Genomic DNA, 139,502 nt, shown 5'->3' on the forward strand with positions numbered 1-139,502 from the left:
GTTCTATGGATCAATTTCACCTACTGATTCAAATTTCTAGCTTACATTGTTTTGTTTGGGTGGTTTTGATAAAGGTTTTTACTGTATATTCCTGGCTGGCATGAAACTTACAATGTCATTTATTTTATGTATCTGGCCCTTTAAGAGGTCCCCAATGGCTAGTCAACTGACTTGGGGACTGCTTGACCATATCTTTAAGCTTTGATTGCCTCTTCGACTTCTGGGAACAAGAGAGGATATAAAAAGCCAGAAGAGGCTGACAGAAGGCTGGTGGGGTCCAGTATGTGGAGGATTAGTGTCCAGGAGACAGCCATGGGATTGGAGAGAGATAAAGACAGTTGAGCCAGGAAAAACTGAGCTGAGCCAGAAAGTCCGTTAGGAGACAGGAGGAGAATGGACAGAGCCCAGACAATGCACTGAAAAGAAAGATAGAGAAACTATATGGAGATCATGCTGTCCACAAATTCAGAGAACCACCTGCCTCTGCCTCACAAATGCTTCCTGCCTATAATCCCAGCACTTGAAATGTGGAGGCAGGTGATCAGGAGTTTAAGATCAATATCCCCCGTAGGCCTTCTGTGGATGGAAGGGTATCCTGGGACTCTGAAGTCCGGGGAACCACAAGAGCTCTGAGGGGAGGAGGTAGTGCAATGGAAGGGAATCCTGACACATGGGAGCCCAAGAAGCAAACAGCTCTGATGTAGAAGTGTCCTAATGGAATGACATCCTGAGACACTGGAGCTCAGGAACCACAGCGCTCTGAAAGCCTCCGCAAGGGCATTGCCGCTCCCATGGGTATCCCCAGCTAAGTAGTTCAGGAGCCTCAGCTTCCTCCTCTTTAGTGTTTCAAATCCCAGGAGAGGGTATCCCTAGCTGAGCTTAGGAGCTCAGAAGCCTCAGCCCTACTCCATTACTTTGCTTCTAACCTCCTACAGTGCTTCTTGAAAGTGGTTCCCATGAGAATTACACCAAGCAGTCAGTACCATAAGACTTACTGGAGGGTCTAGGGGAGGAGGGATGAATCCAGGAGTGGCTGTCTCTGCTCCTGGGAGAGGATAGAAGGGCACTCAACAAGGGAGGTGGGGCAGCTTATAGAGAATTTCATAGGCGGCTGAGCTTTTCAGGGCAGAGATTTCCAGATTTAACAGTTGGTGAGAGTTCACGTCCTGGGCTTAGGGAGCTCAGGGACTGGTGTGTACCTGTTCAGGGTTTGGTGGACTTTTGTGGGAAACTGAGAGATTGATAGGTTTTATGGCTCAGGATTGGAGGCTTTTTTTCAGGCTCATGGGTTAGGATAAGAAGTCCTTCCCAGATGCAGGTGGCTTTGGCTGAGGTGCCATCTCTGTGGAGCTACTCCCAGAGGCTGGGGAGACACTGCCTCCATGGACAGCTCCTGAGGTGCTAATTCATGGAGTTCATAGGCTGAGACAGGAAAGGGGCCACCACCGTGGACAGCTCTTAAGACTGTACCTCTAGATAGTAGAAGGCGGAATTGGGAAAGGATGTGCTGCCACCATGGAAAGCTCCTCCTGACAGCAGCTGGTTGAGACATAGCTGTTTGGCAGGTACTGGCATTTGACAGCTCATATTGAGGCATCTTATGGGTAGCAGTGGGGGGGGGGGGGGGGCAGGAAGAAAGATCCGGCAACTGTTTGCCAGCTTGCCCAGAACCTATATCTACTACATACCAAGTTGAAGCCCAGCCTGGCCTACACAAGATCCTATTTCAAAACCAAGAGTTTGGGGATTTAATTCAGGAGAGTGTTCAGCTAGCATGCACAAAGTCCTGGGTTTGATCCCAAGCATTTGCCTAAACTTAATGCGGTACACACCTGTAATCCCACCACTCATGAAGAATATCAAACAAAAGTCCTTCTTGGCAATAGAGCAAGTTTGAGCTATGTTAGACCATATTTTAGAAAATACTATCAAACCTATAACCACAATGGTTGTACTTTTTATTATCATTCAGAAGCCTTGTCAAGTTCTTCCAGGCCATAGCCACTGCCACTTCTCCCTGTTCACAAACTGATATGAGCAAACACATGGATCTTGTCAACAAAATTAGAGAGCAAATGTAGCAAGGCTTGGGTTGACCCAGAATTCCTAATGAAAAAAAATTAAGAGGTCAAGTGTTGTTTTTAAACAAAATCTCAGTTGTGCTCATGAGATTATCGCAGCACCTCCCCTTTATAGCCCAATAAAAGTCCAATTTCTCTAACCAATTAACTACATACAATAAGAACAAAAATGAGAAATGTCAAATAGGAATTACATTCACAGTGTCTAATCAATTCTGTTTGGCAACCTGGGAAAAAGTAGCCCACTATCCTAACTTGTTGAATCTAAAGTTCTGTACTTAATCACTATCACTTGTATGAAACAACCTAAAAACATTATTGTTCTTATTGTATGATGGTATCAGTTATGCTAAGGTCTGGGGCCCTGTTACAGTAGCAATGAAAAGATGGTGAGCTATGCAGCTAATCTACCACCACTTAATAAAACACCTTACTGCAGTTGACTGGTGATACCTTGATTATCATACTAAATTGTTAGTACTTGTATCTAATTTGTGGGAGACATAACAATGAACCCTTAAGGATATCTACATTGTAGCCCCTGAAATTTAATAATGTTATTCTATTTGGCCATAAGAGATTTTGCAGCTATACTAGCCTGGCAAGTATGCTATCACACACCTGTTAATCCCAGCACTCAGAAGGCTAAGCAGAGAGGATTGTCCCCTAGACTATATACTGAGACTGCCTTTTAAAAAAACAGAAAAACTTTTTTCAGAGAAATTACATTCCTGCTGATTCAAATCTGATTGAGCTTGCTTCCCTGGGATTTCAGGTCATTGGGTTGTAGATGTGGGTCAGTTGAGTGCTTTCCTAGTTCATGAACCCAGAGTTTGATGTACCGCATACACCAGTCATAGTGGTAAATCCCAATAATCCCAACACTCATAAGGCTCCAAGTTCCAAGTATCTTCACCTACATAGTAAATTTGAGGTCAGCCTGAGTTATATATACTCGTTAAAGAACAGACATCACTAAGATTATGTAGTTCAATATTTTTCCAATTAGTTATATTTTCAAGAATTGTTGCTTCTCTGTTAGAAGTCTAGTTCATCTTTTTTCCCAGTTGTTAGGGTTTTTGTTTGTTTTTGAGAAAAGTGCTCAGACTAGTTTAAGCATTTTGGAATATATGGGTTGCTAATTGACCTAAAGTAATATCCATGCTGTTGGGCCTCTGAAGAGTTGGAAAGATCCGAAGTCATCAAAATGCAAAACAAGTTTTTGTTTTTGGGGGTATTTGTTTTTTCTCCCGCTTTCTATCTCAATTTACCTGAGAATGAATACGCCTTTTCTTGTTTGTCAGCCACAGGTATCCTTGGCCTCTTGAATTTCTAAGTTTAGATTTGACCTGATTACAATTCTAATTTCCAGGAGCAATTCATTATTTACCTGCTGTTAATCAGTTGGGTTCTTTCTTCAACCAAAATGCTTCTTGAACTGTTCTGTCATTGTCAAATATTTAACTCAAACCTCTGTATAGCCTGAAAGAGTTTCAGGAAGGAGGTGGCAGCTGCCACCAAGCCTGACAACTTGAGCTGAATCTTGAACACACGTGGTGGATGGAGATGACTGGCTTTCAAGTTGTCTTCTGCCCTCTACTTGTGAAAGCCCACACACAGACACACACACACACACACACAATGTGTTGTTGTTGTTTTTAATGTTTTTGTTGTCGTTATCTCCAGAAATCTATCCTTTGACGTAATAATAGTGTAAGGATAAAATACAAAATTTTGTCCACTTTAAAGCACCTCATGTCTGCCCTGGTGGCACACACCTGTAGAGGGTGGAAAAAATAAAAAACAGATACATGGGAGTCTGAGGCAGGAAGATTCAAAGTTTAGCGTCGCCCTGGGAAGTTCATTGAAACTTGTCTAAGGTGTCTCAAAATATAAACTAAATATACGTCAAGAATGGTGGCTTTTTTGCGTGACCCCAACTGAGTCCAATCTGGGTTACAAAGAACCTGTCTCAAAAATAATTACCTAGGGCTGAAGAGATGGCTCAGCGGTTAAGAGCACCGACTGCTTTTTCAGAGGCCCTGAGTTCAATTCCCAGCAACCAAATCATCTGTAATGGAATCTGATGCCCTCTTCTCGTGTGTCTGGACAGCAACAGTGTGCTCATATTAAATAGAAGTAATTTTCAGCTGGGCTCGCATTTAAGTTGTTGAAGTGCTTGTGTGGCATGCATATAATTCGAGGTTCAACCCTCAACACAGAACATAGTAATCCCGGCACAGGAAACAAAGGTGGGAGAAGGATTAAGGTCCTTCTTGGCACGAACAATTTAAGGGGTATGAGATCTTGTCAGAAAACACCTATATGTATAACAAAAATACAAAGTTCCTGGTAAACTACGCAAATCTTTATTCAATTTTGCGCCTACTTTTCTGGAGTCCCAATAACCACTACAAAGCGAGGCAAAAGAAGAAAAAACCACCAAAGAGTGATTTATTTCACTTTAGCCTTTACCAGTTTTATATTTATTTAATTTAATTTAATAATTAAAAATTTATCTAATTTAATAATTTAGATTATATCCACCGGTCCTGCCCCCCCTCCCCCCCCAACTAAAAGGTTTTATTTACACCTCGCTGATTCCCACCTACACTGATTTTCTAGTCGCTGGCTCCGTTCGCAGGTTTTATCTTTATTCCATCTTCTTCACCTCTGCCGCCCACAGAGCCCAGGAGACACCAGGTTCAAACATCCCAGCTACCAAAGAACCGCACTCTGGCAAACCCGTACAACGCGAAGACCTTTCCCACATGAGTCCACCCCCAGCATGCAAGAATTGTTCAGAGGCGCTTCCGCAGCAGTGCATTCTGGGTTATGTAGTCCTGAGCTGATCACGTCGTCTTTGTAGACTTGTAGTCCTCAGTCAGGTAACAAGAAAGGCCTTGTCAGAACAGTCATAAAGGAAGGGAAGAGTGACCTACGAAATCACTCGGCTTCAAAACCGTCCGGCCCCTACCTCAGGTTCGCAGCAAAAGCGGAAGTAGGTATAAGGCGGAAAAACGACGTGATGACGTGGCAGGAATGCGAGCGTGAGGGTTTGGCGGGATTTCTGAAAGGCGCGCCCATCGCTGGTCCGCGCCCGGCAAAGCCGAGGCGTTCCCAGAAGTGTGGCTAGGAGGACTGAAATTTTTCGTAGTAGACCCGACAGAAGAGCTGCGAAGTGCGTTCGAGCCGGGTGACGGGAGCAAGCGTGGTGTGTGCAGAGCCGGCTGCCGGGAGGAGCGAGCGGTCCACGGCTGCGGGACAGGTGAGTGTAAGGCGCGGGCGGAGCCCTCCCACGGCCGCTCGGCTTCTTGGGCCAACTCGGGCTGGTGCTCCCGTGGCCAGCTTTGTGGGTCCCCGCTACGCCGAGAAACCGGAGAAAGGAGGAGCTAGGCGACCAACCGACCGACGACGCCAACTGACCCACTGAATTCGGTGTGGAGAAAACCGACCTGTACTTCAAGCATTTATTTTGAGACCCGAGCTCACGACTAGGCTAGGCTGGGCTCGAACTGCCGCCCTTAGTCTCCCAGTGCTGGAATGTACAAACTTTCAAGTTCACTTCTGTTGTGGTCCCGACGCAAGAAGCTGAGATCCAGAGATAAGTGTTCTCAGCTGTTGAATAGTAGGCCAGGGCTAATAGATTCTTGGTTACTTTAAAGTGAGTGTAGTGGCTGCTATCTCTGGAGACTGAAGTAGGAAGCCCTAGAGTTCAAAGATTGCATAAGCAAAAGAGTCGTAAAGAAAAATATAACACAAATTTCTAAAGAGAATCCTGGCTAGATGACTCACACCTGTATAATCCTAGCACTTGGGGGAGACAGGAGGATGACAAGTTTCAAGACCAACCTGAGCTACAAATGAAGCTGTCTCTGAAAAAGGAAAAGTGAAGTACAGGGGCTGGAGACGTGGTTCAGCCTTTAAGAGCACTTGTTGCTCTTGCAAAGGAACTGAGTTCAGTTCCCAACACTCACATGGTGGCTTACAACCAACCATAATTTCAGTTCCAGGGGATCCAGTGCCACCTTCTGACCTCAGATACGAGGCATGCTTGTGGTACACATACATGTATGTAGGCAAAATACTCATTCACACAAAAAAAAAATCTAAAAGGAACTTTCAAGAAATAATAATAAAGTGAAGTATAAGATACAAAGATGTATAAAATACAAGTGTATACATACATGAGTTATTGCAAAATGAATATATCCATATAATCACTAATAGACTGTTGTTACCATGCTAAAAACCTCCCATTATCCTTTTAGTATTTCCCCCTCACCCTTATGGCTAAACAGTGACTTCTAAAACTGTTTACTAATGTGGCCTACCTTTAAAAGCATTATTTAGGCAGGATCTAATTTTGTAACCCAGAAGCTAGTTTGGAACTTGGGAATTTACTGTCTCTGCCTTGTAGGTGCCTTTTGGTTTGGCGATTTTTTGTTTTGTTTTGTTTGTTTGTTTGTTTTTGGTCATGGATCTTGCTTTTTATCGAAAACTGATCTTGTGACCTTGAACTCCCTGACTCTGCTTTTATAGCTCACTTTTGCCTGTTTTTAAATTTCATGTAAATATGCCAGTGGTATTGAACACTCGTTACACATGCTTGCCAACACTTGCTTTAATGGTTTATATATGCATTTATGTTTTGTCTGAATGTGTGTCTGTCATATCAGACAGTTACAGACAGTTGTTGATCTGTAACTGTCTGATATGTAACTGTGGATGCTTGGAATTGAACCACTGAGCCTTCTCTCCTGTCTCAACACATGATATTTTATGAAGGTCATATAGTGTTTTGTGAACTTGGGAATGGCTACTTTTTGAGATAATCTAACTACGCAGCCCAGCCATTGGATTTGTGGTAGTCTCCCTGCCTCGGCCACGAAGTGCTAGGACAATCATGAGCCTCCATACCAGGCTGTCTTTCTCCTCTTATGGTTTTAATTCTCCTGATTACTGATGAGATTGTATGTATGTTTTTGGTTTGGGTTTTTTTTAAAGGATTTATTCATTATGTGTAAGTACACTGTAGCTGTCTTCAGACACCAGTCAGATCACTTTATGGATGGTTGGTTGTGAGTCACCATGTGGGTGTGGGGATTTGAACTCATGACCTTTGGAAGAGCAGTCAGTGCTCTTACCCGTTAAGCCATCTCTCCAGCCCTAAGATACCTCCTTGAATCTGATTTCTGTTGTCCTTTTTTATGTATGTGAATACACAGTAGCTGTCTTCAGACACACCAGAAGGGGCATCGGACCCCATTACAGATGGTTGTGAGCCACCATGTGGTTGCTGGGAATTAAACTCAGGACCTCTGCAAGAGCAATCAGTGCTCTTAACCCCTGAGCCATCTCTCCCACCATTGAATGAGTTTTTTATATTTGTATTCTGATTATCCACCTCTGATTATGTATGTAGCAAATAATTTCTCTACAGTTTTTGTCTTTTTTGTTGCTTTTTTGTTTGTTTTTTAGATAGGTAATCCACGCTAATCTCAAACTTGCTACACAAAAGAAGATGGCCTTAAATTTCTAGTCTTCCTACCTACTTCCTAAATGCTGGGATTACAGACATGACTACCATGTATTATGTTGGTATTATGCACTGCATAGCATCAAACTCAGGGCTTCATGCATGGTAGACAAATACTACCAACTGATCTGCATCCCGAAGATGTAAGTCTCAATGTAGTCAGAGCTAATTTATTATTATTTCTGGTTTATTTCGGGAGTTACTTAACCTGTTCAGGGACCTGAATCCCATCTTCATTGCTGATAGTAAAATAAATATACTCAGTTTCTTGTTTGCTTTGTGGTGCTGAGAATTCACCCTAGTGCCTCTTTCATATGCTAGACAAGGACTCTACCACAGGCTGCTATATTTCCAGCCTGTGTTTTCAAGGCTGGAACTACTGCTCACATTTAGATTGTTGTTTTATGTATCTAATTCAAGAATTTCTCTGTTCCAAGAAGATGAAAATATTCTGTATTTTGGAGTTTTACTCACCCTGTAATAAAGGAAAAGCTTGGAACTTGCTGCCTTGTAAAAATAATTTTTGAAAAAAACCCTATTTTGAATGAGCTATTCTTGGCTGCATGCAGCCCATAGCTATAGTTCAGACATGCCTGGATTTTTTGTTTTAAGCTTATTTTTATTTTATGTGTTTGAATGTTTTGTCTCTATGCCTGTAAACATAACACTCCTGTGCAGTGCCTGCACGGCCAGAAGAGGGTGCTGGATCCCTTAGAACTGAAATTATAAACACTTAATGAATTTCCACGTGGGTGCTGAGAACTGAACCTGAATCCTCTGAAAGAGTACCACTTGGTCCTAACCTGTGGGTAGGGAGGGCTATCTGCAGTTCTTCAAAGGTGTGTTGGGAACTAAACTTGCAGTTCTTAATTAACCCAGAATATTTCTCTAGTGTTCACTCATACTGGTGCCTGTCTGTATTTTTTTAGTAATGGCTATGCAAATGCAGCTTGAAGCCAGTGCAGATACTTCAGTGGAAGAAGAAAGCTTTGGTCCACAGCCTATCTCACGGTTAGAGGTATGTACTTAGTCGAAAAGTATTTACTTACAATGCTGTAATAAATTCTTATACCTAATAGAAGAAATTAACCTTTAGAGAAATTAAATTGGGGTTTCAGGAAGTTGTCGAGGTTTCTACAGAAAAGCACAGGATTGTTGCTAAACATGTCTGTCTAGTCAAGTCTCTCGACAATTCTTTTCCTGCTCTGTTTTCTCCCTACAAGTTGAACTTTAGAAACTAAGGCCTAGGATCCCATAATGGAATCTCTGTGCTATTTGTACTAAGCATAAAGATGCTAATGGAGAATTACTCGTGTAACCCAGGAATGCACGGAGGAAAGGGGATAGCCCGGGCTGTCATTGGGCAGACTGAAGTGTGTGGGGTTGTTAAGGTGTAAGACCCACCTCTGTTTTAGGACTCAGCATTGAGAATATGAAGCATTAGCCGGGGATGGTGGTTCACACCTGTAATTCTACGAGTTGGAAGGCTGAAGCAGAATTCTTTTGGAGGCCAGCCTGGTCTACATAGCAAGTTCCAGGACAAGGGTTGTATAGTGAAACCTTTCTCAAACAAGCCACCAAAAAAGTATCAGCAGCAGAACAAACAAGAGGCTTGGGGAGATGGCTCTGTGGGCAAAGTCCATGCTGTGCAAACAGTGAAGACCTCAGTTCGGATCCCCAGCACCCACAGAACCCAGGCAGAGTGGCAATGCCTGTACTCAGAGGATCATTGGGGCTTTTGGGTGAGCCAGTGTAGCCAATCAGTGAGAATCAGGTATAGTAAGAGACCCTGTCCCCCAAAATAAATGAGGCAGACACGCCTGGCCTCTATGCATGTACACACAAACTTAAACACACATGAGCATATGCACATATACCACACACGCAAAACAATAGTACATACTAGATTTGTACAATATTTCTGCCTGCTATACAAAGGACCCTGTGGAAGAAAACACCTTGATCTTCTGTCTCTATCTATATAATTTTCTGAACCTCAAGACTCTGGAAACTACTTAAATGAGGTGGGCTTGGTAGCACTTGCTTCCAAAATGCAGCAAAAAGAATCCAGAGTCCCAGGTTATCCTTTGCCCCTTACAAGTTTGGGCTGCATGAGACACTTTCTCCAACTCTGACACTGCCTTTCTCCTTCCACCTTCATCGAAAGTTCTTGGTCATAACTTCTTTTTAAAGACTATTCGTGAGGGGGCTGGAGAGAGGCTGCTCTTCTCAGAGGTCCTGCCTGAGTTCAGTTGCCAGTAACCACATGATAATACACACTTTAATCCCAAATATTGAAGGTAAAATTAGTTTGCAAAAGGAAGCACCCTTGTTTGAAGGTAATGTATAATTGACTGCTAAAGTGACAAGTCAGAGAAAGATTTTTCAGAATGGGATATGCCCAACTCTCACAACAAGAGAGGAAGAGGAGGCTACTTAAGAGAGGAGGAAGGAAAAAAAAAAGAGAGAGAAGGAAGGAAAAGAAGGCATTTTTACCAATACAGGTGTATAGGTAAGCTTGCAAAGAGGGAATAAGCTAAACACAGGTCAAGACAAAATGAGCCAGAGAATGTGAAGGAGCTAGAAGATTAGAACATACTGCCAAAGTTATTATGAAGTCAAGCAGAGCAATTTAGTAAGAAACTGAGAGAAGCCAGATTGAATCAGTCAGCCTGGCAGAGTTTGAGCCAGCTGAATTGAACAAACCAGCTAGAGTTCAGAAAGAACAAGAAAGGCTGAGCTTATTCAGTAGCAATCATAGAATGAAAACATTCTAAGCCTAGATAAGATTATAAGGAGGTGTGGGCTGGAGAGATGATGGCTCAGAGGTTAAGAGCACTGACTGCTCTTCCAGAAGTCCCTAAGTTCAATTCCCAACAACCACATGGCGGCTCACAACCATCTGTAATGGGATCTGATGCCCTCTTCTGGTGTGTCTGAAGACAGCTACAGTGTATTCATATATATAAAATAGTTAGTAAATAAGTTATAAAAAAAAAATTGTAAGGAGGCGTCCAGGACTAGCCTAGGTTAGCAGAGAGGGGCAGTAAGCCTTCAGAGATAACAATTACATCAGGTGATTAAAAGTTACTTTTACAGTGGAGTCATTTTCTTAATGATTAGTGTGGGAGGGCCCAGCCCTGGGCAAGTGGTCCTGGGCTGTATACAGAAGCAAATTGAGGAAACCATTACACACAAATCAATAAGTAGTGCTCCTCCATGGTCGGTATTTTAGTTCCTGTCCTGTCTTCCCTTCTGGACAAACTATATGCTACAAAGTAAAACAAACTCTTTCTCCCCAATTTGCTTTTGGTAATGGTGTTTATCAAAGAAATAGAAAGCAAGTTCAGACAGCAAGTATTCTACCAATGAGTTTCACCCAGCTTAGATATTTATTTCAATTTTAAGACTAGGTCTCATGTAGCCTAGCATGGCCTTGAATTCACTGTGTAGGTGAGGATAACCTTAATTCCTAGTCCTTATTTCACACGCACACACCCAGTGGGATTATAGTCATATAACCAGCATTGCCTGTTTTTTTGTATGTTATGTTTTATTTTTTAACTTCTAGGTTTATTTTATTATTCTTTGTATATAAGTGTTTGGCTTTCATGAATGTGTACACCACCTCTGTGCCTAGTGCCCAGAGAGGTCAGAAATGAGCTTCAGGACGGGCGGTGGTGGCGCACGCCTGTAATCCCAGCACTTGGGAGGCAGAGGCAGGTGGATTTCTGAGTTCGAGGCCAGCCTGGTCTACAGAGTGAGTTCCAGGACAGCCAGGGTTATACAGAAAAACCCTATCTCGAAAACACCAAGTCCAAAAAAACCAAAAAAGAAAAAAAAGAAATGAGCTTCAGATTCTCCTGGAAGTGGAGATTAAGGCAGTTGTGAGCCACCACGTGGGTGCTAGGAACCTGGGTTGGCCCAAAGCCACGCCTCTTTCCCATGGCCCCCTTTGGAGTGGGCGGTGATTTTTAATTAGCATGTGTTACGTTGCATAATGGTGTGTTTGGTTATGTTTATGATGTATTCTGATCATCACCCCTGTCACCTTCACTTGCACTTCTCCTGCTAATCCCCTTTCTTGTCCCAGCCAGTCTCCTTTCATCTATTTCTGTTTCGCTGACAGTTTTTGACCTGGAGCTCACTCATTAGACTAGGCTGCCTGGCTAGTGAGTCTCAGGGATCTACCTGTCTCAGCCTCCTCAGGGTAATAGGAGCCACTACCATATCTCACTGTCTCTGCAGCCCAAAATTATTAATTTTGATAATGAAAAAGTTGGTAATTTGGTGTTTGTGTTTTAAAGACATAATGATATTTGACACTGGGTAATCCAAATGCTGATTTATGGGCCCCCATATCTGGTTACAATTCTTATTCTATCTCCTACCTCAGTGTTGTGTGAGCATTGCTCCCATTTATTCTTCAGTAGAGCTAGCCGCTGGACTTCCTCTCATCCAGGTGAGAGGGCAGCAGAGAGAGGAGGTAGGAATTAGCCATGGGAGCCAGCTCAGGAGACACCATTGGAAAACAACTGGAGCAGAGAAAGCTATAGAACGCAAGTATCTCGGAGATTTGGGCTTGGAAGTAGCCAGGTTAGCGTAGAAGATTAAAATTAATAATTGCTCAGTTGTTTTGTCCTTACAAATTGATAAATAAAAATATAGTCTAGTCTTAATTATTTGGGATCTAACTGGGTTAAGGGGAAAATTGTAACACACTTATTAAAAAGCCATTAACAGGTTTTGGTTTTGTTGAGACAGGGATTTATTGGGTAACAACCTTGACTGTCCTGGAACTTACTCTATAGACCAGGCGTATGTCTTTAATTTGTTATTTAATGATTCATGTGTAGTCAAACTTTTCAGGGATTTGCGTATATTAGTTACCTTCTCTGAGGTGTATGACCCATGTTAGACAAGAAGCCTAACTTTAGTCATTGTCTTCTCACAGCAATGTGGCATAAATGCCAATGATGTGAAAAAATTAGAAGAAGCCGGTTACCATACGGTGGAGGCTGTTGCTTATGCACCAAAGAAGGAACTAATAAATATTAAGGGAATTAGTGAAGCCAAAGCTGACAAGATTCTGGTAAGTATACCTATGAGATGGGGGAGGGGGCGGAGGCATTAGTGAGAATAATTTGTACATGGAAGTGCGTAGTACAGCCATTAGCCCTCTTCCATTCTCACTTCCTGTGGAGGACTGCAGCATCGTGGGACTTGATATAAATACTGCCAAAAACATGTTCCCACCACCCCACGGTAAGGTTGTGCACCTTATCATTTTGAATGTGTTCTCACCTCAGAGTTATATTTAAAATTATTATGCAAATGCCGTTTTGGCATATGTACCACATACTTGCCTTCTGAAGCTAGGAGAGGGTATCAGATCCCCTGGAACTGGATTTACAGACATTCATTAGCCACCATATGAGTGCTGGGTATCAGACCTTGGTTCTCTGGTAGAGCAGCAAGTGTTCTTAACCCGTTTCTCCAGCCCCCAAAATAGATTTATAATATATACAACTAAATGCAGGCACTAAAACAATTTAGAAAAATGTTGATGCCACATTGTAAGGTACAAGTCTGTAGTTTGAACTATTACAGGGTCTGGGACAGGAAGTTGGAAGCTAGTCCTGCTTCAGAGTGAGTTTGTGTAGGCCAATTTGTCCAACTTAATTGAGTGAGGCCCTGTCTCAGAAATATTTTTTTAACATTTTGTTTTAATTTTTAAAATACGATTTATTTCATTTATATGAGTACACTGTCATTGTCTTCAGACACCAGAAGAGGGCATCAGATCCCATTACAGATGGTTGTGAGCCACCATGTGGTTGCTGGGCATTGAACTCAGGACCTCCAGGAGAACAACAGTCTGTGCTCTTAACCACTGAGCCATCTCTCCAGCCCAGAAATAAAATGTAAAGAGAGGCTGGGTACATGTTTAAGTGGAGTGTATTGCCTAGCATGTTCTAGGCTCCAGTTAATTGTCAGTACCACTTTGAGAGATCGGGGGGGGGGGGGGGGGGGGTTAATATGATATTGGTAAAATATTTATATAAAAAGTTACGTGGTAACGCAGCATGCTGAAAGTCATAGGTTCAATCCCAACATGGTATCTCTTAATGTTTTTATTAGCCTATATTAATATGTTATATTTCAAAGGGAAGGCAACAGTGTGAAGGGTCTAGAGAGATACTCATGGTTAAGAGTATATTCTGATCTTGCAGAGGGCCTGAGCTTAGCTCTCATCCCCTATGTCAAGTATCTCACAACTTCCTTTAAGTTTCTATACAAGAGATTTATTAGAGGGTTTTCTGGCCTCGGGATGGATGTACAAGAAGATATTCAAACATCAGACAGTTCTCTGCCAAGTATAAGATCAAAGGCACCAGCAAAAAAAAAAAAAAAATCCTACTTTTTATTCACATGAAAATTGTGGAACTTTGCTTGAAAGTTAACTTTTGTTTTATTGGACCAGTAAGCAAGCTGAATGATTCCTTTTCAGACTTAAAACCTATAGGTATCTGAACAGAAGAAATGTCTACAGAGGTGTTAGAAGAGAAGGAAAAGGGGAAATCAAAGGCAGGCATGGTGGCACACACCTTTAATCCCAGCATTCAGGGGATAAAGGCAGGTGGATCTCTGAATGAGTTCCCTCACAGCCAGAGCTACAAAATAAGACCCTGTCTCAAAAAAAAGAAGGAAGAAAAGAAATTGAGGCATGGGGATACACACCTGTAACCTCAGCAGTCTGGGTTTATGTAAGTTCATGTTGACATTCAAATACTACATACATGGATGATTTTAAGATGTATTTAATTTTATGTGTTTGAGTGTTTTGCTTGCCTCTATATATGTGCTTCATATCCTGGTGCCTGCAGAGGTCAGAAGAAGGAGGTGGGTCCCTGCCACTGAAGTTTTAGGTGATTGTGAGTCACCATGTGGGTTCTAAGAACTGAACCTACGACCCCTGCAAGAATAAGAACTCTTAACCACTCTCCAGCCTCTAGATGTTACTGTTAGTTGTTGCTATTGTTGCAAAGATTTATTTACTTTTATATGTATGAGTGTTTTACTTACATGTATTTAAGTGCACTGTGTGCATGCCTGGTGCCAAAGGAATCCAGAAAATGGTGCTGGGTCCCCTAGAACTGGCGTTAATAGACAGTTGTAAGCCACCGTATGAGTCCTCTGCAAGAGCAGCAAGTGCTCTTCACCACCAAGCTATAGCTCTAGACCCCTAGATGTTTAGTTTTATTGTCTCATTATATTAAGACTGATATTTTTCAGCCTAAAGTATAGTTTTTGTTTCTAATGTAAGGTTTAAATGTTATTTGTATATACTTGGAAAATAAACAATAAAGAGGAAAGCTGTGGGTAGCATCCTTGTTTACAAGGGAGGAGAATGAAGGGATGACAGGCAGGAAGTAAGGCATAAAGACCTGCTTCGGTGTCTTTCCTGTGCTCCTATGGTGGTGCGCCCCTGTCCTAGCACAGGAGTGTCCTCCTCTTCTGTCCCTGGGCTGCTCTTACAGCACATGTAGGCTGAGCATCTCCACTGCAGAGATAAGAGGTGAAATGCACAGAAGTCTGAAAGCTTTTTGTCAAAAACCTCATACTAAAGAAGGTTCAGATTTTAGGATATTTGGAAATTTTCAGTGAATGATATTCAACTATTAGTCTACCCAAGTACCCCAAGATATAAAAAAAAAATCACAGTCTAAAACATTTTGGGTCCCAACTTTCCCAGATAGTGATGTCTTTACCTGTGTTACATTACTAGTTTAATTTGTCTTATTATTTCCTAGACTGAGGCAGCAAAATTGGTTCCAATGGGTTTTACTACTGCAACTGAATTTCACCAACGCCGGTCAGAAATCATACAGATTACTACTGGCTCCAAAGAGCTTGACAAACTGCTCCAAGGTATAGTAATCCCTTATCCTATTTTATAAACCCTAATTAACACAGCTGGTAGATCAGAGCAAAACCAAATTATTACTATAGAATTTGAGAGTACTGCATAGAGAAGTATGAACAGTAGATTTCTTTAGGGCCTTGACTGGCTGATTCTGTAGGTTTGCTTTTGTAAGGTTTTTTAGCTTAGATTGTTGTTTATTTGTTTTGAGGAGATTGTAGTTTGTTTGTTTGTTTGTTTGTTTTCGTTTTTGTTTCCCTGGCTTGTATCAACAGATCTAAGATTCAGGCTGAATTAAATGTGTTTTGTATTATAGGAATGTCAGCTTCTCATAGATTCTTATTACATTTGGAAGAGAGGGTAGCATTGGAGGAAGTTAGGTGAAGAGTGCCTAGAACTTCCTTCCTTGTATATTTCTTTGTAACATTCTACAAATGTAACATTTTTAAAATAAGACTTTTTTTTTTTTTTTGAGATAGGGTTTCTCTGTATAGCCCTGGCTATCCTGGAACTCACTCTGTAGACCAGACTGTTCTCAAACTCAGAAGTCTGCCTGCCTCTGCCTCTCAGAGTGCTGGGATTACGGGCATGTGCCACCACCGCCCAGCTAAAATAAGACATTTTCATTTTTTAATTTTTTTATTTTATTTTTAGTGGTTTTAGGAATTGATTCAAGAGTTAATGATATACTTAAATTCCTGGGCTTCTACCCCTATACTCCAGCTGCCAGGATTTGAGATTATAGGCATTAGTTAGTCATCTGGCTCTGATTTATAAAATACTAAAATTGCCTGTAAGTTAAATGACTTTTGACTTTGTTCTGTTTTGTTGAAACATTGTTTTGCTTTGTAGCTCTGACTATATATTTATTTAAAGAATTCCTTCTGTTTAAGTAAATAAGTATTATATGTATATTATATATTATGGTTTTTTGTTTGTTTGTTTGTTTGTTTGTTTGATTGATTGCTTTTTAAATTCTAACACAAGATTGAAAATTTGATGACTGGTTACAGCAAATGGTTGTCTTACAACCCTGATGACCTGGAACCCACAGAAGGAGGAAACATCGCATCCTCCAGAGTTACCCTCTGTGCTCTACATCAAGCTCATGTGTGCTGTACACACAGTGCAATAACAACAAATCTAAAAACAGACTCACAGCCTCTACCACCAAGCTATGCTTCCTGCTACAAAACAGTCTTTGTTTAAATACTACTCAGAGTGCAGCACATATTAGTATTTATTTATTTGTTTATCTGTTTGTTTATTGTGTGGTGCCAGCTAACCTGGAACTCACAGAGATCCCACTGCTTCTATTCCGTAGGTGGTGTGATTAAAGACAGCGCGAACCTGTCTTTAATTTTTTTGAGCTTTTGAAAGCTTTTGAAATCATAGTTGTCATCATTGTTGAAAAGTTAAGTTTGGTTCTTGCTATTAATCTAGTTATTTGATTATTTACTTTTTCTTTCTTCTTGGGGTATAAAACAGCATGGGTTCAGTAATCATACTAAAATTTGAGTGTTAACCTCTCCAAGAAGATGCCTTTCCCTCCAGGATAGCAAGGGGCTATGTAGAGAGACCATGGCTCATGCCTGTAATCCCAGCACTTGGAATTTAGAGGAAAAGGGGTTAGCTGTCTAATGTTATCGTCGGTTTGAGGCTACCGTGAACTACATAAAACCCTGTCTTATAAAAAATAAATAAAAGAATTCTCATTTCTAGTGTTTACTTACTGGACCAATCGTGTAAATAATGTTCCTGGTGGCAATTATTTATTTAATGTGCCTATGCCTGTTTTCCTCAAGATGAGGGTGATAAGAGTTCATATCTCCTAAGATTTTAGAACTGCATGAATGGTACATTTAAGTACATTGGACAAGGAGGTTCACAAGAAATAGTAAATACTGGATTATATTAAAACTGCTGAAGTTGTTTGTTGGCTTTTCTTGGCTGAGTTCTATAAGTTTATTAATTGTAGCAATTACTTGAAACTGTACATGCAATAAAACTGCCTAAAAACTATAGCAACACAAATAAGTGCATATGGAAAGATGTGAACATACTGAGGGCTGAAGGAATGTAAAGTTAACCCTGGGAGACTTGGGGATGAGTGCAAATAACCTATGCTTATTTAAAAACAAGTAGTGAGTTTTATTGTTTTTTTTTATTTTATTTTTGGCAATATTGAGAGTTGAATCCAGGCCTTTTTATCTAAGTGGCATTCCACCATTCTCTCTGTATTGTGCAGACTGGCCTTGAACATCCTATGTTGCCCAGACAGGCTTTAAACCCTATATCCTTGTGCTTCATCTACCCACAGAGCTGGCTTAGAGGTGTGCACTTGTAAGCACAGCCCAAAAGAAAAGAAATTAACAAATTGCTGATTATTGAAAATAGGAGTTTTAAATTATGGAACATCCGTGTGCTCCAAGAGCATTACAATGATTGTACTTCCTACACAGTTATTTTATGTGATATACTTTTTAATTTCATAGGTGGAATTGAGACTGGATCTATCACAGAGATGTTTGGAGAATTCCGAACTGGGAAGACACAAATCTGTCATACGTTGGCTGTTACATGCCAGGTGAGTTTTTGGGGTTCAGGCTAATCAGATCAGCAAGTAGTTATAAGCTTCTTTGTGGTTGCTTAGGAAAGAAAGGCCAGTCCTCTGGAAGAGTAGCCAGTGCACTAGCCTCACAGTCTACACATATGTCTCAAAAAATATATGTATAACGATAACCTGACATATTTCATTAAACATTATATCTGGTCTTTTTTAATAGAAATATTTTGTCTATAACTTTTTACTTTGTGTATGTGGCACCCGCGTGTATGTCTGAGGAGCATATGCCTGTGCACGCTTAGAGACCAGAAGGTCTATTACTCCCCACTCTGCTCCTGTAAGGCAGGGTCTCCCCCTGGACTTACAGCTCCTGTCTTTCGGCTGGACTGGCAGTCAGCAAGCCCATGATAAACCACATCCCCTCCACTCCAAATAAGGGTTAAAACCCTTTAGCTCTGAAAACATTACATATATTGTACTATGTAATATATAGTAGAATCCCAAAAAATAAAAAAAATAATAATTTTTAAAAAACCTTTAAAATAATGAATTTGGAAGGGCAGCTCACATCTAGGAGGCAGATACATCTCCATGACTTTGCAGCCAGCTTGGACCACATATTAAGATCATTTCTGTTTTTCATAGTACTAAGATTGCATATTCCCTTGAGACTAAACCTGGCTTGTTAACTTAGTCCTGAGATACAAATTCAGGTCTTTGAGCACTCTTAACCACCTCTCTAGCCCCCTCTCTATGTCTGTTTGACAGAGATTCCTGTAGAATCGATGTTTAGTCCAGTATAACTATCATTTCTATGGCAACCCCGCATTCCATGCTAATTCTTTAAAAAACAAATAGAATCCTAGCCTGTTAACACTAAACAAAGTCTTAAGTGACATTCTGAGGTGCCCAACAGCTATACATCTTTGTTACTTTTTCCCCCCAAAGAATGCTAATTCATTAATAGTCAGAACAGTTTCGTGTTAGTAGTCCAAGAACTAGAACCAGAATATAAGGGAGTGTTAGGTTACTACTTCAATTTAAGCATTATCTGTAATCATTGTTCATATTTTCCCAACTTAATGAAATGAAACTTCACAGCATTAGATCTCTAATAATTATTTAATCTAAAATAATCTACAACATTTCACATTTGCCCAAGAATAAATAAATGTCTGAAGAATTTGTACCATAGCATCATTAAAATGTTAAGTGATAAAATAGCATGCACCTCTATAAAACTAAATATTTATGGAAAACTTTTTTTGGGGGGGGGGTTGTTTTTCTTCGAGACAGGGTTTCTCTGTATAGCCCTGGCTGTCCTGGAACACACTCTGTAGACCAGGCTGGCCTCAAACTCAGAAATCTGCCTGCCTCTGCCTCCCAGAGTGCTGGGATTAAAGGCATGAGCCACCACCACCCGACTATGGAAAACTTCTAACCTAGCCTAGAGTGTTAATGGTGCAAACCTGTAATCCTAGCATTCAGGAGATCATGAGTTTGAAATCAGCTTAGATACACAGTGAGTTCTGTATCAAAGCACCACTAAGAACAACCACCACCCGCTAACTTCATGGTGTCTACATCTCCACTATATTCCTTGAGACAGTCTTTCTGTGAACCTGGAACTCACTGGGTTTTCTGTTGCTGCAAAACTCCGCACACTCAAGTAACTCTTCTCTGCTTCTGACAGCACTGGGATCACAGTGTCTTAGAGCTGCTACACTCAGGATGGATGAGTTTGTTTATTTGGAGGCAGTGTCTCATGTTGCCAGGACTGGCCTCAAATTTACTACATAGCTGACCTTGAACTCCTGATCCTCTTCAGATGGGCATTAGAAACATGGACCATCATTGCCAGTTGTCAAATGTTTGACCTTTGAACTGATTGGTTTCTTTGTTTTGGTTTTTTTGAGACAGGGTTTCTCTGTATAGCCCTGGCCTTGCTGGAACTCACTCTGTAGACCAGGCTGGCCTCGAATTCAGAAATCCGCCTGCCTCTGCCTCCCAAATGCTGGGATTAAAGGCGTGAGCCACCACTGCCCGGCCTGATTGGTCTTAATATGCAGTTTTATCTCATAGTTAGGACTGTTTCTAAGCAGTCCAACTCCAACAAAACACTGACTTTATGTGATCCATATTTGCTATTAACTTGTATTTCTATCAAAAGAGAATATGTCCTGTTGCCTCTAATTGTCATTTTTGTTTGTTTGTTTGTTTGTTTTACTGTGTATGCATGTCTAGTGTTCATGAAAACCAGAGTAGTCTTTTGTACCCTGGAATTAAAGATACAGGGTTGTGAGTCACCAGATATGTCCTAGGAATGAAACCTGGGTCCTCTAGAAGTACAGGCAGTACTCTTTTATTTTATTTTTTTATTTATTTGTATATGTAAGTACACTGTAGCTGTCTTCAGACACACCAGAAGAGGGCGTCAGATCTCATTACAGAGGTTGTGAGCTACCGATTGCTGGGATTTGAACTCAGGACCTTCAGAAGAGCAGTTGGTGCTCTTAACCACTGAGCCATCTTTATAGGCCCTGCTGTTTTCTTTTCTCTTTTAAATTGTTTGTTTTTATGTGTTTTGCCTGAATGTATGTCTTATGAGGCTGTCAGATCCCCTGGAACTGGAGTTACAGACAGTACTGAGCTGCCAGGTGGGTACTAGGGATTGAATCCAGTTCCTCCGGAAGCATAGCCAGTGCTTTCAACCTCTGATCTCATCTTATAACCCAGACTGTCCTGGGTCTTAATGTGTGGTCCAAGCTGGCTTCAAAGTCATGGAGATGCATCTGCCTCCCAGATGTGAGCTGCCATTCCAAATTCATTATCTTAAGTTTTTTGATTTTTTTGGTTTTGTTTTATGTTTGTTTGTTTTTTTGATTTGGTTTTTTCGAGACAGGGTTTCTCTGTATAGCCCTGGCTGTCCTGGAACTCACTTTGTAGACCAGGCTGGCCTCTAACTCAGAAATCTGCCTGCCTCTGCCTCCCTGAGTGCTGGGATTACAGTCGTGGGCCACCACCACCTGGCTTAAGTTTTTTTTTAATGATTATAGTTTTTTATTTTTGAGATTATATGTTATATAGTATAATATATGTATATATTTTCAGAGTTAAAGTGTTTTACCCTTATTTGAAGTTAGGGGATTATCATGGGGAACTTGGCAACTGTATCAGGAGAGTGGGTGTTTCCACTGTTTGTTTCCCCAGCTCCCCATTGATCGTGGTGGAGGTGAAGGGAAGGCCATGTACATTGACACGGAGGGCACCTTCAGGCCGGAGCGGCTGCTGGCAGTGGCTGAGAGGTGGGTCACGGGGCTTGAATGTGTTTAGCCTGTTACTGGAGTTTAGCAAGTTTAGCTTGCCTGAAATGTGTCTTATTACACTACACCCCAGTTATGTGTGTGGTGGAAACAATAATCTTTAATGGAAACATTCATTTCTCAGCAATGTATAAATATCTCAGGTAGAATTCAACTATGTATGTCTTCCAAAGAAACACTTTAAAGACAGGTTGAAAATAAAAAGGCTTGAAAAAAGACAACACAATCATGAACCCTAACAGAAACTGAAATACTGCAGCAGCTCCCCAGAAAAATACTAGTAAAACTGGGGAAGAAAACTTCTGGTTTTCAAGATCTGGTTCCTCTGTGTAGTCCTGGCTGGCCTGGAACTCACTTTGTAGACAGGGCTGGCCTAGAACCCACAGAGATCCACCTGCCTTTGCGTTCCAAGTGCTACCATTAAAGGCATGTGTCACCATTGCCTGGTGAGGAAAATTTCATTGTATATGTATTTGTATAGGCATGGGCATGCCCATGCATGATGGTATGTATGTGGAGGTCAGAGGACAATTGCCAGGAGTTAATTTCTCCATCCACCATGTAGGTTCCAGGAATTGAGCTCAGGTTTGATGGTAAGAGTCCTTATCTTCTGAGCCATCTCACTTTCTCTGGAAGAGTATTTGTCATTAAGAAAAAAAGTGGGAGGCAGAGGCAGGTGGATTTCTGAATTCAAGGCCAGCCTGGTCTACAGAGTGGGGTCCAAGACAGCCAGGGCTACACAGAAAAACCCTGTCTCAAAAAAAAAAAAGAAAGAAAGAAAGAAAGAAAGAAAAAGAAATAAGTTCACCAAGAAGGTATGGTAATTATAGACGTAATTAAGGTTTGTTATTTTATGTATGAGTGTTACCTACATGGATGATTATGTACCAAATGCAAGGACTGCATATGCCAGAAGAGGTATCGGGTCCTTTGGAACTGGAATTATAAATGTTTTTGAAACACCATGTGGATTCTGGAAAGTAAGCCCAGGTCCTCTACAAGGGCAGTAAGCACCAATATCTTTTAATATCCAAGAGTATATCACAAAACTGAGATTGTTAAAAATCTATAAATGATGTCAAAATCCTAGCAAGTTTTTTGGAAAATTGATAAACTCATAAGATCCATGTGAAAAAAATCTAGAGCTCCATTTTTTTATCTATCTATTATTTATTTGTGAGGAAGGGGTATTGCCTGCATGTGTCTGTGCACCTGGTGCCTTCAGAGGCCAGAAAAGGGCACTGGATATCAAATTGGAATTTTGGTGACTATTATAGTTGTGAGTTGATGTGTAAGTGTTGAGAATTGTACCTAGGACCTCTGAGGAGCAGCTACTGATCTTAAACCACTGAGCCATCTCTCCAGCCCAAGACCTTAACTGGAAACTCACTATAAAACTACAGTAGTCATTACAGATGATTCTGACTTAAACATAGATAATGCAACTAGTTATAGGACAGAGGTAAAGTCTAGCATACATGAGACCCTAAGTTCAATTCTCAGTTCTGGAACAAAAAAAAAAAGATGTGTATGGGAAGAGTTAGTCATGTCAAGAGACAGAAACAGCCAGATCTCTGTGAGCTGAAGGCTAGCCTAGTCTGAAAGTTACATAATGAAACCATCTAAAAAAAAAAAAAAACACACACACACACACACAATAAATAAATAAGTAGATAACTAAGATATGGATCAATGGCCTGAATATAAAGTTCAAAATGACTTGTACCAACATGCCCAGCCCCTTGATTTTGTTTTTGAGACATGGTCTAACCATATAGCTCAGGTTTGATCAAAATTCAAGGTTGGGGTATCCTGAAACATCCAATACTTTCCTCTCTGCCTCTGGCATGGTTAGATATGATGCATTATCGTACCTGCCTTGTTTGAAACACTCTCTTAGACTTTGAATGCACTGTGGAGCTGAGGCTGACCTAGAACTCCTGATCCTCCTGCGTCCACCTTCCAGTATTGGGAGTTATAGGCCTATCCCACCATGCAAGGTCTGCATACTCTCTCTGTGTTCTTCCCTCCCTCCTCTCTGCCTCCTGAGACAGTCTTACTATGTAAGTCTTTATCCTTATGAGAGGATCATGAACACAAGCTTGAAAAGAATTAGAGACGGTTAGATTTCATTTAAATAACTTTTAAATTTAAAAAGAAAAAATTGTTTTGCTTGTGTACATGTTGTTGCACAGGTTCCACAGCACATGTGTGGATCAGAGAACAACCCACAGAGGTCTGTTTTCTCATTCTACCACATGGGTCCTGGGGATCGAACCCAGGGAGTCAGGCTTGGTAGCAAGTGCCTTTACCTACTAAACCATTTTGTCAGTCCTGGCATTATCTTTTGAATTATTAAATGAGAGAACAACTGTAAACAAACAGAACATTACTTGGGTCCAAAGTGAATGCGCATGTTTCTCATTGGGGTGTGGATAAAAGCAATCAGTGCTTTATTAGTATACAAAACACACTGGAAATGTGTTTATAGCCTTGTGAAAGAAGGCAAATAGCCCCTCACAAGCACTTGAGAGACAGGCGGGAGAATCTGGTTTCCAGGCCAGTCCGAGATACAGAAAACAGGAATGGTGGGTTTCTTGGCCATGTCTCTCCCCGCGGTCTGCTCTGTGTCGGTCCCTTCACCCCTGCCTCGGTGAGTAGACTCATGTGAACACCTTGGGGAAGTGTTTGCTCTCAGGAAAAGACCCCTTAATGCCAGCAAGATGTATAGCTAACACTTGTATAGTGTTTTAAAGAATTGAGAATTTTAGAGACCTTGAACATGGGGTGTCTCAAAAATGGGTTGGGCATGTGGCAAAGCAAATTTTATTTCTTTTTCCTCCCCAGTGTTTAGACTCTATAGCCAAGATTTAAAAGTGCAAAAGGAAAAGAATCAAGTCTATTTTAGAGGTGATGGGAAAGCTGGCAAAGTATGGTTTCTAGGCTCTTGTTACCCAGCTACTGGGAGGCTAAGTCTTGAGATGACTATAGCCCAGGAATTTGGGTTTAGCCTAGAAAACCTGCCCCAGCCCAAAAAATCTCAGAAAAACTTACAACAGGCATTTGGTTAAGTTCTCAGATAAATAAATCAAACTTACTGCCTTCAAAGAGGGAGTTCCTCCTGTTGTTACATATTGAATAAGAATGAAATTGTTGAGCCAGGCATATTGAAACACACCATTAATTCTACCACTCCAGACATGGCCAGACAAATATTTGAGTTCAAGGACAGCCAGGTGACAACATAGTAAGAGACAGGGAGAGAACATAGATAGAGAAAAACAGAGTGCCTTCAGCTGTCTTGAGCATTTATATCTTAGGTGGCAGTTACAATGTTAAGAAAATACAAATCATTCTATGAAAATAGAAAATACATAGTTTGCAAGCTGGGCGTGGTGGCGCAGGCCTTTAATCCCAGCACTCGGGAGGCAGAGGCAGGTGGATTTCTGAGTTTGAGGCCAGCCTGGGCTACAGAGTGAGTTCAGGACAGCCAGGACTACACAGAGAAACCCTGTCTCGAAAAACTACCAAAAAAAAAAAGGAAAATACATAGTTTGCTCTATAATCATTGAGGCATAAGAAATACTAAGGTCATTCATTTAACATAATTTTTAAATGGTTATTTTTGTTCTTGCTAATTCTAACTGTACTTCTTGACTTTCTGACTTGACAGTTTCTTGTAAGGAGGCCTCAGAGAATAAGTTTGATGTATCCTTAGGTCTCACTTTCAGTTTAAAGTGATTGGTGCTATCACCTCTATTTGGCTTGCCCATACCTCTAATAGAACAGGAATCATATTTGTGGGACTTAAAGCCAGTAGGAATGCTGCGACTTGTCTTTGTGGGTGATAGAAATATTAGGTAATTTTTCACCTGACTGAGCTCTATCTTCAGCCTAAAAATCTCTTTTCTAGGTACGGTCTCTCGGGCAGTGATGTCCTAGATAATGTTGCATACGCTCGAGGATTCAACACAGACCACCAGACCCAGCTCCTGTACCAAGCGTCAGCCATGATGGTAGAATCTAGGTATGGACTCAGCAGGACATGAAGTGCGCCCTGGTCCTTTCCTTGAATCTGGATTATAGTTGGAATGGAAATAGATTCACATTTTAAGGGTTGTTTTTTGTTTTTTAAACAGAGTCTATCTATATAGTCTTGGCTGTCTTAGACCAGGCTGGCGTCAAACCAATGGAGGTCCTCCTGCCTCTGCCTTCCCATGTAGTGGCATTTTAAAGATTTATTTTTACTTAAAAGTATGTTTCTAAGCCAGGCAGTGGTGGTGTACGCATGTAATCCCAGCACTCTGGGAGGCAGAGGCAGGTGGATTTCTGAGTTCAAGGCCAGCCTGGTCTACAGAGTGAGTTCCAGGACAGCTAGGTCTATACAGAGAAACCCTGTCTCGAAAAAACCAAATCCAAAAAACCAAAAAAAAAAAAAAAAAAAAGTGTGTTTCTGTGAATGTATGTTTAATGTATCATGGTATCTATATAGGTTAGAACAGGGCATCAGATTTCCTGGAGCAGGAGATAGTGGTGGTTATGTCCCAATATGGGTGCCAGGAACCAAACTTTGGTTCTCTGAAAGAGCAGAAAGTATTTTTAATAGCTGAGCCATCTCTCCACCTGTCTTAGTTAGGGTTTCTATTCCTGTACAAACATCATGACCAAGAAGCAAGTTGGGGAGGAAAGGGTTTATTCAGCTTACACTTCCACATTGCTGTTGATTATCAAAGGAAGTCAGGACTGGAACTCAAGCATGTCAGGAAGCAGGAGCTGATGCAGAGGCCATGGAGGTATGTTCCTTACTGGCTTGCTCAGCCTGCTTTCTTATAGAACCCAAGAATACCAGCCCAGGGATGGCACCACACACAAGGGGTCCTCCTCGCTTGATCACTAATTGAGAAAATGTCTTACAGCTGGATCTCATAGAGGCATTTTCTCACCTGAAGCTCCTTTCTCTGTGATAACTCCAGCCTGTGTCAAGTTGACACACAAAACCACCCAGCACACCACCCCAAGTTCCTTTCAGTAAAAATACTCTGTATCTTGTGTGTGATGTGTTTGTGTTTATGTGTACATCCATATTCATATGTGTGCGTGGGTGAGCCTATAGGTGAGAGGACAAGTGCGGGCATTTCTTCTCACTCTCCACCTTGTTTGAGGCCACATCTCTTCATTGCTATTGTGAAAACCAGGCTAGCTGGTCCACAGGCTTCTAGAGATACATGCCTTCTCTCTGTAGAGGTGCTGAGATTACAAACACATTCTACCTTGACTGGCTTTTCATGGGTTCTGGGGATTCAAACTCAGATCCTTCCACTTATATGGTAAGTACTTTACCCACTATTTCATTTTCTTTGCCCTTTCGGTTCTTATTTTGACATACTTTATGATTTCAGTCACATCAGTAAAAACTTTTTTTTTTTTTTTTTTTTTTTGGTTTTTCGAGACAGAGTTTCTCTTTGTAGCCCTGGCTGTCCTGGAACTCATTTTGTAGACCAGGCTGGCCTTGAACTCAGAAATCTGCCTGCCTCTGCCTCCCAAGTGCTGGGAGGATTAAAGGCATTTGCCAGAAAAAATCTTTTCTATGATGCCTGAGGCCCTGTGTTTAGTCTTAAGTATATTGAAAGACAAAAACCCTAGAGCTATCAAAACCAAAACAGAAATCATCCACCAAAGTCCCCATGATCCACCGTGTATCAGGTTGAACATTTTACAAACATTTAAAGGAAAGGTGTGTGCATATGGTCACATGCTAGGAAGTAGGTGTCGGTTATTCAGGTTTTAGCTTGGGGAGACTGAGGCAGGAAGATCATAAATTTCATGACAGCCTGGGCTATATAAGTAACAAGTCCCAGTCTCAAAAGAAGAAAAGTAGAAAATGTAAAAACTTAGGGTGGAGTGGGGTGGTGGTTGTATAGGACTTGGAAACAAGCAGGTGGATATCTTGAGTTCTAGGACATTGAAAGCTACATAGAGAAACCCTGTCTTGGGGGTTGGGGGGGTGATCTTTAATGGCCTAGAGAGAGTATTTAAGAGCACTGGCTGCAACTGGGCTGTGGTGGCGCACACCTGTAATCCCAGCACTCAGGGAGGCAGGCAGATTTCTGAGTTCGAGGCCAGCCTGGTCTACAGAGTGAGTTCCAGGACAGCCAGGGCTATACAGAGAAACCCTGTCTCGGAAAAAAAACAAATCCAAAAAAAAAAAAAGCACTGGTTGCTTTTCCAGAGGACCAGGGTTGGATTCCCAACATCAGCATGGCAGCTCACAACTGTCTGGTTCTGATACCCTCACATAGCCATGAATCCAGACAAAACCACAAATGCACATAAAATAAGGTGAAAAAAAATGTAGGGTTGTAGGGGAGAAAAAGTAGACAATTCTTGTTTCTTACAGGTATGCACTACTTATTGTAGACAGTGCTACTGCCCTTTACAGAACAGACTACTCGGGTCGGGGAGAGCTTTCGGCCAGGCAAATGCATTTGGCCAGATTTTTGAGGATGCTGCTTCGACTTGCTGATGAGGTAAAGTATAGAAAAGAAAAGCCCGGTGGTGGTGGTGGTGGTGGTGGTGGTGGTGGTGGTGGTGGTGGTGGACACCTTTAATCCCAGCACTTGGGAGGCAGAGGCAGGCGGATTTCTGAGTTCAAGGCCAGCCTGATCTACAGAGTAAGTTCCAGAACAGCCAGGACTTCACCGAGAAACCCTGTCTTGAAAAAAACCAAAAGAAAAAAGAAATGAAACGAAACGAGAAATTTCAAATTTCTTACAAATTTCAATGGCTCCAAATTTCAGGAGTCTTCTGAGGACATTAGTACCTTGTTTTATCAAAGATGACCACTAGTTGGCCATTTTGTTGTTGTGAGCATTAAGGTTCTTGTATGTCTGTGGTCACAGAACTGACATCTTTCCCTCGTCAGTTTGGTGTAGCAGTGGTAATCACCAACCAGGTGGTAGCCCAAGTGGATGGAGCAGCCATGTTTGCTGCAGATCCCAAAAAACCCATTGGAGGAAATATCATCGCTCATGCCTCAACCACCAGGTAAGGTGATAGCAAAACGGATGTCATATACACTGTGATATAAAGATAAAGCACCTGCACTGAACCCTACTAAAATTGCTACAGTATTGACGCTGAGGAGCCTCACTGAATTTGTCATGCTTTGGGTGATACGAGTGTTTGCAGTTGGAACGATGGCTCAGTGGTTGGAAGCATGCACCAGTGTTGTAGATAGAGTGCCTAAGTTTTGTTCCTAGCACCCCCATCAGGGGCTTCTCAACCTCCTAGAACTCCAGTTCTGGTATATCCAATAACTCTGGTCTCTGATGGGCACATATCACATACAAACACCTACTTGTAACTAAAATCTCTCAGTTGTGAAAAAAAGATACATGAATAGTTGATATGTCTCCCTAATTATAAAATGTTGATTCCATAGAGCTTTTCAATAAGAGAGTCACTGCAGAAATGGGTTCCTCCATTTTGGAGGTACATTAAATACATTAAAAATTATCTTAAACCATTTTAGAAATGTACATATGTTCTATTATATAGGAATAGAATTGTTTATAACTTGGTGGTGTTGTTTGTGTCTTTGGGTCAGGCTGTACCTGAGAAAAGGAAGAGGGGAGACCAGAATCTGCAAAATATATGACTCTCCCTGTCTTCCTGAAGCTGAAGCTATGTTTGCCATTAATGCAGATGGAGTGGGAGATGCGAAAGACTGAATCATTAGGGTTTCTTTCCTGTGATAAGTTCTGCATGCCATATGGCTAATGAAGAGGACTGTTCACTGGACTTCTTCACAGCCCCATGATGTGACTGCCAGGGCATGGCTTCTGGGAAACAACTATTCTATCAGCTTTCTGACAGCAGAAACACATACCTGAAATGTTTATTTCTTCTATAGTCTATTAATAACTGATTTCTTTGGTGTTTAGAGGAGAGATATGAATAAAATAACAGGTGTGGGACAGTCTTATGTCTTCAAGAGAAGTAAACCTGGGAAGATCTGAGTACTCTTTCACTTCTCAAGAATGGTAAAATAAATGCCTGAAGATCTGTAAGTGGGAATGGGTGCTTTTACACATTCTTTTTTTCTGTAAGTAAGATGCAAACTTAAAAATTATATGCCTGAACTGTCACATAATTTTAAATTTTATTTTTTGGTTAAGGAGTCTTATATGCGGCATGCTAGACTAAGCCCTTCAGTGCATGCTTGTTCTTTTAATTACTAAGACTTCACTTAAGCAAATTTGTTCTGCTGCTGCTGCTGCTAATAAAGTAGTTGTGTACAGTGGATGTGTTATTTGCTGGAGATATTCTAGTGCAAAAACAGCTTTTGTTACTGTGTCATTATGGTCAGCTGCAGTTGTAAGGTGTGAACCTGAAAGAAACCCCTACATTCAGGTTACTACACTATATCCTTTAACCTAAAAATAAGAATTCCTGGCTGATTTACTGTATCTTTCCTGTGGTATTTGTTTTTAATGTTGCAGAGGTCTAACATTACCCAAATAACTCTACATTAGTATTTCCAAAAATTCTGGTCTCCTTTTGAGTCATTGAATCTCATTAATAAAAGGATTTGAAAACAGATTTGGAAGGAAGCTCAAAGCAATTTTAGTCCAGCTTGAGAGAAAAGCAATAGAATAGGTAAGCTGAAAATGTTAGCAGCTGCTAGGAGTGAAGAGATGGAGAATCCATCATAGTTTTTAAGTCAGGCATGGAGATAAGAGAAAAAGAAGGCCCAGATGCCAGGCATCGGGACCTCCATGGACACGGCTCAGCAGTAGTTGTGTGTGTGTGTGTGTGTGTGTGTGTGTGTGTGTGAGAGAGAGAGGGAGGGAGGGAGGGAGGAGTGTTTTTCTTGCATGTGTGTGTGTGTGTGTGTGTGTGTGTGTGTATACACACAAATATCCGGAAATTGGAATTACAGATGTTGTGAGTCACCAAATGGGTGCTGAAAACTGGAAGAGCTGGGTATGGTGGGGTGTATTCTTAATGTCAGCACTCAGGACAAGTGGATCTCTGAGTTCCAGGGCAGCTTGGCCTACATAGCAAGGAAGAGGAAAGGGGTCACTGCTCTAAGCCATCATTCCTGGAATGCAGTGGGTGACCTTTGTCTAAACAAAGATTTTATTCTATGGGGGAATTTTAACATTTGCACAAAGGACTTACAAAGTAGGTAAAGATTAGAATTTCTTGTCTTGAACCCTAGTTTTATAGAATTTGATAGGAAAAGCTTACTCCTGAAGGGATAGCTTATCAGTTTAGAGCACTTGCTGCTCTTCCAGATAACCCGAGTCTGATGCCCAGCACCCATGAACGGTCGCTCAGGATGCTTTAACTCTAGCTTCAGACCTAATTCACTCTTCCCATTCAAGCATACATGACATACATTCACACATACGAATGTCTCAGTGTTTGATGAGCTGTTTTTTGTTATCAATTTCCTCTGGAAGGAAGAGGAACTCTGAAGTTGTCAAAAATAACAGAAACAGAAAATATCCTTCTAATCAAATGTAGTTTATTTCAAATTTGTACCAAAAAATATTCCAGGCACCTCTTCAAATAGATCACTTTCAAAATATATTTCTAGACCCTTTGCCAGTGCTGTCATCCCAAAAGCTGTCAGAACCCGAGATGCTGTAGTCCAGCCCTCACCCAGGAATACAGGTAGTGCGTACAGTACAGGAGGGCGGTACCTGTGCTGGCTCCTTTTGTCCTCATAGGCAGGGTGTGACATTAAAGGACAACAAATGTGCTGAATATTAGCAAAAAAAGATTCCAGGTCCTTTGCTTTGTAGCCGAGGCTCTTTGAAGCTCATCTACCTCACTGTCAGTTGGAAGACGGTTCTGCTACTTCCTTCTCAGCCCTTGGCCTTCCCAGCTGTGTCCACACTAAACCCTATGGCTATACTGTCTTGATTTTCCAAGAATTCACTTAAGAGGGAGGAAAGCAGAAACCTTAGCTGCAAGTACATCCCCAATTTAAATTAAGATAGGAGATTAGAATAAATTAACTGATAACATAAGAAGTTGAGGGATGGTGGTGGTAGCAGTCAGATCTCCAGAAGCCGGGACATCTTGTTTGGTTTCCTGAACCCAGTGGGAGTCACAAGGGAAAAAAGCAACTTGATTTTCTTTTTCACATTTAAGTAGTAGCCCGCAAGTAATTGAAATGTGATTATTATCCTAAAATTACTTCCAATTCTTCCAGGTCTTTTTGGAAAGCTGAATCCTAGGATACAAAGAAAACAAATCTAGTGCAGAATCAAGAATTAAGTTTTTCTCAAATCACTAGAAGTTGACAAGGGACTCTTCTACTGAGCTGTTACCAGTCTTCCTAACTTTCCCATGATCGCTTAGAGTCTATGCAATCTGTCTCCTCCCTTGGGAGAGATGCGTGTAGAACACTGCACAAAAAGGCCTCTGAGAAGATGTCAGTCAATAAAGCATTTGCCGTTTTAGGGTGTGAGTGCATTGAGCTCAGACCACACATAAAAGCCAAGTGTAGTAACAGCCATTGTGGCCAGTGCTATTAAGGGCAATAAGAAAACAGAATCCCCTAAAACTCTCTGGCCAGCTAGCTTGGCATGCATAGTGGCCAATAACAAAGAAACCGTGTCTCAAGGTGAAAGGCAAAAGCTGATACCCAAAGGTTGTCCTGACCACATGTGCCCAGGTCTTGCCACACAGTGTTACCACCTAGGTTGTATATTGATGTGATCCTAGCACTTGGGAGGATGTGGTCAGACAGAAGCCAGCCTACATTTTGAAACATTCTTTAAAAAAATTTTTTTTTTACCTCATTAGTGATGTCTGGCAGCTCCTGAGCCAACTTCATCCACTTTCTAGCGTCAGAGTTTTTTCCTAATTCTCTATAGCACTAAGAAAGAACAGTAAAAACTTAACAACAAAGAGATCAGAAAGGCCCATGTGTATGTACCCAGAAGCTGAGGATGATGGTGCTTTAATTCAGGAAACTTAAGCAGGTGGATCTCTTGCATTCTAAGCCAGCCTGATCTACATATCAAGACCTTGTCTCAAAAGTGAGATAGCAAAGAAAAGATATGGTGGTTTACACCTATAACCTAAACATTTAGGAAGCAGGGGCAAGAGGATTGCTGTGAGGTAACAGTTGTCTGAGCTATTGGGACTCTGGTTACTAGCACACCACTCAATATTAGCTCTCAAAAATAGGAACTTAGTGGTATAGATGGCTCAGTGGCAGAGCATAGACTGTAATCCTCAGTGTTAAGAAAATCCCATAAATACTATAAGTATTTATCTATGTTAAAGGTGAAATTTACCTTAGAAATATATACTCGTCCAGCTTTTGAAAACCCTGGCTGTAGTTCTTCAACCTGGAAAAAGAAAATTACTTTATTAAGAGATTCATAAATTCAAGTTGAAGTGTCGGTACTAGAAAGCTCTATATAATAATCACAAGATTAATTTATTATGTCTGGGAATTAGTATTTTTTTAAACTCAATATAATGCTCATTTTCCCTGAAGGTAAATATAGAATTATACCCAACTAGGAAACACGTCTTCCCCATCTAGGGTCCCAGGAATAAGACACTGTAGCTTCCACCCATCCTTCCCTTAATACCTTAAGGAAACTCTGCAGTGCATCCTGTACAGTGGCACTAAGGGGGCTTTCAAACAAGGCTGTAGCCGTTTTTTTTTCCAACCAGCTCAAGTGAGAAACCTGCCATCAAAAAAAATGAAGGTGTGAATTACCATGCGCTTGTAATCCTAACACTCTAGAGGCAGGAGAAATCAGTTCGCAGATAGAATGGGGCTATGTGAAATCCCATCTCCAAAAACAGTTTCAGGCTACCAGGCCTGCTCAGCAATATAAGGCTGCCAACCCTAGACCTGAGCAGTGCTCATAGTTTGAGGAGAGAATCAACTTCCTTAGGTGTCCTCTGACTTCCACATGCTCCCATGGTCTGTGTACACCCACACATACACAAGCACATATATATACACACAAATGTACATAGAGTTTCTTGGATTGGAACACGTAACTTTAGTAGCCGGGGGCCTAGCACATGTGACTTAGATTTAGTCGCCAGTACTATTAAAGTTTGCTTGGGAATGGTAAATACAAAATGTTCCGCATTAAACGAAGTCTAGAAGTATCATTCACCTGTAATCGCAGCCCCTAGGCTAAAGCAGAAAAATCACAAGTTCAAGGTTCTAGGCTACATACAACAGGGTCATCTACCAACAACAGGGGCAGTTCAGACCTGGGAAGAATGTGAAGACTTTGCTGGAGATGGGTGACAGGAACATCTTGGGCCTTAACCTGCAGCTCACCTGGTAGCACCACCTGCCAAGAAGAAAGTGACCCCTGGGGTCCTCAGGCTGAAGTTCGATGGCTTTGTCCACATGTTCCTGAGGAGGAAATACAAACTAACATCAAACCTAGCATTGTTGAGAAAAAAGCAGCAAAGCACTGAGGCTGTGGGAAAGCCAGCCTAGGGAGCAAGGAACCGGAAGAGAAGCCTGTCCTCACCTTGAAGCTAAAGCCACTCTGGATGCGCTTCGAGATGCCCTCATGCTCAGCCAGCTGACCACAAAGCACTGCATACCTAAGGGGGGAAGCAGCAAGCTCAGGGGCAGGGACGAGACGATCAGTGCAGAGAGTGTGTATCGCCAAGTGGAGGGACACTTCCACTCCTCTTACGCACAATTTCTCTGTACATAATTCTCTCTGCTTAGACTCATGGTATCAGGTAATACTTAGTGGTAGGTAGGCTTAATTCTCCAAAGTAACTCTAGGTGTTTTGGGTTTTTTGGTTTTTTTGTTCTGTTTTTTTTTTTTTTTTAAATGCCCTTTCTCTCCTTAGCCACCCTGAGTAAATCTTGCTTTTATATTAGAACATTTAGTCAGGTGAGATAGCACATTTCAGTAATCACACCACTCGTAAAAGATTGTCTCAAGTATAGCAAGTACCAAACTAGCAAGAACTACCATAGCAAAACCTCTGTATAAAACAAAACAACAAGGTCTTCACCTGGATCTTTAAATGTCCCTATTTCCATAGACCAGTCACAAGTTTCATTCTAACTTGGAAACATAGATTATAGCTTAGTGATCTGCCATCATGTGAGGCTCTGAAAAGTTGGCATCAAACTACAAGAAGAATACTACCTTCTGGATGTGTGCACATTAAGACATCTCTAGTTTAAAAAACATACAGATAGCCAGACGGCGGTGGTGCACGCCTTTAATCCCAGCACTTGGGAAGCAGAGGCAGGTGGATTTCTGAGTTCGAGGCCAGCCTGGTCTACAGAGTGAGCTCCAGAATAGCCAGGGCTACACAGAGAAACCCTGTCTTAGGGAAAAAACAAACAAAAAGAACATACAGATAGTGTATTATTAGGTAGGAAGAATTATGTTCTCAGCATGGTCAAATAAGATGTTTAAGGATCTTTGTTAACTTGGGAACCAATGGAAAGGAGGAGAAAGGTCTATTTTAGCCCTTCCCCCCACATCCTCTCTGCTAGGAGAACAAATCAGTCTTTGTCTTTTTGGGGCTGGGAAGTGTAGCTCAGGGGTAAATTACGTATTTGCCTAGCAAATGTAAGATCTTTGCTTAGTGACAAGTGCCATTTGAAAAGCCAGGCACTTTCCACTTTTTTTTTTTTTACTTTTTGTAAAAAAAGTATCCAACCTTTACAAGATCTTTGTATGTTTGTCTGTGTATAGCTATGTGCATATGAGCACATGTCCACTGAGGTATCAGATTGCTTGAGCTGGAGTTACAGTCAGTCATGAGCCACATGATTCGGGAGCTGGGAACTGAAGTGGAATCTTCTGGAAGAGCACTATGTGCTTCTAACCACTGAACTCTCTCTCTCTCTCTAGCCCTGGAGTGTCTGCAGACACATTCCATGACACACAGTGTGGAGGCCAGTTCTCCTTCCACCGTTGACATGTATTCTGAGGGTGAAACAGGTCTCCAGGCTTGCCCTGCAAGTGCTTTTATCTACTTCAGCCGTCTCACTACCCCCAAAACAAACCTTTAAGGACAACTGAATTCAGAGGTAGGATGAACTCACTGTACAAGGCCCTGATTTCAGTCCCCAGCACCACACGAACATAGACACCAGAAGACCTTACAACCTGAGCTCTCCCACAGTACTCAGTACAGTGGATATTTGTGCCCACGGCTCTTCTTCATATATTTGCTAAATATTTTGGGGATAGGGGGTTGTATTGGACACTTATAGGGGCTCATTTCCAAACTGCTGTTCTTTTATTTTATTTTTATTTTCAAGACAGGGTTTCTCTGTGTAGCCCTGGCTGTCCTGGAACTCACTCTGTAGACCAGGCTGGCCTCGAACTCAGAAATCTGCCTGCCTCTTCCTCCCAAGTGCTGAGATTAAAGGTGTGTGCCACCACTGCCCGGCCAAACTGCTGTTCCTTAGGACTAGGCTTTCATTCTTGAGAGCCCAGGGAAAGCAATGGTACCTAGAAAGTTACCTGGCTTCTGAGCAGAACCTTTGCACGGAAAGTTTCAGCCATAGATGGAAAAACACAGCCTCTCAGCTTACATCTGAGGGTAGAGATTTGAAAAGCAGAGGACAGTGGAAGAAGAATGAACCTTTTTAAAAAACCAAGACAGATGCTGGAATCAGGGCCCAAGACATGAGGCTTTGGCACATGCCTGTTGGCAGAATGTGTCTCCTAGAGACCACAAAAGAACTCACTGTGAGAGTCTTTTGGGTTTGTTTTTGTGTGGTACTGAGTATGGAACCCAGGGCCTTATGTGTGTGAGGCAAAGATTCTACCACTGCACTATACTCTCAAGCCAATAAGCTAGTAAGTCAATTGTTGAACTTCCTGAGTATAAGCTCACATCTTTTTCTCATGCAAACCAAGCAAAGAAGCCAGTGTCTGCCACCAGCAAAGGATCACAGCTAGGGAAAGAGCTTTTGCAGGACAGGAAATGCAAGTTATCCCAGCTTCCCTGGAGAGCAGAGAACCAAGGCTGTGGCCAGAGTGACTCTTGAAAAGATATTCAACCCTCTTAGCCACAGCAGAATAGAGCTTGTATTTTTCCTTTGCTTTACTCTCCAAAGCACAGCTCCCAGATGGGATCGCTGACTAGGATTTAGTGAGGCCTGCAGAAATTCAGAATAGTGCTCCCCCCTTCCTGGGAGCAATTGCTCTTGAAGCAATTGCCTCTCGCCAGGGTAAAGAAAAGGGTCTACTCTGGCTCTTCCTAAAACTTCAGGATATTATTACCACAGGTGGCTTGCAGCACTCTCATCTCCGTTCTTCAGAGCAGCCTCTGCTTCTTCTTTTCCTGGAAGACAGGTAGACCCAGAGTAAATACCCGCCGGAGCACCACCACAAGCGACAGTCCAGGAAACATGAATGACTTCTTTGATTGCATTCTCTCTACCAGCATGAGCCTGAGCTATCTCTGTGTTCATTTTTGTTTTGAGGTTTGGGCTTCCCCCATGTAGCTCAGACTGGCCCTGAACTTGAGATTCTGCTCCAAGAACTGAGATTACATATGAGCAGCTGTGCCTGGCTCCAACCCACCATCTTTTTATTCCTACTTGATATTCTTGAAGTCAATTTTTGCATTTCAAATATGAAAAAGGAACCAACAGAAACTGTCTCCAACAGACTGTATTCTGAAAAGACTAAACTGGCTTAGGGATGTTTATGTATCACTGAGATTGTATATATTGTTTATATTTTATTCATAAAAGTATTTGTGGTTTGATAAAAATCCTTTGTTTTGTTATCAAGACAGGGTTTCTCTGCGTAGCCCTGGATGTCCTGGAACTCACTCTGTAGACCAGGCTGGCCCTGAACACAGATCTACTTGCCTCTGCCTCCAAAGTGCAGATTAAAGGTGGTATGTGCTACCATCACCAAGCTAATAAAATTATTTAAAAAGCCAGTGGAGGCAGCAAAAGCCTGTAATCCAAGCATTCAGAGACTGAGGCAGAAAGGCATAAATTTGAGGTTACTCTGGACTCCGCATCAAAACTGTCTTCTAAAAAAGGTGGGGGGGGGGGGGTTGGGGGAGGGGGAGGGGGGGGAGGTTTGTGAGCAGGGCGGTGGTGACGCACGCCTTTAATCCCAGCACTTGGGAGGCAGAAGCAGGTGGATTTCTGAGTTCGAGGCCAGCCTGGTCTACAGAGTGAGTTCCAGGACAGCCAGGGCTACACAGAGAAACCCTGTCTCAAAAAAACTAAAACCAAACCAAAAAAAAAAAAAAGGTTGGGGGTGGCTGGAGAGATGGCTCAGTGACTAAGGGCACTGGCTGGCTGCTCTTCTGGAGGACCCAAGTTCAATATTCCTAGCACCCACATGGCACCACATGGCAGCTCACAACTGTCTGTACGTCTGTACTCAGGTTCCAGGGGATCCATCATCCTCATACAGACAAACATGTAGGCAAAACACCTATCAGTGCACATAAAAATAAGTAAACCATGTTTTAAAATGTCTGGAAGATCTGTAGGATCAGGGCTGGTGGCTAAGAGGATGGTGTGCTTGCTGTGTAAGTGTGAGGACTGAAGTTTGGGTTCCCAGCATCCATGTCCTAGATGGACACAGCAGTCTGTAATCCCAGCACTTGGGAGACAGAGATGGGATCCACACCCAAACTCTCATGAGGAAAGAGAAAGAAAATTGGAAAGAAACACAAATATAAACTGGGTGGTAATGGTGGTGCCCGCCTTTTAGTCTCTGCACTTAGGAGGCGAAGGCAAGTAGGCCAACCTGGTCTACAGAATAAGCTCCAGGACAGTCAAGGCTACACAGAGAAACCCTGTGATGAAATATAAAAAAGAAAAGCAAATATAATTGTATGTAAGCTAAAGAAATTAAAATTACATCCAATGGTGTCAACAGTCTCACATTAGAAGGGAGTCTTACAGAACAACAAAGCTTATTTAGACTCCCAAGGGAGGGACAAGATGGTTCAGTGGATTAAGGCACTTGCTGCCAAGGTTGACAACTTGAGTTCTATTCCCTTAAATTGTCTTCTAATAACCACATGTACACCGTAGCATACATGCCTACAAATAAACTTCCCAGTGGAGCAAATGCCTGTAATCCCAGATCTCAGAAGGTTAAAGCAGGAGGATCACAAGTTCCCTGGGCCATATCATAAGACTCTATCAAAAAATAAATAAGTAAAAAATAAATAAAAAACCTGCTTTATAGGAAAGTGGCTACCCATGATCATTTGGCTTGTTCTATCTTGGATTTATATTAAAACACTGTCTGGGTGCAGTAATGTGTGCCTGTAATCTGGGCACTGAGAGGCAGAGGAGAGGATCAGGAGCTCGAGCCTAGTGTGAGATGATGTCTCAAAGACAAACAAAAGCCTCAGCTGTTGTAAGACAGAGAGGTATCTTATGTTGATGAGCACTGGCAGGTCTGCCAGAGCCAGGAGATGATGGTGCATATGTGTCAATAAAATCATGACAGGTAATAGAAAAATCCAAAAAAAGGTGTGGGTTGGATCATTAATCCATCCTCGTCACAAGATCTTCATGGAAAACTGAAGGGCCTAGCTGGCCTGGAGCTCACTATGTACACCAAGCTGATCGTACACTTGCCATGGCCTCCCCAGTGCTGAGGTCACAGCCATGTGTTACCATATCCAGCTCAGACTTTTAATAAGAATAAAGTCCAGTGGGCAGCGGGGAAAGATGGTCAAAGGAAATCCTTTGAGTTGTTGGTGCCAAATGATCAAACTTCAGGACAAATGCTCATCAGAACCATCACCTAAAATCTAAGAAGTAAATCTCTAAAGTCTAGGCATATTTTGCCTACAGATATGTCTGTGCGCCACATGTGTGTCATGCCCGAAAAGGCCACCAGAGGACATCTGATCCCCTGCAACTGGAGTTACAATCGTTGAGCCACCATGTGGGTGCTGCAAACTGATCCTAGGACCACTGGAAGAGCAGCCAGTCTTAACTACTGAGTCATCTCTTTAACACCACAGCATTTTCCCTGAGTGTAGTGGTGCAGCCCTCAGGGATAGAGGCAGAAGAAAAGGACTGCTAATAAAGTTGGAGGCCAGCCCAGTCTATGTAGCCAGTTTCAGAGCAGTTAAACCTGTCTCCAAGAATTTTATTTTTAAGGCAGGGTGGTCTCATATATGAAGTTGAGGCTGGCCTAAATCCTCCTAAATGCTGGGTACTGGTATATGCTACCAACACCTAGCTGAAAGCAGAAACTTTTGAAGAGAAAAACTAAGTAATAACTGAACCTGAAACTCACAGTGTAACTTAGGCTGCCTTGCACTTACAGCAGTCTTCCTGCCTTAACCCCCGAGAATTGGGATTGTGGTGTGAGCTGCCACACCCAGGCTATCTTTTTTTTTTTTTTTTAAAGTTCTAAATTCTCTCACTTTATGTCTGACAAGGCAGTTCAATTGGATTCTAGCTTCCAAAACAGAGCCCTAGGAAACAGACTAACTAAATGGATCCTGGAGACTTATAGAAGCCAGCAACAATCTCCCAAACTGCTTCTCTTAGGTGCTCGCACACATACTACACTCGGTCTCAGAGTCTCTGCCCTGCCAACTCCTAAGCAGCAGGCAAACGCTTCCTCTGATTAAGATATGGCACCCCTTCTTTCTGGTTGGGAAGTCAAAGCAAAGACCGATGTGACCATGGCATAAACATTAAATAGGACAAGCACCTATGCTACTCGGTCAGTATGAAGAGCAGAAAAGCGGACTGTGCTTTTAAGGTATCTCAAAAACCTTATCTGCAGAGGAAGCAAAGGGCCCTGGAAGGGGGTTTGTCCCTGCTGAGTAACTATACTATTCCTGTCCTGACAGATCTTGCGGTTCCCCTGGGCCTCAAGCAAATGGGCCAGCTGTATCTGCAGTCAGCTGGTTACACTCCCATCGGGTACCTGTCAGCATTTACCATTTAGGGCATATGACTTCTTCTCGCTTTCCTCCTCAGTAAGCTCAGACATGTCACTGTAGGCCCTGGCCAGGCGCCACAGAAAGTCTTGTCGGCTTCCATACTACAGACCAAAAAGGAATAAATGAGTCTCCTCCGTCATGAAGAAACACTATTGTTGTTTCCAAGACAGTGGTATAATCACTGACATCAGGCAGTTAACTGAAGACTGATAGCTTGCACAATCACAGGGTAAGAACATATTGGTCTCCTAATAATACCAGGAGGAAAGGTCAACTCCAAAATATGAAACACAGCAAAAGAAGTTTAGGCTGACATGAAATTGTTTACTACAGAGGAAAATTCTGCTAGGCACGGTGGCAGGCACCTTTAATACCAGCACTCAAGAAGCAGAGGAAGGTGGATCTGTAGGAGTCTGAGGCCAACTAGGGCTACTTAGTTAAACCTGCCTCAAGGGGTGGAGGGTGGTGTCTAATTTAAGGGGGAATTTACATAATAAGTTCGGCTAGTGAGCCAGAGGGAATAGTTGAATGACCTACACAATGTCACTTGAAATAGAAATTTCAAATAGGGCAGGCAGATTCAGCTCTCAAGGAAAACTGAAGGAACAGGTGTGGTGGAGTTGGGGCAGGCACCAGTGTTCCAGTCCTTTCCACCCCAACCCCACCCCAGTAGAGAGGCTAGACTCCCTGGAACTGTACAGGAGGCAGAAACCATGCAAGAGGCTACAGTAAGCAGCCCAATAGCTTCAGGGCCTCTTTGGGAAAGGATAAGCTACCTAGCAGACCCGTGCAGAAGCAGCCTTCTCACCCCTATCTCCTTTCCCTGTTGCTTTGTTGGGTTAGAAACCCCACGGGTGGGTCTGTCTTCATCCCCTGGGAGGGTCAGGTTCCAGGGAGGGGCAGTCTCACCGCCAGCTTATTGTTGAGCAGCAGCTGGAAGCCTTCCCGCTTGCTCTGCGCACTGCCCCGGTGCAGCTCATCGGCCTGCTGCAGGACCAGCTGCACATCCTCTAGGCCCGAGGAGTCACCATCCTCCAAGGCAGCCAACACCGGGCTGGAAGCTGCCTCCATGTCAAGGTCCAGAGAGTCCTTCCTCCCCATCCTCACAGTCTCGCAGCTCACTTCATCCTCAGCGTCCCCACTCTCCTTGTCAGAGTCCCTCTCATAGTCCGACTCCGCGTTGGCTGTTGTATAACTGGCAGAGAATTAAGGGACAGGGTTAAAGAAGGGGATTACTTGGATCAAAACTAGGGTTTGGCCCGGCAGTGGTGGCACACACCTGTAATCCAAGCACTTGGGAGGCAGAGGCAGGTGGATTTCTGAGTTCGAGGCCAGCCTGGTCTACACAGAGAAACCTTGTCTTGGGGGAAAAAACAAACAAACAAACAAACAAAAAACCAAAAACAAACAAAAAAGCTAGGGTTTGTTCTCCAGCCACAGAAGAAGGACTGTTCAGCATTGTCCATTGAGACAGATCATTTCTTATATAAGGGCAAAAACTAGTCTTCAAGCGAATGCTGGAACTATAAGCTAGGGAAATAAATGATCAGAGAAGAAGTTTCCAGGCAGCCAGGTGCTGTGTGCTAGTCAGGGTTGAATATAAAATCCCTCTGTTTAGCTACTACTCCAACTGCAGAAAACAAGGGAAGACAATGTTTTAGAGCTAGGGATTTGATAATCCTCCTTCTCAACACATCTGCCAGGAGCTTCCTGCGTGGGAGCCTGCCTCTGAGGCAGAAGCAACACCCACACAGTTCTCCAATTTCTTTTCTCAATTGTGAACCTGTGACCAAGTCTACAATCAACCCTCAGTGGCAGGAGAGGGAGCCGGGGAAGGTGAAGAGCAGAGAGTCACTTGGAAGATGCAAGCACCCTCTAGAATAACTTCTCCGGGGCTGCTAGAAGCCAGGCGGTTTCTAGGAGCCAAGACCACAGAGGAAGCCAAGTGTCTTAGTTCTCTGTCCACAAGCCGCTTCAAACTGATAGTTAAATCATACAAGAAATGGGCCAAGCCGAGCGGTGGTGGCGCACACCTGTAATCCCAGCACTCTGGGAGGCAAAGACAGGCGGATTTCTGAGTTCGAGGCCAGCCTGGTCTACAGAGTGAGTTCCAGGACAGCCAGGACTACACAGAGAAACCCTGTCTCGAAAAAAAAACCAAATCAAAAAAAAAAAAAAAAAAAAAAAAAAAAAAAAAAACCCAAAAATGGGCCAGGGACCAGAAACAGACACGAACCTCCCCGGAGTGAAGAATAAAGGCAGGTTCCCTGTGGTCAACAGAAATCAAACAAGAAAAAGAGTCCCTGCCCACAAGAGACAGCCTAACATCTGCTCAAATGCTGTAGGCAAAAACACTGTCATCTAGAGAGCCTCATGAGGAGGCTCCAGAGGGCAACAGAAGGTAGATGGTTGGAGCCCCAGTCTAAGCATGTGCCTCCTGCTGTTTAGAGCAACTTCTATCTGAAAAGCATTCAAAGATCAGTTACAAGAACCTGCATGAGCTAGGCAATAGTGGCTTTAATCCCAGTTCAAGAACAGCCTGGTCTACAGATTGAGTTGCAGGACAGCCAGCGCTACACGGATTAAACCTTATCTTGAAAATCACCACAAAAATGCATGATATTTAAAGATCATCCTAGTGTCTGTCCTCCTAGGAGTTTGCAGTAAGAACTTGGAGACTAAAGGACCAGAACAAGGAAAAGTACCAGACTTCATAACCAATCTGAGTTCTGAGGAATGAGGCGATATAAGAGCAAGCTAGAGAAATCCAGCTGAGCTTAGACAAAAACCTGCCCAAGTGAGAAAATCAAGCCATGGTCTCCACCCTGCCTGGCCAGGGCCAAAGTAAAGTAGGTAATGCAACTGCTGTGGACAGCTTGAAATCTCCTCATTTTTCTTTGCTACAAGAGGAGAGCTAAGCTGAGGGAGTTCAAATAGTAGATTGTACCTCCAGCTCTCCCAGGATGCACTGCTCTGGCTCTGTCGCCTTTTCCCTGAGGCTCAAAGGCCAGAACTCTGAATAGCCAAGCAGCTAAAGAGGAGAGAAGGGACCTTGCCACCACCTGGGGGAGAGCAAACAGAGCCCAAGAAGCAGGAAGGCTAACAGGGAGAGCTTTGCACCTCAGCCCTGCCTCAAGTCCTATCCACCAAGCTCAAGCCCCACATCACAGCAACAACGATGGCTTTTAAGAGCCTGAAAAGAGAATTGCTATGCACCAGGGTTCTTCACACTATTTAAGACATCCCCTTGCCTTCTACCTCCAGTCTTTGTGGAAACCTACCAGACAGGGTTTCACTGGTTGCCATGCCCCAAGGCTTTTGAGATAAGCAAGAGAAACAGTTCCCACCGAGAGCTGATGAATTAAAGACACCGGCCGGCTCAGTCTAAGTATTCTAAACTAGCCTCAAATACTGTAATTCTATGCTGGCCTTGAACTTCTGGTCCTCCTGCCTCAGACTCGAGTGCTAAATTACCAGCATGCACCACCATATTTGGCTGACCCTACAAGTCTGTATAATTTCTTTAAATCATCATCAGTTAAGAGGACTGTGGTAAGCCAGGCCGTGGTGGCGCACACCTGTAATCCCAGCACTCTGGGAGGCAGAGGCAGGCGGATTTCTGAGTTCGAGGCCAGCCTGGTCTACAGAGTGAGTTCCAGGACAGCCAGGGCTACACAGAGAAACCCTGTCTCGCAAAAACCAAATCAAAAAAAAAATAAATAAATAAAAATAAAAATAAAAACCCCAAAAAATAGTAAAAGCAAACAAATGATCTGAGTTTTACATTTTCAGCTTGAGAAAAGCTCTCCTTCTGTTCTTCCCTCTTAAAAAGGTCAGCCAGGGCCTAGAGAGATGGCTCAGTGGTTAAGAATACTTACTGCCCTTGCAGAAAAACTAGGTTTGGTTCCCAACATCCACAAGATGTCTCACACCCATCCAATAGCTCCAATTCCAGGGGAGCTGATGCTCTTTTACCTCTGCAGCAGGCAGCAGGCACACAAACAGTGTGCATACACACATGCGAAGAAAGCATTCATACACATAAAATAAATCTTAAAAACGTCTATGCTCAGTTGGAGAGACGGCTCAGCAGTTAAAAACTCTTAACTGTACTTGCAGAAGATCTTGTTCGGTTTCCAGCACTCACAGAGCAGCTCACAACCTCCTGAAATCCAGTTCTGAGGGGTCCAGTGCCTTCCTTCTAATCTACACTGGCTCCTGTATGTGGTGCACAGAAATGCACATAGCCACAAACACACACATAAATACCAAGGCTGGAAAAAGGTTCAGTGGGGCTGGAGGACGGTTCAACTGGTAAGAGTGCTTGCTGCAAAATCATGAGGACCTCAGTTCAAGTCCCCAGAAGCCAGATGGCTTGTGTCCCTGCAACCCATGCTATGGAAGGCAAAGATAGGAAGCTCACTGGGACTTGCTAGCCACCAGCCTAGCCCCAAGCCCAGCAGACCCTGTCTGGAGGAAGTAAAGCAAAAGTGATGAAACAGAACGCCCTTAGTCCTCCTCTAGCCTCCAGGTACACACGTATACATAGATCATACACATGAGAAATAAAATGCCACCATCGGTCTCCATCCAAGTGATCGAGTTCATCAGGCTGTGTAAGCATGACCTTAGTCCCAGCACTATCAGTTCTTTCTTTGCAACCCAAATGTGTTAATTTTGTCCCCTCCCCTAACATGGGCTAAGGACGCACCTCCTGGCACAGCACTAGTAGGTAAACTGAAAAGACCAGTTCTATCTCAGCACTCAGGAGGCAGAGACAGGAGGCTCTCTGTGAGTTTGAGGCCAGCCTGGTCTACAGAATGAGTTCCAGGACAGGCAGGACTACATAATAAGACCCTATTTGAAAACAAAACAAAACAAAAACAAAAACCTTAGTTCTACTATCCGTCAAATCCAGAGACCCAGACAATAATAATAGTAAACAAGGACTGTTGAGCTACTACAACATTCAGCTTGTTTGGGCTGGGGTACTTACTCATTAAGAGGCTGTGCAGAACGTATGTGAAGCCCTGAGTTCAATCCTTGGCACCAACAAATAACTTACTTCAAGAGACACCTAAACAGAGATAAAATCTGCCGGGAAGCCAAGCAGTACTGGCGCGTGCCTTTAATCGGGAGGCAGAGACAGGTGAAGCTCTGAGGCCATCCTGGTGAAAAGCTCGAGTTCCAGGAGAGCCAGGGCTACATAGAGAAACCCTGTCTCAGGGGAAAAAATCTTCCATTAAAGACCAATGGCAGGACATGAAAATGGAGAGTAAATGTATTCTTAATCTTTGTAGGAAAGCCAAATGAAGGGTTGGGGATGTAACCTCAAGGCAGAGCACTCGCTTAGCATATGGGAGGTTCAAGGGTTGATCCTCAACTTGAAGAGAAAAATAGGAGGAAGCAAGAGAAAATAGCAGCCCTAAACAAGCCCACACAACGACTGCTGCTGCAGGCCTTTCCCGCGCAGTGAGCTGAGGCATCCGTGTCAACACCAATGACTGCCAGGGCTACATGGCACATATGTGCCTGCAGAAGCCCTATGTGCCCTGAAGACCATGCCACTCCTCAGATCACAGGTAAGCCAGCTTGTTAGGACAGAGGGATTTCCAGGAGCCTGGCTAAGTCTGAGCTGGACGTTGTGTAACTGCTCTGAGTCAAAAGCTCAAGTTCTCCATCTGAGGAACAGGAGAACCTGTACACAGGACTATCATGAGTATGAAGTGAAAAAATACCACTAAGGTGCTTACCACACTATCTGAGGAAGTAAAATCTAAATGGTAGCTAGTGTTACAAGGGATGCCTGTAAAAGACACGAGTCTGCTCAAGAGCCTGCCTCACTTGGAGCTGCCTGCCACAGGCATGCTCTGGTGAACTCAGCCACTCTGACCTGACGCCGTCACGAGTATCTGACATGTCTATTCCTTAAGGAGAAACAAAGGTCAACAGAGGTCACCCAGTGGGAAAACCAGCCTCTAAGTCATCCAGCTCTGCTGCGTGACTGGCACCAGCACCACATACACAGATGCTGCCACCAAGGATATCAGACTGTCCTTGAGACCAATGCTTCAGAAAGTTGCTTTGGTTTAAAAGTAAAAAGCCCTGACCAGACTTGAGAGAGACTGTTCTGCTTGCTGCTGCCCTACTTCATGGTAAATCCTCTTATCAGATCTGCTGAGCACTTGAGAGTCACCTCGGGGCGTCCAGAGGCAAGAGTGAGTGGGCCAGACACCCTGAGAGGAGCGCAAGAGCACAATGCCTGAGGAAGGGAGCACAGGACAGGCCTACAGATCAGACACACCCTGCTCGGCCGCTCAAGGAAAGAAGAAATGAAGTTCTCAAACACTTGTGATGACCCAGGAAAATGCCCTTAAAAATGGAGTGAAAAGGAGAGCCCCTAGGCTGAGGAGAGGCTTAGCGTGGAAGAGCACTTGCTGCTCTTGCAGAGGACCCAAGTTCAGGCCCCAGAACACACAATGCTGTTGAGGACAATCTGTGACTATGGTTCCCGGGACCTAGCGCCCACTTCCAGGCTCTGCAGGCAGCAGAGATACAAGCAATGCACTTGCAAACACATGGGCAAAATATAAACGTAAAATAAAAGGTGTTTTTAAAAACAATATTAAAAAAGTCAACTCATAAAAATAACAGACGTGTACCAAAACCACACTAGCAGTCCCATGTCGGGTCTGAATGACACAAACGGGGAAGCTGTTTCTATCCAGTCATATCACAACTTTTCAAAAATTACTTACAGCACTGTGTTTTAAATTTTTTTTTTTTTTTTTTTGGATTTTTTTTTTTTTCCGAGACAGGGTTTCTCTGTATAGTCCTGGCTGTCCAGGAACTCACTCTGTAGACCAGGCTGGCCTCGAACTCAGAAATCCATCTGCCTCTACCTCCCAGAGTGCTGGGATTACAGGCGTGCGCCACCACCGCCTGGCCTGTGTTTAAGATTTTGATATAGTGTTTGGACAAGGACAGTGCGGCTGGACCCACACTCCCTCCAGGACAGACAACTCACCCTCCTTCGCTCTCTGCATCTGTGAGTGCCGCCCCCGAAGAGGCGGTGAAGTAGACAGAACTGGAGCCAGTGGAGTCGCTCCTCTCCCTGGAGAAAGGGAACCTGCGCCGCCGAGCCACCCTCTGGTTCTCTTCGATATGAGATCTGGGAAACAGGCACCAACCCAGAGTGCACATTAGGACTCACACAGCCTGTCTTTTCCTCACTCCCCCCTCATTAAAGGATCAAGAGAGGAGAAAATTCTGAGTCTTTGCTCTCAGGAGAGTAAGGGCAGTGCCCGGCTACCTCCTGAGACTAAACTAGGAAGAAGAGAGGCTGAGCTGCCTAAATAGGCCAAAGGGGCACAGGGGAGCAACGATGGTTAACCAGGGAAAAGAAGGAACCAGATGTATAGCCTCCTCCACCCTATGTTAGCAGCTATAGGATGGGCTTGTTTAGACCTACAAAGAGCAGAATGCGCTCCCGCTGACCAGCCACACCAGTGATGTGCAGCACTCACCGGACCTCCCCAACAATCTGCCCGGCCAGTCCTTGCAGGCTTCTCTGAAGCTCCTCCACCTCCCGCCGCAGCGCCATAAGACTGGTCAGCACAAAGTCCAGGCGGTCCAGCACCTTCTCCTGTCCTTCCTGTGGGAGGCTGGGCAGCACAGCAGCATCTCCAGCCTCACCTGGGATAGCCCGCAACTGTGCCACTGAAGCAAGGGGAACAGGAGATGGATACCCGTGAGATAGAATGAGGAGAAAAAACAAAACCTAGAATTCCAGAGCACTTGCTTCTCTTGTTTTGTTTGTTTGTTTTTTTTGTTTTTATGTATATTGGTGTTTTCCCCACATGTGTGAAGGAGTTGGATCCCTGGTTACAGACAGTTGTGAGCTGCCATGTGGGTTCTGGGAATTGAACCCAGACCCTCTGGAAGAGCATTTAGTGCTCTTAACCACTGAGCTATCTGTCCAGCCCTCTTGTTCTGCTTTTTTGAGACAGGGTCTATGTGTAACTCCAGGTGTCCTGGAACTATGTAGGTTTAAAGGCATGAGACATGCTGGGCCATTTGCTTCTCCTGGAGTTGAATTCACAGAAAAGAATTCGAGCCTCTGGGAGTATACATTTCACAGCTAAGTCACAGTCAAGTCACTATTCAGAAAAAAAAGGAAGCAAACATAAAAACCTGGACCAACGAGATGACTCAGTGGGCAAAAGTACTTGCTGCTGAGACTGACAACCTATGTTCAATGCACAAACCCACGTGGCACTTGGGAGGGAGGGGACCAGCTCTGTACACAGAGGCACTGTGGCATGCTTACACACTGGTGTGTCTACACCACACGAGGGAACCAGCTCCTGTACACAGAGGCACTGTGGCACGCTTACACACTGGTGTGTCTACACCACACACACAGACAATCTTTAAGGCCACAGTCTCTAAAGAAAAACTATCTGCTTGGAGAACCTTTAGAACACAGTAGTGCAAAATGCCTGCAAGGGTGTGGTACTTAGAAGGCAGGGCAGCTGCTCTGCTGGAGTCATAGAAAACCTTTGGCCAGGAGTGGTGGCCTCAGAGGTGGAGGCAGGAGGGTCAGGAGTTCAAGACTAGCTTCAGCTAAACAGTGTTTGAGGCTACCTAAGCTATGTGAAGCCCTGTCTCAAAAATACAAAGAGGAAAAAAAATCTCTGGCATTATAGTGCTAAATACCAGGTAGTCAATACCAACTACCCAGTAAAACAAAAACTGGGTTTGTTCAAATCCTGATCTCTAAACAAATAGTAACTGCCTCTCTTGAGGCTATAATTAATATCATCAGAGCAGAGCAAAGAAGAGAATGAACAGTCATCAAGAAAAGATCCATGGGGAAAAACTGGCCAAACTCCATAAGAATAACAGTTACCAAGATGAATCTGCTCAACCTGAACTGAGCGTGGATGAATTAGGAACTTGGTAGACATTTAAAGAAACTGGACTGGAATATACAATATGAAACTCAAGAAGGAGGATCCCATGGAGCAGACGTGCATATATCCCTTGTTAAAAGAAATCCAGACCAGCAGTGCTCAGGGTACAGCAAGGAAGATTCTTAGAATGTGTAGGCTTTCTCCCATCCTCAGGGGAGGCCAGACCACTACTAAAAAATTACAAATGAGCAAAGTACAAGTGACAGGAGGAAGCCAGGTCACTGGCCGTGCCACGTTACAGCTGTTATCAAATGCTGACAGCTGCAACCTAGGGTGATAAGTCTGCAGAAGCTCTTGCAGAACTAACATTTCCAGTTAGCTCTGAATCAGAGGATATATGAGCGAACAGTGGTCAGAGAAAACATTTTTAATCAGCATAGAACCAATGGGGGCTACAGGAGCCTCTGTTACCCAAATAAGGGGAGGGATTCGAAGCCCCAGCTGCTTTGCTTAAATGACTTAATTTCATCTGTCACTGCTGGCTTTCAAACATTTGACTTCAGTTGCATGAGTGTGCTCTCAGCCCATGCTGTGGGAAGTACACTGGACCGGATGACCAGGTCCAGTTTTGCCACTTACTCTGTAACAACCTTGAGAAAGTTACACAATCCCTGTGAATTTTTCTCCATAAAAGGATTTTTAAAACTTGGATTACTCTACAAACACCCTTCATGTCTGGATACATATATTCACGCCACCAGAACTTTTAATTCCAATGAAATTATTTCTTATTCCTTCTTTCACCCTTCCTCTGCCTAACACACCCCTCACCCAGCACTTCTCAAATGCCCTCGGTACACATTCATGAGCATGACCAGAACTAAAAGTGAAAGCTACAGTCTTCTTGCATCAAGCATTCCAGGAATCGGAGGAAAGGGCACAGCTTTCCTTTTCGATAAGTTTTTCTAAAACTCTGCCTTTCCACAGAACTGCCAACCTGCTCTGCGAAAGATAGCCCGAGCCCCAGTGTCATCAGTAAGTAATGACCTGTGCTCTTACCCTGGCGTCCACGCTCTGAAGCCTGCGCATAGTCCAGGGAGTTGGGCAGGCTGTGGCTCCGGCCATGGCGCTGGGTCCGTTTCCATCGCTGGCTGTAAAGGACGCACAGGAATCCAAGGCCGGCGGCAGTACCAAGTAACAGTCCCAACCCGGCGCGGGAGCCGCCCAGGGCCCCTAATCTAGACATAGTGTACCTGCAGTCGGCGTAAGAAACAGGAGCGAAACAGGAGCGAACCAAGAGAGTCATGAGGCCGGTCCTCCACCCCCGAGGCAGAACCCGTTAGCCACGGCCTCACCCAGGTCCGGCCCTCGGGTGCCGCAGCCCCCGGCGCAGACGGACGCCCTGCCAAGATCCAACGCGCCCCTGCCCCGTGCAGTCCGGCTTCTGTGCCCCTGGCCTCCTGACACCCTGTACATGGCAGCCTCACAGCCGGCTGCACAACCTCGGCCTTCCGGCGCCCCCCGAAGCCACGCAGGCCCGCAGGAGACCAACTCCAGACCCTTACCCAGCAGCCAGCCACCATGGCAGCAGCAGACACCTCGGCTTCACGCTGTCAATGATCTTGACGTCTTTAATGCGTGCCACCTGCCCCGTGCACGGTGAGGCGCGCGTGGAGATGACGCACAAGGCTCTGCCTCCCACCCGGGTTCTGTGGGCGGGGCTACGTCGGCAGTTAGCGGCTGTTCGGGTACCGGAGCTGGCGAAGGCGCATCGGGGTAGTGTCCGACCCTGCTGGGTGGACTTTACCCTGCCGTGGGTCCCCCGGTGCTGCTCCCAGAATGTGCTCCGCAAATCTCACGCTGCCTATACCTGAAGGACGCCACCCACCCCCCACACACACACCTTTTCTTAACAGTCTTTATTTTCGACTGAGGCCTCTACCGATTTTCTTGTCAAACCCTAAACAACAGCGCCACTGCCAAATGAAATTAGAGTAAATTGTTGGTATCGCAAGATGTCTCTACATCTCTGGGACTTCTACCAGCTTTCAAAGATCTGCTTCAAGCCAGGGCCGCTGGACCAGGAAGATCATTGCGAATTCGAACCTAGCCAGGACTGTGTAGTCTACAGCGCAGGCTCCAGGACAGCCAGAGCTACACAGAGAAACCGGGTCTGATACATACCATTTCTGCTATCTTTGTCTTGTTTGTTGCTGCTTTATTGACTCAGGGGATCACTATATAGCCCAGAGTGGCCTCCAAGGTCTTACAAATGCTATGCAAATACTGTGTCACTGAACCACAAAACCAATCTTTTTTTTTTTCTTTTTCTTTTTTTTGGGGGGGTGGGGGAGGAGGCAGGGGGTACTTTTAAATTTTGAGACCAGATCTCAAGTTGCCAAAGTTAGCTTTGAATTCACTCTGCAGCACAGGCAGACCTTGATCATGTGATCCTTCTGAATCCCCGCTCTGCCAACAGCTAGGTTTACAGCTCTTTGCCATAAAGCTTTGGCCTCTCTGGCCTTCTGCTTTGGCCTTCCAAATTCTGAGATTACAGTTTTGTCTGGCTCCAAATGTATTAATATATGAATATATATGTGTGTATGTATTCATATATATGAACAAATATATATGAATATATATATACATATATACATATATAACCTCACCATGTAAAGGTAGACACGGGTTTGGGAGGACTGACCTAGATAATTCCACTGTCTTTTTTTTTTTTTCAAAGCTTATTTAATGTATGCATACACTGTAACTGGCTTTGACACACCAGAGGAGGGCATCAGAACCCATTACATGGTTGTGGTGAGCCACCAAGTGGTTGCTGGGTATTGAACTCAGGATCTCTGGATGAGCAGTCAGTGCTCTTAACTGCTGAGCCATCTCTCCAGCCCTCCACTGTCTCCCCCCCGCCCCTTGGTTTGTTTGAGGTTGTTTTTTTTTTTTTTTTCTGTTTTTGTTTTGGGGTTTGTTTGTTGAGATGGCGTTTTTCTCTATGGCACTGGTTACCTTGGAATTCTTTGTAGACCAGGAGGGCCTTGAACTCACAGAGATGCACCTGTCTCTGTCTCTCACCTTTAAAATGTTATTAAACATTTTGGAACAAAGTGGTATTGGTGCCTGCCTTTAATTTCAGCACCTGGGAGGCAGAGGCAGAAGGATCTCTGAGTTTGAGGCCATCCTGATTTATAGACTGAGTTTCAGGACAGCCAGGGCTACACAGAGAGGTCCTGTCTCAACCCTGCACCCCCACCCCAGCCCCACAATCGTACTGTGGCTGCAGGAACAGTAGATACGGTGAAGTGGGTAAAGTGTTCGCTATACATACAAAGCATGACAATGTATGTTAAATACCAGAATCCATGTAAAAGCTGGACATGGTCTGTAATCCCTGCTCTTCGACCAGCAGAAGGACTGTGGACACAGGACACTCTCCAGAGCAGCAGCAGAGACCCAGGCTCCAGCAAGACAGAAAGCAAGAATACAACACTAGGGCTCTTTCCTGACCTCCATACTCACAGGTTTTGGACATAGAACTAAGAACTAATATTTTAGTTAGCATAGAGAATAATGGGGTTCATTGTGAAATTTTTGTTGTTTTTGTTTGTTATTTTCAAGACATGGTTTCTCTGTGTGGCCGTGGCTGTCCTGCAACTCACTCTGTAGACCAGGCTGGCCTCAAACTCAGAAATCCACCTGCCTCTCGGTCTGGTATGGATTTTTCGCCACAGGAGCAGCAACTGTTGGACACCCACCGCACAGAATGGCTGTGTGGAGAAGGTGGGGAGGTCCAGCCTCCCTATGGCCCTGACTGTATCACCAAATAACCTGATAGCATCTCCAAGCCAGAACAAGCAGAAGTATGGATGTTGCAGACCCAGTTGCATCAGGACCTTTCAGATAAAGTCTGGAACTCTAATGATTGGGGGGGGGGGGAGATAGCATCAGGAAAGCAAGGCAGACTGAAGACAGCAGAAAACTGTGAGTGTTTGGAAAACAGGGTTGCAGTACAAACTGTGCTCAAAGCAAAATCTTATGAATGTGGTACACACGGGAGGGATTTGATTTGATTTGATGTATAATACAGATTTCACGAGTAATTTTGATGGGAGAAATCCTAGTGGTTTCCATGTACATGGGCAATCATTCCTTCATTCCAAATGTGAGGAAACTCTTATTAGAATAAAATATAGAGAAAGGAAACTGGAAGAAAAATTGACATCTATAAACAATAAATGAACGAAAATGGACACAGTAAATGTGCATATTTATAGGGCACAAGGTAACGGAAGAGTATTTCAAAAACAAAAACGGCGCCGGGTGGTGGCGGCGGATGACTGTAATCCCAGCACTCTGGGAGGAAGAGGCAGGCGGATTTCTGAGTTCGAGGCCAGCCTGGTCTACAGAGTGAGTTCCAGAACAGCCAGGGCTACACAGAGAAACCCTGTCTCGAAAAAACAAAAAACAAAAACGGGGGCCTGTGAGACCATTGGGTAAGTGAGGGTGCTGTCTGCTGGACGAACGCCTCAGTTCACCCAAGTTTGATTCCTGGAAACCGCACAGCAGAAAGAGAACTGATTCCTGAAGGTTGTCTCAAAACTTGTCCTCAGAGCTCTACCTGTGGGCCAGGATTGGGCATGGTGTCTCATACCTGTAATCCCAAGACAAAGCAGTGGAAGCAACCCAAGTTTGAGGCCAGCCTGGCCTACATAAAACCCTGTCTCAAAAAGACGAAGGTCGAGACAGAGGGGAGGAGGGGAGCAGAGTAGGCTCGGAAAGCTAGATTCAGCTGCAGCACCACCCCCCTGCCCCGCCCCACCCCCAGCCCCGCCCCACTGCAGAAGCAGTCTGCAAAAGCTGACTGGAAGAAGGAGACGGGAGGCCAGACAGGCAGCCCAGGCAGGGAATTCATTTCCTCCTTGATATTAAAGATGTTATCTGGCAGGAGTAAGGCTGCCTGTGGGCTATTCAGACAGAGCTCTATGCTAAGGTGCATCAGCAGGCCAGTTTTGTAAATGTAATAAAGCAAGCCCCTGCACCATCCTAGGTCTCCTCCTTCCCAGCCCACCACAGCCAGCTGAGAGAGGTAGACAAAACATCTGCCTCATCCAGCTGCCTCTGCCAAAAGAGGTGACACCATCGTGCCTTGCAATGGTAGCCTTACCTGGTATATAACTTTTAAGGTTTTTAACACACACACACACAAACACACACACGCACACACATACACACAAACACAATGTCCTGGGGTTGGGGAGATGGATTAGTTAAGTGTCTAGCATGCAAGCATGAGGACCTGAGGAACCCGCGTAAACCCTGGACCTGGAGCTAGTGGGCAGGATGCAGCCTGAAAGCAGGTCCCGGACCCAGAGGCCAGCCAGTCTACTTGAATGAATGAGCTGCAGCCTCAGTCGGTGTAAGGACTGGAAAGGTAGCCAGCCCATGGTTGCATGACTTGCAATAAATGAAGTGAGTTTGGATGCCAGAGCATTCTGCTGAAACTAGGTAGATCCCAAGCACACCTGTAACTCCAGCTCTGAGTGGGCGGTTGAGCAATCAAGAACCTCAGGTCGAGGTTGTCCCCTGCCTTAAAGGAATAAGAGAGTGACAGGGAAAATCAGAGTCCTCTCGGACCTCTGTGTATGCACACAGCCATATACTAGCACACATACACACACACACACAAACACTAGACACTGGATTTGGAAACCTGAGGCAGAAGGATTGCTCAGAGTTCAAAGCCAGCCTGATTACATAATGAACTCCAGGTCTTCCTAGGCTATATAAAGTATATAAAGTGAGACTCTGCCTGAAAGGAACAAAAGAGCATTTGTGAGTCCCTATTACACACAATCTCCCTCCCCTATTCTCTTTCTCTTTCCCTCCCTTCACCCCCCTCCTCATTTCCTGGGTGTCTCAGAGGTAAGGGCTCCATGCACAGTGCACTTCCCCCGTCTGCTCTGTTTCACTTGACCACACATTTCGTGGAAATAAAAGGAACCCCACTTTGGAAGCAACGCTGAAGAACCCTGTCAAGTCCGATGTGCTGACCGGCACATCTCAGCACTAAAGGCTGAGTCAGGAAGATTGCAAGTTCTAGGATATCTTAGGCTACCTAGGTGGACTTCCTGTATGGAGAAACAGGAGAGAGGGGGAGGAAAATGGATAGAGGGAGGGAAGAACAGAAGGAGGGGGAAATGGAGGGAAGGAAAGAGAAATGGGGAAGGATAAAGTGAGGGGATGTAGAAGCTTTCAAAATGAAGTCAGGTTGCCACTGAAGACTCAGGACTCAGGCACGTCTCAGGCGTCCTTCTGCCTAAGAACCTGAAGGGAGGGTGGGAGGCAACTGCAGGTCTCTGGAACAGCACATAATTACAGTGAGCCTGGAGACTCGAGATGCTTATCAGGATGCTGCCCGACTCTTGCCTCAGAGACAGTTCCACGGGTTCACAGCCCTCTGTTCTGTGGGTCACACGGTCCATGTCCAACAACCTCTGTTCCTTCTCAGCTTCAGAAGTTGATTCTCTTCACCTCTTTATTTTTTATAGTTATTTATGTATATGTGTATATGTCTGATTTATCATTTATGTGTACATATGTGTGTGTGTGTGTGTGTGTGTGTCTGTGGTCAGGGGCATCCCTTAAAGCTGGAGTTAAAGCTGCCTGGTGTGTGTGAGTTGAACTCAGGTCCTCTTCAAGAATGCTACATAATCAAAATCGCTGAGCTATCTCTCCAGCCTCCTGTTTTTATTTTATGACAGGGACTTTGTAGTGGAGGCTGGCCCTCAACTCAAGGTGGTCCACTTGCCTCAGCCTCCCAAGTGCTTAGCTAAACAATTTAGTTATGGCTAGAGTTTGCCTGAGTATCCCTCAATGCCTAGGTGTCAATGTCTGGGTCTGGAGGGTGGCATTACTGGGAAATGATGAAGCCTAGAGGATGTGGGGCCTGGGGGGAGGTCTTTGGTGGGGGTGTAGGGGGGTGGGGATGGGGGATGAGGGTGGGGAGTGGGGGGGAGGGGACAGACCCCTTGTGGAGAGCAGGAGGCCCAGCCCCAGTCTGTATGTGGTGGTCTCACCCTGAATCTGTACTTCACATTTTCTCATCCAGGCTAGAAACCAGAAAGCACCTGTGCTCCTCCTCCTGTCTGTGCCCTCCTTGAAGGTGGGATACAGGCTTTGTGGAGCCATCTTGATATTTATGATTGCGCAGAAATGAGTCATGCTCCCCACTACTGAGATGTTTTGTTTTTGTTTTCTGAAACAGTCTTTCCATGTAGCCCAGGTTGGCCTCAATTCCCAATCCTCCATTTTTTCACCTCTTGCATGCTGGACCATTTCACTTTATAAGTTAAGTGTCTCCAGTGGTTCACAGCAGTGACATGAAGCTGACTAATATACTGATCTTGGAATGAGGTAAGAACTTGTTCTCACTGTAAGTGTCGCTTTCCATCCTTGTTTTGGGACACTCACTCAGAGCCTATCTAAACCTATGTCTCCCAAATTGCAGTTTCCAAGACCCTGACATAAGGGTCTTTCATGTTTGTACTTTCTAAGCTCAAATTAATAATTTTCTCTGTTTCAAATCACAAAATAATATTTAGTTTTATATACCTGGGGACTTGGTGTGAGTTCTGGTTTTGCTGTAGCTAGGCTCTGTCCATGTGCAAACTGTCCTCCAAGGCTCCCAGCCAAGCTTCACGCAGACCTGACTCTGGTTAGCTTTTCAGATGGGATGGGGACCCAGGCAGCCCTCAAACTCCTCTTGATGCCTCAGCATGGGATGTTGGGGATTGGTTCTAATGCTTTGATTGGAAATCTGTATGTCCAAATGCTGATGGTCCTTGTCCCCAATTTGTTTTTGATTAATCAATAAAAGATACCAGTTAAAAAATTAAATTAGCCGGGTGGTGGTGGCGCACGCCTGTAATCCCAGCACTCTGGGAGGCAGAGGCAGGCAGATTTCTGAGTTCAAGGCCAGCCTGGTCTACAGAGTGAGTTCCAGGACAGCCAGGGCTATACAGAGAAACCCTGTCTTGAAAAAAACAAATCCAACCCCTCCCAAAAAAAAGTTAAATTAAATTTTAAAAAAAGCTGGCGATAGTGACGCACACCTTTAATCCCTTGGGAGGCAGAGGCAGGTGGATTTCTGAGTTTGAGGCCTGGTCTACAGAGTGAGTTCTAGGACAGCCAGTGCTATACAGAGAAATCATGTCTCAAAAAAAAAAAAACAAAAACAAAAACAAAAAACAAAAAACAAAATAAAACAAAACAAAAAAAAAGATACCAGGGGCCAATGTCTGGGAAAAGGGAAACAGGGTAGAACCCTTTGATTTGTGCAGGCTAGGACTCGGACTCGGGAGAGAAGAACAGACAGAAAATTGTCACGATGAGGTGGGAGATGGATCAGATCTATAGCTGCAGGAGAGACTGCCAACGAGCCAAGTAAGAACTCAGATAAATGGCCACTGGCCACTCTCCTGATTGGGCCTGGGGTAGCAAGGGGAGGATTAGAACTGCCTAGCTTGGTGTGTGTGTGTGTGTGTGTGTGTGTGTGTGTGTGTGTGATTAGTGGATCCAAAGAGTTCCTGGGTGGGTGACTGGAAGCATGCAACCCACCAGGAGCCAAAGCAGGACTGAGCTGACAGGTGTCCATCACCCCAGCCTGGTTTATTTAGGAAAGGTTTGATTTTGTCACAAGCGGTGAAATTTGATTGTGACAGTCCCAATTTTGATCTCAATAGACGTGTTCTCAGCAGATAGACAGTCACAACCACCAGCACTTCACCCACACCTGGCTTTTAGAGTCTTTTCTTTCTCTTCATTTTCTGTGGGGAGAAAAGTCCTTTAGGTTTTGTTTTTTAATTATTTATTTTAGGTATGTGATTACACTGTAGTTGACTTCAGACACACAAGAAGAAGGCATTGGATCCCATTACAGATGGTTGTTAGCCACCATGTGGTTGCTAGGAATTGAACTCAGATCTCTGGAAGAGCAGTCAGTGACCTTAACCACTGAGCCTTCTCTTCAGCCCCTAAGGTTTATTTTCTGTGTGTATGTGAGTGAGCAGGTACCTGTAGAGGCCAGAAGAGGGCACTGGCTCCCCTGGAGCAGGAGTTGGAGGCAGTGGTGAGCCAGGATGTGGAGTCATCCTGGGAACTGAACAAGGGCTCCCTGGAAGAGCAGCAAGTGTTCTTAACTTCTGAGCCATCTCTCCAGCTCCATGGGCCAGGGGACCTTTTTTAAGACATTTCCCACTTTAACACAGACTGGCCTTCAACTTGAAGCAACCCCATCTCCTGAGTACTAATAATAGAGATCACACACACACCATAGAATCTCACTTTGGTTGGTCTTTGACTTCCAAGTTCAAGTGATTCTCCTGCCTCAGTCTCTGATGTCTGGAGCCACAGCCATGTATCACAAAACTGGAAACTTTTCACAAATTCTACGTTTCTTCTTTTCTTTCCTATCTGTAGGGCAGTGTCTGGTGGTATAAAGATGAGGTTCGCAGGCTGAGGGTGAGGTGCTTGCTCAGCCTGAGAACCTGAGTTTGAGCCCTGGGACCCATGCAGTGCAGAGAGAGCCAACTCCTGAAAAACTGCCTTAGCCCTTCCGGACTGAGCCACAGGCCGGGCGTGGTGGCACACGCCTGTAATCCCAGCACTCAGGAGGCAGAGGCAGGCGGATTTCTGAGTTCCAGGCCAGCCTGGTCTACAGAGTGAGTTCCAGGACAGCCAGGGCTACACAGAGAAACCCTGTCTCGAAAAAACCAAATTAAAAAAAAAAAGAAAAGAAAAGAAAAGAAAAAAAGAACTGAGCCACGGATGGCGGGTCTAGGAACACACAGAGGAGACACAAGACAATCGCTACCTTTCCAGAACTCCTGAGGGTCTTGGGAATCCGGTTCTATGCTGATTAGTCACCACCTGCTAGACAGCTCTGGAGTGCCCAGTCACACCAGTTACCCATGTGGTCTCCCCTCCTGGTTCTTTTTGTTATGGGGCAGGGTGAGGGTTTGGGTTTTGTTTTTGTTGTTGTTGTTTGGTTGCTTGGTTGGTTGGTTGGTTTTGGTTTTGGTTTTTTGAGACAGGGTTTCTCTGTATAGCCCTGGCTGTCCTGGATCTGACTCTGTAGACCAGGCTGGTCTAGAACTCAGAAATACGCCTCTGTCTGCCTCTCTGTCTGTCTCTGTCTGTCTCTGTCTTTGTCTCTCTCCTAGTTACTTTCCTGTTGCTGAGTTAAATACTCAAACAAAAACCACCACCACCACCACCTCCAACAACAACAACAACAAATCCAGCAACCCCGGGGAGGAAGGGTTTATTTTATTCTAGCTCACAGTTCCAGCTTCCAGTGGAGCCGGGGATCAAACTCTCTGCACCATGGGATCGACGGAGCAGCCTCAGTAGGAGTCCTTTATAGGTTCCATGAGGAGGCTTTTAGTTTCACCATCCCAGTCCTGGGGTTAAGTCTGGAGCCTCAGCTTTTGCCCTCTACCACTGAATTACAGCCCATCCCTTCCTGCCCCTTTAACGAGCTCTTTGTTAAACATAGATGTTCTTATCCCTCTCGCTAAATTGTTGGGGTGCGAGAGCCGGTACCGGACAGGAAGAGGATCATATAAATAAATCAGACCAGTTAGGTAAGAAGTTCAGGTTTCCAGACCAGGGGCGGGGCGTGGTCCAGGGTGTTTTGTTCTTCTTTGCTTTTTAGGGAACCAATCAGAACGTGTCGATTGAAGAATGTTGAACTGTCAACTTCTAGATGAGGGCGTGAACCAGCTAGCTGTGAACTCGCCGCCCTCCCCCGGGTATCAGGCTCGGGATCGACGTTTCTGTGCCTCAGGTGTTACCCTGTGATCTGCGTGTGCTCCCGAGGCTCTCCGCAGGTGGAACGGGTTCCGCGCCCTTACAGCCAGCGGACTGGCACCCAGATGATACATAGACTTCATTTGCAAAGCCATAGGCATGCAAGGACCCGCAGCCACACTTGAAAATGACAGAACCCGGGACACAGGACAGCGCAGACCCTGACACTCGCGTCTAGCCTAGCCTCGTGCACTTAAGTTCTCAAGGGACGCGTCCTGGTGAGGACACGCAGTCCCCGCTTCCCTTTGGTCCCCAGCACAGTTTTCGTTCTACTCCGTTGTAGGGACAGGCGGGAACCGGCCTGTCTTTGTTTTCCGCCGGACTTTGGAGCCTGAGCGTGGAGGTGTTGCAGGAAGAGGGCAAAGGGGCGACAGGCACCCTGGACGCCATGGCCACATCTGCTAGTGGAGTCCGCGCGGACACGCCTGCTTCCAGGTCTCTGGGGCGGCGGGACCGCGGCGTGTGCTCCTGATTGGCCCGCGCAGTGTCCTCGGCCGCCAAGCGCCGCCCGCGGACAGAGCAGGGAGTAACGGGACTGTGGTCGCGGGCAGCCCCAGCCACGCACCATGCCCTATCTGCTCATCAGCACTCAGATCCGTATGGTGAGTACCTGGAGTGGGTGAGTGCAACAGCCACTCTGAGGGACTTACCTGATGGCCCCTCAACCGGCCTACCACGCCCCTGTGGCGCGGACACCCGGCAGGGTCAGGCGGCTGGGTGGGTGGGGAGTTCCGCGGGGACACCCACGACCCGCTTCACAAGCGCTGCAGCCAGGGTCCGCACGAAGACAAAAGCCACGCATGCTTAGCTCGGGCTAGAGGTGGAGAGGGCAGCTGGAGGCCTGGGAAAGCACCGGGTGGGAGTCTAGGTGAAGTTTCCTCAGCTGGGGGCGTGGGAGGGAGGTGGTACTGGCTGCTTTGTAAGTCCCTTCAAATTCCCTTTCAAAGGATACCTGATGTCCCCCTCCCACAGCTGAACAGCAGTTGCACACTGCCATCTTCTACTGACACCCAGAAGTGGGTACAAATCTAGCTCCCAGGGGATAGCAGGGAGCAAGCAGAGACAGGAGCATCACAAAACAGGAGAGGTCTGGGCAATGCCCAGAGGGCGGCGAAAACCTCTACAGTCGCTGACGGCTGCACTTTCACCCGTCTTCCACCTCAAATAATTTTTTTTTTTAATTCTTTCCAAGTTTTGTGTATGTGTGTGACAGGGTCTCTTGTAGCACAGGCTGGCCTCAAGTTTGTTATGTATTGGAGGTTAGCCTTGCTTCCCAATTGCTGGGATTACAGGCATGTCTCACCTGCCTTGGTTCTCTTAAATTCTAGAGTTTTTGTTGTTGTCTGTCTGTCTGCCTGCCTGCCTGCCTGTCTGTCTGTCTGTCTGTTCTGGGGAAAGTTCGAGACAGGATTTTTCTTTGTAGGCCCATCTGCCCTGGAACTCTGAGGACCAGGCTGGCCTCGAACTCCAGACATCCACCTGCCTCTGTCTCCCGAATGCTGGGATAAAGGGTGTGCACCATCAGGGCCCAGCTGAGACTTGCCACACTGTACTCATGTGCTCATCAACAGACGAGCATTGTGCTGTTTCTACCTTTAGGCTGTTATGAGTAGCTCTGCTAGGAACATATTATGTTTTCCTTGTTGGTTTGTTTTTTATTTTGGTGTCAGTTGTAACTTGGGAATTTTACCCGCCAGTGTACAAAATTTCATGTGAACACGTTTTCCTGCATTCTCCAGGTGATGCCAGTACACAGGAACCTGGCTGGTGGCACCTGGCATGAAAGCACTATAGACAGGCAGTGCTTAGAAAGAAACAGGCAGCCTTTTTGGAAGTCAGGGAGGACCCACTGTGCTCCCCTCACAGTTGTGCTCCTCCTCCACTGACCTTCAGTACCACTCTCCCCCTTACCTGTGACTTCCCCAGGGCCAGTGGGGAGGGGAGGAGAACTGTGCCCATCTGCCTGACACCCAGCTAAGCAGCTACTGCGGCCTACCTTGCAGGAGGTGGGCCCCACCATGGTGGGTGATGAACACTCAGACCCGGAACTGATGCAGCACCTGGGAGCCTCCAAGAGAAGTGTCCTGGGAAACAACTTGTAAGTAGTGGCGCCTTTCCACACCTTCTCTTCTCCCTGGCAGGGCCTTGCTCTGCTTTCCCTTCACACAGCACCAAGCCCAGAGGCAGTGGCTCCTGAGGGCTTGTTCTCACCCTCAGTCCCTCAAGGGCCCCACTTTACCAAAGAGTCTCCCACAAGCACCCAGCCTTTCTCACCAGCAGCTCACCCCCAGTGGGAGCCTGGGACAGCCTGGCCCAGGAGTGTGGGGCTCGGACATGAACTGCTCTTGCCCTGTCATCCCAGCTCAAAACCCGATCCCATCAACAAAGCCAAGCTTCACCCTGAAAGGCAACAGCCCAGCCCCCAAAACAGCAGGAGCCCTGGGCCCTCTGTTGAGTTCCTGGCTGCCTCTCCCTGGTGGCCTCTTCCCTCAGGCTCCTTCGCGTCATCTCTGTGTCTAAACTGCTTCCCTTTCTACTTCCTCACCCTCTGTCTTAGTGCTCTCTGCTGTGAAGGGACGCCATGATCAAGGCAGCTGTCTTAGTGTCCTTTCTATCGCTGTGAAGGGACACCATGACCAAGCAGAGTTAGAGGGTTAGTCCATGGCAGTCAGGGTGGGGGGAATGGCAGCAGGCAGACAGGTGCTGGGGCAGGAGCTGAGGGCTCTATATCCTGATCTGCAGGCAGCAGGAGAGAGGGAGGGAGGGAGGGAGAGGAGGGGAGAGAGAGAGAGAGAGAGAGAGAGAGAGAGAGAGAGAGAGAGAGAGAGAGAGAGCCTGGCACCCTGCTTTTGAAACCCCAAAGCCCACACCAAGTGACTTACTTCCTCCAAGGTCACACCTCCCAATCCTTCTAATCCAGTTCTCAACCTTCCTGATGCTAAGACCCTTTAATATAGTTCCTCAAGTTGTGATGACCCCAACCATAAGATCATTTTGTTGCTACTTCATAATTGTAATTTTACTACTGTCATGAATCATAATGTAGATATCTGATATGCAGAATATCTGATATGAGACTCCAGTGAAAAGGTCATTTGATACCCCCCAAGGGGTCATGACCTACGGGTCTAATTCTTCTCAAATGCTTCCACTCTCTAGTAACTAAGCATTCAAATACATGACCTATGGGGCTATTTTCATTGGAGTCATCAAACAACTTAAGCAAGTACTTAATTGGGGGCTTGCATTGAGTGAACCCATAACCAAAATGGCAGGGAACAGGCAGGCAGGCCTAGTACCGGGTCAGCAGCTGAGGGCTTACATCTAATCTACACGCAGAATGCAGACACTGGGCCTGCAGTGGCCTTTCAAGAATTAAAAACCCACCCCCAGTGACACAGCTCCCCCAACAAGGCCACACTTTCTTATCCTTCCTAAATAGAGACCAAGTATTCAAAAATATGAGCTGGTAGGGCTATTCTCGTTCAAACCACCACACCCTCTACTACTGGGGGAGAAGCACCTAGTGGGTTCAGGGATCCTGAGAACTGTCAGAGACCCCAGTGCAAGAAGGGAGGAGAGAAGACAAACAGATCCCCCAGCCCCTTGGTCAAGGCATGGAGGAGCCACTCCTACCTCTTATCATTCAACATTTGCTTCAGATGCCTGGACTTGGGCCTCTTGTCCACCTCATGTTCTTCACCAATCAAGGGAAATCAAACTTTGTCCGTGACAGCAAATGGCGCATGGGTCCAGGTGCTATCTATCAGGTGCTAACATGATTTGCAGCTCCAAGATTGCAAGGCAGCCAGAGAGGGCCACAGAGGGCAGCCTACTCGGAGGTAGACCAACACAGCAGCTGCAAGGCTACCCCGGGAACTGCTACTCATGGTAGGCAGAGCTAAACCAGCCTGTTGTCACATGTGTCGACAGGAAGAGTAATAATATTTTCATCAGACTGTTGAAAGCAAACAAGAAGCGTGTAGCAAGGAACAGAACAGAGATTGCGCACTTCTCCTGCCCCCAGGCAGACAGGCCTGGCACTGTAGACACTGGCTCTGTATGGGTGCTTGTGCCGTATTACCTCGTGACACGCTCCTGGTCTCTTTACAGTTACGAATACTACGTCAACGACCCTCCTCGCATAGTCCTGGACAAGCTGGAATGCAGGGGCTTCCGCGTGTTAAGCATGACGGGGGTGGGCCAGACACTGGTGTGGTGTCTGCACAAGGAGTGACCTGCTGGAGCTGACGGGTGTCCAGGGACTGCCATGTGCCCTGCCCACGTTCTTGCACCACTGTCTGCCCTGCCTCACTCTTTCCAAATTGTCAGCTCCCTTGCCCAAGGCTGGTGGGCTGTGAGCAGCCTCGGGAGCCTTGCTCCAGTTGGTTGGGCACAGCGGGCCTTGCCCCGGTGCTTTCAGCTTCCCCCAGCTAGGCCTGACCCATCCGGCTCTCGCTGTAGGCCACATGCTGAAGGCAAGCTACCCCGAGGACAGTCCCTGGACCCTACACAGCTAATCCAAGCCAATAAAGGGCTCTCACAGTGGTCGTTCCTCGGTTCTGTTGGGCAGTTTTGTTTTTTTATTTTAGACACTCCAAAGGAGGGAGTCAGCTCTCATTATGGATGGTTCTGAGCCACCATGTGATTGCTGGGATCTGAACTCAGGACCTTCGGAAGAACAATCAGTGTTCTTAACCACTGGGCCATCTCTCCAGCCTGTGCAGTAACTCTCAGAGCATACCATTCTCTACTGGTCTATTCCCATCCATGGAAGAAGTCCTTGCAGATAGAGACCAGCCCAAGAAAAAGAAGACTTTTTTTTTTTTTAAAAAAAAACTTTATTGGTGCTGATTCAGAAAAGGGTGTGGGGTGGGGAGGCTGGAGCCGGGGCTACGTGGGCCGCCCCTCATCTTCCTGCTGCATCTGGGCGATCAGCTGCTGGCGCTCAGCTGCCTGGCGCATGCGCATCATGACTAGACTCTCATAGTCCCTTTCTGACAGCACTGAGCCCTGGGGACAGAAGAGACAGGAATTAGGACAAGAGGGTACAGCCCCACAGATTATAGACTCAGTATAGGGCCCAGCAGCCAAGACAAGGAGGGAAGGGAAGACATCTTAAATTCCAACTCCTCCAGGAGTCTTCAGAAAAAGCAGGCCTGTGCTCCCCAGGCTGCTCCTCCATCAGCTCCCCTTCAGCTCCCCTAAATCCCTTTACCCAGGACACCACAGCTACCTACATCCTGTTCTGGTTCAGTCCTTCCTGTCAATCACTTTCCCTGTGTTCTGGCCTGGCCCTCCCACTTCATTTCCTCTCAGCCTTTTATTGGACACTCTTCCCCCCCATGGCTTCTGCCTGGCAGGTTTCCAACAGAGGATGCCTGTGGGGCTGGGATGCCCAGGCTCTGCTGGACACCACCAGAGCACTTGTGTGTGGTCTGGCTTCTGCTGAGGATACAGACGGGGCCTTGCCCCACACACAGCCTCAAAGGGCCCCAATCTAGAAGAGCAAAGCAAGCATGAGCCCAGCTTGCCTCGCAGAGACAGACCAGATCACCACAGCCAGGGCCCCTGGCTTTCTTTTATGATCTTGTGAGCTGTGCAGGGGACTGAGGAAGGCTGCCAGTGAGCCACAGCTGTGGAGGGGGAGCAGCCTATGACAGAGCGCGGCACTGTCTGCCGAGAGCAGGAAGCACTGAGTCAGGTCAGTTCCCCCCTTAGCAGGGCTGGAGCTGTGATACCATTGGCAATCCTACAGCTGATTAGAGAGGGGGGAATCGCATCAGAGTTGCATGGAGGCGAGCATGACAGGGGTTGCAAGCATCATGTCCTGCAGGGGGCGCCCCAAACTGGTGCCTTCCACAGAAGAAGGCTTGGAAGTCGATGACCTAGGGAGTAAGATGGAGTGGCTGGGATCAGGCTGCCAGTGCCTGGCTAACTTGTTTGTAGTAAAGGGGTGCAGATAGAGGAGGTGATGCACGGCCTGGGCCTCCTCCCCTTCACCTCCCCACCACTAGAAATACCCTCCACCAGCCACCCTCCCTCCAACCACTGGCTGTTGCTCATGGCAGCCTCAGAGCCAGAGAGAGGCTGGGAGCATCCTAGGAGCAGCAGGGCACTGGCCTTCTGCTGGGGAAGAAGAAGGAAGCTGAGCAGCCGTGCTGACGGCCCGGCTGTGGGGGAGGGCAGCGATCCTTCCCCGAGTTTGTATTGCTCGGCCAAGAAAACTTCAAGTCACCCCTGGCATGCCCCCAGCACCTTGGGAGGAGCAAGCCCTGTACAGGCACGGGGCTGCTCCCCGTTAACACACCCTCCTCATCCTTCTCCACCATTCCTGTGGCCTGGCTAATAAGAGCCTGTCATCCAGCCTGGGGGCTGAGTCACCCACCCCAGCAGGTCTCCTCTCTTTCTTCCCTAACAATTGTTCCAAAAAGTTGCCTTTCAATTAGCACTGCCTCCCTGGGCTCCTCCCAGAGACATCTGGGGCTAGGGAGCCAGGCAGGCCTGCTGAGGTCACAGTGGCCGAGCACCAACTAGAAAGGAAGTAACCTGGTGACACACCAAGCAGGGCTGTCCCCAGACCAGTCCCCAGAGGAATCTGAGGCGTCCTACTGCCCTGGGGTGTTGGTCACAGCTGCCCCAATCCCAGCCAGTGGATGCTGCAATTACCTCAGAGCACGAAACCGGCTTCCCACTGACTGAGTCAGCTGAAAACAAAACACATCTCTACCACACGCTGGCACAAACAGCCAAGCCACTAATCAGAGTCCCCAGATGCTGGCAGAGAGAGCTCAGCCCTACACCGGCAGGAGATCGGCCGACACATACCAGGGACCACTAGAGAGAGGGTGAACAGGGGCTGGCCCAGCTGCTGCCTGCCTAAGGAGCGCTCCACTGCCGGAGTCCCAGCCCTGCCCAGCCTCAGCCTTGGTCTGCTCCTGCTCTGCCCTGTGAGTACTGCGGCTTCCTTTGGGGTTTTTCACACACCGCCAATCAAGTAGCCAGGCTCTCCAGGCGGAGCTCACAGTGCTAGTCTCATCTCCTTGACAGAACCTCCGAGCTGCTAGACTTCTCTCACTACCCAAGGCGCAAACGAGGGACCACCCTGAGCAGAAACGCAGAGCCTCCGCGGCTAGCCCTTGAAGGTGTCCCTCTGGTTCCTGGCATTCAGCGTTCTAGCAAAAAGTCACTTGCTGCCGCTGAGCCCCTCTGTGGGGCTTCTCAGATGCCAGACCCACTAGATGACTCTCAGGAGCTCCATGGAGACTTGGCGGAAAGGCTCCTTCCGCAATGCCTCCTTTTTCAAGCGAATCACCCTGGGGCGGCCTCGGAGACTGCAGCGACAAGGCAGCACACTTAGCCAGGCCAGCACTGCTGCCGGGGACCACGAGGAGTACAGCAACCGGGAAGTCATCCGGGAACTGCGAGGGAGGCCAGATGGCCGGCGTCTGCCCTTGTGGGGGGACGAGCACCCCCGAGCCACCCTGCTGGCCCCACCCAAGCCTCCACGCCTCTACCGAGAGAGCTCCAGCTGCCCCAACATTCTGGAGCCCCCAGCAACCTACACAGCTGGCTACTCAGCCACTCTGCCGTCTGCAATCTCCCTGACAGGGCCCCTTCACCAGTGCTCAGAGGAGGGCCTTCTGGACACTCCCCATTTCCCCAGAACACCTACTCCAGACCTCAGTGACCCTTTCCTCTCCTTCAAATTGGACCTGGGGCTTTCACTTCTGGAAGAAGTTCTACAGATACTAAAGGAGCAATTCCCAAGCGAGCCCCACTTCTGACCTGGTGAGGGTAGCAAGAACTGGGGTGACCAGAGGAGTGGGTCCTATGGAACCCAGCGAAGGAAGGTACAATGTGGACTAAGGAACAGGTGGGGACTGGAACCACAGTTCTCCTTGTCCTCTGGCTGCTGACCAATCCTTCAAGTCACCCAAAGTGAAGGGACAAAAGCCAGCTGGGAATGTATGGGAGTCACTTTCTGGCAGGAGCCCTGAAGGAAGCTGGAGAGACCAGGAAAAGGAAGCTACGACCTGCTACCACAGGAACCAGTCAGAGGTCAGTGGAGAGCCAGGGCCGCACAGGGGCGAGGCAGGGAGCAGGCCTCAGACTGGGCAGAGCTGATGGTGGCATGCACCAGCCTCGAAGGACCATGTCAACAGAGAAGTCACAGGACAGTCTAGGAAGACATATAGTCTAACTGGGACAAAAGGAAAGTGGGGAAGTTAGAGAGACAGGAACGGACAAGTCACTGCTGACTGCGCAGGACTGTTTGATGAAGGAAAAGCAAACTGAAAAGCCAGCTCCAGAGGCAGGGGAATGACTCTATGGAGACAGTGCTTGCTGTGCAAGCAGGGGGCCTGAGGTTAGACCTCCGGTACCCGCCTATAAAAGGTAGGCAGGGATGCGAGCCCATCTGGAATTCTGGTGCTCAGGATGCCGAAACTAGGGATCTAGGGCAGCTGGCTGGTTAAATAACCACAAAAGAGCCTCCTCAGTAAATAAAGCATGGAGAGCGATTGAGAAAGACATCTGAAATCAACCTGTGACCGCCACTTCACACACACACACACACACACTCATACACATATACTATACCGACACAAACACAAAGAAAAATTCAGTTCCTTTTTATCCTAGCCAATTTCTGTCTGTTCTTGAGACAAGGTCTCATATGTAGTGAGGGTGGTCTTGAACTTGCGATCCTCCCACCTCCACTTCCTGAGCCTGGGATTACACTGTGTGTCATCACGCCCAGGTTTTTTTATGTGGCGCTGGGGACCGAATCCAGGGCTTCGTTGACTCTACCAAAACAAGCCCCATGCCAATCCTCTAGTCACATTTTAAAGATGTTTTTAAAAATGATTCTTAATTGTGTGTGTTTGTGTGTGTGCGTGCACGCACACAGTATGTGCAGGTACCTGCAGGGGCAAAGGTGTTGAATGCCCTGGAGCTAGCGCTACAGGCAGCTGCGAGGCAGCTGATGTGGGTGCCAGGAATTGAACTCGGGCCTCTAGAACGCAGTATGTGTTCATAATTGCTGAGCCATCTGTCCAGCCCACTGAGGCACATTTTAAATCAACAGCCACACCCCTGACAGCTACTGTACTGGATGACAGAGCATGAACCTTGTCACTGAGACCATAGTCCACCGGATGCTGCTGGTCAGACTGTGTAACCATCAGAAGCAGACTCAAGCTGCCCACAGAGCTGCGAGCAATCCCAGGACTTGAGGAAGAAGCTTCTGGAACCCAGAGCGGCAAAGGAGTGCTCTGGGAACGTCCACAGGCCCTGTGACTGGGAGCCTCTGGGAAAGGCTGCAGGAATAGAGGGGCTAACCGGATCTCAGAAAGGACAGTGCGCCACCAAGAGGCTCCGGAATCCTCCACCAGGCCTGGGGGCAGGGGGCAGGGCTCTGCCTTGCCCAAAACTGGCCAAGGCTACAAACTGTGCTACTACCTTGCCCTGTGGCTTGGTCAGATGCATTTAGAGCCCAGAAGCACTGGACCATGTGGGCCTGGCCTCTGGTCACTCAAGTGTGAAGGAAGGGTAAAGGAAGCTGTGACACACACTGCCTCACAAGTCCACATCTGTGGCATCTCTCTCTCCTGCTCCTGTGCAGAGGTGCCCAGCTTCAAGCCTCCTGTGGAAGCAGAGGTAACCAATAAAGGTTTTCCTAATACGACCTACAGAGTATGGTCTTGGATGTGAAATGCTGAAGCTTAGTAGTGGGGAACACGACTTCTTTTAAGCTAGGATCCTACAGTGAGAACATGACTGCTTTCCTTCTAATCCCACGGACCCGGGGCTGCTCGAGACCGTTCGCAGCAGGTGACTGTGCTGCTCGTGCTCTGGAAGGGGCAGGGTTGCCAGCTGCAGATAGTTTCTGTAGTTGTGTGACATTTGGAATTCTGGGGTCTTTTTAGAGAGTATACAGTATATATTCTGGGCCCTGAGAGGCGGGGTGGTTTGTTAAGTAGTCTTGCGCAAAGAAGAAACAGTAACGAGAAGAAATGAGCTCTCCTGACTGATGAAGTTTCTTGGTGTCCCTAATCAGGGATCTCTTTCCTTTGCCCTCTTTCCCTTTTTTCTCCATCTAGTGTTAGAGGGTTGAAGGGTGGGAGAAGAGGCTGGAGAAAGATGGAAGAAAGAACACACAGAGGAGCAAAGACAGCCACAGGACCCTGAGCCGACCTACACCATTTCATGTTCCTCTTCCTCAGGCCCCGGGGCACTGAACGAGAATGGTCACCACAGGCTCCTATGTTTGAGTACCTGTCCCCAGGTGGTGGCACTGTTTGGGAAGGATTAGCAGGTGGAGCCTTGTGAGAGGAGGCGGGGCACTGAGGTCAGGCCCTGAGGTTTCAGTTAGCTCTCTCCCTGCCCTGTGGTCGGTATTTCAGCATGTGAGCTCTCAGCTACTATTCTAGTGTCCTGCCTACCCGTGCCTGCTGCCGGGTTAGGGTTAGGGTCCCTACAGTAATGGTCATGGACTCTATAACCTCCTGGAATCATAAGCCCCCCAAATTAAATGCTTTCTAAGTTGCCTTGGTCCTGGTAACCAAACTGTCACAGCAACAGAAAAGTCACCAAGACTGACACACTGCCCCAAAGGTTCCAATCTCAGGCAGGCATCTTGAATACTCTGAGAAGCTGTGGACGTGTGGACAGGTACCCAGGCTGTTTCAGAGAAGGGAAAAGCAATCATCTCAGCATCGTCCCTCCAACGGGACTGAAAGGAGTCCATGCTCCAGCCTCTGCAGTCGGGCTAAAGACCCGGAGAAGGACAGGGTGAACAAGTCATGGTGTTCTAAGGACTGGGAGGCAGTCCCAGGCCCACAGTTGCTAGAAAGCTGGCATTTCACCACAAGTGGGTTCCAGATACAGCGCCCCAGATACAGCACCATCAACATGGGACTTGATTTTATTTCTAGAGTCCATGTGTGAATGGGAAGCCAGAGACAGAGCTGGGAAAGGGAAGTTCTGGGAAAACCCTGGTCCAGTTGCTTGCTTTCTGCCCCTCCACCCAACACTGGGTTCCTAAACTAAAATCCTTTACACCATGACCAAGAATAAACAAAGTCCTCTTGGTATGGATGAGGGCTCCAACAGGAGACAGACATGAAGGGTAAGCAAAGGTCAACTTCCGTGTAGCCTTGGAGGTGTGCTTCGGCGTGGGTTAATTATGAGCAGGACCCTGGGTTTGATCCCAGTGCCAGAAAGAGTGGGGATGGGGGAGTGAGGAGGAAAAGGAGGAGGAGGAAGAGGAAAAAGAGGAGGAGAGAGAGAAAAAAACCAATGTCCTCTGGTACTCAGAGAGAAAAGGCATAAACAGGGAGTCAGCCTCCTGCCTGGGCTGGTGAACCCACCCCCACACCACCCCATTCTATTCTTATCCAGACTTGGGGAGAAAGAACATGAGAGTGGAGCAAACGAGGATCCCAAACCCCAAGCAGACCCGGCTGGGTGGCTCCTGGCTTCTTACCTTTGACAGTCCTGGGGGCCCGGGGTCCGCTGTGCCCTGGGGCTGTCCCTCCAACCAGGAAACCTTCAGAGGGTTGTCAGCCAGGCCCACTTCATTTCTGACAGCCAGCTCCTGCCAAACAGAGTATGCAGTCTCTGTCCCATCCAGTCCAGGTCTAAGGGGCTCTTTCTAGCCCACAGAAAGACTAAAACCAACATTCTAATTGTCCAAGCAGAGATGGGCAGCCTCAGCCACCTGTAAGCAGTGTTCCACCCTTGCGGGAGAGCGGAGGAGATGCGCCTTCTGATTTGAAGACACAAAAAAGAACAGGGCGGGGAGGAGGCTGGTGCAGGGTGGGAGGTGCGGTGTGGAGCCAGTCAGAGTAAAATTAGGCAGAGCATTTTCTCATCCAATCTTGAAACCAGGAGACCTTTGGGGGAGATTCAACTCTCGAGCTGGCCCAAAGATCCACTAGTAGTGTGGGTCTCCCACTGAGGAGGACCCATGAAATTGGGCTCCTGCTCAGAATGACAGGACTGCCCGCGGCCCCCAAGCCCCAGACAGCACTCACCGCAGCCCTGACAGTAGCGAACTCCACTATGGCGTTGCCTGCCTTCTTTCTGGACAGTACCAGGTTGAGAACCTCCCCATACTGTGGGAACAAGAGAAGCACAGAAGTGTAACTGGACACAGAGCATGGCCCATTGGGCTACAGCCCAGTCTTGGAATTAGTTCTAGGGACCCAGAAGAGCAAGGCTGGAGAGGAAACTAAGTTATTTTCCTTTTCCATGGTGCAAGGGACAGCAAAGGTGAGATGGGTAGAGCACTGAGACCCAGGCTAGCACACTGCACAGCTGAGACCCAGGCTAGCACACGGCACAGCTGAGACCCAGGCTAGTACACTGCACAGCTGAGACCCAGGCTAGCACATGGCACAGCTGAGACCCAGGCTAGCACACTGCACAGCTGAGACCCAGGCTAGCACACTGCACAGCTGAGACCCAGGCTAGCATACTGCACAGCTGAGACCCAGGCTAGCACATGGCACAGCTGAGACCCAGGCTAGCACACTGCACAGCTGAGACCCAGGCTAGCACACTGCACAGCTGAGACCCAGGCTAGCATACTGCACAGCTGAGACCCAGGCTAGCATACTGCACAGCTGAGACCCAGGCTAGCACACTGCACAGCTGAGACCCAGGCTAGCATACCGCACAGTGGTCTCAACTTCTGAAAGCAGGGAAGCAGAGGGGGTTTCATGCCCTACCTCTCCCCAGCACAGTCAGCTAAGGTTTGTGCTTCAAGGAAAGGGCTAGGCTTAGGCAGGGAAGGAGAGTGGACCAGGGGGCATATGATCACTCAAATGATGGGAGCATTGGCCTAGGGGAGTCACTAGGCTTATCCATAGTTATGAGACAGGCAGGAAAAGGTGAAGTTCAGGGCATTTGGGCTCTCTGGGCTGAGAGGCAGGAGGTGGCAGATGTCCCAGGAGCGTACCTTTTGTAAAAGCCTCAGGAGGACTTCTCGGGAGTAGCCACCTTGGGACTCATCCTCCTTCTTGCACTTCCACTTTAGCTACAAAGACAACATCAGCATCAACCACACCAGATCACAGGAGTGAGCCTGCCACTCTAATCAGACACCCCGCTGCCCTCCAGGCTCTGGCAATTTAGACCGCCCAGACCACGTTCCCCGTGGAAACAGAGAAGCGCCTGATCAGTCTCACTGACACTGTGCACTAGAAGAACCCTTCTCAAATGGCTTTTGAGGATGCCTTGCCCACACCTGCCAATGTTACAGCCACTTGGTGTGGCGAGCTCTGAGAAGCAGTCCTAGGGTCCAGGCCCAGGATGATGGAAGGGTGGATAGTCACCCACAGGGAAGCACCTGTTCTTGCTGAGACTTGCCGCACTGTGATCAGATACCACAGACTCACCTTTAGTTTGGGGGTTCCTTTGCCTTCAGTATTTTCTGTTCTTGCTAAAAAATATTGGGAAAAGAAGAAAAGTAAAATCTCAGAGTTCAAGGTCTCCCAAAGGAGAGGTAGCACCAAGCTGGAGGACTGACCTATACAGGCTATTCATGTCCAAGGGTAATGCCTGCCCTGCCCTGCCCTGCCCTGGTAAAGGGTCTTGTGGGGAAGCTAGATGCCACCCCACCCCATCCCTGGACAGCCTGCTCAGGAAGGTCACTGTAAGCTCACACCCTAAAGGGTGGAGGCCACAGCCACAGAGCACTCAGCTCCTCTGAGGCCAGGTCCCCAAGGCCTTTTCCTGTTAGGGGGAATGAGGGAGGATGGGGAATCATAAAGGTATATTTTAAAAAGGAGTGGGGGATATAGGATGATAGGACAGAAGGTAGATAACTGGACCTACTAGTCTCAAATATTTTACATTAGTATGGATTATTATATATTGATAGAAATTTAAAGTTATTTTGTTCAACTCTTGCTTAATGTTTTGTACATATGTAACTCATTTAAAAACATAATGTAAAGTTCTAGTCTTATGGAAGCCACTGTTGCAAACTGTTTGGGATAATTAGAATTGCAAGTTAGTAGTCACCTATAAATATCTTACCTGTAGTCTTGTTAGGTACTAATTTAGTTAATTATGGAAATAAGCTTTACTTGGTCTCTTGTATATGTTTTCAAAGTTAAGGGGATAATAAACAGCTAGAACAAGCAATGTTTGTCTGTTGAGATATATTATAGAAAGATAGAAACGCTGCCCTTATCTCAACTGCTGACAGCATGCTGTCCAAACTGTGGACAAGCAGGACACTGGAAAGTTGACTGTCTAACTTTGCAGAGACAAGGTAGGCTAGTTCTTCCAAATTCCTGCTTTGCAGAAAAGTCTGTCAGATATTCTGTGCCTGCAGGCCGAAGACTGGATGCCCCAATAATACAGAGGAACCTTGGGTGACTGTCCAGGCAGCCAGCTGTCTCTGTCCTGTCTACAGTTTTGAAAGCTGCTTGCTCTGCACTTCCTGTTTACTTGAGCAATATGTATCCTTCTCAGCGCTCTGATGGGGTTGAAGACTAGATATAGTCTTACTGTTTTTCTTATTGAAGATTAAAGACATAAAAACTTGTTTTTTAGGATCTAATAAAATGCTTTAGGGTCTAAAAAGATATTTTAAAGGTGGTAAATGCAAAGTTATAAGAGATTTAGGTATAAAACTTTGGACTCACCAGGATAGGATAGTGCTTTTTCCAAGGTTGCCAAATAAATATGGACTGAACATTATAAATATAATTCTTTCTTGATAGCTCTTATAATTGTTCTTATTGTATATAGTTTATTGATATTAGAGAAAAGGTCAGTTTTTGGACTAAAAGGGGAAATGTGGTGAGAATTTTGGTTTCTTTAAAAACCCAGTTATGGAAGGTGAATATGCTTCTTTTAATGCCGGTGGGGACTGAGAGGCTGCTTCCCAGCAGGCGACTGTGACGTGCCTCGGACACTAGCAAGAACAGGATTTGATTTGTGCCAGCAGCAGGAAGTTTATTCTGGGGCCCCTGGAGAGGGTAAATGGGAGAGGCCTGAGGTGGAGGCTGTAGCTGCAGTTTGACAAAAAGTTGGAGCCAGCCGGGCGTGGTGGCTCACTCCTGTAATCCCAGCACTTGGGAGGCAGAGGCAGGCGGATTTCTGAGTTCGAGGCCAGCCTGGTCTACAGAATGAGTTCCAGGACAGCCAGGACTACACAGAGAAACCCTGACTCAAAAAACCAAAAAAAAAAAAAAAAAAAAAAACCAAAAAAAAAAAAAACAAAAAAAACCCCCCAAAAAAGTTGGAGCTATCCTAACGAGGAAGATTAGACTTGCCCCAGGAAGCCAGTGTCCGTAATGAGCAGGGAGGACTATAGAGGACTACCCCCCCCAACCTTCTCTCTCCTACTAGTGTTGGGGGGTTGGAAGGGATTAGGGTGGAATAAGGGAGGGAAGGGTGGCAGGTAGAAGAACCTAATACAATAGCAGAACAAATAGCACCAACATTTCCCCTCAAGATCTGCTCTGGGACCGAGACCTGTCAAAAGCACAAAGGTTCCTACAAATTAGTGTGCCACGGCAGGACGCTGTGGACCACCGTGGGGCATTCACAGGATCTGGTAGGGGAACCTCCACAGCTGTTCCATGAGGCAGCCAACATGGCTACTCAGCACCGTGAGGTGCACTCAGCCTGGAGGAGACAGGAGTGTGCGCTCTCACCTCTCAGCCTCTGTTCCCGGTCCTGGCGGATCTGCTCTTGGATCAGCCTTTGCTGCTCTTCCAACTGACGGGAACCTTCTTCTCGAAGTCGGGCGATCTGCAGAGCAGGAGGCGGAGGGGTGACAATTCTGTGCAGATCCAATTCCAGGTTGGCTCACCTTGTAAAGGTCCCTGAGAGGTTCCACCTGCAAGCCAGGGCTCAGCAACCTGTGGGTGGACAGGTCACCCAGCCCCCACGGGTGGGACAGGTCACCCAGCCCCCACGGGTAGGACAGGTCACCCAGCCCCCACGGGTGGGACAGGTCACCCAGCCCCCACGGGTGGGACAGGTCACACAGCCCCCACGGGTGGGACAGGTCACACAGCCCCCACGGGTGGGACAGGTCACACAGCCCCCACGGGTGGGACAGGTCACACAGCCCCCACGGGTGGACCAGCGAGCAAGTTCTCCCCACGCAGCAGCCACTCACCCTCACCAGTGGGTCTGGCTCACCTCCTGCTCTAGTGTGGTAGTGCTCCTGCTCTCCTCCTCTTCCTCACTCCCCTGGGCCTGGGCCTGCCGCTCCCTGGCCTCTAGGTCTAGGCACAAGGGTTGAGTGGTCCAGTGTCTAGTCTGCATGCCTGTTAGGGCCTCAGTCCACCCCAGCTCTGGCTGTTTCCCCAACACCTCAAACAGGGTGGGCACCATACAGCAGCCCCACTCATATCCACTATGCCCAAACATCCCCAGTTACTTTTCATTGCAAAGGGACACACAGAAGAGATATGGGCTCCAGCCCAGCAGCCATGGGCCTAGAGGAGTTAAAACAGCTCACACTGACCGAGCAGGTTCTGTCCATGAAGTGAACAGAGGGTAGAGGTGGATGCTGGGCCTGCCCAGGGCCTTGTGTCGAAACGCCTGTGGGTGGAGCTGCTCGCTCTGTTTCTGTGGTTTGGCACCGCAGCCTGGCCTGGCCGGGCCTCGGCTCTGGTTCATCTCCCATCACTGCACTTGGGTTGTCACTATGTCCCTTCCTCACTCTCCTCTGCCAAGCTTCACTGTGGCCTGAGTTCCAGTGGCCTCTCCTCAGACAGGCAGACGGCTGCTGGGTACCCACATCCCAAGCCCCGTGCCAGGCCAACTCTTGTAACAAACCCTTCTCTCGGGCCCAGGACTCACTCTCCCTCTGTCTACCTGATTTACCTGGGAATTCCCTCCCTTTGCCTCCCATCCCAGTTTTGACCTTGTACACGCTAAGCAAGTATTCAATCACAAAGCTACATCCTAGCCCATTTGTTTGTTTGATGAATTCATTAAAAACTGACTGAACTGGGGCTGGTGAGGTGACTCGACAGGCCCGTGTGCTAGCTGCCGAGCATGGCAACGTGAGTTGGATTCCTAAGCCCACAAGGTGGGAGCCGAGAACTGTCCCTGCGAGCTGTCACCTGACCTCTAAGGATGCTCTCTGCAGCATGCACCTGTGTAGTCACACACTAAACAAATCCACGAAAAAATGTGTCTCTAGAAGTTCAACTCTATCTGCTCCCTTGGAGCGCTGGGGAACTGTCCCAGAGCACAGGGATAGCAGGCAGGGACTGAACTGAGTGGGAACGAGGCAGCCTCCACTGGAGGTCAGAACAATGACAATGACTTCACTCAAGCTCAGCCTAGGTCCCCACCCTGGCTGGCAAGCTTCTGGACTTTAATGGTATATTTATTGTCACTTTTATGTGCATAAGTGTTCTGTGTGCAGGCTCTATCTGCACGCCTGGTCCTGCAGCAGTCAGAAGAAGTTCCAGATCCCTGGGACTGGAGTTACAGATGGCTGTGAGCTGTCATGCGGGCTAGGAGTTGTACCTGGGCCCTCTGCCTGAGCAATAGGTGCTTTTAACCACTGAGTCGCATCTCCAGCTCTAAGAGTCTTAACTTTAGTAGTAAATCTAGTAACCAATACCACTTCTGAGAGTGCCTTTAGACCCAGCCTCTCCAAACAGTTTTGTCAGGAAAGGCCCTAAAAAGCACGGTGAGGGAGTCCAACAGCAGGGCTAAGGGACGCCAGAGGCAGCCGGCCTGCAAGGTCACCTACCAAGTTTCACTTTCTTCCTGTTCTCGTCAAGTCTCTGGGTCCTCTCTGCTGCCTGCTTCTTGGCTTTTCTCACCTTGTCATATGCAGCCTGACCAACAAACAAACAAACCAGAACAGAGTCAGCCAAAGGAAAGGGGCAGAGCTGCAGGCGTCTTCCTGGGCCTGCCCCGATGCAGTTACCAGGGTCTCGCATACCCTAGAGCTAGTGAAGCCTGCCCCTGCTTAGCTTCTGTCATGCTTAAGATTCAGGCCCTTCTAGGCAGCAGCGGTCTCCAGTCACTGGGGACAATTCAGCCAGAGACGGTGGCACCTACCCTGGCTGCGGCATCAGTCAGCACTTCCAAGGCCTGGGACAGCTGGTGGAAGAGTTCAGCTGCACAAGGACAAAATAAGAAAGAAATGAAGCTACAAGCGGTGAAGTGTGCTTCCTCAGGAATACCTCAAAGAAGCCGCTATCGGCACACAGCAAGCCCACAACGAATGGTAAGTACATTCACAGCCGACTGTATACCCCAGCATGTGACACCAAGCCCTTCACTGATCCAGGCAGGTCATGCATGATCAGACACTCAGGGCAGAGGTCAGGGGAGCAGGTCTCTTGCTCCCTGGGTCCCAAGAGGCTCACCTGCTCTGGGGTTATCTGGATTTTTGTCTGGGTGGCAGGAGAGTGCTTTTTGCCTGTACGCCTTCTTCACCTAGAAGAGTCAAGAAAACATAATCAGTCACCCTCCTGGGGAGACGAGGAGAAAGCATGAGCGATGTGGCAATCAATCCCACACCACCTAAAGAGGCTGCGGCCCCCTTCTCACAGCTACTGTGACACTGTGATAAGACGCCGCTGCAGCCGCCGCCGCCACCGCCACCTGACACCCATCCCGCAGTCTCCTCACGTAATTATTTTTACTCATCTGGTGTTCATACGTATGCTTCCACGCTACAGTGTGGAAACCAGAGGATAGCACGTGGACTTGGTTCTTTCCCACCGTGTGGGCCCCAGTATGGCCCTCAGGAGCTCTGACGAGGGGCCTTCCCTCACTAACCCATCTTGACCTTATCCGTTACATTTTAATATACTTTCCCTTTGACTCAAGCCTAAGAATTTGAACGTGAGAGGAATGACTGACTATATAAAGATGCTCAAAGCAACAACAGTTAGTGGAGCTAGCCAAGCCTCTACCTCCAGGACCACTAGAACCAGGACAGTGGCCTGCTGTTATGGTAGGACATGCCTGTAAGCCTGGCTCTAAGGAGGCAGAAGCAGATCAAGAGAGTTCAAAGTTGACCTCAGCTATATATAATAAGTTGCAAACCAGCCTGGGCTACATTAGACCCTATCTGAAAATCAAATCAAAACAAGCAAAATAACCACTACAGGGGCTTGGAGCAAGGGCTGGAGAGATGACTCAGTGGGCAAGGGTGCTTGCTGTCAAGTCAGACATGCTGAGTTCAATCCCTGGAACCTACCAAGCGGAAGGAGAGAACTAATAGCTACAGGTTGCCCCCAACCATCACAAGCACACCACGGCACATACACATATGTACTCCTACACACAGCACACAATAAATAAGTATAATTTTAAATTCATTTTTATTTTTTGGGACTAGTTCTCTCTACATAGCTCTAGCTGCCCTGGAACTCACTATGTAGACTAGGCTGTCCTAGAACTCACACAGATCCTCTGCCTCCTGAGCCCTGGGATCAAAGGCCAGCACCACTACATCCAGCTTAAAAAATTAAGAGAAAAAAAAGTCAGTACTCAAAACTATATATATAAGCCAGGTGGTGGTGGCACACGCCTATAATCCCAGCACTTGGGAGGCAGAGGCAGGCGGATTTCTGACTTTGAGGCCAGCCTGGTCTAACCAAAAAAACAAAACAAAACAAAAACAAACAAAAAACTATGTATACAATAACCACTCTAGGAGTTGTTTTTTATTTTTTCTTTTCTTTCTTTCTTTTTTTTCCAAGACAGGGTTTCTCTGTGTAGCCCTGGTTGTCCTGGAACTCACTCTGTAGAACAGGCTGGCCTCGAACTCAGAAATCTACCTGGCCTCCCATGTGCTGCAATTACACCCACATCTACCACCGGACCAAACTCTAGAATTTCTTATATTTGCAAAATTTAAAAAGCAGAGCCTGGAGAAATAGTTTAGTGGTTAGGAACAGGTGTTGCTCTTGTAATGAACTGGGTTCACTTTCAAACACCCAAGTTGCTCATAACCATCTGTAACTCGAAACTCCAGGGGATCTGGTGCCCTCTTCTGGCCTCTAGAAACACTGCATGCATATGCACAGACATGCATGCAGGCAAAACACACAAAAATAAGTGAACCAACAGCTCCCAGAGGTTCTTTCACATCCGGCCTGCTCAGACGGTTCCAGGAAGAGGTGGTTCAGATCACAGAAACTGACTCTGCGTCTGAGGCCTCTGCATCCCACTGTGTTCTGTACAGGTTACCCACGGCTTTACTCCAGGAGCGGCAGCTCAGCACTCTGGCTTCCAGGTTTCTCAGAGGAAACTAATCCTACCTCTGCATTCGTGTGAGCTAAATAAGGACCTTCAGAGGCTGGCAGCCAGCACTTCCTAGAGAGTCCACCTGGCAGGTACCTGACTCAAACTCCCTCCAGTTACGGAGCTCCGGATCTCTGAGGTTGTACTGCCACCTGCTGGGCGGAGCCGGTCCCATACCCATACCTGCCCGTGCTGGGCTGGTTTTCCAGACTGAACTTGACGTTCATCCCAGTGGGTCCACCTCCCCCACCCCCCTGCCTGTGACACCCCAGACTACATGCTCATCGTGCCAGCTCTCTTATTAAACCATTACAAGGCCGGGTGGTGGTGGTGCACGCCTTTAATCCCAGCACTTGGGAGGCAGAGGCAGGCGGATTTCTGAGTTCAAGGCCAGCCTGGTCTACAAAGTGAGTTCCAGGACAGCCAGGGCTACACAGAGAAACCCTGTCTGGGGGGGGGGGGGACAAACAAACAAACAACCCCCCCAAAAAAATTATTACAAGGAGATAGGCATAAAGGCTTCACATGTGTGACCACAGCCATCAGGACACTGAGGCAAGAAAATTTGAAGCTCTGGACTAGACTAAGCTACAGAATGAGACCATATCTCAACATCCCTCCCCTCCAAAACGCCAGCACAACAATAAGCAAAGAGAGTCACATGCGCTTCCGACCTCCAGGTGGCCTGTAATCCGCCTGGGCTCCTCCACTGAGCCCACAGCTGCATCTCTCTTATTTTACTGGTGCTCTTGAGCCGGCTTCTCACTGTGTTGACCTAGCTGGCCTGGAATTTGATATGTAGATCAGCCTACCCTTAAATGGTCAGAGATCGCCCACCTGTCTTCTCAGAGCTAGTATTACAAAGATAGCCACCACCAGACCCAGCCCCCACCTCTTATTTTTAAGTCAAGCTTTATATGCATGCGCATACATACATACATACATACATACATACAATATTTCTTTTTTTCCAAGACAAGGTCTCACTATGTAGCTCTGGCTGTCCTAGAACTCACTATGAAACCAAACTGGCCTTGAACACACAGATATCCATTTGTCTCTGCCTCTCAAGTAGTGGAGTCAAAGGTGTGTGCTACTACACCAAGTTTTACACACACATACACACACACACACACACAAAATCTTTAATCTTTTCAGTCCAGTCTTTATCCTCCACTGCAGGCCACCCTCCAACAGTTTCTCATACCCTCCCCTCTCCCCCATCCCCAAGAGGATGTCCCCACCCCTTTTCTTTTATATTTTAAGGCCTTTTATCTGCCTTATTCGGTGAGGTGAAACGCCACAAAAATATATAAAGAAGCTGGTATGTGGTGTGGTGACACATACCTATAATTCCAGCACTAGAGAGGCAGAGAGGGCGGCCAAGAACTCAGGGAGTCCAGGGCTTACATGGTCCACATGATGAGGTCAAACCATGCAGGCTAGGATTACAGTGAGACTTTCAGAAACAAAACCTATAGAGATGGAGGCAGGAGAATCAAGAGTTCAAGGTCATCCTCAGTTAAATCGAGTTTGAGGCTACCTGGGGCTACATGAGGCCCCATCTCTAGAGAGGGAAGGAAGACCATGAAGAAAAATTTCATAAAACAAACCAGCTGGGCATGGAGGCCAACTGCTTAAATCCCAGCAGGCAGCAGGCAAACAGGCAGATCTCTATGAGTTCCAGGCTAGCCAAGGCTACAAAGTGAGACTCTGTCCCAAAAAGAAAAACAGATACATAAAATATGATTAATAACAAGAAAAAATTTCGACCTCACACACAAAAATTAAAAGCTATTTTCAGCTATTGACAAGTAGAAAAAGGACGTTAGCCAGGTGGGTCGGCTCGGGCTCAGGGCGCCTGTTGTTCTTGCGAAGGATCCAGGCTCAGCTCCCAGCCCGTGTGGCTCACTATAAGTCCAGTTTTAGGAGATCCAACAGCCTTTTTTGTCCTCTGCAGTCAGTCATTTGGTACACATGCATATATTCAGATATACACTTAATATAAATAAATAAGTAAATATTCTAAAAAGAAAAAATGATATTTAATTTGGATCATAGAACGGAACCTTCAGACCTAAGCAAGGGTTGTCTTTTTTTAAAAAGACAAAACAGGGTTGCATATAAGTCACATGCCTAGAACATACTTGCTAACAGATGCTGGCCTTGAACTCCAGATCCTCCTGCTTCTGCTTCCCAGTGCTGATTAGAAGCATGTATCACAGGGCCAGTTGGTTTTGCTTCTTTGTTTGTTTTACTAGTTTTACTTTTTTCTTTTTATATAGGCTTTTTTTAAAGGTTTATTTTTAGGGACTGAAGGGCTGGCACAGTGGTTAAGGGCACTTGCTGCTCTTGCAGAGGACCTGGGTTCAGTTCTCAGCAGTTTACAAACATCTGTAACTCTGGCTCCAGAGTTACCATTTTCTGGTCTCCACAGGCACCAAGAACACAACTGGTGCATAGATATATACACAGGCAAAACATACAGAAATAAAAACAAATCTTTTTTAAAAAACAAAAAGAGATTCATTTTTATTTTTTAAATTTTATTTACTTATGCATTTGGATTTTGGTTTGGTCTTTTTGAGACAGGATTTCAGGCTCTGTGTAGCCCTGGCTGTCTGGAACTCATTCTGAAGGCCAGGCTCCCTCTGCCTCCCAGGCAGAGCCATCACCGCAAGGCCAAAAAAAAAAAAAAAAAAAATTAAGAATCAACATGGACAAACCAATCTTGTTGTGGTAGATGATATTACCGTCCTGTGACACATGAGAAAACTGGTATAATGAGAAGTTATTGTAAATATATTCAACAAAACCTATTCTAGCAGGAGATATAACTTAGTAGTAGCACGGGCAATCCCCAGCACCGCACATACAGAATCTACTCCAGTCAAATACTGTGGAAACATTAATGACATCCAGCCTAGTCACACCTTTTATCCCTGGCAGATAAAAATATGGAAATATTAATGGAAGAGGGTTATAGTTGATATTTACTGTCTATAATGAGTTTGAGTAATACAGGAAAAATACTTATATGTGAATTGTATTTTCAAATTCAGACTCTTTTTTATACTAAGAGCAAGACTTTACTCCGGTCACTGACTCTCACTTGGACTCAGGCTCCTAAGTGCCCACCCCTTAAAGCTGCTGGTTAAAGGCAACAGCAAGACTCTGCACTAAAGATGGTGTGTTGGCACATCGCAGTGACCCTAGCATCTGAGACATGGAAGCAGAGGGATCAAAGTTTACCCTACACCTTGAGTAAGTTCAAGGCCAGCCTGAGCTAAGTGAGACCTTTTCAATCAGAACCCTGAAGCTGGGTGTGGTCACACACACCACAGATCCCAGCACACAGGAGGAAGAGGCCAGTGGGATGGTGCTGGAGACCCAAACAAACAAAGCAAGTTCCCAAATTTCTTCCTCACCCCTTCATTGACAGGAGTCAGTAAGCCACCACAGCAGGAGTCCAGGAGCCTGACAGACCGCAGGAAGTCAGGAATGGACCCAGGTGAACCTAACCTGAATGGTCTGGATGGACAGGAATGGTTCCAACCTGCAGGAGGTAGTCCTAAAGTTCAGCCCGTGGCTGGCCCCAGGAGCTCTGAAATACTCTCCCTGGAAAAAGTAGAGGACTTAGGTATACAGCCGGAGACCTGCCAGGGTGGCCACAAACTGACACGCAGAATGCTGGTCAAGCATGTCTGTCTGGATGTACTAGTTATTACTATATTTGGCTGCTAAGCCTGCCCTGGGCAGAGCCCATCCCTGTGGCCGAGGCTGAAAGGCTAGCTTTGATTTTGAACCAGTTGGCCTGGACTCTGGTGCTTTCTTACCAGCTGGATCCCAGCTCATCCAGACCTCTGGACTGGTGGCTGAAGAATTTCTCAGCAGGTAAACAACCTTCCTAAAACCATCTGGCCTCAATTCCCAATGCTGCTTATTCAAACTGGGGCTGGTAACCTTTGTTCTCAGCTACTGCAGAGGCTGAGGCAGGGGCGTTAAATATTCAAGGCCTAGTTGGCTTGGCCAACCTAGGTGGCTCATGCCTTTAATCCCAGCACTCAGACGGCAAATCTCTGTGAGTTCCAAGAAAGTCAAAGCTACACAGTGAAACCCTGTCTCAAAAAGACGAAACAAAACAAAAATTCAAAGCCTGAATGGGCAACTTTGTGAAACCTTTCAAAATAATAAAGATATTAAGGACTCAGATACAGCTTAGAGGTAGAACAAGTCTGGCATGCAAAGATCCTGAAAGGCCACATGAAGCAATGAAAGGGGCTGAAGAAGAGAGAATGGGGTTAAGGGAGTGTGGTACAGCAGTGTGGGGGAGGGGTGCCCATGTCCAAGCACTTCTTCCCCCTGGGGGACCACACGTACACAGGCATGGTATAGAATAGAGTTTATTTAGGGTAGAGGTTGGGAGTTAGTGGTAGAGAAAGGCAGGGAGAGAGAAAGAGAGAGAGAGAGAGAGAGAGAGAGAGAGAGAGAGAGAGAGAGTAGAGAGTGGTGGAGCCGGCCATGACCACGTGGAGGGGGGGGAGCCCAAGGGGCAGAGAGGTGAGAGTAGGATGAGAGAGAGCAGACAGAGACAGAGAGACAGAGAGAGAGAAAGAGAGAGAGAGAAAGAGAGAGAGAAAGAGAGAGAGAAAGAGAGAGAGAGAGAGAGAGAGAGAGAGAGAGAGAGAGAGAGAGAGAGAGAGAGAAGGGGCAAGTAGCCCCTTTTATAGTGGGCCAGGTCTATGGGGCGGGGCATACCTGGCTGTTGCCAGGTAAATGTGGGGTGGAGCTTAGACAGAATACCAACAGATCCTAGGTTCAATCCCCAGCAGCAAACAAACAAACAAAACAAACGAATAAAAATAAGGCTAGATTCCAGGTTAAAAGGTTCACCGGAAACCAGCAAAAGGCTGACCAGCTCAGTGGATGAAGGCATTTGCTGAGCAGTTCTGACAACCAGAGTATGACCTGTGGAACCTGCCGCATCTCAAAAACAAAGACAAACCAAGAAGGAACATTTAAAGTCTCTCTCTCTCTGGATTTATTTATTTATTTTATGTATGTGAGAACACTGTAGCTGTCTCAGACACACCAGAAGAGGGCATCAGATCCCATTAACTACTGAGCCATCTCTCTAGCCCCGCAGGAAAGGACCCGTACTAAGTTTTTTACTGGTGGTGGTGGTGGCAGCTGTTCAATTTGGATTTTGAGAAAGGGTGTCATCGGAACCCAGAACAGTGGAACAAACAGCACCTAGTAGGCATACAATCAATACCTGTGGCATGAAAGGAGCAAGCAGGGGCTGGTGCCCTCTTCTGGTGTGTCTGAGACAGCTACAGTGTACTCACTCATACATAAAATAAAAATAAATCTTAAAAAAGAAAAAGAAAGGGGCAAACATTCATTTGCTTTCAATCAAAACAGTCAGAAAGCCTCGACCCAGTTAACTAGTTCCGGTCCACAGAAAGGTGGGGGGAGGTGAGTGCGCTCCTGGCCCCACCTCCCCCAGCCCTCCCCACTATTTCATAACTCCCCATTCTACCTATTAGCATCTTAGCATCTTCGCTCACAAAAACCAGGGCTGAGCCAGGACATGCCTTTAATTCCAGCACTCAGGAGGCAGAGACAGGACTGGAGAGATGGTTCAGCGGGTAGGAGCACTGACTGCTCTTCCAAAGGTCATGAGTTCAAATCCCAGCATCCACATGGTGACTCACAACCATCCATAAAGAGATCTGACTCCCTCTTCTGGCTATCTGAAGATAGCTACAGTGTACTTACATATAATAAATAAATAAACAAATGAATAAACAAACAAACAAACAAACAAATAAATAAATAAAAAGGGGCAGAGACAGGTGGATCTCTGTGAGTGTGAGGCTAGCCTGGTCTAATAAAGTGAGTTCCAGGATAGCCAGGGATACACAGTGAAACTCTATTCTAAAAAACAGAAGTCTAGAAAAGACAACTTTTTTTTTTTCCTTTTGAGACAGGGTTTCTCTGTGTAGACTTGGCTGTCCTGGAAATCATTTTTATAGACCAGGCTGGCCTTGAACTCAGAAATCCACCTACCTCTGCCTCCCAAGTGCTGGGATTATAGGCGTGCAAAACTACTGCCTGGCTAGAAAAGACAACGTACTGAGACAGACTACCAGGACAACCACAGGAGGAACCAAACAGTTACCTCCCCACAGCCCACCCCACAACCCACCCCACAGCCCTCCCCACAACCCACCCCACAGCCCACCCCACAGCCCACCCCACAACCCACCCCACAGCCCTCCCCACAGCCCACCCCACAGCCCTCCCCACAGCCCACACCACAGCCCACCCCACAACCCACCCCACAGCCCTCCCCACAGTCCAGCCCCCAGGGATGGGGGTTGAGTACAAGGAATAAGGCAGCAACTGTACTCAGCCCCTCCCAGAGCGCCACAACTGGTTCCACAAATCACAGCAGCCCAGGCCAGTAGAGGTGGCCACAGCGAAGCTCAGGCCACTCAGGTGATTTGCCCCAGGCACCCAAAGGGCCTCTGACGATCCTCCTGTCTCCAGTTTCACCTCTTGAGGTTAAGGATCTCCTGACTCACCCAGAAAAGCAAGGGCTGAGGGGTCCAATAAAGAGAAAGAGCCGTCATTAACTTAAAAGAAAGCTGCCTGGCAGAGAACACATCATTACTGTTTAAAGGCGGCTGTCCTTTCTTGCAGTAAAGCTTGGAGCCAGGTAAGGAAGAGGTGAAGTAATTAGACTCACTTCTCAAGAGCCAGGTCAGTTAGTAGCACTCAGACAAGGACACACTGAGGCAGTGGCTACAGGGACCGAATGAACAAAGCTCCTAGGTGAATCAGCTCCAACGCCATTAGTAGCCCTAGTTCAGAACAGTCTGTGACCACAGCCTGGACATTCATCTGTCCCCAAGCTTAGAGAGGAAGACATCTCATTCCTGCTAGGAGGAACACTAGGAGTTAAGTGACTGTTTGATGTCAGGCAGAAAGAAGGGTAACACAGGGCTTTGGGCACAGATCTAAGAATCCCCTCTGTAAGAGTACAAGGCCAACCTGAGCAATATGAGACTGTTTCAAAAAATAAAACAAGGACTAGAGAGATGGTTCAGCAGTTAAAAGTGCTAACTGCTCTTCTGAGGAAAGGGCTGCGCAGTGGGGACTTAGAAATGGAAAGCCTGGTGTTTCCCCAAGCCTGCTGCTCAGTTCTCGCCCAAGCATGCCGGCTTTACCCACACCACAAGGAGTCAAGTCTCTGTCACTCAGACTCAGGTAGGGGAGGGGTCTCATAGGGAATCACAGACCACTTCTGGTTGCCCTAATTGCTCCTGGGGTGTGGGGAGTAAGGTGTGGGCAGGGGCTCTGCATTTATTTGTTGCCTTATGCCAGGCAAATCAATTAACCTCTTTGAGACTTGGTTTTCTCATCTATAAACTGGAGTTAATAGTCCTTGCCTGCCTCCCAGCCTTGTTTTGAAGATCACATCAAATGAACTAGACATGGGAAAGCTCTCCAGTATCACATAAATGTGAGGCCTACTGGGAATGCTAACGAGCAGCTTCCAAACACGGTGGATCATGCCCTTTCCTGAGTAGGCTGCTGAGTAACTTCAAACTCCAGGGCTTCTGCCAAAGTTGAGTTAAACAAAGACCCACAGGACTTGGGGGCTACGTACTAACACCACCCACCATGCCTAGACCTTGATGAAAAGAACCAGTGTCTTCCAGTGAAGTGTTCTCAGTGCCTAGCCAAGAGGGGTTCTCACCGGCAACATGCAGACAACACCCCAAATCCACAAATGGCCCACAAAGAATCCAATCTAGGTCAAATCCCACCACATTTCCCAGATTAATTTCCTGTCAAATCCTCAACAGACTCTGGCGAAGCCCTGTTCCTAGTCACCCTGCTACACCTTCACACCTCCCTCCTTCAGCTCTCTGGTGTCTGGTCTCAAAACTCATGGCTTTTGTTTGTTTTTTAAAGATGTATTTATTTAGTCAGATGGTGGTGGTGGTACATGCATTTAATCCCAGCACTCAGGAGGCAGAGGCAGAGGCTGAGGAGCAGAAGAAAGAAGGAAGGAAGGAAGGAAGGAAGGAAGGAAGGAAGGAAGGAAGGAAGGAAGGAAGGGATGGAAGGAAAGAAAAGAAGGAAAGGAAAGAAAGAAAAACAAAGAGAGAAAGAAAGAGAAAGAAAGAAAGAAAGAAAGAAAGAAAGAGAAACAAAGAGAGAGAAAGAAAGAAACAAAGAGAGAGAAAGAAAGAGAAACAAAGAGAGAGAAAGAAAGAAAGAAAGAAAGAGAAACAAAGAGAGAGAAAGAAAGAAAGAAAGGAAGGAAGGAAGGAAGGAGGGAAGGAGGGAAGGAAGGAAGGAAGGAAGAAAGAAAGAAAGAAAGAAAGAAAGAAAGAAAGAAAGAAAGAAAGAAAGAAAGAAAGAAAAAAGAAAAAAAAGGCAAAGGCACTCCAGATCTGGAAAGACTATGACACACTGAACCCTGGCCCCAGCCTGACACTCAGTGGACAGTCCTGATATGTTTCAGAATCTCTGTAGGTCAGTGACTAGCATACAATTCTCAGGATTCCCGCTGGTTGTTTGTTTCTCCACTGATGGTGTTTTGCCTGCAGTTATGTTTGTGTGCCGTGTGTGCCTGGTGCTCCCCTGGAACTGGAATTACAGATGGTTGGAACCACACCATCAGTGTGAGGAACCAAACCCAGGTCTGCAAGATCAGCAAATGGTCTTCACCACTGAGCCATCCCTTCAGCCTCCAATCTTTTGTTACCTAAAGTTTTGAACAAAATATCTTCTCAGGGAAGCCTTCTCTGATCAGGTTTTTTTTCTCCCTCCTTTTCCTCTTTCAGATTTGTTTGTTTTATGTAAATACACTGTAGCTGTCTTCAGACACCAGAAGAGAGCATCAGATCCCATTACAGATGGTTCTGAGCCACCATGTGGTTGCTGGGAACTGAACTCAGGACCTCTGGAAAGCAGTCAGTGCTCATAACCACTGAGCCATCTCTCCAGTCCATGTTTTTCGTTTTATTCCTAAAACATTCCCCTGTACTGTTCCACTGAGCCTTTCACCTCAGAGTTCATGAGTTACAGTCTGAGCTGACAAACCCACTCACCGCCCACCATGACCACCTGGGTTATTGTCTATGGTTATAGACTCCATCAGTTTGATTTGCGTGTAATCTTGAACTCTGGTAACGCTCAACTTTGTTTTACTTGGTACTGTCTCCCTTCTCTACTGACCTCTGCTTCCCTGGAGATGCACTGGATGCAATCTGCAGTACTTGACTTTCTCCTACTCCCTGAGTTCTAGGAGTCAAAGTGGGTCATCAGGCTTGGCGGAAAGCACCTTTACCTGCCGAACTATCTTGCTGGCTCTTATTTTGGTTTTCTGAGACAGCATATTTTTTCCCCCGAGACAGGGTTTCTCTGTGTAGCCCTGGCTGTCCTGGAACTCACTCTGTAGACCAGGCTGGCCTTGAACACAGAAGTCTGCCTGCCTCTGCCTCCCAAGTGCTGGGATTACAGGCGTGCACCACCACCGGCTCTGAGACAGTATCTTAGTATGTAGCCCTGGCTGGTCTGGGACTATGGATAGTCTGGGACTATGGACAGGAATCAGGATAGTCCCAAATTTGTAGGCAATTTTCTTTCTTGTGCCTCCCAGTTGCAGAAATTACAGATGTATAACTCATAGATAAATATTTAGCTTTTTTAAAAAAGGATTTATTTATTTTATGTATTTCAGACACACCAGAAGAGGGCATCAGATCTCATTACAGATGTTGTAAGCCACCAAGTGGTTGCTGGGAATTGAACTCAGGACCTCTGGTAGAGCAGTCAGTGCTCTTAACCACTGAGTCATCTCTCCAGTCCAGTATCTAACTTTAAAACGTGCAATGAATTAGGTATGGTGGTGCTTAGTATTTGGGAAGGAGAATCAGGAAGATCAGCTGTGCCAGACCAGCCTGGGTTACATGAAACCCTGTTTCAAAAACCAAAACGTAGAACTTGCAATGAGGATACAATAGCTAGAACTACCTGGCACTGAGATCACAGGCACTGTACTAAGTGCTTTGTGTGGCTCTAGATCACAACAATGCAACCAGGAGGAAGCGATCACTTCCACAGGGAAACCAAAGCACAGAGAAGTTAACTGTTATGGTTACCTGTGGGCTAAGTCATGAACCATAGGCAGGCAGTCTTGACTCCAAAGTTCATCTCTTAGCCACAACTGCCTGTGAGTGCAAAGACTACTGACACATTTACAGCTCACCGCGTGCAGGCTGTCCTCCACGGCTGTCTATCCACCTTCAGACTATGACAGCTGCAACAAGCAGGAATTTTTGCTGAAGACTGGTTAGAAAACCTCCCACTTTATGCAGGGCATGTGTCTGTAGGAATCCTCATTTGATTAGAAACCTGAATTCATTTCCCAGCTCACACCAGGCAGCTCACACCACCTGGACCTTCGCAGGCACCGTGTTCATGTACTTCATGTACACATGAACGACACATAGACACATACACATGATTTTTTTTTTTTTTTTTTTTTTTGGTTTTTCGAGACAGGGTTTCTCTGTGTAGTCCTGGCTGTCCTGGAACTCACTCTGTAGACCAGGCTGGCCTCGAACTCAGAAATCCGCCTGCCTCTGCCTCCCAAGTGCTGGGATTACAGGCGTGTGCCACCTCGCCCGGCTGATGATTTTTTTTTGTAAATATTTTTTTTAAAGATTTTATTTATTATTATATCTAAGTACACTATAGCTGTCTTCAGACACACCAGAAGAGGGTATCAGATCTCATTATGGATGGTTGTGAGCCACCATGTGGGTGCTGGGATTTGAACTCATGACCTTTGGAAGAGCAGTCAGTGCTCTTAACCGCTGAGCCATCTCTCCAGCCCCCTTTGTAAATCTTTTTAAAAAGAAAATGTGAGCTTCTAGGAAAATCACCATTAGCCTTCAAATTTCAAAGTAAATTGCCCCAGGAGCAAGGAACAGAGGCTAGAAACAAAATACAGATGTGAATTCGTTCATCAGAGAGAATTCACATCTATATCAGCACCAAGACACAGCCTGACACCCAGTAGGCACTTAATGAAAATGCTTGCAGGCTGTGAGACGGCTTGGGGGAAGATTGCTCACTTGCTATGTACACAGCCCTGGCTTTGATTGACACACCAAAAGAAACGTTTACAGGAAGTGGCTCCAGCCTCCTCATTTAAGTGTGTTTCTGCCTAAACATAGGAAGGAAAGAAAAGAAAGTCTGACTTTGTGAAGGGTCAGGGTGTGCCTGCCCTAGGTGAAGCACTGTGTACACGGTGTGCCGCTGTCAACTGTCAAGGATTCAAGCAGAGATGGACGACCTCAGACCTACTTGGTGGGAATATCAATCAGTACAACCTTTCTGTGAGTCAGTGTGCAGTATGAATCATAATCTTGTAAATACATTAACTTTTGTTCTACCAACTTCACTTTGCCTGAAAACAACACTGTATGTTCATTCAATCATTCACCAAGTGTTTACTGAACATCTGTCAAGCGCTAGGCATGGTTCTAGAAGCTAGGAACTGCGGCAAACAAAACAGGAAGGCACTCCCCATGGGAGAGGCCGACAGTGATCAAGTGGCACTAACATAATGTGCAGCTGGGAGAGCTCACAGCTGGAGCGGGACAATTAACTGAAACAGCTCCCAGTGGTCAATTAGATGGCCAAATGCCCAAAGCAAAGAAAGCTCTAGCAGTGTTTAGGTATAAAAGTCCCTGAAACAGGTCTGTTAGGTGAGATGAAAAAAAAGAAAACACAAACGAAAAAACAAAACCAGGCTGCTCTCGCAGAGAACCCATGTTAGATTCCCAGCACCTCAAGGTGCCCACAACCATCTGTAACTCCAGCTGCAGGGGACCTGACACCTTCTGACTTTTTCAGGCACACACACACACACACGAAGGTAAAACACCCACACACATGACATATAAATAAATACATATTTTTTTAAACCCTCAAAGGTGGTACAACTCTTTGTTGCCCAACAGAGAAAGGACAGTAACAGGTTTGGCAGTGAGGAGGGAAGTCATGGACAGCTGCTGCAGGTGGCAATAGCACAGTCCCTAAGAGACTACACACAGCCAATCACAGTCCCTAACAGACTACACACAGCCAATCACAGTCCCTAACAGACTACACACAGCCAATCACAGTCCCTAAGAGACTACACACAGCCAATCACGGCCCAGCAGCTCTGTGTTGCGGTTACATCCAAAAAACATTTTTCTGTTTTTGGTGGTTTTTGATCAAACCTCGGCAAGCCCTCTACCACTGAGTTACACATAGAACACAGGACTCTGTACAGCCATGTCCATAAGAGCCTTGCACACAGTACTGGAAAGGTAAAACAACCCAAATATCCATCAACAGATTGAATATACATCCAAGCAATAGAATTTAGTCTTAAAACGGGAGGAAATTCTGACATTAGTTACAGCATGGCTATCTCCTGAAAACACTGCCCTAAATGAAATAAGCCACATATAAAATGACAAATATTATCTGTGGTGCACAGAATCGTTATATTCCACCTCCCAGGAGTTCAAGGCCAGCATTGGCTCCATCAGATCCCGATAAAACGTAACTTATGGAAGGAAGGATTTCTCTGGGCTATGGTCCCCGAGGACAGAGTCCATCGCCATCATGGTGGAAGCAAGACAGCGGCATTCGCGGCAACGGGAGCAAAGCTGAGAGCTCACACTTGGAACCACAAAAGGGGGCGGGGAATATGTTAGAAATGATCGAAGGGTTGGTTTTTTTCAGTTTGTTTGTTTGTTTGTTTAAGACTTATTTACTTATTTTATATGAGTACACTACAGCTGTCTTCAGACACAGCAGAAGAGGGCATCAGATCCCATTGCAGATGGTTGTGAGCCACCATGTGGTTGCTGGGAATTGAACTCAGGACCTCTGGAAGAGCAGTCAGTGCTCTTAACCGCTGAGCCATCTCTCCAGGCCGTTTGTTTGGTTTGAGGCAAGGTTTGTCTGTGTAGTCCAGGTTGTCCTGGAACTTCCTCTGTAGACCAAGAGACCAGGCTGGCCTTGAACTCAGAGGTCAAGCTGATGACTAAAGTATTTTAACTCTCAAATCCTGTCTCCTGTGACATACTTCCTCCAAGAGGCCACACCTCTTAAGCCTCCCAAACAGTGCCATCAGTTGGAACAAGTGTTCATATGCCCGAGATTATGGGGAACATCTAATTCAAAACAGCCCAATTATCATATGGCAATCATATATTTGATATTTAACATCTTGAGGAATCCTCATACTTTTAAGCAATAGCCAGTCATACCACATGCAATGTACAACAACTCCAGTTTCTCTACATCCTCAAATACGTATGTGTGTATGTATTTAGGCTTTGAAACCCTAGCTAACAGTAAGCAGAATCTCATCCTAATTTATTTGGGGTTTTTTTGAGACATGTAGATCATGTAAACTAAACTGGGCTTGAACTCACAGAGATCCACCAGCCTGAGGTTCCTAAATGCTAGAATTAAAGACTTGCCCTACCACACCAGCCCAGCTACTTTTTGAGACAAGGTCCCACTAGCACTGGAGCCCACTGATTTGGCTAGACTGTCTAGCCAGCACATCCCAGGATCCTCTTGCGTCCGCCCCTCCCAGCCCAGGATGACTGACAGGTGTGCACTGGCACACTTCGGTTGTATTATGTGCTGGGGATGAATGCAGGAACTCACACGTACATGGTGAGCACTTTACCCACCAAGCCTGTGTGTGTCTGAGTGTGGTTATCCACACAGACTTATGAGTACCCAAGGAAACCAGCTGTGCCCTCCCCCAAAACCACTGCAGCTAGAGTTACAGGGGGTTGTCAGCAACTCAACGTGGGTGACAGGAACGAAATCCAGGTTCTCTTTACCCTTAACCACTGAATCACCTCTCCAGCCACACTTTGAAATTGAGTTGTTTTGTGGGTTTTTGTTTGTTTGTTTGTTTGCTTGCTTGCTTGCTTGTTACAATACTTTCTACATGTAAAAACCATTCCGAGTAGCCAGGTGGTGGTGGTGCACGCCTTTAATCCCAGCACTTAGGAGGCAAAGGCAGGAGGATTTCTGAGTTCGAGGCCAGCCTGGTCTACAGAGTGAGTTCCATGACAGCCAGGGCTACACAGGGAAACCCTGTCTTGAAAAAAACAAAAAACAAAAAACAAACAAAAAAACAAAAAAGCAAAAAACAACCCCCCCAACCCAAAAAACCCCCAAAAAACATTCTGAGTACATAGCCATTAAACAGTCACAGAGGCCTGAAGAAATGACACAGCAGATAAGAGGGTACACGGCTCTTCCAGGGGACAGAAGCTCAGTGCCCAGCATCACATCAGCTAACCTGTGACTCCAGATCTCTCTCTCTCTCTCTCTCTCTCTCTCTCTCTCTCTCTCTCTTTCTCTCCCTCCCTCTCTCCTATCAACTACAGAAGCTCCAAACTCAGATCCTCTGGAAAAGTTTTGTATAACTTCTTAACCACAAAGCCATCTCTCCCCAGCCCCCCCCCCCCCCCCCCGTTGTTTATATTTTTTAAATAGGGTCTCTGCCCTAGATAGTATTTGGTCGACCTGACCGCCCTTCGCCACACACCACCACCACCGCCACTACCGCCGCCGCCACTCCGCCACACACAAATAGGTGGTGGTGGTGAAGGAGGAGGAGGAGGAGGCAGGCAGTGAAGAATTGGTGGTTAGAGAGACGGTCCAGTCTGTAAAGTGCCTGCCCTGTAAGCAAGAGGACCTGAGTTTGGATCCCAAGCACTTAGGTAAAAAGCTTGAATCCCCAAAACAGGACACGGGTCACACACCTTTAATCCTAACATTTGGGAGGCAGAGGCAATTTATTTCTGTGAGTTCAAGAAACTAGCCTGATCTACATAGAAAGTTTCAAGACAGCCAGGGCTACATCGACCTTGCCTCAAAGTGGGGGAGGGGGTGTTTCGTGTATTTCTACATCCACTTTGACTTCAGCCAAATCGTCAGGAAGCTTTTTGAGCAAGATGACCACAACTTTTCTAAAGAATCAGTCGAGTCGCCCTGATTTTCTGCCCCAGAGCACTCTTTTTTTTTTTTTTTTTTCTCGAGACAGGGTTTTTCTGTGTAGCCCTGGCTGTCCTGGAACTCACTATGTAGACCAGGCTGGCCTTGAACTCAGAAATCCGCCTGTCTCTGCCTCCCAAGTGCTGGGATTACGGAGCATGCGCCACCATGCCCGGCACCCCAGAGCACTCTAGACACTCAACCCTTTGACAAGGCAGTACAGAGGTATAAAGAGCATTGATAAGATCTTTCTCCCCACCCCACCCCCTTAAGGCAGCTGACCTTAGACTCCACAAGAAGCTGAAGCTGGCCTTAAATTCCTGATTCTCCTCCCTCCAGCTCCCACGTGCATTACACGCTTATACCACTATGCCCAGCCTGGTGGGCATTCATTTTTATCCAATGAACTCCCCTGCGTGTACTATTACAACTGCTACCACAATCCCACCACAATCTAAGTGTATATAACAGAAACCTTAAGTACATCTTGATCTGTCTCACCCCAGGCACCTTAACCAGCACTTGAGATAAGTTGAACCCCACCACCTGCTTTAACCCGCTAAGCAGCACGCACTGAGAACACTGGAACATCTGATACTTAAAAAGAGGAAAAGAAAACAGAGTTCTCTAGATTCTAGGCCTCAACGTCAAATCCAGAAAAAGAAGAGGGGCTGAGGAGAGAGTGAAGAGCCTAGAGACTCTTCTTCCTAGGCTCCACCTGAAGTTAAAACAGACTGAAACGAAAACACCTCCTGACACAGGTAAAACGTTCAGTGAACAAACTGATGTTGCGCAGGCGCAAAACAGCAGGCCTGGTTCTCGGGTTCAACCGGTCTAGAAACAGTGTGGCAGGAGGGACAACACAGTCACACAGTTCAGAGTCCTCAATGCCTCCCTCCTTTACGAGGTCCTCAAGCCTTTCAGGAAATGCCTGGAGGCCCCCTTTTTAGTTATTGGCCGTCCCTGGCTCCCGGTCCAGGAGAGGGCGGAGCATAGAAAGTCGAAGCCAGGCGCGAGTCAGGCGCGAGGACCAAAGAGCTGCTTTGCCTAACAGGTTCTCACCTCTTTGTCTGCCGCCTTCTCTTCAATGCCCAGCAGCGCGTACAGATCCATTTGTAAGAGCTCTTTGGTCACCGCCATGGTTATAGTCTAAACTTGAATTGGTACTACAACTCCCAGGAGTCTGAGGGTGCGCATGGGGGCTGGGGCTACTAGTTCCGACCCCGCCCAAGAGCGCGCTAAGCCTCCTGGGATGGCTCCTCCTGATTCAGGTCCGACTGGATGTGGAAGAGCGCGCAGTGGAGAATGAACTACGACTCCCAGCATGCCCCACTCCGCTGCCGCCAGCGCCCTGGTGTGCGGAGAGCCAGAATTCCCCGCGCTGGGCCGCTCCTGGACAGCTCAGATGGGCGTGTGGGACTGGGCTACAAAACCTGAGGGTCTGAGAGGCCTGCATTGCACTCTTGAGAGGCTAACCTACCTGTTCTGCAGCGCAGAGAACTGCTATGGAGAGCAGGTGCTACGGCTGTGCTGTCAAGTTCACCCTCTTCAAGAAGGAGGCGAGTGTACTCCCAGAGAGCTGAAGGGCCAAGGGAGGACGCGGGGCGAAGGGAAGGGATTTGCAGGCTAAAGACTGTGGTTTTGATGAAGTAACCCAGTTAACATTTCTGTGAAGTGGGACGGATGCCCACCCGTTTTCGGGGCTAAGATGATGGTCTGATGAGGTCCAGTGAGATGACTCTGTGAGTAAAAGCACTTGCTGCTAACCCTGATGACATTAGTTCGAACCCCAGGACCCACCTGGTGGAAGGAGAGAACTCCTGAAAGTTATTCTCTGATCCCCACACACATGCCATGATATGCACATGCCTGCACGCATACACTCACAAAGAAATAATGTAAATTAAGAAAATTTAAAGTGGCTTCGGTGAGGTGCTGGAGCTGACAGTACCCTAGAAATTGTAAAGTTTCCAAAAACTACACGTTTTTTTTTTTTTTTTTTTAAATCTCCAAGTGGACTATCTGCGGCCTGCATTCTATCCACTCCCCTTCTCTCCATCTGTCTTTAACGTCGTACCACGCCCGCTGCTCTCCATTCTGCTTCACCCGAAGCTGCAGCTTGCCCTTACCCAGGATAGATTACCATGCTTCTTCTCCTCAGGGCACAATGAAAAAGCCTTCTCAACACAGACTTGACACATACTCCTTGTAAGCTGCAAGGGAGCTAGTTAATGGGGAGGAAATAGGATGAATTTATGGTGTGTAGGACTGGAGCATTTATATATCAATTTTTGAGTCAGGGTTCAAATTTCAGCTGCCCTGTCTTATTCAAAGAACGATCTAATTGAACAGTCATGTAATTTCTCTGGCCCCCCGCTAAAATAGAGATACTACTGTGGGCATCAGGATCAAATATGATGACCTATGTAAATGACAATGGTTATATCAGATGATGAATTTTAAGGTGCAAGCTTAGTGCCTGGCACAAAGTACTTAATAATTGGAGCTATTGTTACAACCCCATCCTGTGGCAAACCTCCCACCATCTCTGCCAGAGCAGAGAGAGCACTCGATCTGCACTCAGCTCTCTTTGTTGAGGAGCCTGTGACCCGACACACGGGGCCTTGTTTGTCTTTGCACTACACCCCCATGGTGTAATGAAATTGAAAATAGTAGAAAGCATGTGAATTTTGCCTGAAGTTTTATCTAATTTGAACAAGACTGTGGAAACCTAAGAATTGTTGAACCCATCTCTGCCAGGACCCTAGGGAATCCCACTTTTCCTCTTTCCTCCAAAATTTGGTCACAACTCCAATTCCCTCTTTCTATGAGTGTTTAGAGGGACTCGGAGAAGAGCCAACGGGGCTGGGTGAGACATACTTCCTCCTGCTTCTTGTTTTCTTATAGTATGGCTGTAAGAATTGTGGCCGAGCCTTCTGTAATGGCTGTCTTAGCTTCAGCGCTCTGGTACCCCGGGCTGGTAACACACAACAGAAAGTCTGCAAGCAGTGCCACACAGTCCTGACCAGGTGAGAGATAGGCACCGGCAAGGGTTCAGACAGACAGGACAATAAGTATCTGGTCAGGCCTTGTGGCCTTGTGCTCCCTGGCCAGAGGTCTGTCTGGGAAGTATTTGGGGTAGAAATTACCAATGGGAGGGAGGGCAGGACTTCTGGCACCAATGTCCTCTGGTGTCCTCTCTCTAGAGGGTCTTCTGACACTGCCTCCAAGTGGTCGCCACCTCAGAACTATAAGAAGTAAGTACTGAGAAGAAGACAGACAAGCGGGGTTGGAAAAAGACAAGGACAGCACCACCACAGCTCTCCTCCCAGTTTCCAGAACAAATGGGTGCAGGACAGAGAGAATGCTCACCTCCAGGCTTCTGGCTTCCCTCTTGGACCCTGAAAGCTGCTCATTAACCAGTTATCAGAAAAGGCATTTGGGAGCTTTTTCCCTCTCAGGCTGGTCATCTGGGTTGGGTTGTGGCACCACATGAATAGAGGCCACAGAAGATGGCTTGTAGAGGCTCAGGTTGATCGGAATGGGTTCCTTCAGTCTTCTCTTTAACCTTAAGAGTTTCTACCTCATATCTACCCAGGCGTGTGGCAGCCTTGGAAGCCAAGAAAAAGCCGAGCACTTCTCAGAGCCAAGGCCTGACCCACAAAGACCAAGCTATCGCTGAGCGCCTAGCACGGCTTCGTCAGGAAAACAAGCCCAGTGAGTGGACACTGGGAGTGGGCCGGGAGACCTTTAAAAGGCACACCCGGGCCTGAGGTCTGAGCTCCCTCTGGCCCTTACAAATCCTCTCCTTACCAACTGCAGAGTCAGTACCCTCCCAAGCAGAGATAGAGGCACGGCTAGCCGCACTCAAGGATGAAGTCCAGGGCCCCATTCCTTCCACACAGGAGATGGAGGATCGGCTTGCAGCATTGCAGGGCAGAGTCCCACCTCCTCACACCATGAGAATGGTGAGTGTGACAGCTTAGGAGAAAGGCTTTCCTAGGGCAAGCACCCTTCTCAAGCCCAGATACATGTATGATCCTGTGCTTTGCAGGGATTGGTAAAGCCTCCCACCCCTACCTCCTGAGCCCTAAGCCTGCTCCTAAGCCAAAGGACAGAGGCCAAGCAGCAGGACTGAGTGCGTCAGCAAAGAGTGGATACTCAGTCCTGTTGGGAGCTGCCAGACCGACTCACCTATGTGGACTTGAATTCATCCCTTTCCTTGGGCTTTGAAAACTCTTCAGCATCCACCCCTGACTCAGACTTCTTCTGCACTCTTGGTGTGGCCTTCCCCACACCCCTTCCCCACTGAGCTTCCCTCCTCTGCACAGGCACACCAGGCACCAGACGCCAGGACCCAGGCCCAGCAGACGCAGGATCTGCTGACACAGTTGACTGCTGAGGTGGCTATTGATGAAAGCTGGCAACCAAGACCCTCAGGTAACTTGTCCCCTTGGCTTCTCCCAAATCATGTTCTGCCTCTTCTGCTCACCCTTTTGGGAGGTGAATGTAAGTCAGAGAATGGTCAACACTAAAGACCTTCTGTTTACTGGGTGTTTGCTCCAAAGGGATCCAGCGCAGGGCTCTAGAATCAGATGGTGAATTCCACTTCCATCACCTACATGAGTTACTTCACCTTTCTGAGTCTTTCTCATCAGTAAGCTCAAGTGTGCTAAAACCTATGTCCTGGGAGAAGTCATGAGGAATAAATAAAACAATATAGTAAGTGCTTGGGACTGTGCCTGGCTCATAATAAGTACTTAGTGAGTGCTCTCTGCAGTGACTGACTGCACCGACAATGAGGAAGAGACTTCAATAAAAAGAGTTAGAGTGAGTTGCCTCCTCACACCAGCCACATTTCCACTGTTTGCGACCCACATGAGCTCAGCATTGCCTCATGGACTGTAGATCTAGGGCGTGCTATGCAGTGCTCTGACATAATAGAAGATTCTTGGACAGTGGTAATGAAGTCTACAGAGCGTTAGCGCCAACCAGGAGTGATTTTGAGCCTTAGGCACCTTTGGATTTGGTTAAAGACATTTTCATTATCACAGTTCACAGGTACTCCTGGCTTCTGTTGGTGGAAGATGGGATGCTGCTGGGCATCATCATGCCAGTTGCCAGCTCCGCACCCCTGAAAAATAATGCCCTTAAATGTATCAGTAGAACTAAGATTGATAAACTACTGCAGAGAGTCTCTGTGGATAACCTCACTCATCTGATGTATTGATTACTATCAGATGTCTTCCTGCCCATTATCTAACTTAGCTGTTTCTGTTGTGACTTCTCCCTGTTGTTTCCAGAAAATGCTAATTCCAGCCCTGAAAGACAGTCTAGAAAACCTTAGCCCCTCACATTCTGATCTTAAGCCATAGGATAACTACCCAACTCAGTGCATGGAGGTGTATAGCTGTCTTTTGCTACATTGTAGGTGCTTCTCTTCTCTCTGACCTTTTTCTTCCACCCTTTAAACTTTCAACACTAGATGATAGAGACAAAAGGAAAGAGATTCCTGTATAAAGTCGGGTTGAAAAACAGTGACATTATAGTCAGCTGCTATGGAAAATCTGAAGCAGCCCCATATTCCACATAAGCAGTTAAAACAAAAACACATAATATTTGTGTTTTCCAAAGAAAGCAAAATTCCAAAATTGTCACTCCCAAAGGTAATGTCTTTGAAAAACACAACTAAAATGACTAGTTTCCCAAGGCACAGTGATTTACTCTGCACTCATAGAATTGTGAGGTAAAGGTGGGAGGATCGTGAGTTCCAGGCCATCGAGTGGAGGGAAAGGGGCACCAATCCAGACACAAAACCTTTGACCTACAGTTTGTTATTCCTGCAAAATCATCATTAGAGTGTTCAGAAAGACTTCATCCAGCTACTGTGGGAACAGATGCAGACTACTTCAGACAAACATGACGGGGAGCTCAGAGAGTGCTGCTAAGGATGGGAAGGAAGGATCTTAGGGACTAGAGAAGTCAGGGACACGCCAAGAGAACAAGACCCAGAGAAAGGACTGATTGAGACTCATGGGATCTTGTGGAGGTCTGACCTGGGGGTCCTCTGCATATTCACTATGGCTGAGTAGCATGGTGTTCTAGTGGGATTCCTTTTGTTTTGTTTTGTTTTGTTTTGTTTTGTTTTGTTTTGTTTTGTTTTTTTCGAGACAGGGTTTCTCTGTGTAGCCCTGGCTGTCCTGGAACTCACTCTGTAGACCAGGCTGGCCTTGAACTCAGAAATCCGCCTGCTTCTGCCTCCCAAGTGCTGGGATTACAGGCGTGCGCCACCACTGCCCAGCTCTAGTGGGATTCCTAACACTGGGAGCAGGGCTGGCTCTGACTCTTGCCTGCTTGTGGGACCCTTTTCCTACTATTAGGTTGCATCCTCCCATGCTATGGATGGCTGATGCCCCTGGGAGACCTTCTCTTTTCTGAGGGGAGGTGGAAGGGAAACTGGCATGAAAGAAAGGGAAGTTGAGGCAGAGAAACTTGTAGGAGGGGAGGAAAGGGAAACTGAAGTCAGAATATAATATATGAGAGAATAATGAAAGAAGGAAGGAAGGAAGGAAGGAAGGAAGGAAGGAAGGAAGGAAGGAAGGAAGAAAGAAAGAAAGAAAGAAAGAAAGAAAGAAAGAAAGAAAGAAAGAAAGAAAGAAAGAAAGAAAGAAAGATAGTTCCAAGCCAGGAAGGAAGGAAGGAAGGAAGGAAGGAAGGAAGGAAGGAAGGAAGGAAGGAAGGAAGGAAGAAAGAAAGAAAGAAAGAAAGAAAGAAAGAAAGATAGTTCCAAGCCAGCCTAGACTCTACAGCAACCCCTATCTTTAAAATAAATGAATAGACTTGGAAGTGGCACACACCTTTAATCCTGGCACTTGGGACCAGCACTTGGGAAGCAGAGTCAGGCAGATCTCAGTTCAAGGCCAACCTGGTCTGTAAAGTGAGTTACAAGAAGGCCAGGACTACACAGAGAAACCTTGCCTTGAAAAAAACAAAAATAAACAAATGAATGAAAGCATAGTCCTGAACAATGAAAATGTATGGTTAAACCTAGTTGAGAAATGGGTTTAGAGGCCTCTGGGATGAGACCCTGGAATTCTTCTGCCTTCCTAACTGCATCGTCCCTTCCAGCAGCCTCCCTCCAGAATGACCTCAACAAGGGAGCTACATGGAACCAGCACACAAATTCCCAGGGACGGGCCAGCCGGTCTCTGGAGGAAGAGAAGAGCAAGCTGCTGACTGAGGCAGCAGTTGAACTACAGGAGGAGAACACCAGGCAGGAACGGATCCTGGCTCTTGCCAAGAGATTGGCTGCACTGCAGGGACAAGACCCCAGCAGAGGTAACGGTAACGGTGTGAGCCAGCATCCTTACTCAGGCCCCCTGGCCAAGACGACTGCCACCACAGACTGGACTTTCCCTGACAGTGCTAAAGCAGATAAAAGGGTCCCTGTGCCAAAGAGTATGCCATGTGCTCTGCAGAGCCGTGGCATATGATGGGCAGAGCAGAGAATGAGGACTCTGAGGCAGCCATATTGAGGCAGTGGAACCTCCGTCCCTTCTGGTGCTAATGCTTCTCATTCTGACCTCTGCTCTCAGGGCTGAGGGTCCAGCCTTGCAGGACAGGTAGGGAGGCAAGCAGCTGGATCTCAACTCTGAACTAAATGCCCCTAGGAACCAACAGTTCTAGAAGGCAAGAGGAAAGCCATTTGGTGAAATTCTCACCTCACTTCTTCCTGTGTTTCTGCCCCTCATTCAAGTGACCCTCCAGGACTGTCACCTCCCAGACAGTGATGAAGTTGAGGATGAAGAGACAGCCATCCAGAGAGTCATGCAGCAGGTAGCCCTGTTACCCACCCAGTCACCCTGTTCTGCCTCTGCCTCCTTGGTCAGTGTTGCAGCAGCTGTCTGGTCTCCTGCACTGGCCTCTGTTCCAGGGCCACATGAGCGGTCATTCCTCTGCACTCCTTCTTGCTGGGGTCCTGTACTTCCTGGTGTCTTGAGATAGATGCAGACGTAGGCAGGAAGGAGGCAGAAGGTGAAGTAGAGTGAGTATGAGCCTGCGCCTAGATCAGGAAGTAGTTCTTTCCCTCCCTGTTGACAGCTCACTGAAGAAGCTGCCCTGGATGAGGCAAGTGGCTTTAACATCCGTGAGAAACCAGCTCCAGGCTCCCAGACCCAACCCTACAAGGCAGAGACTGAGGTGAGCAAGACCTCACACTGGCTTTCATCCCCACACTTCCCACAGACAGCCTGCCCCCCACCGGCCTCATTGATCCAACTCTGTGTTCCCCAAACCTCTCTTCCTAAGCCCCAGTCTCTGCCTCAGGGGCTCCAGGCTGAGGAAGAAGAACTCCCCTGGTGCTGTATCTGCAATGAGGATGCTGCTCTGCGCTGTGCTGGCTGTGATGGAGACCTCTACTGTGCCCGGTGCTTCCGGTGGGTGCTGGGAGAATGTTCTGAGAGAAGAAGGTTCTTGGCTTGAGGGCTGCCAAGTTGTCTGCCATTCACGCCTTTATTCCGCAGGGAGGGCCACGATAACTTTGATCTTAAAGAACATCAGACTTCTCCCTACCACCCCCGACTGCCTTGCCAAGAACACTGAGGATAACCTAATGATCTCCTGAGGGGGCAGTGCTACAGGCAACTAGCAGGCTGGGAAGAAACCTGGGCCAAGTCTCAAGGCATCCAGGAAGATATCAGACCCTGCTCTACTGATGGTAAACACAGCCCTTTGTGAGCTTCCAGTCACTGGAAGGAAGAAAGATAATGACTCTTAGAGGGGCCAGGTGAAAGGAGGAGTCAGGCCCTCCTCTAAGAGACTGGGCTCAATCAAAGGCAGGTGGAGAAGACCAGACTGAAGCCTGCTTCCTTTGCCCAGCACTGGCCTATAGTGGATCTAATAAAATGTGTTGAGGCATTAGCCCCAGGTGTGTTTTCTGTTCTGGGGATTGAACCCATGGTTTTGCACTTGCTACAGAAGGACACTATATCTTTTCACTCCAGAACCTTTCAATTGTGTGTTTGTTACTGGCACCACTGGGGATTGAACCCACATCCTCATACATACTTAGTATGTGCTCTACCACCGACCTATACCTCCGGGTGCCCAACACCTTTTGTATCTAGAACCTCATGACACCTGAGCCTGGGGCATGTGAGAGGTGCTAAGAACACAGTAGGTTAGAAGTAGACTCCTGTGGAATTCATGAAAAGCTTGAGCTTCTGTAAGCTCCTAGCAAGGACAGTCCCGGACTCATTCCAAGTAAGCATGAAAATCACCTAGGGAATTGTGTCTTGTACTCAGCAAGCTCAACTTAATCAGAAGACTCTTCCATGGTGGATTTCTATCTGTCTAGAACTTAGTAATGAGTGTAGGAACAATGCTTCCTCCACTCACAGAAGTCCTGGCTCCTGTCCCAACTTGTGTACCTCAAAGATCCAACAATGTCTGTCTTCAACTACTTGGCTCAGTCTCTGGCAATTCCTTTCACTCCTCTGCATATCCTCTGCTTCTTTCCTTCCTGCTCTGCACAGGAGCTGATCAAAAAAGAGACTTCAACCCAAAGAGGCCTGCTACACTGTGTGTGTGTGGAGGAGGGATCAGCCTCCCTGGATGCTCCCGTGAGATGTTTCCTGTGAGATCCAGTGAGGTGTTTCCTTTTGACAGAATTCCTCTTTGACACAATTCTAAACTTGTCTCTGTCAAGCCATTCTTGTTAGTGACACCAGGATGCTCTGTGCTTTACCCACATGGCCTTCAGGCCTCACTATTCTAATCTCTTCAAAGCCAAGCTATGATCTCTGTCTTTCCATTCCTGGGAATGAGGATGGGGATGATGGTGGGTGGATGGATGGATGCATGGATTCATGATGTGGATAGAGCCAAGTGACTTAAGATGTTGGTCTTTCAAGATATCACTTCTCCTTCTCCATTCCCAGTATAGACACACACCACATTCCCTTATTCTGGGCTCCTAAAGGTTTTATCTTGGCTGCCAAGGAAAGTATTAGACAACAACTACAGCTGACTCCCAGAGAACCCAGCGGAGAGCCAGCTGTGGCTGCACACACACGTGGGCTATACAAGTGTCTCTCTTTGTCTTCTGCAGCTCTTGTCTGTATTGAAGGCCTTTCAGCCAGTATCCAGGTCAGGGATGTGGATCCTGGCCAGAATCCTGTGGATCCTGGCAGTGCTGAGGCTGCAGAAGATGGTCCCTCCAGGATTATTTTGAAGGCCTGCTGAGTCTCCGAAGTCTCTTGAGTTGACTGAGTAGCTCAGAGATAAAAGGCTGAGGGGGAGAGAACACTGAGATCAAGGCAGGAAATCACAGCCACTATGCTGCCCCCCTTAATCTGTCTCCCACTGTCCCCAGAGCAAGAAACGGAAGGAATGGTCAAGGGCCGAGCATTCCTCTCAAAGGCTCCTTTCTATTTGTCTGTAGTCTCCCGCTAAGGCTTCCTCCTAATGCAGTAGCAGAAGTGCCTTACCTCACTGTTGCCTGGGCAGTCTTGGAGAATGGCCTGAGTAAGAGAGAGCAAGCTGAAGTGAGCCATGTCCTTCCCCACAAACCCCCACTGGTCTCCCAAGAACCCTCCCTAGGCTCCAAGCCCAGCTTCCCATCCTACCTCCAGCTGAGTCCTCTGCTCTTCTGTGGACAATTCCATGAGAGCTTCCAGATCAATCTCAGGCTCAGAAGGATCTTCTTGACCCTAGTTGACAGTAACAGGCATCTGAGCTGGTGCTAGAACGGCAGTTACTGACAGGACTCACCCATCTCTACCTTCATCTGCTGATCTTCATATTGATCCCCCTCCTCAGCTAACTCACAAGGACCATTGATTTTTCCTATTGATAAGGTTTTACTAGGCACCTACCATTTCTATGCAGAAGTGTTAAGAGTTACACCTAAAGAGGTCTTCACATGTGCCTGTACTCTCAGTGCTTGGGCACTGAGACAGAGGACCATGACTTTCAGACCAACCTAGACTCCATAGTGGGAAAATGCCTTGTGGAGACAGTTCAGCAGATAAGAGCACTAGCTGCTTTTCCAGAGAACCTGAATTAGATTTGATTAGATTTAATCTCTGTGAGTTAGAAGCCATCTTGGTGTAATAGCAAGCTCTGTGACAGCCAGGATGACCTAGAGAGGCTCTGTCTCAAAACAAAACAAGAAAAGTCACAATCACAGGGCCTGGAGAAGATGGCTCAGCAGTAGAGTACTGTCTGCTCTTCCAGAGGAGTTGAGCTTGGTTCCCAGCACCATGTCCTTACACCTCCATAACTGCAGCTCCAGGGGAATCAGACCCCTGGCCTCCATTTGGTCCATGCACTCACAGGCCCATGTCCATGCACCCACACTTGATGGTGTAACATTTTATAAAGGGCAAAATACATTCACTCACTGTATTTATTTTGTTCACTGTCAAAGGGCACATTTCTTCCATGTTAGTCTATATTCAATAAAGGTGACTTTGTAAACTATGAATAAATAAATAAAACAGAACAAATAATGTAGCAAAAAGAAAAGAACCCTCATCTTCCTTCCTTCTCCTTCTACTGTTAGCATTTTTTAAAAATCACTATTGCCTGAGTCAGCCCCTTTTCCTGAAGCTCCAGACTTCTTCCTGCCCTTTTTTCATGTATAGTGGACTTTATTCAAAGTTCATGGACTTTATATGTGTTTGTCAAGAGAGGGCAGCTGGGCAGTCGTTGTATAGCACTCAGGAGGCAGAAACAGGCAGATCTCTGTGAGTCCAAGGCCAGCCACAATAAACAGATAGATATATAAACTAACAGGTAGATCAATAAATGAAGGCCAGTTGTATATCAGAGATGAAGATGAGTCTTACAAGACAGACAGACAATCTGATCCTGCCCTTGAAAAGCCTACAGACAACTGACAGAGCGGTTAAAATAGATGATGGCAGACTGATGCCTTGATGAGAGAGCACAGGAGCCCGTGGGAAGGACAGCTCACACATGACCACAGGAGTTACATGGGAAGGACAGCTCACACATGACCACAGGAGCCCGTGGGAAGGACAGCTCACACATGACCACAGGAGCCCGTGGGAAGGACAGCTCACACATGACCACAGAAGTTACATAGGAAGGACAGCTCACACATGACCACAGGAGCCCGTGGGAAGGACAACTCACACATGACCACAGGAGCCCGTGGGAAGGACAGCTCACACATGACCACAGGAGTTACATGGGAAGGACAGCTCACACATGACCACAGGAGCCCGTGGGAAGGACAGCTCACACATGACCACAGGAGCATGACCACAGGAGCCTGTGGGAACAAAAGCTCACCAACCTTGGAAATCAGGAGTATAGGAAGTAACCAGATACTAGATAGTTCTGTCAGTAGAGTGCTTGCCAAGCATGCACAAAGCTTTGGATTCAGGCCTCAGGACCAACATAAACCCAGAATACACTTGTAATCCCAGCACTTGGGAGAGAGACATAAGATCACACTTGGCTACTAAACGTGAGATGATACCCTGTCCCATAAATAGATAAATAGATAGATAGATAGATAAATAAATCAATAAATAAATAAATAAATAAATAAATGTGGGAATTTCTAGTTTCATTGGAGATCCAGTTGTGTCATGTAATGTTTTTCTGGAAACTGTGTTATGGGAGAATGCTTTGCTGAGAACAGACACTTGGTGTTTTTCTGAAACCTGTCTGGTGGAAGGTCATGTGATATTTTGCTGGAGTGGATGTTTGAAAGGACACATGGTATTTGGAAAAAGTTTAACCCAACAGACAGTAGATGATGCTCTGGCATTGGTTCACCTTGCTTTCTTCACTGATCTTCACTTGTCATGACTTCAAAGAGAGAAACACACCAAGAACTTCTGGTTGTCTCTGGCTGCTTCTTGCCACTTCAGCGGAGCCTTGTGGTTTCTTCTGGATTCTGATTCCTGTTGATGTTTTGCTAGTGGACTGGACTGCTAACAACAAAGACTGGAATTGCCCCAAAGAACTGCTCTAACCAGGTCTATGTCCCACTTGTCCTAAGCCATCTTTCTCCCCTACCTTTGGTTGGTGGGCTATAAGGGAGATTGAAGGGTTTAAGAACCCTTAATAAAGTAGGTTTTGAAAAATATAAGCCTACAATAAGTAAACAAACAAACAGACAAACCACCAAATCCTGATGCTTAGGGTCAGGAGTGAGTGACAAGCACTAGATTATTCTCAGAATGTAGTTGCTAACTAGAAAACCACACAAAATATACAGTCAGGTGTGAGAGCACACAATTGGTCTCAGCACTTGGAAAGGTGAGACAGAAGAATTGGTGAAAGCTTTAAGCTAGCCTGGGCTACATAACAACAGGACAGCCAGGGTTACAAACACACACACACACACTCACACTCAAACCATGGTCAGTCTTGGCAGCACACACCTTTGACCCCAGCATTCAGAAAGCAGAGCCAGGCTGATCTCTCTGGATTCAAGTCCAGCCTATTCTACATAATGAATTCTAGGTTAGCCAAAGCTACACAGACCTTATCTGTGGGGAAGGGCTCAGCAGATAAAGGCACTTGCCGCAGGCTGATTACTTCGGTTTGATCCCCAGATCCCACAGTGGGAGGAGAAAACGAATTCTCTGAAAGTTTTCCTTTGATCTCTACACGTGCATAATAACACATGTGTGCACACACTCAGACACAAATCACACACACAATATGAACACACACAATAATAAATTTCAGAAAAAGAAAAATAGCTGGTGTGGTGGAACATGCCAGTAATCTCAGCACTCAAGAGTCAAGGTAGGAAGATCAAAGTTCAAGGTCATCTTAGGCTACATAGAAGGTTTGAGACTAGCCTGGGCTACAAGAGACTGTTTCAAATAATACAAAAGGTGGGAGGCTGGAGAGATAACATCTAAAGTGCTTGCTACTTATGCATGAGGACCTGAGGCTGATCCTTAGCCCACATCAAAGGATGGCCTGTGTCAAGTGCCTGGAGTCTCTGAAGCAAGGCAGAGCAATCCTTGGGTGCCAGGGAGAGACCCTGTCTCCGACATACAAAGTGTGGACAGGGCCAGAAAGATGTCAGTGGCTAGGGGCACCAGCACCCATATCAGGCAGCTAACGAGCTCCTGTAAATCCAGGATCTGTCACTCAACACAGACACTGCATGCCTGCAGTACATAAATATGAATGGAGGTAAAATGATCCTACACGTAAAATAGGAACAAATGTAATAATAACAAAACCCAGATAGACAGATAGATGGATTAAATGGATGGAACTTAGTGGTAAAGGTCTTGTTTTGCCTCCTATAAATGAGATCCTGAGTTTAACCTTCAGTGCATTCCACAGTAATAACATCAACAACAATAATAATAAATTAATAAAACCTAAAAAATGATTTGTTGTGGTGGCACATGCCTATAATCTCAGCACTTGGAAGCAGACACAGGAACATTGCTGAAAGTTGGAGGCCAGCCTGAATTCTAGGCCAACCAGGGCTACACAGCAAGACTGTCTCAAACACCAAAAACAAAATAAAAGGCATGGAAAGCCTTGAGAAGCGATCATATTTTAAATAAAAGCTTTACCTGATGGAATTAACAGCATATTTAATTCTGCAGAAAAATGGTTAGTGAAGCATCCCAGGGTGTGGCCACAGAATGGGAGGTAGAATAGACCCTTGGCCTGTCCATCGTCCATCATCTAACACTTTTGGATCAGACTTTCAGGGGCAGGGGAAGAGCCAGGGCAGGGGATACCTGCCTGCGATGCCAGCTATTCTGAAGTTTTGATTTCAAGGCTATTTTAGGCTATACAGCAAGATCCTTTCTCAAAGCTAAATAAATCATTATAAAGATTAGGATTGGGCTGGAGAGATGGCTCAGCGGTTAAGAGCACTGACTGCTCTTCCAAAGGTCCTGAGTTCAAATCCCAGCAACCACATGGTGGCTCACAACCATCTGTAAGGAGATCTGACGCTTGGTGTAACTTACATATAAATAAATACATAAATCTTAAAAAAAAAAAAAAGATTAGGATTTGGGGGCCATTGAGGTGGCTGAGTGGGTGGAGATGTTTGCTGCACAAACTTGACAACCTGAGTTCGATCCCTGGTACCTACATAAAAATGGAAGGAGAAAGCCAGCTTCACCAAGTTCTCTCCTCTACACTGTTTCAGGAACCCCACATATATCGATCATGTGCATACACATATATACATTTTTTTAAAGTTTATGTTTGCTTTTATAAAAAAGACTCCTGACCCCAAAACCATTAGTATCCCATTTATGTATTCAATATATGTTGAATATGTTGATAACAGGATTATATCACAGTCCCAATATTTTTTCTTTCAATCCCTTCATCCCTAGCGCCAAGGTCTTGCACATGCCAAGCACATGCTCTATCACCGAGCTCCAACCTCAGCCCCTTACATATGTTTTGAATTCCCAGAGAATAATAGCTCTGAAATGGAAACTTATGGTTTCTTTGGAAAGTTAGTTGTGTCTGATGGTGTTTCACTGGGGCAGACACATGAAGGAGTGTTTTCCTGAAGCAGACACAGGTGAGATGTTCTGTGAAAGCAGACACATGAAGGAACATTTTGCTGAAGCAGACATAGCAAAAGGTTGTTTTGCTAAAGCAAACATGTAAAAGGACACATGATGTTAAGAAGGACTCAACAGACAGTAGATGATGCTAGAGGGTATTGGTACACCTTGCCATTCCTTAATGGTCATCCTTTATCATGACTTCATAGAAAGAAAAAATGCACCAAAAACCTTCTGGTGGTGTTCTGGCGGGTTCTTACAGCTTCATCAGACTTGGGCAGATTGGCAGAGTGATGTCAACTGAATCAGACTCACATGGAGTCTAACTCAAGCAACTTTGCTAACTCACAAGGCAAGACCTATGTGAAGGTGTGATGTTTGGAGGGAGTATAAATCGGACCCAGTGGACAGTGATGGGGGCTTGCATAGCTAGCTTTGCAATGTATCATTGGTCTCACGCCTTCACTGATCTTCACTTCACTGAGAGAAGCACGGCAGAAAACGTCTCCTGGCACCCCTGCTGGTCCTGCTCACTCCTGCTGACTAGTGCCAATTTGGCAGAGGCCTGGCTGTTTCTGCTGGATCATGCAACCGCTGCTGATTCACATTTGCTATCCCGACAGTCCTGAACTGGACTGCTGGTGTATATCCTGACAACCCAGGTTGGATTTGCTCCAAAAAACTATTTCTAAACACTTCTCCCATATCCTAATAACTGTTCTTTTCCACTACCTCTTATGGGTAGTAGGCCAGAAGAGAGGTTAAAGCATCTAAGAACCCTTATTAAAAGTAGGCTTTAAAGAAATTGAAGACAACACAACCCCACTGAGATGAACAAGTGTGGTAAGCTTGTGATACCGTTACCTGTAGCAGCTTTCTGCCAGTCGGTCCATGATTTGAACCCCTTTCTCATCTCAGTCTACACCCAGACCATGAGACTAGTAATGGACACCAGCCCAGATGAGCTAACCGTATGCTTCACTGACAATACTTGGGGTGTTGTTATTGTTGCTGTTGTTTGAGACAGAGTCTCACTATATAGAAAATGCTGATCTCAAACTCAAAAATCTATCTGCCTGTGTCTGCTTCTTGATTGCTGAGATTAAAGGCGTGTACCACCATGTCCAACAATACTTTTTAAAAAACGATTATTACCATTATCGTGTGATGAGGAAGTGCCGTGGTCAGAGGTCAACACTGTGGAGCTGGTTTTCTCCATCCACCTTTACATGGGTGCAAGGGATCAAACTCAGGTTATCAGGCTTGTGTGCAATTGCCTTGACCTGCTGAGTCATCTCAGTGGCCCCAGCAATGCTTTCAATTTACTTATGTATTCTGTGCTATATTCCCAATTCTTTTGTATATTTTTTTCCAAGATTGGGTCTCACTAAATTGCCCAAGCTAGCTGCAATGCTCCTGCCTCAGCCTCCTCAGTAGCTGAGTTTACAGGCCTGTGCCACCAGGTTTAACATCCGCAACATTTTAAAAAGTTAAAAATGTAGTAGGTTGTTGTTTTAAAATGTCACTGCCTCAACAGGAGTGTGTTCCACCTGTCACCAGGAAAATCCAGAATCATGGAATTATAGAAAGTTCATGCTTGGTCCACCACGGTGTCCCCTGCTGATATGTACATTAGCTTTAATGCAGCACTTAGCAAGCTCTCGGTAAATTTCAGGGCACTGACAAATCCTTTCAGGGGCCTGATGTGAAGAGGTTAAAAGGGGTGTGGGGTGGGCATAAAAGTAGTGTATGGAGCCCTATTAACAAGAGGTCTCCTTAAATGTACAGCTGATTAAGTCAAATCCTCAGGCTACTTCTAGAGAACATAAGTCCGAGGGCCCCCAGATTGTGTGTATCCCCAGATTTAGTTTCTCACAGACCTCAGGCCAGGCTACACACCCATGGGGACAGTGATCCTCTGAGGAAGGAAGGTTGAGTGTCATTAAACAAGAAGCACATCCCTGTAACCATTCCCAATGGTATAGCAGGCCACAGGTGGGCAGGACAGGCCATGGAGGGGCACTGGGAAAAGAGAACAGAAGCTCAGAGTCTCTGTGACCTCTGTCTAGATGCCCAGCCACCTGGACTTTCCTGGGCACTTAGTTGCTTCCTGCTGGCACCTTTGGACAGTTGCCATGGAAACAACAGGGCAGGTGTTTTATGCCAGTCATTGCCTGGGAGCAGTCCTCCCACATGCCTTGTTTCCCACTATTATGGGCACATTACAATACAGTCTCCCTCCTCCATCCTTGCCTTGTAAAGCGAGTCCCTTTGGCTGCTGCCTTCCTTGGTTGCTTGGTAGGACTTGCCCTGAGATGTCTGAAATATGAGACTTTTTGTTCAAGGGCACATGAAATGCTTTGAAACCAAAACCTAGCTGTAGGGAGGAGCTGGAAGTAGTAAAGTGGGGGTGGCTGGCAGTGCCCTGAAAAACTAGAGTAGATAGGGATCAAGAAGGCTTACCTCTCTAGCTCCCAACACTGAAGCATCTCTCTCCCCTCCACAAGCAGGCTGAGGATGCTTCAGCAGACCAGCCCTGTGTACTAGGCAGGCACAGGACATAGTGAGCTGCAGCACTGACCAGGCCCTTTCTACTCACATAGTAGGACAGCTGACAAGCCTCACTTGCAAGAATCACAGACCTGAACACAGGACCCAAAAAAGCAAAGAAGGGGGAGGGAGGAGGAAGGAAGGAAGGAAGGAAGGAAGAAAGGAAGGAAGGAAGGAAGGAAGGAAGGAAGGAAGGAAGGAAGGAGGGAAGGAGGGAAAGAGGGAAGGAAGGAAGGAGGGAAGGAGGGAGGGAAGGAGGGAAGGAAGGAGGGAAGGAGGGAAGGAAGGAAGGAGGGAAGGAAGGAGGGAAGGAAGGAGGGAAGGAGGGAAGGAAGGAGGGAAGGAGGGAAGGAAGGAAGGAAGAAAGGAGGGCAGAAGAAGACAGTCATGTTAACAAACACTCTTGTGAACAATGAGAACTCCTGGTCTTGTGGGTTAGTCTCTGGAAACCAACCATTGGGCTGGTACCCACACAATAGTAGATTAAATTCCCATTGGCTGGCTGCTCAAATAAGTACCCAAACTTTCTAGCCAGGGGCCAAACTATAGTCCTAGTCCATGGCTCCCTAGCTGCATGACTTTGAGCAAGTCACTACTATTCCAGTAGTCTTGAATTAACTAAGTAGCTGAGGATGACTGAACTTCTAAGCCCCCATCTTCTACCTCCTGTAAGACTGTGCCGCCATGGGCCGGAGAGATGGCTCTGCAGTTAAGAGCACTGACTGTTTTTCCAAAAGTCTGAGTTCAAATCCCAGCACCTACATGGTGGCTCACAACCATCCTTAATGAGGTCTGACACCCTCTTCTGGTGTGTCTGAATACAGCTACAGTGTACTTACATATAATAAATGAATCTTTAAAAAACAGATGTAAAAACATAAGAATGTGCCGCCATGAACCATGTATGTTATGCCAGTGCTGAGTATCAGAGCCCAGGCTTCATCCAATCACTCACTGAGCTGCAGCCATAAGTCTCAACTCTCAGCTGTGAGGCAACAGCTACTTAATGGAATTGGGGGGTGGGGGGGAGGTTAAATCAAATAATGCATGTCCAGGCTTGCATTGTGACTAAGACATGGTCAAGAGGTCAAAACCTTATTCTTTTTTTTGGGGGGGTTTTTTTTTTTGGATTTGTTTTTTTTTAAGACAGGGTTTCTCTGTATAGCCCTGGCTGTCCTGGAACTCAGAAATCCGCCTGCCTCTGCCTTCCAGAGTGCTGGGATTACAAGCGTGCGCCACCACTGCCTGGCTCAAAACCCTATTCTTGATGAAGCAGTTGCTACTGCTCTGGGATCAGAGTCTAAGTAAGAGACTACTTACTACTTGCCCCATGATCAGGGACAAGACCCATCCTTCCCCGGGTTGAGTCCAAGCCTGTGGAGGTCATGGTGTCAGTGTTCTCACTATCTAGCTCTGCATTGCCCATCCTGAGATAGTGGGGCCAGTCCACATCTGTGCTGATGATATGGTACACAAGTCAGTCAGCACTTTAACCATTCCTATGTGACTTGGGATCTTAATCTTGGATTTCATCTCAGCTTAATTCATTTAAAACTAAAAGCCACGGTACTGATAGGGACAGTACTGGACAATGTGGCTTTATGCATGAATGTATGTGGAAGAAACATAAAGCAACAAAGTCTGGCCAAGCATTTACTCTTCAACTGTCATGTAAATCTTAGCAAAGAGATACCCCAGGCATGGATAGCCCCATTAGATAGGTCAGAAACCGAGACTAGGAAATTTCCATAAATAAAACCAGGCCTTTTCCGTAGCACAAAGCGGTTAAAGAGATGGTTGAGATTTTCTTTCCATCTGAAGCATGCTCCATTTCACATCAGCCCTCCAGCTCCTCGGAAGCTCTCTGACCCTCAGGACCCAAGCCCGGATCCAGTCTCCAGCAGCCTCGCAGGCTACCCACCTGGAAGAGCTCCTGAACCTGAGCATCTACCCACTGCTCCATCTCCAGCCAGCGCTGCAGATGACCCCGGTCATACTTCACCGTCAGCCGGCTGGGTCTCCGGGACCTGGGCAACTTAGAAATGTCCAAGTGAGTCTTTGACTCTGAGTCTGTGGACGATGCCCTCCTTCTCTTCTCAGAAGAAGCCCAGTGGACCTTCTTGTCTGAGTTGTCTGTGCCAGGGCTGGGAGATGTACAGGAAGCAGGGCTTGAAGACAGCATGGAAAGATCGGACCGTGCAAGGAACTGGAGGAGACTGCCTGTCTAGGCGAGAGCATAGAGGAAAATGAGGAGACAGAGAATGGAGGGAGAGGCCCACAAGGAAGAAAGGAGGTGGGAAGAGGGCCAAGGCTCTTGGGAGGGGCAGGGGTCAAAGATCAATAGGCCTTTAGTTAGTGCTGGGAATGAGTCTCCTAGTTTCTCTTGGCCAGCCAGCGGCATTCAGCGCCCTAGCCCAGCCTCCATTCTGCAGCTGAGGAGCCCACAGTAACATAAACCTCAAACAAGCAAAGGTCAAGAGGCTAGCAGGCCTTGAGAAGAGGAAGGAAGGAGTCTTTGAGTGCTGAGGGTGTGGGGCTCCCACCTGTCTTCAATGGATAGCTCCAGAAGGTGACGAGACTCAGTCACCTGAAGCCCCTCAGCATCCTATCTCCTAGGAACTAGGCAGGCTAAAGCAGGCCTGAGCAGCTGTGGTCGGATAATTCTGGTTCCTGCAGGAGTAAGATTCCTACTCAGGGAGAGGCGCCACAGAGGGCAATCTCAGCCAGTGCATAGAGTTCATGGATGGCTACTGTACCCTGTGTCTGGGTGTGTCTGGATAGCAGCTCTGCTGCTGTGATTGTTAAAGGCAGATTTATGTAGCCTGGCCTACATTGCCCGTTGTTACTCTTGGAAGCCAAGTTTATTGTCATGTGACCCTCCCCTGATTCAGCTTCTTCCTGATAAAAGACTCCGCAGACCTGACTTCACACTGGGATCAAGACTCGGACTGGTAAACAAGCTTGGCATTTTAAAAAGTACTTTCGTTTATTCAGTCCTCTATTAAAAAAAATTAAATGACATTTGAGAAAATTGGGTTTTTGTGGTTTGTTTTGTCTTGTTTTTTGTTTTAATGAACAGCTTGGAAAAAACATATGGAGAAAAAAAGAAAGAAATTTTCTCCCTTTTCCAGGTGTAACCCCCAACTCCTACCACCATCTTTGGCTTTATTTCTGTTGCAATAATGACTGTCCTTTTCTGTGGTATCATCTGGTATGTGTGTGTCTCGGTACACGCTGAGGAAGTTCTACCACTGATCAATAACTGATTGCACCTTGGGTCTTGGACATGCTAATTAAAGACATATACTTATTGTTGTGTGTAATTCAGGTGAGCACATGCTATGGCACATGTGTGGGGTCAGAGGGCAATGCTCTTCTCCCTCCCTGTGACGGAAACAGCCTCTCTTAAGGACTGTGATCTGGGTGATTCTCCTGCCTCTGTCTTCAAGTCACAAAAGAGTGATGGATTGCAGATGTGTAGCTCTGGGGATAGCTTTTACATGGGACCCAAGGACTGTGCTCAGGTCACCGAGCTCACACAGTAAGCACGTCTATATACTGAGCCATCCTGCCAACCCTAGTCTGTCTGTCTCTCTCTGTCTCTCTGTCTCTCTGTCTCTCTGTCTCTCTCTCTCTAACAACAAAGAAAATCCATATTTAATTTGCTTTGTTTTGCTGCAATAAACACCAGGACCAAAAGCAACTTGGGGAGGAAAGGGTTTATTTCACATACAGCTACATCGTGACAAAAAGCCAAGCTAGAAACTTAGAGGCAGGAGCTGACACGGGCCTTGGAAGAGTCCTGCTTGCTGGCTTGCTCCTCATGACTTGCTCAACCTGCTTTCTTATCCCATCTAAGACCACCAACCCTGGCATCACCACCCACAGTGAGCTGGGTCCTCGCCCACAAATCATTAATCAAAAAAAAAAAATGTCCCATTGGCTTACTGAAGCCAATCTTATGGAGGTATTTTCTTAATTGAGGTGCACACTTTCCAAATGACCTCATTGCTGAAAAAAACTATGCCGCTGTTCTTGTGAACCAATCCCCTAATGAATAAAGAAGCCAATCACTGGACAAGTAGGCGGGACTTCAGGTTGGATGGAGGAAGAGAAAAATCGGGAGAGTTTTTTCCTTTTGGAACAGGGGGCAGAGGGGATAAAATGTAGCTGCTAGAGTTCCCCAGTATCATGGCAAATCCACAAGGATTCACCACCAGAGGAATTAGATTTTAATAAGGCTTACAAGATTAGATTTATTTATTGCGCCCAGAGATTGAGTTACTATTGTTCCTTCACGCGGTGGTTCGTCTGGGTTCAAAAGAGCAGCAGCAAAACATGGGTTTGCCAGATGTGCACCACAGAGACCATGGGGGATTTGAAGCACGGGTTTGGCATGGTAGTGACCTGCCACTGGGAACCTAGTGAGCTGGGTGGAGACGTTTCAGGAGCCACCAGTGAATCTCCATGAGATAAAAACAAGTCAGCCATTGACTACCAGTGCGTGGTTGGCCAGGCCGCTGGGGCTGAGAGAAAGAGGCACAAACGCAGAAATGTGCTGGTTCGATTTTTAATATTTCCCACTACAAGCACCCAGCCCCACATGGATGCTGGGAACTTAACTTTGATCTTTTGCAAGAGTGTAACGCGTTTTCAACACTGAGCCACCAACTCTCCAGCCCACCTTGAATTTCCAATCCTCCTGCCTTCACGTCTCAGGGTTAGGCCCACAGTGGTTAATGCAGTCTGGACATTAGGCAAACACTACCAACAGAGCTACATCCCTGGTCCCTGATTTTTGTTATAGCTTCTTTTTAGGCCTTATAACAGTTGCCTTAATGATGTGAGGTTTCCGTGCTCAGTGTATTGACTTCCACTATTATATGTTGGCTCCTGAGAAACAGCTTTAGGAGAAAGCCAGTGCTGGGCAAGGTGGCACACATGTGTAGTCCTAGCACCCAGGAAGCAGAAGCAAGAAGATTAGGAATTCAAAGCCAGCCTGTGCTACATAGCAAGATCTTATCTTAAAAAATAATAATAAGCCAAGCATGGTGGCTAACACCTATAATTGCTACATGCTTAAGGCTAGCCTGAGCACATAGTGAACTATGGATTAGCTTGGGCTACAAGTAAGATAGCGTATCAGAAAGAGGAAGGAGAGGAAGAGGAAGAAGAAAGAAGAGGAAGAGGAGGAAGGAGAAATAAAAGGAGAAGGAAGAGGAAGGAGAGGGAGAGGAGATTGAAGGACTAGTTAGGGGCGTGAGAGGCAGAAAGGCTGAGAAGTCACACTGATTCGAAAGTAGGGGACAGAAGGAGACACACAAAGGGTAGCACAAATCTCCTGAAACCTCAACACCTGCCCCCAGTGACACACCTCATCAACAGGACCACACTTCCTAATCCTTCCCAAACAATTCTACCAACTGGGGACCAAGTATTCAAATAAGTGAGCCTTTGAGGGCTGTTCTCATTCAAACCATCCCATGGACACTGTGGCGCACATCTGTAATCTCCAGCACCCAGAAGCCTGAGGCAGAAGGATCCATGTGAACTCAGAACCAGCCTGGGCTATACAGTGAAACTCTCAAAATGACAACAGAACACATTTCCCTATGCTGGAAATAATATTCCACTTCCTGACCCAGCCCACTGACCTCTTCCCTTTAATCAAACTGCTCTTTAAAAACAAAAACCAGGCCAAGCAGTGGAGGCACACCCCTTTAATCCCAGCACTTGGGAGGCAGGGGCAGGTATACATCTGGTTCAAGGTGAGCCTGGTCTACAAAATAAGTGCCAGGACTGTTACATAAAGAAGCCTTGTCTGGACAAACAAAAGAATAAAAACAAAAAAACAACAAAAAAATCAACTGGGGGTAAGGTGATCTAGAGAGATGGCTCAGAGGTTAAAGCACTAGCTGTTCTTGCAGAATAGCAAGTTCAGTTCCCAGCTCCCACATGGCGGCCTCACAACTGTCTGTAGCTGCAGTTTAAAGGGGTCTGACACCCTCTCCTGATTTCTGTGGGCACCAGTCACAAATGCTCACATACATACATGCACACAAATGCTCACATACATACATGCACACAAATGCTCACGTACATACATGCAGATAAAACATCCATACACATAAAATAAGTACATCTTTGAAAGTACCATATACAGTTATTTGGAATATTTTATTTGTTTTTCTAGGGGGGGAGGTTGGACAAGGTCACACTGTGTAGCCTTCCTTGTCTGTCCTGGAGCTCCCTACATAAACTAGGCTGGCTTAGGATCCATAGAACTCAGCCTGTGGAGCGGGATTAAAAGCGCACACCGCTATGCCTGGCTGGAATATTTAATACATATTATTAAAGTCAGGTTTCATGTATCCCAGGTGGGCTTCAAACTCCCCGTATAGTACAGGATGACCCTGAATTTATGATCTTTCTGTCTCACCTTCCGAATTTTGGGATTACAGGTATGCACAGCCATGCCTGGTTTATGCGGTACTGGGAATCAAGCCCAGGCTTTATCCTTTATCCATGTTAGGGAAGCAGTTTAATTTTATCTACTTTTCAAAAAAATGTATTTATTTATTATATGTGAGTACACTGCAGCTGTCTTCAGACACACCAGAAGAGGGTGTCAGATCTCATTACAGATGGTTGTGAGCTACCATGTGGTTGCTGGGATTTGAACTCAGGACCTATGAAAGAGTAGTCAGTGCTCTTAACCTCTGATCCATTTCTTCAGTCCTTATTATTATTTTTTTTTAAGACAGAGTTTCTCTGCATAGCCCTGGCTGTCCTGGAACTTGTTCTATAGACCAGGTTAGCCTTAAACTCTCAGCAGGGAAGCATTTTATTACTGAGCTACATATCAGCCCTCTTTTGGTGGTGGTGGTATTTGTTTTGAGTGTGTGTGTGTGTGTGTGTACTTGTATAGAGGAGGTAGGAGGATCATCTCAGATACAATCATCAGAAACGCCATCTGCCTCCTTTAAAACAAGGTCTCTTATTGGCTTGGAGCTAATCCATTAGGCCAGACTAGCTGGCCAGTGGGTCCCAGACATGCTACTTAGCCCGAAGTGGACCTGAACCTGCAATCATCCTGCTGGGATTTAAAAAAAAAAATTAATTCTGCGTATGTGTGTACCAGTGTGTGTGGGTGTAGGTCTGTGTACACACATGCAAGTGCCCCTGAGGCCAGTGCTCTCTGAAGTTGAATCACAGGGAACTGTAAACCACTCAGTGTAGGTGATGGGAACCAATTCCGGTCCTTTGCAAACACAGTATGCAATCCGAACTGCTGAGCTATTTCTCAAGCCCCTTGGATGCTTTTAAGTACCGGGGGAGGATTCTTTATTGGACTGTCAAAGGTCTTCCCCCCGCCCCCAGGGTTTCTCTGTGTGGCCCTGGCTGTCCTGGACCTCACTCTGTAGACCAGGCTGGCCTTGAACTCAGAAATCCGCCTGCTTCTGCCTCCCAAGTGCTGGGATTAAAGGCGTGCACCACCACGCCCGGCTAAAGGTCTTTTATTTTTATTGGTGTATATTCATCATACATAATGAAGGGTTATGTTGTGACATCTTCATTTTAAACATATCATGTTCCTGGACCACATTCACTCCTCCATACCCTCCCCTTTCTCTCACCCTTTCTGCTAGTGCCCCAAACAGTAATCTACTTTCTGCTTTTCTACTTCCATATGATTTATATATATGGTACCTGTTATTTTTAGAGGTTGACCTGAAACTCACTATGTAGCCCAGGCTAGCCTAGACCTTGTGGCAATCCTTTTTTTTTTTTTTTGTTTTGTTTTTTTGTTGTTGTTGTTGTTGTTGTTTTTGGTTTTTCGAGACAGAGTTTCTCTGGACCTTGCAGCAATCCTGTTACCTTGCTTGTGAAATGTTAAGATTTCTGACAGGAGGCTCCATCCTCTGCTACCTATTCCCATTGCATGACCGTTAATGATAGTGGCCTGTGGTGGTTTGAGTGAGAAATTTGAACTCTTGGTTGTCAGGAGGGAGCCTGAGGGGTGTGGCCTTGCTGGAGGAAGTGTGTCACTGGGGCTTTGAGAGTGCCCAGCCTCGCCCAGCTTCCAGGTGGCTCTCTCTGCTTCTGGCTTATGCTTGAAGATGCCAGATTCCATCCTATCTCCACGCCTGTTGCTTGTTGGCCCCAAGCTGTGATGGACTCTTAGTCCTCTAGATCCATATGTTCAAATAAATTCTCCCTTCTAGAAGTTGCTTCTGGTTATGGTGTTTTATCATAGTGACAGAAAAGTACTCAACACACAATCTAATCTTGAAAAATATTGCATTATTTCCCCCATAATTTATTATCAAAAATCCTTCATTGGATCTGGTGGCACACGCCCATAATTCCAACACTGGGGAGGTAAAGGCAGGAGGATCAGCAGTTCGATATGAGTCTTTTCAGCTGGAGAGATGGTTCAGTGGTTAAGAGCACTGACTGCTCTTCCAGAGGTCCTAAGTTCAAGTCCCAGCAACCACATGGTGGCTCACAACCATCTGTAATGGGATCTAATGCCCTCTTCTGGTGTGTCTGAAGACAGCTACAGTGTATTCATACACATAAAATAAATAAATCTTAAGCTTTCTTAGTTATTTAGCAACTTCAAAGTGTTAAGGCTTGCCCAAACTACATGAGATCTTGAGCTACATGAGATCCTATGGAAAAACTACCAAATCACACACAAGAGTGGAGACAAATAGACCCCTGGGATTCTATGGCTAGTTAGTCTAACCTGCTTAGTGAGTTCTGGGCCAGTGAGAGACCATATCTCAAAATAAAAAGGGGACAATGTCCCCTGAGGAACTACTGAGGCTGTTCCCTGGCCTTCAGACAAGAGAATATGTGTTTGCTAATCCACACACGTGAAAACACATATACCTTGTTTCTGCACTAGTCAAGAAATTAATAGGTTTTTAGTTGGATTCCTAAAAAAAAAAAAAAAAAAAAATACAAGTTTTGAAATCATTCCATAGCAGAGAGCTGGGATTGTTGGTGTGCATAACTATACCTGGCTCATTTAAAAAAAAGGGGGGGAGCTGGGGGGACGGGTGAAGAGATGACTGGGGGTTAAAAGCACTTATTGCTTTTGCGGATGATCTGGCTTCAGTTCCTAGCACCCAAATGATAACTCACCTAACTGTTCATAATTCCAGTCTAGGGGGATCTGACACCCTCTGCTGGCCACTGCAATCACTGCATGCACATGGTGAACTTCAATACATACAGGCAAAACATACATGTTCTGTAGTTAGATCAGTTTCCGGAGCCAGGCAGGTGAAGGACACCAACGCTATAGACAGTTGCAAAAATGTTAGAGACAACAGGAGAAGATGTAAGAAGGGGCGTGGCTTGAGCAGGAGAGATGAAGGGGAGTGGCTTGAGCAAGAGAGGATGTAAGAAGGGGCGTGGCTTGAGCAGGAGAGGCTTGAGGCTAAAGGGGGAGTGGCTTAAGGCTAAAAAGAATGAATAATGGCATCCTGAGTTCCAGTCTTCCTTATGGACATCCATGTTCTTTCAACGGAAACTGGAAACTATTTCTAAAGTTAGGAAGAGGAGCCATGCATGGTGGCACAGACCTGAAACTTTAGCAGTTGGGAGATGGAGTCAGGAGGACCCCGCCCTGGGGCTTGCTAGCCAGTTAAATCTGTGAGTTCCAGGTTCAGTGAGACACTATCAAAAAACAGAGTCAAGTGACAGAAATGGCTCAGCAGTTAAAATATGCCCTATACAATGTGAGAAACAGAGTTTGGATCCTCAGAAAGCCACGTAAATACCAGGTAGCTTACTAGACTCATGGGAGGAGACAGAGTGGATCCCCAGAGTAAGCTGAGGAGCAGAGCAATCCTGCCTCAGGAAGGTGGGGTTCCTGACATTAAATTCGAGCCTCCACAGGAGTGCATGCGCAGATGCACCCTGCTTCCTCTGCACACATAGGGGTGGGGTCAGGGAGGCTAAAATAAGGCAGCAAGTCAGTGAAGAAGACACTCTATATTAACTTCAGTAATGGCTTCCAGAGACTCAAAGTCCAAGACTGACTGACACATCTAGCAGCAGCCTGACACAAGGTTGGAGCAACAATGGAGAAGGGTAAATGGGTGTGCACTGGAGAGGAAAAGTGCAGGGGGCAACCTCACTCTATAACCTGTTCTCATGGTAACTCATCCAGTCCTTCACGGATTAACCCAGTTCCTTTTTAATGATCTAATTATCACTAAAAGGCCCCACCTCTGGACACCACAACAATAGCAAATTTCAACATGAGCTTCCAAGGGGACCAAAGTGTATTGAAACCACAATAGGCATCATAGAATTAAAAAAAAAAGAAAAGAAAAGGGAAAGAAAAGGCTGCTCATCACTTGAAAATGATTTTTTATCTCAGGCAGGGTGAATCTGAAGCAAGAGTGGAACTTCTCGATGAAGTCGGGATGGCAGCCACACTGAAGGCCAGGGTTAGGTACGGAAGCAAGGAAGCTGGCCTGCCTTGGAGCCAAGCCCCACTCTGCCACTTAGCTGCAGTGACCCAACATGTTAGCTCACCTGTTTGTTCATCAGTAATCAGTACAATGGAAATAAAACAGAACCTACTTCCTCGGTTTGCTCGGATTACATTGGGTAATTTGTGGGAAGTGCTTAGGAACATGATTTGGACGTTTTCAGTGTCTGACAAATGTGTTTGTTTGTGCAGTGCTAAAGAACCAAACTCTAGATTTTGTGTATACAAAGCAGGTGTTGTACCAGGGAGAGTTCCCTCTCCGGCCCAAATACGAGGGTTTAGATCTCTCTCTCTCTCTCTCTCTCTCTCTCTCTCTCTCTCTCTCTCTGGAACAGGGTCTCTCAGCCTCAGCTGGACTCAAACTTGATTTTTAACCAAGAGTGGCTTTGAACTCCTGATCTTCCTACTTTCTTCTATCAGATGCTTGGATTATAAGCATGTATCACCACACCTAGCTTTAAATATAGGTATTTTTAATATCATGTACATAATGAATATAATCATAAACTTCTGGCAATGTGGTATTATGACAAGGTGACATTCTCCTGTGTTAGTATTCTCTTAGGTATAAGCTATTTGGGAAGGTAGGAATCAAATTGTGACAGAATTCTTTCTTCCCAGGAACTGCACAGTCACGATTCTTCTTCCCCAGCATCCCATTATGGGCATCACTATGCCAGGGCTTTGGAACCCCAAAAGATCCAGAGAAGGCTTGACCCCCACCAGTTTCTGCTCCCAGTATCCATAACGTGAGTAGCTGGAGGATTTGCAATTGGTAAAGAAAAGTGATCCTTGGCTGCAAGATCTACACATGAAACTACTTTAGGTGAGCAATGGGGAAATGTTTTTCATAGTGAGGGAGGTTAAAATAGTATGAAAAGACATAGAATCTTTCTTTAAGAACCTTGATTCCATTCCCAGCGCCCATGTGGAAGTTCACAACTGCGTTACTCCAGTTCTGGAAGGATCCAAATGTCCTCTTCCGGTTTCAACAGGCACAGAGGCAAACATGAGGTGCACACAACAAACAGGCACTCATGCACAGAACACTTTTTAGAATCCTTGTTTTATTCTTTTTGGGACTGGGTTTCTCCATGTAACCCTGGCTGTACTGGACTCTGTAAGGGAGGCAGGCCTGGAAATCAGGAGATCCACCAGCCTCCCTGAGTGCTGCACCACCAGCAGCACAAGCAGCAGCAGCACCGTGAAGCCAAATGTTTTATAATCTTAAATATGTGTGTATGTGTGTGTGTGTATGTGTGTGAATAAACACCGCATTTGTGCAGGAGAGGGTTTCAGACCCCTTGGAGCTGGAGTTGCAGGAGGCTGAGCCTTGAGATGTGGATGCTGGGAATTGAACTCCAGTCCTTCACAAGAGTAGCAATTGCTCTTAAGTGCCGATCCGTCTCTCCTGGAGGTGGGGTGGTCCAAATTAAGACAAATCCTGCCAGATATAGTGATTCATCTCTGTAATCACAACACTAGAAAATGATGCAGAAGGCTGTGACTTCAAGGCCTTTTCTCAGAAATAAGTTAATTTGAAAGAAAACAGGGCTAATGAGTGTAGATGTCCTGTAGACATCTGGGATGTGAAGAAAGGACTGCGTGTTTTTCACTTAGGAAAAGCAATGAGCTTGTCATGAAGGTGTCTTTGGAATTTATGGGGAAGAGAGTGGTCAACTACTCACTAGGAGTTCCCCTTGGGATGGGAGAGTAAATCTGAGATTCAGGGAAGGGGCAATAAAAGGTGAAGAGTTCAAAAGGAAATGTTAATACAAATGAGGGAGAGGCCCCAACAAAAGGGAATGAACTCCTGTGGGTGAAACAGGGAAGCCAGGATACCAGGAATCACCTGTTGGTCAACTACTGCACAAGGAAGGGCTGTCCGGAGCTACACCTGTGAAGCACGCATCCCAGGGTCTGATTTTCACAAACGCATCCACCTAACTTTGGGGTTCTCTTCATACTGGGAAACTGGAAATGATGTCCCAAGGGCAGGCTACAGACAACGAAATCGTTTGCATAAGCCTTCCCCGACTTTTCTCTTCCAATCCCTTCCCAAACGCCCCCAGCCAAGGGCAGGGAATGCCGGCTCTAACCGGAAAGGTAGGCCGGAGGCAAGCGCACCTGCGCCACCTTGCAGTGGCGTCGCGGCCCAGTGTGGGCTCCCGGGATGCACTTCTGGTGTTCTGGGACCCAACAAGTGGCTGGACTCGGTGGAGCCAGGGTAGAGCAGCCTCCAGGGCACGCGAGCCTCACCCACGCCGCCGGGCGTCCGGATACCAGCGGCGCTGCTGCCCGGTCTAGGGTGGCGGAGCCGCCGAGCGGGTCCAGCCGGAAGTTCTGCTGGGCAGGACCGGTGGGCGTGCAACCGGCGTGGGCGGGGCCGGCGGCGCAGGGGTTAATGCCAGTCCCGCCCCGCGCTCTGACTCAGTTTCACCAGAAACTAGAAAGGGGGGAGGAGGCAGCTAATCTTCCGGGCACCCAGAGCCGGGCGGAAGCCGGGCGGGATCTTCGGCGGTCCCACCCCGTTCACCTGCACAGGTAGCCCGGGCGGACGGTAGGCGGACGCCCAGCGGGCGCCGAGCATGTTTGGCGGACATCCGCTCTGTGTTGGGGTACGCGAGCTCCCGGGAGGTGCTCTGCCCGACGTCGGCGGTCCGGTCCCTGTGTGCGTGGGCGGATCGGCCTGCGTGCGCCTCCCCGTTCGCAGTTCCCCGCGCCCCTACCTGAGTTGATCAGGTGTGTCTCTCCTCTGTCTCCTCCCCTCTCAGGTCGCAAGCACCCTCGGGATCCAGAGGCCCGCACTGTGAAGGTGACCCCCGCCTTGGGGAGGAGGGCGACGGCCCCTGGGAGCACGATGGCTGGCCGCCGCCTGGCGCAGGCCAGCATCTCTACGGTCGGCGTATGGCTCCTCTGCGCGCTTGGCCTCCAGGGCACCGAGACAGAGCTGCCGTCCGCACCCCCTGAGCTTCCCGCGGGATCTGCTTGCTTGAGCCGCTTTACCAGCGGCGTGCCGGCTTTCGTGCTGGATACCGAAGCTTCGGTCAGCAACGGGGCTACCTTCCTGGGTTCCCCGACGGTGCGCCGCAGCTGGGACTGTGTGCGCGCCTGCTGCACCACTCAGAACTGCAACCTGGCGCTGGTGGAGCTGCAGCCAGACGGCGGCGAGGACGCCATCTCTGCCTGCTTCCTCATGAACTGCCTGTACGAGCAGAACTTCGTGTGCAAGTTCGCTCCGAAGGAGGGCTTCATCAACTATCTCACCCAGGAGCTTTACCACTCCTACCGCGAGCTGCGGTCTCGAGGCTTTGGAGGTGAGGAAGGTTGCTGGCCTGAAGGGATAGGCAGGTTATGGAGTCTTGGCGAAGACAGCAACAAAAAGGAGTTGGGGAGGAGAGCCCTTCCGTCGACTGCCTTTGAAGTAGGCAATATTTAGTAAACAAAGGGAATGGGAGATTGGGGAAGGACGGTTTTTCAGCGTCCAGGTTCTGGCTCCTGAAGCAGGATGTTCAGAGTTGATTATAGACGGGCTGAAGGCCTAACCCAGGCTTTGCCTATAAGAGAAGTGAAGTGATTCTCTAGGTTTCGCTACCTCAGTCCCTGATAGGCTGAGTCAGGGAATGTTGATGCGCCCAAAGTGACTACTAGAAAGGCACCCTGGCCAAGCATTGCCCTGGGTTGTTTGACAAAATGAGTCTGACCATGGTCTCCTCCGGTGCTGGATAAGGGACAGGTTAGTGTCTCTGCCCTGGAAATAGGTTGGCCTTTTGTAGGTGAACCAGTGATACAGCCAGGCCCCAGACAACACGGGACAAACTCAGGCAAAGGTTTTCCTGAGGGAGAGGGACTATTGTGGGTCCAGGCTCCTAGCAGCTCTGGTGAGGGGTGAGGAGGGCTGCTGGGGTGAGTCAACCTGCTGGTATGTGTATCTGGTAGGTGAGGGATGTCAGCTGTCCCAGCAGGTGTGTGTACCTGCCTGTCCACGTGAGCCAAGCAGGGCTGTCCCTGCTCAGGGTACGGTAGGCCTAGCTGTCTGGTAACCTTGTTTACTCGCGATGATGTAGGAAAAGTGGGGAACAAGGATCCTCCTCGTTGGTCTTTGGCCTGACTGGGCAGTGGCCTGTGGGCAGGTCTGTGGCGGCAGCCTGCTCTCGCATCCTCTCTGCCTGTTGGTTTTGCCAGGTGGGGCTATGGGATAGGAGTGGGTCACAGTTATGACTCTGCTGGCTCTTCACAGTTTGCTCATTGTGCAAGTCCCGTCTGTCTGCACCCTCTGGAAGAGGGGCTACTTGTATCTGCTTTCTAGAGTAGTAGGAAACTGAGCCTCCTGTGTTAAATTATTTGCTGGTATAGTGGTGCACATCTTTAATTCCAGCACTTGGGAGGCAGAGGCAGGCAGATATCTGAGTCCAAGGCCTGGTCTACAGAGTGAGTTCCAGAGCAACACAGAGAAACCCTGTCTCAAAAAAACAAACAAGCAAAAAGAAAAGAAAAAAAATTGTTTACCCAGGATAACATCCCTAAAGGATAAATCTAGGCCTCACCTCAGGGGCCTACTCCAGAAGTCCTGTTGTTTCGCATAGGACCACCTCTCTAGTAGAACCCTAGCCCTCAAATGGGTGGTGACCCAGCAGCTAACAGAACCAGAGTGTGGAGTGCAGGGGACAGGACTGGCCAGGGCCAGTGCAACAGACACCTCCTCTCCAGACTTTTTACGAGGACCTAGTGTAGACCAAGAGTCTGCTCCTCTCTCGAACCTTCCAACAGCTCCCCTTGATCTCTGGGGAGACCCGAGGTGGGGATTCTGGAAAGTGGGGGATGCTCTCTGTGAGGTAGGTTGGTCCATGGTGTCTCACTTGGTTAGGGTTGAAGCCTGTTCCACAAGGAAGCAGCCTTAGAGGAGTTGGTGCCTTTTCTACTCTGACAGAATCTTACACAGGAGTCCCATCCCCAGCCAGAACGTGAGTCTCTGGTTCCTAGAGCCAGCCTTCCACTTTCGGAAACCCCCAGAAACGGCCCATTTGGCGTGAGATAGCATAGAATGGGGATTTCCTGGACATTTGAGGAGCTGGGTAGGGCTCGGGTGTTGTGTGTACTCCAGACCATTCTAGGCTGTATCAGGGATACTTTAGAGGTCCAGAAGCTTCGTGCCAGTGACTCCACCATCGGCCCAGTGGACTGGAGGGGATGCATCAGGATATGTCAGCTGTGGGTTGATTCCTGTGTGGGTTGAACGACTCCTTCCCAGAGTGGGTGGCCTGGATCCCTTTCCCTAGTGTGTGAGAAGGCCAGGCGAGAAGATTCCAGCCTAGTAACTTGTCCTTCTTTCCCTTGTATCTGTGTCCCCTCACCCTGGCCTGTGGCTCAGGAGGCGGAGCCTGCTGTTCCCTGGATGTGTCCTGAGGCCTGGTTTTATTGCCTTTCCAGCCCTTTGCTCTCTCCTGGGTATAAGGAAGGGAGTGGTGGGTAGGTAGGGTTGGGCATTTGCCCCTTGGTCTTGGGGCTTGGTGAGCGAAGATATGCGTGGGGGTGGGGTGGGGGTGGGGCTGCTCATCACTCAGAGTCCGTGGTCTTCCACTTTCACTTAGTAGTGGGGCTGGGGGTGGATGGATCCTGCCTATCCCTCTACTTTCCCCTCCTCTTCCTACTGCTGGTAGTTTTTAACATAATAAAAACAGGTTCTGCCTGGCCCAGGCTTCTCACACAGGGTCTGGTAAATGCAGCCGAGCCCCTGGCCACACTGTTTCCAGGTAACCACTTTCTGTTCCTCTTGGCTTCTTGCTTCCCTCCCTTTTTGTGTCCTTCATGTTCCCTGCTTTCTCTTTGACTGCCTTTTTTCTTTCTTTCTTGATTTTACCCTGAATCTAACCTCGAACCTCACATGTTCAGCACATGTCCCCCCCTCCTCCCTCACCCCCAAGTCACATCCCTGGCCCTTTTTGCAAAACTTTGAGATGAGTTTTGCAAAACTTAGTGGAGTCCCACTAGGCCGGACATTGACCTAGCTCTGCAGCTCGCATAGTTCTTGAACTTGGATCCTTCTGCCCCTATCTTAACAGTAATTGGAGTTACAGACCTGTGATGCTAGGCCCAGCCAACCCTGCCTTCTCCCCGAGTCCCTGTGAAACCTCGTCTCTCCCACTCATTACCCTGTCCAAAGGCTTCTCATCTCTGTGACTCAGCCCCCACGGCTGGCCTTATCTCGTCACTCTCTGAGCACTCTTACCCTCCACATAACCTGCCGTGGAGCCACCCTTGATACAGCTCTACCTGTAGGCTTAATGTATACACTTTGACAGCGACAGCTCGCCAGTAGCATTATTTACAACAGTGAAGGATTGGAAACAACTTTGGTATACATCAGCACATCTGTTAATTGAACAACAGTGAAACCAGGCTGGCAAGATGGCCGAGTGGGTGAAGGTGCTCGCCACCAAGCCTGGCAGTTTGAGTTTGATGTCCAGAGCCCACTTGGTAGAGGGAGGAAACTGACGGCTGTGTGTTGACCTCCACACACGTGCCTTGGCATGCCCATGTCCACAACACACACACATACACACAGCATATACACAGGAGACAAACAAATGTATGGTAATGATAATAAACCAGAAGGCAAGGTTTAGGAAGATGAAATCCTTTCCTTCGGCCTGACCACTTACATGTTTAACCTCGGCACTGGGGAGGCTGAGACATTCAGGTCTGAAAGGCAGCGTGGGCCGCACAGTAAGTTCCAGGCCAGGTTACATAGAGAGACCCTGTCTAAATCAGAGAGAGAAAAAGATGACTGTCTCTTTGATAGAGTCTCTTCTCTCCACTCTCTTTCCAGCTCTAGCAGAAACACGCCTTTACTCTAAGGACTGCTGGGGATTTCTGGTGTGTTGGTTTGTTTGGTTTGGTTTTACATTTATTCATATGGTTACCTGTCAGTGTCTGCTTTCTGCTCACTGAGATTGGAGGTACAGGAATCTGTTCCCCTTTCGCTATGTGGGTTCCAGCTCGGATCAGGCTTGCTGGCAGATACTGTCCCCCTGCTGGGCCATCTTTCTGGCTCAAAAGTGACATTTTAGATAGAGTGTGAGCAATGGAGACAGATAGCTGTGGGTTCAAATCTCACTTTAATCACTTAAAGACTGAATCATGGCCGGCAGTGGTGGCGCATGCCTTTGATCCCAGCACTTGAGAGGCAGAGGCCGGAGGATTTACCCGGTCTACAGAGTGGGTTCCAGGACAACCAAGGATATACAGAGAAACCCTGTCTTGAAAACAAAAAACAAAAAAACAAAAACAAACAACCAAACAAAAAAACTGAATCATGGCGCTAGAGTTCAATTCCCAGCACTTTGGATAAAAACTGAGCCATGCCTCTCGAGTGTTGACCTCTGTCATCCAGTAAGAGTGATCTCGCAGGTATAGCAGGGTGGTTATAAAGGTAAATGGTCTCAATGGTAAATATTTTAAGCTTTCTGAGCCACACACCACATAGTACATGCAGTGATGGAAAAGCCACACAGGTCACATATAAGTAGGAGCAAAACTTTGTTCCAGCTGACAGCTGCACATCCCCCCACCGGCTGGGGATCAGGCCCGGCCTTGTGCCTGCCGGGCACTCTGCCACAGAACGACACCGCCTGCCCCAGAGTTTATTTTACCTAATTTTCACTTCTCATAAAAGGTGATCTTTTCCCCACTTTTTATCTATTTAAAGATAGGACAGATGCTTAGCCTGAATTCTGCCCACCCGAGCTAACACCTGATGTAGTCTGCTGCGGTGACCAGCACACGCCTGCTGCATCCCCCAAATTAGCAGGTTTACTCGGTAGTGTACCCCCATGTCTGTCTGCAGCCCTGGCCTCTGGAAACCCTCGCTCCTCCCCCTCTGAGCCCGGGCGTGTGCCTTGTGGGTCCGATTCAGCGTTTCTGTGGATGGAGCACACTTCTTTGTCTCCTTTCTCTTCTGCTTAGCCTGGCTCTTCCTTCCCCATTCCCATAGCCTTTCTCGAGAAGCTGGAAGCGTCTGCCCACAGATGTTTCTCTAATCTTCCTTTACTTCCCCTGGCTGCTGGTGACTCAGGCCTCTCCTGTTCATCCCTCCTGAACCTCTTGCCCTTGTCCACCTGCCAGCCTTCTTACTTTATAGAAACTTTTTCAATCAGATGTTTAAATGCCTATGCCCAGGGCAAGGGTACCCTAGGTCCCTCCCACAGGACTCCTGGACCTCATGTGCATTACTGAGGTCAAGGACTAGGATAGCCAGACTCCCATAGCGCCACTCCACAGATCCCAGCCACTGTCCGGTCTCTTCCTGTGTCACTGTTTACCGTTTGACTGCCACTCCTGGTGTATCCAAGCACTCTGACTTGGTGCTGAGAAAACCGTGAGGTTTGTCTCAGCCTGGCCTCCTTACTGTCCACAGAAGCAGCTCTGCAGAGTCCTAATTCCTTTCTTTTCGTTGTTACTTTAGTGTGGCATGTGTGGCATGTATGTGTGCACATGTGTGGCATGTATGTGTGCACATGTGTATGCACGTGGAGGTGGGGCTGGAGATCAAGCACTTCCCTTAGTCATTCCATGATTTGTTAATCAATCATTAAAAAATTATCTGTTGTTTGTTTTGCTTTTTGCGACAGGGTCTCAGGACGTAGCTCAAACTGGCCTCAGACTCACAGAGATCCACCTGTCTCTGCCTCTGGAGTACTGGGATTATAAACACCTGGTTCCACCTCGGTTTTTTTTTTTTTTTTAGGCAGAATCTCTGAGAGACCGAAGCTCACTGATTCTGTGGCCGTTGAGGTCCAGATATCATATTGTCTCTGCCTTTGGTGCCTTTAGATTACACACGTGGAAAGCCCACCAAGCCTCTTTTCACACAGATGCTGAGAACTTGAACTCAGAACTCGGCTCTGCTCTACTCTGCCCTGCCCTGCCCTGCCCTGCCCTGCCCTGCCCTGCCCTGCTCTGCTCTGCTCTGCAGTATCCTAACCCTAACACCACCACCACCACCACTACCCCACCCCACCCCACCACCACCCCCGCCACCCCCGAGCGAGGTGGAGGTCTGGCCTGGCTCCTGAGGGTCAGTAGTTCAGCATTTTGCCATTTCAGTTTTTACAATGTCGGTTATCCGAGGTGATGTCCTGGAAGTCCTTTACACCATCACTTATGCAGAGACTCTTTCCAAATAAGGTCATATTCATGGGTTCTAGAGGTTCTGTGGGTGCAAGGATGGGGGCCATCCAACCCATTTTTAGCAGCAATCCATCTCTGTGTTTCTCTCTGACAGGACTCTTAGCTCTCAGGTGAGGGAAGCTTCAAGCTCAGGGTGTCGGATCCAGGATGGGTGTGGCTCCTGGAAATTCCTTGTGGTTGATGGGAGAGGCACCCTGTCCTATGGTCCCTCGCCCTGGAGCACCAAGGCCATCTGAGTTGTTTCCCCAGCACTCAGCTGAAGGCCTCTTTCCAGATTGTCAGCATGGTCAAGGCTAGTGAGGAGTGATTCCTTTGTTGTTACTGTTGTTGTGTATGAGTGTGTCTTGTATGTCTAGGGTACTGTTTGGTACTTCTTATGTGCCTGGTGCCCATGGAGGCCAGAAGAGGGCATCAGAAAACCTGCAACTGAGTTATGGATGGTTCTGAGCCACTGTGTGGGATAAGAGCCAATGGTTTGTTTTTTTTTTTTTAAAGATTTATTTATATACTTACTTTGGTTGTGAGCCATCATGGGGTTGCTGGGAATTGAACTCAGGACCTCTGCTCGCTCTGGCCCTCATCATCTGACCAAAAGATTTATTTATTTATTTATTTTATATGTAAGTACATTGTAGCTGTTTTCAGACACTCCAGAAGAGGGTGTCAGATCTCATTACCGATGGTTGTGAGCCACCATGTGGTTGCTGGGATTTGAACTTAGGACCTTTAGAAGAGCTGCTGAGCCATCTCTCAGAAGCATTCCACCCATAAGCACCCATTTGTTTGTTTGTTTGTCAAAATGTGATCTTATACATCCTAGGCAGAGTTCAGACTTTCTCTGTATCCTAGGACAACCTTCTGATCTTCCTGCCTCCACTTTCTGAATGTTGGAATTGCAGGCATATATCACCACTGTTTTGTTTAACACTAGGGAATCTGATCCTGCTGTATGTCAATAGCTACACCTGAAGCCCTGGAGGAAAGATGACTTTTTCATCACACACTTTGGTTTTTCAAGACAGGGTTTCTCTGTGTAACCCTGGCTGTCCTGGAACTCACTCTGTAGACCAGGCTGGCCTCGAACTCAGAAATCCACCTCCCTCTGCCTCCCAAGTGCTGGGATTAAAGGTGTGCACCACCACTGTCCCGCCATCACATCCTTTTTTGATTGGCTTTAAAAGAAATTGTTACTTTAACTTTTTTAAGTAGTCCACAGAAGTACCTGCCTATTGTAGAAAATAAGAACAGACTCACCCCCCCCACACACACATGCAGATTTTTTTTCCTAAATGAGATAAGATAATATAGCACATAGTATTCCGTTTCTTGCTTCAGACAATCTACTAGTCATAATGCGACTGCATAGAGAGCAAGGTCTGGCTTTGTTGAGATCCCTCTCTGTGCCTGTGCAGGCTACTGAGTCCTAGGTTAGCCACCACCCACTTCTTTACCCACTGACAGTTGGTTTTACTTCCGTTTCTTACAGGTTCTCGGATCCCTCGAATCTGGATGGGCATAGACTTGAAGGTCCAGCTGCAGAAACCCCTGGTACTGAAAGAGGCAGACAACACAGACTGGCACCTACTGCAAGGTGACAGTGCTGTCAGAGTAGAGGTGAGGCACTGGGCTGGATCCTGCCCTTCTCCCAGCCTCCGGGACCCCTTCAGGGGCTGTGGGCCGACGGCTGGCTCATTTGGTGTTGTTTAGAGAAGAGAGCAGGATTCATCTGATACGTAGTCTGTGTGTTCTCCCAGGGGAAGTGGGGTATGGCTGGGGGGACCTGGGGTTGTCAGAGAACATCAGGAAGTGGTCAAGCTTCATGACCAGTGTTGTGTTTAGAGAAACCGTCCAGAAGAAGTGGAACTGTGGGGACTTAAGGAGGGAACCTACCTGTTCCAACTGACAAGAACTGACTCCGACCAGCTAGAGGAAACGGCCAACCTGACCATCACGGTGCTAACTGCCAAGCAGACAGAAGGTGACTGGGAGTGGGCATGAGGTGCCTGGAGCTCCCCTCACCCCACTGATTGCCCTCTGGTTCTAACTCACAAGTTCTCCTCCACCTAGATTATTGCCTCGCATCCTACAAGGTGGGCCGCTGCCGGGGCTCCTTCCCACGCTGGTACTATGACCCCAAGGAACAGATCTGCAAGAGTTTCACTTTTGGAGGTTGCCTGGGCAATAAGAACAACTACCTTCGTGAGGAAGAGTGCATGCTGGCCTGCAAGGATGTGCAAGGTGGGCCTGTGAGAGGCAGCCTAGAGCCAGGGGACTGCAGGGCTGGTAGTGTTCCTGGTCTGGGAAGTGGACTAGGGGGCCCCTCCCCCATCATCCTTGTTAGTCTGGCCACGCCCCATCATTCCTCTCATTCCTCTGTTTTTCCCCCTAGGAATCTCACCTAAAAGGCACCATCCAGGTGGGTTTTACTTCTTTTCTTCCCTTATTCCTCCCCCTGCGTCTTTGTGTTCATTCCGATGGTGACCACGCCCCTGTCAAGCCTGCTTTTGCTCAGCCCCCACCACCCCATGATAGACAGACACCTAACCCCTCCCACTCAGCAGCCTCCTGTCAGGATCTGCCCAGTTTATAGACAGGAGGAGCTGGGGTGGTGACCAGTGGGCTCCCGGGGAGGCTCGCAGGGGATCACGGGGAGGCTGGCGGGGGCTCTCGGGGAGGCCCAGGTAGATGGTGGCCCTTTGGCACACACTCTGCCTGAGCTCCCCCTCACTCCCACCCAGTGTGCTCTGGCAGCTGCCATGCCACCCAGTTCCGCTGTAGCAATGGCTGCTGTATCGATGGTTTTCTGGAGTGTGACGACACACCAGACTGCCCTGATGGCTCTGACGAGGCCACCTGTGAAAAATGTGAGCTGGGGACAGGAGAGGGGGTGGGGGTTGGGGTGGGATCCTAATGCTTCTCCTTTATGCCTCTGGATTCCCCGAGGTTGGCCTAGCCTCTGACCTCTCATCTCTGCAGACACCAGCGGCTTTGATGAGCTTCAGAATATCCACTTCCTCAGTGACAAAGGTGAGTCCCCCTGTTGCTCTGGCACTGCTGTGGACACACAGGCAGGGCCTTCTGAGCTCTCCTGCTGAGCTCTCGTAACTCATTTTCCAGACACGCTAGTCACTTGTCGATTGATTATTTCCGTTACTGTAGAACATACCACTAAATCATATGCATTCAGGAAATTTCATAGCGCTGTCATACATAGAAAGCCACCCACTAGCCAGGCGGTGGTGGCACACGCCTGTAATCCCAGCATTCTGGGAGGCAGAGGCAGGTGGATTTCTGAGTTCGAGGCCAGCCTGGTCTACAGAGTGAGTTTCAGGACAGCCAGGACTACACAGAGAAACCCTGTCCCGAAAAAACCAAATCCAAAAAAAAAAAGAAAGAAAGAAAGCCACCCACTGTGCACTGCAAGGAACTGTGCCCGTGTCCCTGTCCACCACGGTGTGTGTGTGTGTGTGTGTGTGTGTGTGTGTGTGTGTGTGTGTGTGTGTGTGTGTGAAAAAAACAAAACTACCCATTATGCAAATGTAACATGTACTAAAAATAAAGATAATATAATAGCCTGGTGATAATGGCTTATGGCAGGAAGATCAGAAGTTCAAGGTTAAATAGAGTTTAGAGTTAGCCTGTGATATACAGTGAGATTCTCTATTAAAGAAAATATTGGCTGGGCATGGTGACGCATGCCTTCAACCCCAGGCAGATGCAGGCAGGACTCTGAGTTCAAGGTCAGTCTTGTCGATATAGAGTGAGTGCCAGGACAGTTAGGGATACACAAAGAAAGTCTACCTCAGGAAAAACTGAGAAGGGGGACAATATTTGAAATGTAAATAAATAAAATAGCCAATAAGAAAAAAATCTATCTCAGCCGGGTGGTGGTGGTGCACGCCTGTAATCCCAGCACTTGGACAGCCAGGGCTATACAGAGAAACCCTGTCTCAAAAAAAAAAATCTATCTCAAAAAAAACAACCCCCAACAACTTTTTTTGTTGTTGTTTTTTTTTTTTTTGATTTATTTATTATATGTATGTACACTGTAGCTGTCTTCAGACACTCTAGAAGAGGGAGTCAGATCTCATTACAGATGGTTGTGAGCCATTAGGTGGTTGCTGGGATTTGAACTCAGGTCCTCTGGAAGAGCAGTCAGAGCTCTTAACCACTAAGCCATCTCTCCAGCCCTTGTTTTGTTTTTTTGAGATAGGGTTTCCCTGGCTGTCCTGGAACTCACTCTGTAGTCCAGGCTAGCCTTGAACTCAGAAATCTGCCTGCCTCTCCCTCCCAAGTGCTGGGATTAAAGGTGTGCACCACCACAGCCTGGCAACCCCCAACAGCTTAAGTGTGGTGGGTTTAAGCCTCTGTACCCTACAGCCCCTCCTGCTGTGGGGATCTCCAGACATAAAATTATTTTCATTGCTACTTCATAGCTAATTTTGCTACTGCTGTGAATCATGATGTGAGCGTCTGTCTCTACACACCTGTGAAGGAGTGTTCGCTCAAAACACAGTGTTTTAGGCCGAACACTCCTTCACAGGTGGTGAGAACCTGCTTAGGCTAATCCTCCTCCTTGCCTAAAGCCCACCCCTTTGGTTAAAAGTCCAAATCACTGGGTGGTAGGAATCAGAGACCTTGACACAGAAAAGTTACATTGAAAAAGAAAACCAAAACCGTTGGGGCCTACAATACAGAGGGCACTTGCCACGAAGCCGGATGCCCTGCCAAGCCGGATGCCCTGCCGTGCGGTTGATCCTGGGAGTTCATCCTGTTGAAAAGCAACTCTGGTAGTTGTCCTCTGACCTCCCTGTGCACACGCACATAAGTAAACAAATAATGTAACCAAGCGTATCTTTAAAATAGAGACTAAGTAGTAGTTCTCTTGGTGCCTAAGATTGTTATCCAGTTTGTCTATCTTGCCTTTCCTGAAGCCACATCTGCCCTCAGCCTGGCGCAGGGGGTGCTGAGCTGCAGTCCTGGGAGGCCTAGAGGGCGGCAGCGGGGTGGCTCCGTGGGCTCACCCGCCTTCTGCATGCTCCCTCACCGCAGGGTACTGTGCGGAGCTGCCAGACACTGGGTATTGCAAGGAGAACATCCCGCGCTGGTATTACAACCCATTCAGTGAACGCTGTGCCCGCTTCACCTATGGTGGTTGCTACGGAAACAAGAACAACTTCGAAGAGGAACAGCAGTGTCTTGAGTCCTGTCGTGGCATCTCCAGTGAGCAGAGAGGCAGTAGCGGGGTGAAGGGGAAGACTTGGCTAGGCCTGGGCCAGGCCCCCCTCTATAAGTGACTTTGATGGCCGTGGGAGAGGGCGGCCAGGGGCTGTGGCACTGGAACAGCTGAGTCTAAGGACTTACCGAGTGCCGACGGGTTTCTCTATGTCACTTTACAGAGAAGGATGTGTTTGGTCTTCGGAGGGAAGGCTCTGCTCCCAGCGTAGGTAAGCCTAGTTCTGTCACCAGCGTGGATGTGTAGGTGTCAGTTCAGGATCTGGCAGCACGTGATTGCTTGTGAATGCCCAGCCATGCTGAGAGGATCCTGAGGTTACCCAGAGTGCACCATTGAGTAGTGAGGCCTGACAGAGGGAAAGGAGAGGAAGAGTGAATCACCTGTCAAATGTCAGGTGTCAGAGTCCCTCTGGGCTTCTGGAAGCAGCTACTCTGAAGGTCTGACATGAGTGTTCATCTGCTTCTGCACATGATATCCACAGAGTGAGGGTGGTGGGTGTTAGACGGGGCAGGCCATAGCAACATGTCATACTGTCCTTCTTCCCCCAGGCTCTGTGGAGATCGCTATTGTTGTACTGCTGGTCATCTGCATCATAGTGGTCTTGGTCATCCTGGGCTATTGTTTCTTCGAGAACCAAAGAAAGGACTTCCACAGACCCCTGCACCACCCACCTCCCACACCAGCCAGCTCCACTGTTTCTACCACTGAAGACACAGAGCATCTGGTTTATAATCACACAACCCAGCCTCTCTGAGCCTGGGACTCTTGCCAATCTCACCAGGTCCTGCTAAGACTGAAGCTAGAACCTGGGAAAACTTGGGGACCAGACTCTTCCTACCTTTTTCCTGGGCATACTTACTCTGTCTCAGAAGACAGATCTCTGGACCTCTTGGAGGAGTCTCAGGCCTGCTCTGGAGAAGCCCAA

The 139,502-nt window shown here is 46.9% G+C and overlaps 8 protein-coding genes across 13 annotated transcripts in view; 5 read left to right on the forward strand and 3 right to left on the reverse strand.

Moving 5' to 3' along the window:
• The first annotated feature begins 5,117 nt into the window (after positions 1-5,117).
• Rad51 (RAD51 recombinase) lies at positions 5,118-29,905 on the forward strand. The gene is made up of 10 exons (XM_052183257.1): positions 5,118-5,349; positions 8,550-8,638; positions 12,575-12,712; positions 15,435-15,552; positions 18,040-18,131; positions 21,321-21,415; positions 25,347-25,460; positions 27,831-27,960; positions 28,356-28,477; positions 29,040-29,905. The coding sequence occupies exons 2-10, from the start codon at positions 8,552-8,554 to the stop codon at positions 29,161-29,163; spliced, it is 1,020 nt and encodes a 339-aa protein (XP_052039217.1). The 5' UTR covers positions 5,118-5,349; positions 8,550-8,551; the 3' UTR covers positions 29,164-29,905.
• Positions 29,906-30,943: 1,038 nt separating this feature from the next.
• Rmdn3 (regulator of microtubule dynamics 3) lies at positions 30,944-50,966 on the reverse strand. The gene is made up of 13 exons (XM_052183258.1): positions 50,856-50,966; positions 50,350-50,543; positions 47,902-48,094; positions 47,403-47,546; positions 41,285-41,570; positions 40,374-40,476; positions 36,706-36,766; positions 33,967-34,042; positions 33,768-33,845; positions 33,055-33,153; positions 32,752-32,805; positions 32,247-32,327; positions 30,944-31,679 (listed from the first exon to the last, which is right to left on the reverse strand). Exons 2-13 carry the CDS (start codon positions 50,534-50,536, stop codon positions 31,629-31,631), a joined length of 1,413 nt encoding a protein of 470 aa, XP_052039218.1. The 5' UTR covers positions 50,537-50,543; positions 50,856-50,966; the 3' UTR covers positions 30,944-31,628.
• Positions 50,967-60,121: 9,155 nt separating this feature from the next.
• On the forward strand, positions 60,122-64,726 carry Gchfr (GTP cyclohydrolase I feedback regulator). Its single transcript, XM_052181457.1, has 3 exons — positions 60,122-60,773; positions 62,175-62,269; positions 64,285-64,726. The coding sequence occupies exons 1-3, from the start codon at positions 60,738-60,740 to the stop codon at positions 64,406-64,408; spliced, it is 255 nt and encodes an 84-aa protein (XP_052037417.1). The 5' UTR covers positions 60,122-60,737; the 3' UTR covers positions 64,409-64,726.
• A 271-nt stretch (positions 64,727-64,997) lies between these two features.
• Positions 64,998-96,733, reverse strand: Dnajc17 (DnaJ heat shock protein family (Hsp40) member C17). The gene is made up of 11 exons (XM_052183259.1): positions 96,604-96,733; positions 78,540-78,609; positions 78,229-78,287; positions 77,915-78,002; positions 76,342-76,427; positions 75,849-75,945; positions 73,575-73,618; positions 73,136-73,213; positions 72,210-72,290; positions 71,660-71,770; positions 64,998-65,184 (listed from the first exon to the last, which is right to left on the reverse strand). The coding sequence occupies exons 1-11, from the start codon at positions 96,679-96,681 to the stop codon at positions 65,065-65,067; spliced, it is 912 nt and encodes a 303-aa protein (XP_052039219.1). The 5' UTR covers positions 96,682-96,733; the 3' UTR covers positions 64,998-65,064.
• On the forward strand, positions 65,146-69,834 carry C5H15orf62 (chromosome 5 C15orf62 homolog). Its single transcript, XM_052183261.1, has one exon. The coding sequence runs from the start codon at positions 67,413-67,415 to the stop codon at positions 67,956-67,958; it is 546 nt and encodes a 181-aa protein (XP_052039221.1). The 5' UTR covers positions 65,146-67,412; the 3' UTR covers positions 67,959-69,834.
• Positions 96,734-96,867: 134 nt separating the features above from the next.
• Zfyve19 (zinc finger FYVE-type containing 19) lies at positions 96,868-104,463 on the forward strand. Of its 4 annotated transcripts, none has more exons than XM_052183262.1 (11): positions 96,868-97,100; positions 98,449-98,570; positions 98,748-98,798; positions 99,140-99,258; positions 99,364-99,509; positions 99,873-99,981; positions 102,670-102,879; positions 103,298-103,377; positions 103,642-103,740; positions 103,849-103,976; positions 104,064-104,463. In XM_052183262.1, exons 1-11 carry the CDS (start codon positions 97,047-97,049, stop codon positions 104,140-104,142), a joined length of 1,197 nt encoding a protein of 398 aa, XP_052039222.1. In that variant the 5' UTR covers positions 96,868-97,046; the 3' UTR covers positions 104,143-104,463. The 4 variants fall into 4 exon arrangements, with proteins under 4 accessions (XP_052039222.1, XP_052039223.1, XP_052039224.1 ...); XM_052183263.1 differs by having other exon boundaries at positions 96,870-97,100; positions 102,673-102,879; XM_052183264.1 differs by having other exon boundaries at positions 96,871-97,100; positions 103,867-103,976.
• A 1,173-nt stretch (positions 104,464-105,636) lies between these two features.
• Ppp1r14d (protein phosphatase 1 regulatory inhibitor subunit 14D) lies at positions 105,637-115,821 on the reverse strand. Of its 2 annotated transcripts, XM_052181458.1 has the most exons (5): positions 115,561-115,821; positions 113,350-113,408; positions 106,167-106,256; positions 106,029-106,061; positions 105,637-105,829 (listed from the first exon to the last, which is right to left on the reverse strand). In XM_052181458.1, exons 1-5 carry the CDS (start codon positions 115,819-115,821, stop codon positions 105,673-105,675), a joined length of 600 nt encoding a protein of 199 aa, XP_052037418.1. In that variant the 3' UTR covers positions 105,637-105,672. The 2 variants fall into 2 exon arrangements, with proteins under 2 accessions (XP_052037418.1, XP_052037419.1); XM_052181459.1 differs by lacking the exon at positions 113,350-113,408 and having other exon boundaries at positions 105,701-105,829; positions 106,167-106,250.
• A 10,730-nt stretch (positions 115,822-126,551) lies between these two features.
• Positions 126,552-139,502, forward strand: part of Spint1 (serine peptidase inhibitor, Kunitz type 1) — a 13,301-nt gene continuing 350 nt past the window's right edge. Inside the window, exons 1-11 of one of the 2 annotated variants that reach the window (XM_052183266.1) lie at positions 126,552-126,770; positions 126,927-127,469; positions 134,828-134,955; positions 135,181-135,319; positions 135,409-135,579; positions 135,731-135,757; positions 136,080-136,205; positions 136,318-136,368; positions 138,394-138,564; positions 138,741-138,788; positions 139,126-139,502. The exon at positions 139,126-139,502 is cut by the window's right edge and continues 350 nt beyond it. In XM_052183266.1, the coding sequence (XP_052039226.1) occupies positions 127,013-127,469; positions 134,828-134,955; positions 135,181-135,319; positions 135,409-135,579; positions 135,731-135,757; positions 136,080-136,205; positions 136,318-136,368; positions 138,394-138,564; positions 138,741-138,788; positions 139,126-139,331 (1,524 nt within the window). In that variant the 5' untranslated portion in view covers positions 126,552-126,770; positions 126,927-127,012 and the 3' untranslated portion in view covers positions 139,332-139,502. The remainder of the gene's footprint in view (positions 126,771-126,926; positions 127,470-134,827; positions 134,956-135,180; positions 135,320-135,408; positions 135,580-135,730; positions 135,758-136,079; positions 136,206-136,317; positions 136,369-138,393; positions 138,565-138,740; positions 138,789-139,125) is intronic. The other variant, XM_052183267.1, reaches the window with a different exon arrangement.

The sequence above is a fragment of the Apodemus sylvaticus genome, chromosome 5 (assembly GCF_947179515.1).
Source record: "Apodemus sylvaticus chromosome 5, mApoSyl1.1, whole genome shotgun sequence".
Taxonomy (NCBI): Eukaryota; Metazoa; Chordata; class Mammalia; order Rodentia; family Muridae; genus Apodemus; species Apodemus sylvaticus.

Coding starts and splice junctions, on each gene's coding strand:
- Rad51 (XM_052183257.1), top strand. CDS start 8,552: ATGGCTATGCAAATGCAGCTTGAAGCCAGTGCAGATACTTCAGTGGAA. Junction 12,713..15,434: donor CCAAAGCTGACAAGATTCTG/GTAAGTATACCT, acceptor ATTATTTCCTAG/ACTGAGGCAGCAAAATTGGT. Junction 25,461..27,830: donor GCCATGATGGTAGAATCTAG/GTATGGACTCAG, acceptor TGTTTCTTACAG/GTATGCACTACTTATTGTAG.
- Rmdn3 (XM_052183258.1), bottom strand. CDS start 50,536: ATGTCTAGATTAGGGGCCCTGGGCGGCTCCCGCGCCGGGTTGGGACTG. Junction 48,095..50,349: donor TTCAGAGCGTGGACGCCAGG/GTAAGAGCACAG, acceptor CCCTTGCTTCAG/TGGCACAGTTGCGGGCTATC. Junction 33,154..33,767: donor TTGGCAGGTGGTGCTACCAG/GTGAGCTGCAGG, acceptor TTTTGATGGCAG/GTTTCTCACTTGAGCTGGTT.
- Gchfr (XM_052181457.1), top strand. CDS start 60,738: ATGCCCTATCTGCTCATCAGCACTCAGATCCGTATG. Junction 60,774..62,174: donor TCAGCACTCAGATCCGTATG/GTGAGTACCTGG, acceptor CCTACCTTGCAG/GAGGTGGGCCCCACCATGGT. Junction 62,270..64,284: donor AGTGTCCTGGGAAACAACTT/GTAAGTAGTGGC, acceptor GTCTCTTTACAG/TTACGAATACTACGTCAACG.
- C5H15orf62 (XM_052183261.1), top strand. CDS start 67,413: ATGACTCTCAGGAGCTCCATGGAGACTTGGCGGAAAGGCTCCTTCCGC.
- Dnajc17 (XM_052183259.1), bottom strand. CDS start 96,681: ATGGCGGTGACCAAAGAGCTCTTACAAATGGATCTGTACGCGCTGCTG. Junction 78,003..78,228: donor TGACTGATGCCGCAGCCAGG/GTAGGTGCCACC, acceptor TTTGTTGGTCAG/GCTGCATATGACAAGGTGAG. Junction 65,185..71,659: donor GGCCCCCAGGACTGTCAAAG/GTAAGAAGCCAG, acceptor TTCTGTCCCCAG/GGCTCAGTGCTGTCAGAAAG.
- Zfyve19 (XM_052183262.1), top strand. CDS start 97,047: ATGGAGAGCAGGTGCTACGGCTGTGCTGTCAAGTTCACCCTCTTCAAG. Junction 97,101..98,448: donor TCACCCTCTTCAAGAAGGAG/GCGAGTGTACTC, acceptor GTTTTCTTATAG/TATGGCTGTAAGAATTGTGG. Junction 98,799..99,139: donor CCACCTCAGAACTATAAGAA/GTAAGTACTGAG, acceptor ATATCTACCCAG/GCGTGTGGCAGCCTTGGAAG.
- Ppp1r14d (XM_052181458.1), bottom strand. CDS start 115,821: ATGCTGTCTTCAAGCCCTGCTTCCTGTACATCTCCCAGCCCTGGCACA. Junction 113,409..115,560: donor AGGTTCAGGAGCTCTTCCAG/GTGGGTAGCCTG, acceptor CTCATATTTCAG/ACATCTCAGGGCAAGTCCTA. Junction 105,830..106,028: donor ACTGCCCAGGCAACAGTGAG/GTAAGGCACTTC, acceptor TCTCCCCCTCAG/CCTTTTATCTCTGAGCTACT.